At 37.9% G+C, this 144179-nt stretch overlaps 1 protein-coding gene and 1 pseudogene across 1 annotated transcript; both read right to left on the minus strand.

The window, feature by feature from the left end:
* Window positions 1-16176: 16176 nt before the first annotated feature.
* On the minus strand, window positions 16177-82374 carry HAPLN1 (hyaluronan and proteoglycan link protein 1). The gene is made up of 5 exons (XM_036410705.2): window positions 81950-82374; window positions 42166-42291; window positions 26033-26404; window positions 22968-23270; window positions 16177-19985 (listed from the first exon to the last, which is right to left on the minus strand). Exons 2-5 carry the CDS (start codon window positions 42263-42265, stop codon window positions 19696-19698), a joined length of 1065 nt encoding a protein of 354 aa, XP_036266598.1. The 5' UTR covers window positions 42266-42291; window positions 81950-82374; the 3' UTR covers window positions 16177-19695.
* Window positions 82375-135051: 52677 nt separating this feature from the next.
* LOC118704019 lies at window positions 135052-135165 on the minus strand (annotated as a pseudogene).
* Between the last annotated feature and the right edge of the window lie 9014 nt (window positions 135166-144179).

The following is a 144179-nucleotide window of genomic DNA, read 5'->3' on the forward strand; positions in this document are numbered from 1 at the left end:
GGATGAGGAGTTTCTATATCTGTCCAGGAGAGTTTAGTCAGATATGCCAAAATAAGTGATATTCAAGTGTATCTTAAAAGGCCCTGGGGAATCTCTGTAGGAAGAACAGGGGGAAATGAGCATTCTTGACTGTAATGTGTGTTTGGGTGTAATTTGGGGCCTGAGGTGAATGGGTAGGTGTGGTGGACCTGGTACAGGTAGGGGACATTGGAGTCAGGTGAATGATCCCAGGTAAGTGACTTGGGATTTCAGGTCAATTCCTCCGTGTGTGTGTGTGTGTGTGTGTGTGTGTGTGTGTGAGTGTGTGTGTGTGTGTCTTTAGGTAATTGTCCACCTAGAGAAAATGTCTTTTGGGGAGAGGTCTGCTCAGTTGTGAGCTGCCAGGGGGTGAGAGGAGAGGAGGCAGAGGATGAGCAGCTAGAGACCCTTGGGAACGGAGGAGCCTGGTAGCAGTGCCCTAGCAATGCAGACTGAGGTCTGAGTTGGAGATGGAGGGACAATTCCCAGAGACGTAGGAAAGGACCTGAATCAGCCAGAGGGGAACGAAGCTGCCACTGCTGTATATCCAATTCAGTCCAATGAGACTTTAAAAGGCATCAGTAAACTTAGACTCTGACACACTTCTCAATTTGCTTATTTAAACTGGGAGCTTTCAGCTTATTTTATGAAGGATAAAATGTGAAGGGCATTGCCCAGAGTGCATGTGGTTTAGGTCATGCAATTATGTTCCAAAGGAAACCCTTTTGTTCCCTGGTAAAGGTCAAATGTATAATGGCTATTTTTGAAAAGGTGACTCTCCCACAATTCCTTTGCAGTTTAACAAATAGTATGTTCCTGGATACTTTCCCCTCAGCATGTCTTTAGTGCCTGGGCAAATAGGCACTAAACCCATAGCTGATGGCAGAGCCTATAGATCAAAGAATGCAAGACTAAACATTGTAAAGTTGTTTGTAAGTTGTGTCTCTCTGAGGAAAAACACAGACATTTGTATCCTTTGCCTAGGGCTGCTTACCATATGGGCTTTTAATTTATTATATCTATTAGAACCTGAGATTAATGTTGTAAGTATCTGAGCGTTGGCTTGTGAAGAACTTAAATTTGGCTGTTATCACTGTTCAAAACATCATGTTTGATTCATTGTTTTAGTTTGCAGAACTTAAATAATTTGAGGGAGGTGCTTACATAATTACTTTGGATTAGGGGTGGCACCCACTTTGAACCTCACCCAATGGTTGTTGAGGGGCAAGTCACCCAATAGTAGTTGAGGGGCATGACCACTTTCTACTTCACCCAATCGTTGTTGAAGGGTGGGACTTACTTTGAACCTCACCCAATGGTTGATGAGGTGTGGGTCCTACTTCCCATATCAACGAATGATTGTTAAGGGGCGGAACCCACTGCCAATCTCACCCAATGGTAATTGAGGGGCGGGATGCACCCCCATGCTCACCCAATGGTTTTTGAGGGGCGGGACCCACTTCTGACCTCACCCAATGGTTGTGGAGAGGTGTTATCCATTTGGAACCTCATCCAATGGTTGTTGAGGGGCCTGTACCACTTCTAACCTCACCCAATGGTAGTTGATGGGCGGGACCAACTTCCAAACTCACCCAATGGTTGTTGAGGGGTGAGACCCACAAACCAGTCCTTGGGCTGACACTTTTACCACTGAACATAATGGCCAGAGCTGTTAATTATATATTTTTTAAATAATTTTTTTTAATGATTCTAGATTTATCAAGTACAAGTTCCTATGCACAGGTCTGCATAGCTAGTCCCTCCTGTGGTTCACAGCTTCCATAACCCTGGGCGCCAACACAGCTAACAAGTGAACACTGATGCCCTGCTTGAACTGAACTGTAGACTTGTGTTTCCCTAGTCTTTCACTAATAGCCTTTTTCTGTTGGAGGATCTACCCAGAACCCTGCACTGCTTTTAGCCCCATCTGTGCAGTGTCTCCCAGTCATCTTTGTTTTTAATTACCTTGACGAGCTTGGAGGGTGCTGTGTGGAGAGGGGCTACAGCATTTGGACAGGTTCAAGACTGGGACTCATGAAAGGACCCAGTCCTCTTTTGGCCATGTGCATGTCCCAGCTTGGAAGGCAAAGCCTCCCAGCACAATTATATTAAACAGCTAGAGTTGTAAGCTTGAACACCTGGCCCCACTTGCCTGAGTGATATAGGCTGCAAGTAAACCAAGTGTGATCAGGTGCATATAATGGAGTAAGATCGAAAGCCTTGAGAATGCTGTAAACTTCTTGACCAAGCCCTTCCTTTGCCTCGAGGCATCTGCTACAAAAATAAAGACTCGGTTTGTGGGCTTGGGTGCTGTCTCTCAAGAAGCAGCATCCCACCGAGAAGCAGCTTTCATTCTCTTGTCTGTCTTTTCGAAGCTTTTTAGCCGCCCCTTCTCAGGGCCCCTCTGGGCCTTGTCTGGAGGCACAGTGCTGGTCCCGTGTTTTCAAGTATGTCTTTGGATTCTCTGATGTTTTCCTCATCATAGACTGGGGTTGAGGGAAGAGCACCTATGGTGTGGAGCATGCTCAATACAGATTTCTCTGAACAACCCACATCCTTTAGGCCCAGACCTTTTGATTGGTCCCGCCTCCTCCTCACTGCTCATGTCCAAGCTAACCTCAAGGACAGGGTGCAATTGTGTCATCCCAAAGCACTTCCCACCCCCTCTGCGTTCCTCCCAGTACCAGGAGGCACTATGTGTCTCTCTCCCAGTGCTCAGACTTCGGGATATAAAGCTCAGCAGGTGTACAGTGAAGACCCTGGCAGACACCCCAGGATCCTCGCCATCAAGGCCAACATCAACAGGGATCCAGGGGGAAATCACGATGCCTCAGGGCAAAGGAAGGGCTTTGTCAGGATGTTTACAGCATTCTCAAGGGTTTCCATCTTAACTAAGGGAAGGTTTTTGCTCTGAATATGGCTTTTATTGAAACTCCTTCCCATGATACAATATAAGATGTACAGGCTAGTGTTTTCTTTTGCTTTGCTTTTATTTTTTTCCCACCAGGTAATATCTTCTAGCAGTCTATCTTGATGACACAGACCTTGTTTCTTCCATTGCCACCCTCGATGGTTTTCTTTGAGCGTGTTGCTGATATTTATTTTTGGTTAAGTCAAGGATCCCCAGTGTCTTGAAGGTGGGAGGACACATAGTAATGTTTCACAAGCTATAGGCACAGGGCTTGTTAGAAGGGAGAGGAGGTTTTGAAGAAGCACCCACCTGTAAGTTGCCCTCCTCTTACCAGGGCCTGCAGCAGTCTGTGGGCTCTGACTAGCCAGACCTCAGAGAGAAATGGCCCTGCAGGAGTCCTCCTGGCCTTTCCCAAAGGGAACATTTGCAGATGGGAATTAGCAGACCAGAACCTCTCAGGGTCTGGCACTGCAGAGTTCCAGACATACTGAATATAGACTTTTTAAAAAAACAAACCAACAAACAAACAAACAAATAACCAGGCTGCAGTAATAATGGCTGAAAGGCATTATGCCCAACCCAAAGATGTGATACGTTCCTTGCTGGCCAATTTGGGACACCGAAGAGGGGAAGCCGATAATGTAGATCACAAGGCCAGGCCAGAGCAGCCCTGAGCAGACCCTTTCTCTGAGCCTATCTCCTTGAGGATCAGGAATATCTTCAATGTCCAGAAATTTGAACCTCAGTGAGGTAGATCTGTCTGTGGGCTGTAGATTTTTGCTTGGGGAGTGGAGTGAAAAAATGAACATAACCACTGGAAGTGGAATTTCTGCTAAAAAGAAAGTGTTCTTATTAGGGAAATCATTTGTATAATAGATTGGAGTAGAATAGGAGATCTTGAGGGCAGTAAAATAAAGAGATGGTGGAGTGGTGGTGGTCTAGGTCAGAAATAGGGATTTGAGGAAAAGAGCCAAAAAGATGAAGAGACAGAGGCATGGTGTGACTGAACATATAGATGCCAAAAGACATTTAAGAACAGGCTTTCTTAATGTTTGCTTTTAAGCTTCATGTGGCACACTACATCTATCCTTCTTGCTCACAAAGATAGTTATTGCAGTCGGCTGGGGACCCCAAGGCTTTGTTCAACTCAAAGACAGCCCTTTCATCAAAACTGGTTTGGCTCAGTGGATAGAGCATTGGTCTGAGGACTGAAAGGTCCCAGGTTCAATTCTGGTCAAGGGCATGTACATTGATTGCGGGCACATCCCCGGCAGGGGGTGTGCAGGAGGCAGCTGACCGATGATTCTCTCTCATCAGCGTTTCTAACTCTCTATCCCACTCCCTTCCTCTCTGTAAAAAATCAATAAAATATATTTAAAAAAATAAGACAGCCCTTTCTCTGCCCACCAGAGCTGTATGCAAATATAAGAACAAAAATGGGTGTCTGACACCTGTTCTTAACCACTGTAGATATAGATGGAAGACAAGTCTGGGGCCTTTAAATAATTAAAGGATATTTAGAAGTGGTTTATAATAGTGATTTTTTTTAATTTTCATTCTTTAGTTATCCACTTGAAATCCTGTCTGGAATATTTACCCCCAAAAAAGTAATTTTTACATGGTGGTTTAAAGTATCTTTACCTTACTTTTTAAACAGCAAGTTATGATCATTATTTCAAAAGCAGCTTATTAGTTCAACTTCACATCTCATCATAGACCATTAACTTCGGATGCTGGCACTCAACCTTGATTTCTAAAATATTTTGGAAAATACCTTCTGCATATGCATTGTTCCTTGAAAACACTTTGTCCTGAAGCTTCGCCAGTCAGCAACAGAATTATTTCCAATGTTTTCTCTTGTTTAAGTATGAAATCCCAAGTTAATTTTATCTAGGGACTACTTATGTAGAAACACAGTTATTTTAAATTGTGGAAAAACCCAGTCACATAAAATTATATACTCCAAAACAGTACCACCTTCTCCTAACCAAACTTAGTGTCAGCAATGCCATTGTCCTGCATGTCAGGAGCCCATGTAGCTGTCAGTGCTAGTTCTAAAGGGCCAGTTACGCAGTTGCTGTGTAGCATTTGATGCCTAAACCCTTTTCTTATAAAGATGGTGGGAATCTAATAAATAAAAATTATCCAAGTAGTCCTGTTTTTAAATGCAATGAAATCACTATATATTGGCACTTCAGTTTTTTCCTTAATTATCTCTTCTTTCTTAGACTAATCTTGAGTTACTTGAACATTTTTGTTTTGTATCTCTGACTGCCTATTCATCTTAATCTCAATCCTCCAGCATTCTGCTCAGCACCAGTCCTCTATTATCATGAGGCTATTGCCAATACTTAAAGGATAGAATTTACCTTGAAATGGCTGGAAGTTTCCCTGCTCCCAATACTTAAAAAATGCATGTGCTTATAGGGAAATCGCTTACTTAAAATAATTATATCTTTAAGGTAATTAATTGTTCTATGAAGCTATTTGTAGATTTGTTTGACCAGAACGTGTAAAAAAATCTGTCAGAGCTTAGTGTTTTATTGCCATGCTAATGTACTTCAGAATCATAGAAACCAGTCATTTGACATATAAGGTGGATTAAATAAACTCTGTGGAAGTTACGAACATTGTCTTTTGGACATTGTATTCTGGTGAACAGTGATGGTGCGGACATGCTACTTTGATGTTAATGCAGTATTGGTCCAGCGTTCCTCCTAGCAGAAATGTTGACAAGGGCTGGCTGCTTCCAAGTGCTCTGCAGGGCTTCAGGGAAAAACATTTATAAAGTAGAATTTTTAAATTTTTGACTCAAGGCATGGTCAGGATTATCTAAAAATAATTTTTTAACTTTTATACCACAGGGCTGTTATGGCTAAAACAAGACCTTGGACTTTCTGATGATTAGATGAGTTGAATGTATAGATTCACAGGATCTACTCTGTGGTTGGGAGGGAGGGAGGCATGAGAATTTGGAAAGGGAGACTCTGTAACAGTTTGGATGATGCTCAGTGTCCTAGTCCCCACAGGGCTTCCTTTCTTGTAGATGAAGCTGGTCCTGCCTTGCCTGGAAACCTGAAGCAACCTCACCTGAGACAGTTGTGCTGCAAAGGTGACTCTCCTCAGGATCTGCCCTTTCCATCTCATTTCTCAACCTATAACGACAGTTAGCTCCCAGCATGATGCAGAGGGACAAGTACAAAGTGTGACTGGAGTGGAAAGAGCTGACAAAAAATATTTGCAAGACTTTGATAACTTATTTAATAAAATACCAAGGAATAAGCATGGGAATCAATACTAAAGGCCCTAGGTCAGGGAGGAAAGAACCCTATTTTAGGAGGTACTTGTTCTTCCAGTTGCTAGGAATGTTGTCTGCAGAAAACTCACATTTGAGTCCCTCAGTAAAAGTTGATCTCTGCTGAAGAGACTCTTGGAGCAGCCTACATCCAAGGACTGGTCAGTTTAGGGACACAAAGACCCTGCCTCTTTCCTCAAATCAGAATAATCTTAAATATCCATCCTTGCCAAGAACCAATTCCAGCATGTTATAATTACAAGAGTTTCACCAAAATGTGGGTGAAGCTTGGGAAGCTCAACAAGGGTTGAGTCAAATGTAATTACCTTTTGGAAAGGCTAAACAGCACTTCCCCCAAACCTGAATAGGATTCTGCTGCTAGACAGCTCAGGGCATATTTTTACCTCCTGTTGGCCAAACATCTGTAGGCTATCCCCCAAACTGACAATCTCTGTAAACCCTTTGACACCTTATCCTTTGAAATGTATTATCTCCGCCTTGCCTTAAGACAAATTGTGTTAATAAATAGCATGGGGTCCTTAGACAAAGGTTAGTCTTCAGTTCCTTTAGCTGAAGCACCTCTGACCCCCAATGCCTTTCAAAATTATCTTTCGTCTTTGGACTCCTTCTTAAATCTATGCATCAGCCCTTTTCTACAGATTGCTGAATCCTTTGTAAGGTTGGGACAAGAACCCCGGCACATCCTAGTTCTGCATGAGTGAAGCCTCTGTTGCAATAGCTTTGCCATTCAGCTTCTCCCTCAGCTCAATTCTACTTTTCTTGCTCCCTCACAAGTGTTACTTATGAGCACACTAAAACTTTCTTCATCCAGTCTACACTTCAGAGTAGATCTGTCAGCAAGAGGAGATCTAAGACAGTCGCTACCAGGATAATCCACAGAAGCCAACTCTAAAGTGGGATATTGGAGCTGGAGCCTGTGCTGTGACTGGCAGCGAGGACCCTGTTCCTGCTCCTTGAGAGTGGGGAGAGCTCCTGGCTATCAGGAAGTGTCCCTGGAAGCATATGCAGCACCTCTTACCTTCTGTAGCTGTAAGGCAGAAAAAGCTGAGGCTTGGTGGCCTCACAGGGCATTTAACTTTTATACCACATTGACTCAGGCCCACCCAACTCCTTTGTGTCAATAGGGGAAACATGTAGAGACTTCCTGGTTCTTTTCATTTACACTTCTGTCCACATGACAATCCCCCATTGTCTTCCTCTAACCTACTGGGAAGCAGTAACCCTTCTCTGCAATGCATGCATCTGATTCAGTTTCCAGGTAGGCCAGTGTTGTTGAAGAGCTGAATATCTTATTTGCATAGGTGACTTGTGTCCAACAGGAGCACTTGGAGGGAAGAAGCCCTCAGTGTGTGACTGAATACATTTAGTATTTGGGAGGAAAGATGCAAACTGACACTTTATAATACTATTGTGTTGCATCATAAACCCCCATATGTTTGTTGTGTGTGAGATGGCAGAAAATACTTAGGGAATTGCTGAAATACACAACATTGCCTGACTAGGTCAACCAGGAGCCATTTCAGTCAAATCTGGAAGTTGGTTGCTTTTACTAGTAAAATTTGTTGGCTCTCACAAGTTCCATTAGGACAAGGCACATGCATTCCCACTCTCATTTATTTAGTAAACTGAGGAGCTCCAGTGGATGAGGAGATTCATCTTATAACTCAATTTCTTCTCATATTTACCAAGACTGCTTGTATTAAATCACCTAAAATACTTGAACAACATTGATAGCATTTTCCTATTACGTAGTTTGCCTTTTACTAAAAGCTAGACAAGGAGGAGAAACTCAATTATTTTAAGATAAAATGTTAGATTAGGTGGAACTCTGCATATTTGCCAGCCATCTGGTTCACAAACTCCCCCGGGATCCTGAACATATTGCAACTAAAAAGAATTTGAACTTGAATGACTTTTAAATTGGGACATAAAATGTAGCAACCCAGACAATGCACAGATACTTAACGAGGACTGATGAATAGATCTATTTTGAACCGTTTGCTCCATGAACTAAAAAGAATGCAAGCACTTGTTAGTAATTGAATTAAAAACTCTTTCCCTAAAATTATACCAAGCCTGTAAAGTCTGTTTTAAATTAATCCAAAAAGTCTTCTGCTCTGAGTGACCTTTCTCATTTGCCAGTTGGTAGGGAAACACATGATCAGTAGTTGAGTTCTTATATAAAGAAAACTGCTATAAATGAAAGTCAAGGTGTTTTTTAGGTAAGTTTGCAGACTAAAAAAATAATAAACGTCACTTTTATCTTAGAATTATTTTCATTTTTCACATTAGAGTCACCTCTTCAGCTATCCCCCCTCAATAAAGCTGCACCTTTATTGAGACCTACAATGAGCTAGGACTATGCAGGAAGTGGAGAACTGTAAACATACATTATTGGAGCTCAAGAAACTTTGTGTTCTATATTAGAGGTGCCACATATCAGAACACAGATGACCAAGTCTTAGGTCATTACACAGCTGACTTTCAGTTTATAATAATTTTTCTGGCAGACACTAATTTTATACCTTTTAAAAATTATTATTAATAACCCCATCCCTAAGGTTTGCTTCCCCATTAACTACACAAACTGCATTTACCTCACTCCACCACAGGTCTGCAGTCTACACCAATACAGGCCCAGTCAATAGGTGTTATTATTAATCCTCAACAGAGGCTATTTTCTCCATTGATTATTAGAGAGTGTGGAAGGGAGGAGCAAAAGGAGAAGAGAGAGAGAGAGAGAGAGAGAGAGAGAGAGAGAGAGAGAGAGAGAGAGATTGCTGTGAGAGAGCCACCACATAGATTGGTTGCCTCCTGTATGCACCCTGACCAGGGCTCACTGCAACCACAGTATGAGCCCTTGACCATAATCAAACCTGGGACCCTTCACTCCACAGGTCAATCCTCTATCCATTTAGCCAAGCTGACTAGGGCCCAGGACTATTATTTAAAGACTAGAGGCCTGATGCATGAAAATTGCACTGGATAGGGGTCCCTGAGCCCAGCCTGCTCCCTCTCACAGTCCAAGAGCCCTCAAGGGCAGGAAGCAACACAGAAATCAGGGGAAGGCGATACCCTTATCACTCCTTTGCTGCTGCCACTGCCAGCAGCACAAGCCTAGGCCAGCCCAGGTTAGTTGAGCTTTGGGTGACCCTGGGTGGCTGGGCAACTGACATCCAAGGCTTTCCTGTGCCTTGAGCTGGCTCTGGGCAGCTGGGGGGCTGAGGAGACTGGGGGGACTCTGGAAGCAGGTATGTGAAGTGGCCAGATCCACCTGGGGGCAAGCTAGGCCATGCTGTGCACCTGCTGCCCCAGCGGAGCTGAAGGAGCTAGGCACTACCATCTTGTGACTGTGGGCACTGCCATCTTTGAGGGTGTGACAGTCAATTAGCATATTCCCTTCTTATTGGCTGTGGATGCCACAGCATATTTCCTCTTTATTAGATAGGATATTGAAGCCTTTCATGGATGTGTACAATTTTGAGACTTTTGACTCAAATTTTGAACCCTAGAGAGAGGATCTTCAACTAATGGAAAAAAGCTTCACTTGCCACAGAAAGATTTGCTAAGCCAGGAAAAAAAAATATATCCAGCTCAAATATCACAGTCTTATATTTTATGAAACTTTAACTGTTCAGCCCATGCAGAAATTTTCCAAAGGAACATGTCTGACAAGTTTTAAATTGTGTTTGGTTTTACAACTCAATAAATGTTTTATAAAAATATTTATTTGTGAATAATTTTGGTAATTTTTTTTTTAAAAACATGACCAAGGACAGAATTATTGTGTCTATTAGAAATATGGACACAACTTTGATTGCTGGGTAAGAACTCTTTGCCTTAAATTGATCACCATAAGACTGAGGAATAACTTGCTCTGTTCAGAGCATGGAATATAGTAGACTAAAAGATAATCATTATAAATTTCCAAGCTCGAGCCTTGGATAAAATTATTTAATATATTGTGCTTGCAAAGGAAATCAATGATGATGATGATCATTTCTTTATTTATGGTATTTATTGATCAGAAACTAGTGCCAGGCACTTATACTTATTAATTCATTTAATCAACAAATAATCTTAACTGATGGAATAAATTATGTAATGAGTTTCTCTCCTAATCTCAGGCACTGATAGAGGGACTTCAGCAGATAAGATATCAGCATTGGGTAAATTCCTGAAGAAGGTGAGCCTTGTACCTGGTTTAGGGAGGAGCATTCCCACCTAGCTCTGGGGGACATTATGGCAGGTGCTTGGTTGTGGCCACCTTATAGAAGATATAACAAAGCCCCCCTGGGGAGCATTACATTTTCTTTCCTTTCCCTTCGACTCTGATTATCCACCATGTAATACAAAACTCAGGCATTTCTCAACTAAACTCACTATTAGAAGTGTGAGTAGTGTGTTTTATGTGGTTACAACAATTAGAAGGGACTAATTGGCAGCAAGTGGCCAGAAGAGGGAGGAATGTTAAGACGAGAGAATATAGTTCCATAAAAAATCATTTTATCCGAAATGCCCTTGGCATTTCTTGAGAAAAACTGGAAGTGATTCAGATCCTTACCAAGGGTATATAAGGTGGCTTTACATTGGCAGAACTGGAACGGAGTATGATGCAGTGGGGAGGAATTTATAGAATCAAACCTGAAATAGTTTTTTTCATTTTGGGGCGAAATGTTTAGCTTCTAATGAGAATCCTATATAATAAAAGTTTAATATGCAAATTGACCAAATGGCAGAACAACCAGTCACTATGACAGACACTGCCCACCAGGGTGCAGATGCTCAATGCAGGAGCTGCCCCCTAGTGGTCAGTGTGCTCCCATAGAGGGACCACCGCTCAGCCAGAAGCTGGGCTCACCACTGCAGGCAGGTGATAAGGAATGAGGGGTCCCAGACTGTGAAAGCCCAGACTGCGAGAGGAGTATTGGACTGCCATCTAGGACTGATCCCCGGGAGCAGGCCAGGCTGAGGGACCCCCACCAATGCACGAATCTCTAATGTGTTAATATTGTGACATATTAAACTGTTAAGTAATTTTTGTATAATATATCTTTGCATACCTTTGCTGTGGAAACTTGAGAAATAGAAAGAAAAAGGATAACTCCCATGAACATGTTAGTACATTGCCTTTCAGGATATAATAGGCATATTGATTGCTCACAGATAGTTGACAGCATAAAGGCAGTACACATTATTTGCTGGCATTTTTGATTATTTGCATAGAAGGAAATAACTTTAATAGCCTCAGATCAATGCTGTATGTTTATAAATTTAATTTTAAAGGCTTCTATATGTGAAAAGTCACTTAGTATTTACATTTCAAATGGGAGTAAATTTTAATTATGTTTTCAGTGTTTCACTTATCCTTGCATTATTTCCAACAATATTGGAAAGACTTTATTTATATTACATGTCACAATAGACTTGTGAAGCAAGGCTTAGTGAATAAGATGAGGCATTTCTGCAGCCCAACTGCCACAGAGATAGGTTTCCTCCATGGACTCTCTAGTATTAGGCACAGTGTCCAGGCAACTTTATGCTACACTGTTTGTGTATCTAAGTTTCCAAAGTCCATCCTGAGCTGTGCTCTCCCACCAATCCTCCATACCCCAATGCTGACCTTCCCACCTCTGATCCCTTAGTATGGAGCAAGTTCCCAATGAATTTGTCATATATCAGCAGTTTTCTGTATCTTTTTTATGTCAACTAACTGCTATATTGTAAGCACATTTTTCTGATTAATGCTTATTCTTTTTAATCCAGTTAGGTAATTAACTTTTTGCCTTTCCATTTGGAATTTAGAATTTTTCTTCCCAGTGGAGGGGATACAAAATAGAATTTTATCCTTTTTTTTTCAAAGATGTGCTCTGACAGGAGACCTCCATATCCTTAGCTGCCAGTCTTTCCTTCATGTCATCTAAAGCTAGGAAACAAAGGGGCAGGTCCTGTTCCCTCTGCCAATGCCAGGTCATTGGCCTCTGTGCCCCCTGAAGGAGCCTCAGAACTAAAGAAGCTGGAGGACAGTAAAGAACATTTCTAACTAGTTTATTATTGAATTGTATTGTTTGTGTTTTTCACTTGCATTAGGGGAAGTTGCTACACCAGACCTATAAGCCAATTAAGAAATTATTTATACTTTTATTATGACACTAGAGGCTCAGTGTATGAAATTCATGCATGGGTGTGTGTGTGTGTTCCTCAGCCCAGCCTGTACCCCTCCAATCTGGGACATCCCTCTCACAATCCAGGACTGCTGGCTTCCAACCATTCACCTATCTGCCTGCCTGATTGCCCCTAACCACTTCTGCGTACCAGCCTCTTCACCCCCTAAACACTCCCCTGCCAGCCTGATTGAAGCCTAACTGCTCCTCTGCTGGCCCAATTGATCCTAACTGCCCTCCCCTGCCAGCCTGATTGCCCCTAACTGTCCTCCCCTGCTGGCCTGATCGCCCACAATTGCCCTCCTCTGCCAGCCATCTTGTGGCAGCCATCTTTGACTACATGGAGGCAGCAATCTTGTGTGTTGGAGTGATTGTTAATTTGCATATTACCTCTTTATTATATAGGATAGTTTATACATTTTACATCTTTTATAGTCGATTAATCAAATAATTAATTTAGCAAATATTTAATTAAAATCTATATTCTTGATCTAATTTTTATTAAAAACTATGACTTATTCACATACTTCATAGAAAATATAATACTTTTAAATAAAATCAACATTTATTTTTTTCCCTTAGTATTTGGATTATGAATGATTTTCATTTTCTTTTTGTTTTTACCTGTATTTTCTAGTATTTTTATTATAAACATATATTACTATATAATAAGAAAATGTTATTAATTTTTAAACTACATCCATAGCACTATGGTAGCCTTTGAAGTGAGAGTAGAGAATTATTAAATTAATATTAGTAGTCTGTGTTTTTGTAAACTTATAATTTAGCTTAATAACCAAAAGTATATGCAAATGAAAAATTTAATTATATATTAAAGAAATACATAGTAACAAAATGAACAATAATGATATTTCAAGGTAGTATTTAATGATGAGTTATAATGAACTTCAAATAATCTCATTTAATTATGAGGAAAAAAAGGTATAATGCTGGTACTCTGATCCCTGTTTTTAGATGAGGAACCTGAGGCTTCTTTGTCTATTTGGCCTGTGAATCTACGTATTATATAACTATAATTTAATAAGAACTAATACTTACAGAATGTTTACTCTAGACCAGGAGCTGCTCCATCATTTCCTATGAGGTTAAATGTGGGGCACTGGTTAAGATGGTAACTTCTTCAACCATCTTGATTTGTATCTTTAGTTTGCTACTTACAAAAAGCGATGTGAACTTGAGGAAATCATTTAAACTCTCTTGGCCTTTGTTTCCTCATTGAAAAAATATAGATAATAAATAATATCTATATTACAGGGTTAAATGAATTAAATAAGTTATATATGTAAAATATTTAGCACAATATGGTATACTGTGTTAACTATTACCAAAATACTATATTAATTCATTCAAATTTTATAACTCAGTGAGGCAGGCATTAATCAGATATCACTATCTCTACAGTTGGGGAAACCAAGGTCAAGAAATATATGATTTCATCAAAGACAATACGTGGCAGAGCTGGATTTGAATCTCAGCACTCTGACTCTGTGCTCTTAACCACTGTATTAAATCCTGTCTTCAGATCATAAAACAGACAATATCTTTTATGTGGAAAAGTTAATTAGTGATAAGTAGTAGGGAATGTGTGTTTCTGTGTGTATGTACCATAAAATAAATATGCTTTTGGAAAGCAGATGTATTTATGTATTTCATGTGTATACTTAGAGTTTTAAAAAGTTGTCTTTAGCACCTGGTGAACTGATTTCATCAAACCATATATCCTTACTTAGGGCAAAGGTAGATTCTTTCTTCTCTCTTCTCCCTCTTCCCTCCCCTAACTCTCTTCTTCCCTGTCTCCTGCACCCACAATCCACTTTTCTATTTCACCAGCATTATGATGGCTTTTTTTTTTTCCTGAAGGCCCCATGTTTGTAATATTGAGCTCTCAGTGGGAATAGTCTCTTATTTCTAAGATATATCTGAAAACTTAAAAGACATTGACTTTAATGTGGAATTTGATTCTCCCCCCCAAATACTTTACACATTTATAGTTATAGCCCTCCGATAATAGTACATTAGATGAGAAAGAGTTTGATCAAGAATATGTATAAATAGTTTAGTCATCTTTGCAGAAGTGACAATAATTAGCCTTTTTATATATAGATTAGAGGCCCAATGCACAAAATTCATACAAGGGGCTCAGCCTTCACAGCCCTCACAGCCTCAGCCAGCCCTTGCAACCTCAGCTTTCTCTGGAAGGATGTCCAGTCTAATTAGCATATCACACTTTTATTATTAGAGATGAGTTTTAGAAGGCAGAGTTTACATTGATGAAAATCAATAGGAGAAACATAAAAACAAAACAAAGTATGTTTCAAACAGGATGAAGAATTGGTGAATGAGTCCTTCCTTAGAAAGAAAAATATGGGAATAAAATATTCTTAGAATTCTATCACCATCTTACATTTTTGGGCAAAGCCAATAGTTTCACTGTTAGGTAATGGAGAATCGGTGTTTTCTCTCCATCTGGAGAGGACTCCCCTAATAAACAGAGCTCGAGCTGCAGTCAGGTATCAACTGAATGAAAGAGCCACCTCTTAATAGCTGAGACAGGTGATGCTGAACAGCCCCAATGGTCAGAGATAAGCCAAGAAGGAAATTGGTTGATTTCAAGAAAGGCCTGGAGTCACCCTCCGGGCTGACCCAAGTTGTTTCAAGTGATGAGTGGCTATGAAGGTGACAAGATGTTATTGGCCTGAAGAAAATAAGTTTTGTTTGCTTCTCTAAGGACATAGAAAACGTGTGTAGTGAATTTCCTCCCTAAGACTGGGGACATAGACTGCTGTCAGTGTCCTGATATATCTATCACCAAAAGAGAAGCAAAGACTACAGAGGCATTTAAAATTATACCTCTAAACAATCCTAAGTGGGCAGTCCAAGAAATCAAGACAGGAAAGGGAATATGCTTTTCTTACACTTTCAGTGTTCATCCATGTCTCCCTCATGTTCTCCAATAATCTTTTGCTTTTATTCTTCTTCTTGCATATCTAACTCTCTTGGACAGGGTCCTTTTTACTCAAGAATAGTCTTAGTATTAAGCTTTGTCACTTGGCTGGGAACTAACAACACATCACATCTGAACAGTTTAACTTGTTTTTATCTAACGATGAAACTCAATAGGACTCTTCAGTATTAGTACCCCAGTGGGCTTTGTATATGACCAGGTTAATTTGCTGGCAAAGTAAAAATTATATACTTCATCTGTGTGGGAATTTAAACACTAAAAGAAGATGCTTTAATTTCATGTTATCCTTGAATTTTCTTCAAGGTTTTTCATTGTATTCCAAATTAGAATGAGAAAAAATTTAAGTGCACTTTTTAATATCAATGACTCAAAATGTTTGGGGTGTGTTTGTGTTCGAGTCATTGTACCAACAATAGACCCTTGCATCCAATAATCCATTTCTATGTACTAAGAAAATCCCAAAACAACGTTCCACTCTGAAAATTCAGGGAAGGGATGGAAATATTAAAAAATATGTCCTTAGGTTATTGGAGTGGAAAAATTTTACTATGTAAACAGAGATCTTTTATAATAATTCAGAACTAATAATTGAAGTAATGAATTATCTCAAGTATTTTAATCTAGTCACCAACACAACAGATTTCTGGAATTGCTAACCAATGAGCAAAATAAATTATATTTTGCATCATATAAAAAAAGAAAAAAGCTGTTAGATTTTGGGATAGTACTCTGCTGATTTAACAACACCATAGATATACTCTTTTATTTATTTATTGTTGTTCTTAACTTTGCAAAAACCCCAGGAAATGGAAATTGCTATGTGTTTACAATTTGAACTCAAATGTATTAGAAAAAAATTGGTAGATGTCTTTTTTAAAAATAATGTATTTATAGAATTTGACACAAAGAATAATAGCTAAGGTTATACAACTCAGAAGAATAAAAGATACTGCATTAACACAAAATTGTCTTTTAATGTTTGTTTACCAGTTCATTGTATCTTACAGAAAATGAAAACATTATTTTTGTAATACAGATTGGTTCTTTTTCTCCGATTTGTACTCAGTAGGTATTAAATGCCTTTAAATACTGATTTTCTTTAATCAGGTGCCTTACTGACTTTTTATATATTTTATTTCTCCTGTTGTACATCATTGCTACTCTGGCAGTAGTGAGCTGTGATAGTTAGCTTCTCAACAAAATTGTCAGTTATCCATTGATCATTCTTGATGCTGAGAACTAATAGGAATTCTCTTTTAATCTTCCCCTACTAGTGTTCAGCTACTCCATGAGACCACCATATTATCTGGAGCACTGAATCCAGAAACCCAGTATGGCTGCCAGCAACCAAATTGGAATCTCCTTTGAGTCTACTTTTAATTGCCAAAACAATAAGCGACTATATTATTGCTTAAAATAAAACTTTAACAGGTACCGGCCCCCTTCCTATGCGAAAAAGTTTAAATTTACAAATATCATATTTGACTAAAAATTACTGTGCTAAAATATGGCAGCAGTCATTAAAAGGTGGCTTCCAGTGTTAATGTGATTAACTTGCTTCCATTCCAATTGTCTTTATATGAATCCTTTCTTATTGTTTGGTTTTCAAATGTAGGTCTCCCAGTGAAACTTGCAGATCAACTTTGTTGCTTATATGGGCTACAAGTGTGAATTATGGACAAAATGATCAAAACAAGATTTCCTAACCCTGAATCCCATCTTATTTCTCTGACACCAAAGTCTGAGGAGCAATTTCTGAATTAGCCAATGTGGTACTGACTTTCTGTTCAGAAAGGTATTAAGAAAACCTTTCTTTTTTCAATATTCTCAGTGATATATTTTGGGGAATGAAGTAGGAAAATAGACATTTGGTGGAAACATGGAAAATGATAACATTAAAAACAAAACAAAACCAAAAACTATTCAAGTAGAAGTTCAAAAGGGTAAGGAGATCCTCATCCTTTAGGGGAAATCAGAAGATAAAAATTCTGCCCAGCAGTATTTATTTTTTAAATATTTTTTTTACAAGCTTAGAAAAATGGTGTGCCATCAGTTTAGATTTTAATCAGCTAAATGTCAGTCCAGAGTTTTTGATCAGCACCAGTTCCTATACTAGTAAGTATTCAAAAGTTAAGAAATGGTAACTATTATGCTTAACATTATAAAGGTAAAGCTTTGCAGCAATCAACTGAACATTATATATCTTCAATATAAATTTGTTCCTAATTGCATTGCCAATAAAAATCTTATAATAGGGTAATAATCATTCAAGTATGGGCTTCCACCAATGAGCTCCCCACCATAGTTGAGGTGATAGGATCACTCTTTTAGAGATAGTCCCATCTTTAAATAATATATTCATCTTATTCTAGGCCATTCAAATATTTTTAATTTAAAAGTTCAAGTTCTATTTGTATCAGCGATGTTTGAGTTAAACCTCACAATCTCTTTGGATTTATATTTGTAATTTTTGCACAATTTGCATATCCAACCTAATGTAAAAATGTGCATGCATACATTGTCATCTTTTAATATTAAAGCATCTGAAAATATCCAGCTCTGCTTTTGATAAAAGAAGCAATCTACTTTTATTTACAACATTTTCTCTAGATAATGTAAGTATAGTTATGGTTTTATTGACTTCCAACTGTTCTGTATCTTCCACACATGTGACTCTACATTTAGAGAGTAAATTTATTAGAATTATTACAGAGCTTTATATGCAACCACAATCAATTCAGGAAATAGATTTATTTACTCATGTTCAAGGGAAGAAAAAACTACATAAAAAACATTCATGAAAGCACACCAGCTATGTCGTACTTGGATTATGATACTAAATCCCATTTATTAGAACTCATTGTGAAACAATGGGAAACCATAAAATGTAATTTGAATACAAATATTGGTCCCTGTGGGGTCTCAACAGTCATAAAAAATATAGGAAAACAGAGCTTTATTTAAGATTGGAGCTGCTAAGCAAAAGTTGTTTTTCTGAAGCTGGTCTTACCTTTTCCCTTACAGCCCTGATGATTTTAGTGTAAACTCTGTGATGACAGCTTCAGTGTTTCATTTACACCCAATGATGACCAGCCAGGAAAGTGATATCACGGACCACATTTTCTTATGGAGGAAGGTTTAGAACTACTTGGTTGATTTTCCCCTCCCAACCACAGGCACCAGTTGGGCTTTCTAATGTATATACAAATTAAAAAAAAAAAAAGTGAGAATTTTGAAAGATGTGTCCTTATTTCTTGGTTAGGAAAGTGTGCAGTTATTCATTCCTTTTATGATTTAAATGTTTTAATGTAATGTAAATAAGAAGGAAATATTAAATAGTTTAAAGTTATTTTTATAGGACAATAATATTTCATAGGCTAACATAAAATCAAGCTGCTAAATTTTACAATTTTTCTGTCCAGCAGTTTATCTATATAACTGCCCTGAGTAGATGCTAAATGCTGCTTAGCCAACGACCCTTAGAATTTAAATATAACTCAGTAAAGCTACTCAAAAGATAACACAATTCCTCTTAGGCATGTGTAATTTTAATTAGAAGAAGGTAGAGTCTCTCATTGGTTAAATATTATCTGCTTATTTAAATTTCATACTTCATATAAATGGGGTCATTAAGGAATTTTAACTGTGCTTTTTTTTACAATGCATTGAAGTCCATATGAATGCTGCTTCTTATTTTGGTCAAAAAAGGCAGGATGTTGGAAGAGTAAAACATTCTATCATAGACTTGCAATAGGAACTTGTAGAAAAGTGTAGGTTATCCCCTTGTGAGACTGAGTTTTGTGAGACCTCTCAGAACCTCCGTTTATGTAAAGAAGCCTTATGTCAAATCTGCTGCTCTAGCTTGCTTCTTGTGCATCTCAAAAATCAGACGAATGTGTAAAATTTGTGCTTGTGAAAGCTGCTGCTCTGGGGAACTTTCCTTTCCTTAACCTAATCCTAGTAATCCTCAAATGATTGCATGCCCCGCTCAGGAAAGGATGCTTCCTTAGGAGATGAGATAGCCTAAAGCGTTTGGCTCAAAAGCCTCCTGATGTAGGGACTTTCCTTAAAGTTATATTAATTTATAATATAGAGTGAATGATAGCTTTACAAAAAAACAAATGAGTGAATCGATCTTTATGAAAATGACTCTTTACAGTAAGTAAAAAAAAAAAGGGGGGGGGGTTATCACAGTTTTGGTAACTTGCATGAGTTCATACGGAAAACAAAACAAAACAACAAAACACCTTTCACATGTTCTTGATGACGTGAAGCCCGGCGTGCGGCGGGCGGGGCGCGCTCAGTTGTAGGCTCGGAAGCAGTAGACGCCGTAGAGCTTGTGCTTCTTGTCGGGGAAGCCCGCGAAGCGCACGGCGGCCTCGGTGGGGCTGCAGCGCCGCCGCGGCCGGGAGATGGGGTAGCGGACGCTGCCGTCCTCCAGCCAGCCCGCGTCGCAGCGGTCGTAGCCCAGCAGCTTCCAGGCCGCGAACATCTGGCCCACTTTGGCGATCCGAGCACCGTCGTGGAGACAAGCTTGCACCGCTTCGTCGTAGGTCAGCTTGGTGGGGTGGATCAGGTAGTAAAAGCGGCCTGCGGGGAGGAGGGGAGCGGAGAGGTCAACATGTTTACTATGTGGCCCCCTACAGAAAGTTGTTGGATCCCTGATTCCTTGCAATTCCCCCATCCCCCCATCCCCCCAAAGCACATCACCACGGGACGTAGATACCAATGAAGGGGTCCGAGTTTACTTCACGGGTGTGTGGCCTGTGCAGTGGCTTACTGCCTTGCTGTCACCATCTTAAAATGTGCAATGATTTTTGGTCAAGGAACCGACATTTTCAACCCCACATGATGTGGCTGTGTCTAGAACATGTGTCAAACACAAGGCCCGCGGGCCAAATCCGTCCCGCCAGGCCTTGCAATGTGGCCCGCACCGCGCTGTCATCACTGCACTCCGCTGCGTTTCCATCACAATGACAGTGTATGACTGTTCAGCAAACCATTCGGCCTGCGATTTAGGCTGGATTTTAGATTTTGGCCCCTTCTCTGATTGAGTTCGACACCCCTAGTCTAGAGGGAGCAAGGTGAGGCTGGGGGTGATGTTGACTATGAGGAGAGCCCCAGGCAGGGGGAGCGGGAGATGGAGCGATGCCTGTGCAGGTTTGGGGACCTAGGATCCTCGGTCAAAGGCGCCCCTGATTCGCTCTCCACTAAATTAGCTGATTTTCTTTGCCCCTTAATCCATGCTCAGACATGCCCTTTGATAGCTGTAAGAAAAGCAAAGGGAAACGGCAGATGCAGTTTCTGTTCGCTAATTAGTGACTAAAAGGCCCCTCTGTGGCGCTAGGGAAGACAGAAGTCCATGCTAAAAGCAAGGGCTATTGAAATTCTGGCTGTGGTGGGACGAGCCCCAGCACAAGTTTCTGGAGAGGCAACATTTGAATGTGAAAGGATAAAAAAAACATGCCTGACATAAAAGTCTATTTTAAAAAAATCAAAGCCCTCAAGTCCTTTTCATTTCAGGTATCAATAAGGCATTCTTCTTCAAAGGGTACAGTATGAAAATGCAAAAAAAAAAAAAAAAAATAGACAGGAAGTCACTTGCCATGAATAATACTGGCTCAGAATGTGGATCTAGTCTGTTCACTCCCTAGCAGAGGATGACTTATATTTTTCAACTTCATTCTGTAGAAGCCTGATACCTAAGTGTTGTTTTTTTTTTTTTGTGTGTGTGTGTGTGTGTGTGTGTGTGTTGTTGTTTTTTTTATTTCACAAGAAAGAGTAAGTCTCACCCAGTTATCGAATAGTGTTAGTTACTGAGATTCCTTCAATATGTATACAATACATAACATATGACGTCAACTGACTGAAGTGACATATGCCAATTGAAGATTTTCTCAGACTTCATTTCAATTAGAATTTTATCATTCTCTTATCTGAGTATATATACATTGTAATGTAATATCTTCCTACCCCTGATTAAATATAGATTATTGACGTGTAAATGAATGCTTACCAATTCTTTCTAGACTAAGACTATGTGGTTCTGAGAAAGTGGAGGCCACTGGAACATTAGCTACTAGCGTTAGTTCTATCATCTACACCAGAGGCCGACAAACTACAACAGGAGTCAAATGAGGTTTCATTAGAACATAACCACACCCCTCCATTTAATAGTGCCTATGGCTGCTTTTGAGTTACTACACATAAAGCTACATTGATTGAGTAGTTGAAAAAGAGGCCAGAAGGCCCACAAAGCAAAAACAAACAAATAAACAAACAAACAAATAAATAAATTACTATTTGGCCCCATACAGAAAGTTTGTTGATCCCTGATTCCTTGCAATTTTTTTCAAAGCACGTCAACGCGGAACATATATACCAATAAAGGGGTCAGAGCTTACTTCATGGGTGTGTGGCCTGTGCAGTGGCACATGCTCTCATGATTGGCTTACTGCCTTGCTGTCACCATCTTAAAATTCTCACTAATTTTTGATCAAGGAACCAACATTTTCACCCCCACATGATGTGGCTGTGTCTAGCTGGAGCAATGTAAGGCTGGGAGTGATGCTGAATACGAGGAATCAGTCATCAAGATGGAGGCAACCTGGATTTCTTCTCTTCTGCTTTCTCCGGCAATGTCATTTCTACTTATTCCTTTTGCAAAGTTCTCTTCATCCTGAGCTTTGTTGATCATTTAATGAATATAGTGACATTGTAATTTAGTGAAGGAGAACATGACACAGAAGCCACCCCTACTTCCACTTGGAATGTCATGCCTATGGAGGGCACATGGTAAAGGCAGCATCCTTGCAATAAGAAACAAACCCCAGACAACATCATAGCTTAAACTACCCTAAATAATAAGAGAGGAATATACTGATTATCCGTTACGCTATGAGGCCTAATGACGGACTGCATAAGGACCGGATCACAGACGGATTCGCAGGAGGGTGGGGCAGCTAATTACAAGCGGGAGGCGGAGAGCTACAGGAGTGGCAGGTCAGCAAGCTGTGGAGGAGTGGGGGACAGGACAGCAGTCGGAGAGCTACAGGCGGGCTGCAGCAACCTACTGGCACACAAATTCGTGTGCAGGGCTACTAGTTTCATAATAACAACCAGACATAATAAAACCTAAGAATAGTGGAAGTCTACACTTTTGCTTGACTTCTGTGGATTTAAAAAAAAAAAAAATTAGGACATCAAAGAACTTCTTATATCTTTTCAAACTGGAGCAATAGTTCAAAGCTCTTATCTTTTTAAGTAGATAGGATTGAAAGACAAGTGTAGCATCCTAGTACCTATTCGTCTATGGTAGGGGTGTCGAACTCAATCAGAGAAGGGGCCAAAATCTAAAATCCAGCCTAAATCGCGGGCCGAATGGTTTACTGAACAGTCATAAACTGTCATTGTGATGGAAACGCAGCGGAGTGCAGTGATGACAGCGCAGTGCGGGCCACATTGCAAGGCCTGGGGGGATGGATTTGGCCCGCAGGCCTTGTGTTTGACACATGTGGTCTATGGTATAGGGAAGAAGACAGTACAGTTAATATTTTTTTTTTTTTTTTATACCATTGAAGTTGGATGTGAAGCAAAACACATCATATCTGCTTTTCTCTTTGTCCCAAAACCCGTAGTTCCTGACACCGGGCACAGTGTTCTGGCCTCCGCAGGGCTCCCTGGGCTTGGTGATGGGGTATTGCACAGAGCCGTCGCTGAGCCAGCCAGCGTTGCACCAGTCCAGCCCACCCCGCCAGGCGTCGTACAGCTGGTCGAAGGAGGCAATCACAGCATCCTGGTTCAGGCAAGCCTGCTGTGCTTCATGGAAGTTGAGATTATAGCGCCCCAGTCGTGGGAAGTAAGGGAATACCACACCTGCCCAAAGGAGAGAGCATGGGGTTATTAGTGGAACCAGAGTCACAGGTAGAGGCAAGTCACATTTTACTGGAAAAAAAACAACCCACAGCAACAGGATCTGCATCAGATGAAGTAGTAGTTTTTGGACAACTTAAAACAGGAGTCAAATGAGGTTTCGTGTGCAGGGCTACTAGTTTCATAATAACAATCAGGCAATAAAACAATCAAACAATCTCATGGTCCCTCTCCCCTTCAAACAGCCGGTCAGCTCTGAGCATGTCCCTGTGTGCTTATTTGGTTTGATAACTTCAGTGATTTATCTCTTTTGCTAAGAGTTCAACTCAAGCCTTGAAATTCTCCTTTCTGAAATTATTCACTTGCAGATTATATTTTCTAAATAGCTCTCCTTGATAATTTACCATCTGCTACTGGTTATTACCTAAAAGTGTATTCCTGAGCTCCCTTTGTCTTGGAAAAAAAAAATCAATATTGAATACTAAGCATGGTAGGGGATGTAGAAATAGTGCTGAAAGAGAAGGTATTTATCAAAATTCACAATGTTATTTTCTTAGTAATTATTCTTATATAATTACTTGATTTAATATTGTATTTTAAATGCAAGAACAAGCATCAAATGCAGATATATAATTTGTTTTATATGTGCTCCTAAAAACTTGCAGATAAGTAACTTTCACTTAGAAGGCTTCTGATTTGGAGACACCCAAAAGTGAAATCATTTGCATATCTATCAAAAATCTAATTAAACAGTCTTATTTCATCTTAATGAAGCAATTCTTTACTAGGAAAAACACCACCATAAAAAGCATTATAGCTCTCTTATTTGTTTCAATTTTTACTATAGTCTTCCTCCCCCTTCCCTCCCCTGTCCTATACAAGGTATGTACAGAATAGACATCTGTTGATTCAGTTCATGCCAAAGAATTAAGTTAAATACTTGAAAGGGCAGAACCCTTAGCAAATGTAAATGGTGGGACTTAGCACCTGGTTTTGCCTGGGAAGATACAATGGTTTTCCAAAAGCATTTTCTTTTTCAGTCAAATAATCATGAGAGGCGATTGAGCTGTCTTACAAATTGCTGCACAATTACTTTAAAAGACAAGGATTACACATGAAAGCAAAGTTGTACCCTTTGCTGGACTTTAAGAAGGACTACTGCATCAAAATATCTCCCCCATAGTTGCTAAAATTTAATTCCTTTAATGTAATTGTTCAAGTCCTTGCCTTGGCTTTTTAGAATATAATTAGAAGTAATTAATATTTTACCATGTGAAATACAAAACATTGTCCCACTGACAGTAATTTGGTGAACTATATCACATGTGCTATTTTTTTTTTTTATGAGACTGCATACCCTACTGAAGATGAATGTGCAATTCACTAAGAGTGTAACCAGTACAGAGGAAATGTTTTCTTTTATAAGTTGCCCTGGAAGACTCTACAGAAATTTCAATAGCCTGGATCAAGTCGCGTCCACCGAAGGATTCTGCAGGGCACGTTTGTCCCTCTGGGGCAGTCCAGCTGGCACTGCCCACGGCAGGCAAAGATCCAGGAAGGCTTCCCGATCTCATCCTGCCTTCTCAGGTTCTTGGCTGAGGGATCTGTGAGCTGAACCAGAGCCAGAATGAAGGAGGGAAAGACTCTCTGGGTTGCCACTGCCCCCTGCAGTGATGACGGAAGGGAAGGCTGGAGGTGGCTCTACCTAAGAAGAGCCGTGCCCAGGCATCTGGTAAGAGCCTAATGAGCAGCGGAAGGAAGGGCCACAGTGCGCTCTGTCCCCTGGGGCCTTACGTCTTCGTTCCTCAGCTACCCCACGAATGCTGCTATCAAAATGCTCAACTTATCCGTAGAGATTTCTTTAGCAGCTAAACATCAAGTGAAAGAAAAGTCTTGAAGTCTCTCAATGTGGAAAGAGGAAAAAGTTATATGGTTTGAGTTCCATTTCTCATATGGATCAAGATGATAACAGTGGAGAATGTAGAGCATTTTACTTTAAAATAATTTTTAAAACCATGACAATATTTTGGGTTTAAATTTGCTGTAGTATATTTAGTTGACTTCCATGGGTGTTAGGAAAAAATTTTTCTTTAGTAATTAGTCCTTGACTAATCACGGAATGTCACTGAAATAATATTGATTCAGTTTTGAGATATGTGAGAAACCAGTGAGTTTCCCCACTGGTGGGGCATTTAGAGTGAGTGGGCTTTGGGCAGAGGGGACACAGGATGATGACAAGGACACTTTTTATTATTCAGCTTTATATACATTTTTGTTTTTGAATCTACTTAATGTATTATATGTATAAAATTTTACCTTATTGTTAAATTAAGTTTTCACAGTTACTTTACAGAATACAATTGCATGTGCTTCAGTTAGTAGATGTCCTTCAAAAAATGGTCATTATTTTGAAACTAAGATAATTTTAGAAGTATAATAAAAAGTATCAAATTGGAATTTCTTAATAATTATGTAGTGAGATTTAAATTTTGAATAGTATTGGGCAGTTTCCGAATATTATTATTAATAATTCAGTTATACTGCACATTTCTCCTACGTGCAAATGGCTTCGATTTTGCACATAACCATTGTGTGTACATTTCAAAAATGGAACTTGAAATTATAGACAGACTATAAAATTCAAAAGAATTGAAAAATATTCTATGAATGGACTTTTGGTTTCTCACATCATCCACTGGTCATGAAAAAGAAAGAGTAATGATTAATTATAATTTCTAAGTTTGACATGATTTATAGATGCTTACCTTGTAAATCTAATGACACCACAGCAGTATCATCTTCTAATCCTTCAATCACCTCACACTTATATTTCCCATAATCCTCCAGGGTGAGGTCTGTGATCACCAGGGAAGCATCGTTATCGCTGCCTCCTTTCAGAAACACTCTCCCCTGGTAGCCTCCGTAGGCTTTCTTGTGGTATCCCATGGAAACAAAAACGTCCACTTCCTTGAGGTAATCTGAAGTGAGCTTGGTCCACTTAATTCGGATTTTGTGGGTTCCTGAGCCAAATGCCATAGGGTCTCGAAAAAACTTACATGGCAGTGTAACATTGCCACCTCTATGTGAGAATACCTTGGCTTGTTCTGCTTCCACCAGTAGATGGGGACCATTTTCTGCTGTAATTAAAAAAGAAAGAAAAGAACAATTAATATGCGTTCAGACATTTTTATGAAATGAAATATGCTACCTATACAGGGTATCTGTTGAACAGTAACATTGGGTAATAAGCTTCTTTGCATTATTGAACAGTAGTCTCTTTGAACCACCTAGAAAGATACCTCTGATACTTAGAGGGCATAAAGTAGCTATGTCTTTTAAACCATTGATAAAAGGAAAAATATGCTATAATCACTAAGAAATATTGGGTATAAAGCTCCATGATCATCTGAAGTTTGGTGATTTCATAATAAATTTTATTTTTTATATTTAAATATAAAAATGTAGAAACAAGAAGAGAACTGACAAAGTACCTGGGCTATTTCATCAATATAAACCAAAAATTTTGTAGGCAAACTTTTCTCTTCATAGGTGAGCTAATACAATAAATATGTATTGTATTTATGGAAAAAGTATAAAACAACCTGACTAACTTTTATTATACTTCTGGCCAAAGAACTTAGAATAACCTCACATATGGCCTCTATTCAAATATATACTCATGATTAAAATGTCATTCTGGAGCATGTACATATTTTAAGCAGCATGTACATATTTTATTTTCACAAAAAGTATTTTTAGCAAAGGCTTTATAAAACCTCCAGATTTTGAAATCTATTGAATGTTAAAAGTGTATCCAAAGTTATACTTGTTTTCCAAATAATTACTTCTTTATTCCCTTAAATCTCCATTTCCCTTTGTTTCCTGCTATTTCTTACTTAACAGTTATCTTATCACATCCGCCTTTCATTTCCTTGCCCTTTTGCTTTCCTCGTTGTCCCTCCTCCAAGGACTTTATTGCCTTCCAGAGAGGACTGCAGAGTTCTAAGCTTGCCAAGTCAGCAGGCCTGTCGTTCTCCAGAGAGCCGGCTGCTATTCTCAGATCTTGGCTTTCTCTGGGGTTTCCCCTGGTTAGCTCATTGTGTTTCTGACCTTGACAAGGTCTCTTGAGGATGTGCAAGATTTGAAAATGAGAAAGTGATATAAGGACTCCTGGAAACACAAAGCTTCTCATCTATACACGGCTTTCAAAGGCTGCCAAAACTGCCTTTCATGTAGCCCTTCCTGCCTTTGACAGGTATGTACTGAGGAACTTTTGGCCATGAATCATTTAAGATACACAAGATACCATGAAGAGTAGCCACTCATCTCCAGGCAGATCTCAAAACGTACTCAATGGCAAACATAGGAGTCAGATTTTAAAATATAAAAGTGTACAAAAATAGATGCAATGGTTTTATTTTTATCATATAGCAAACAGAATTATGTAATGTTGAAAAATAAACATAATTTCACGTATAAGTCAGCCCCAATCCTCAGAAACTGAAAAGCCATCAATAATCCCACTTTGAAGAGATTTTAAAAAATAGGACAATTGCTTAATTAAAATGAATCATACATATCATTAAGCATTTCCTTTAGATTCTATTTTTTATCTCCTTATTTTAGGACCCCAGAATTATAAGAGATGAAAGGTAAATCTATCCCACTCTATCCTACATATAATTTCCCCCCTACCCTATCCCTAATGACTGCATCCAAGTTCTACCTGAAAAGTCTTCTTTCTGGGAGGAGGAAAAAAAGCTGTGGACTAAGTTTGCTCAGTGATGTCTGAGGGCCACAGGGAACATCTCCCCAGATCCTTGGGAGGACACTTGGGAGTTGGGCCTTCTCCTGCAGGACTTGAGTTTAGACATGACACACAGCTGCAAGAGGTTGCCATTTTTGCCCTGGTGGGTTTGGCTCAATTGATTGAACATAATCCTGTGCTCTGAGAGGTCACTGGTTCAATTCCAGATCAGAGCACATGCTTGGGTTTCGGGCTGTATCCCCAGTAGGGGGCGTGCAGGAGAAAACAGATCGATGTTTCTCTCATCCATGTTTTTTCTCTCTCCCTCTCCCTCAAAAAAATATATTTTAAAAAAGAGGTGGTAGTTTTATGATTCTTCTAAGCTTTGTAAAGTCAAAACTAATGCCCAAATGCACTGGGATAGGGGTATTACAGTAGTTAGGCAAAGGGCTTTTATGTGATAAAGATCTTGTTCTAGTTTCATCTCCTTAATTTACTGGGTGTGTAGCCTTGAGCTCTTTCTGCAATTTCTAAATCCCAACTTTATTATTTGTGTATTAGGTGGTAATATCTACTATATACTAGTAGACACATAAAGCACTTAAAATAATGGCTGACCCAAAGCGTCCACTCACTGCTAACTGTTCCTACTGCAAATCTTTTCCACAATATTTCTCAAATATGACACTGCCTGATACTGAGAATAATTTTGGCATATATTAACCTATATTATAATTTATTTATTCATTTTTGATCCATGTGGAGTAAAAAATATACAAAATACCACCTGCATTATACAGGAAACTTGGAAATTATTGTGTGGTTTAGCATAATCATAAGGTGTTCCAGAATGAATACAAGATCTGAGTGTTTTATAAATTAAAGAGTTAAAGCAAAGATCAAACTCTTGTGCAAAGGACTGCGACTTCTAATTTTTTTCTGTGGTTAACTGTAAATCATCTTGTAGTATTTTAGAAGTATAAGCTTCTGACTTTTTTTTAGGCACTGTTTATTTTACTCCAGCATTGTGAGTAGATGGTGACTTTGTGCTATGATATTGAGAACTGAGTCCACTGGCTTTCCACAAAACAATGTTTCTAACCAGCCAGAATGCATAAATTTCTACCATTTTTATTTCTGTCTTTTTTGGGGCTAGGTGTTGAGGTAATAAATGCCAGAAATCTCTGACTGAAATTCAAAGAACCCCAAGATAGATGTGTAAATTGCAACACATTGAGTGACTGAGAGCCATGTTCATGAGCCTAAACTCCTGATTTGACCTGTTGAGACTATCGTATTTTGGTAGTTTTGCTTGTTCTTAGAATATCCACAGTGCAAAGTATAGAGCATTGAAGGTGGATGGGGAGTGGCCTGTTGTAGAACAGGTGGGATGCATGCAGGAGCACTGGCCAGCGAGTCAAGAGCTCTGAGTTTCATTGCAGGCTCTACCAAGATTTAGCTATTTGAGTGACAGGTATATTTGAGCAACAGATCTTGAGTTTAAGATTCTTATCAGGCTTGCAATGGCAAGCTGTCAGGATAGTGATCAGCCAGGAAACACATTAAGCTGGAGACGAAGAGGGAAGGCACAAAGAGCAGGAAGGGGACTGAGTGCTGAAAACAAACTTCCCGTTGTCTTGCCTAGAGGAAGTCTTGCATCTGATCACTGGATGTAAAATCCTGGACCACTTAAATTTATGTTTAATCAAAACTGTTTGATCAACATGCAGTTGCAAAACAAATATAATGTAATAGATAAAAATAGATCTTGGTAATCAGAATGAGTATTGCTTGTTTTCCTTTAAAAAAAAAACAATATGTAATAAATATAATAAAACTAGGAAGCTTACATGTGCTTATTTGGGTGTTTTCAATTTTCCTTAAGTTCAGTTTGTAAGTTACACAAGTTCCCTATTTCTGTTAGTGAGTTTCAATGACACTGACTTGAAAGTTTTGATGCCCTTCAAAGACCACAGTTGTCTCCAGGGGAAACAGCAGGACCTCGTTATTATTTTACAAATTTTGTGAAATCCAGAGGACGCCGTTCAGTTTCACCAAATTATAAAAGCAGTGGCATGACCAAAGGACTGATTTTTGTGTTGCTTTATAATTTAGGTGAAGTCTTTCAAATAGGAAAAAACAACAACAACACACAAGTAGCTGCAGAAAAACAATCTAGAAATATGGCATTGGGCTATTTATTGTTCTCAGTTTTATTAAAAATATAATCTCTTTTTTTGTTTTTTTGCCATTCCTTGGCCAAAAATGTAAAGGTAACAGAAAGAGGAGAAGGTGCTACAGATCAAAGTTTTTTTGTTTTTGTCTTTTTTCCCCCTCAAAATAAGTTATGGATTTGGAAATAACCCATCTTGATTGGTTACTTTCTCACTAGTGTATAGATGAAGTAGCCTACAGATTTTTGGACTTCCTAGACCAATAAAATGTAAGAAAGAAAAACAAAAAATTGGGGAATATAATATGGCTGAATAAGGTACTAAACTAGGAAATTAAAAATACCCCCCTATCCCACCATCACCTGAATTTTTTTATTGTGGAAAAATATACATAGCAATTGTCATTTTTAAAGTGTACATTTCAATGGCATTAATTACTTTCACCATGTTGTGAAACTACACCCCCTACCTATTTCCAAACCTTTTCATCATACCAACAGAAGGCTAATTCCTTCCTGATATTCCAAACTGGGAGGCAGGGATTCAACTGTCAGCTTCAAAATTAGTCGTTTGAAAAAACTGCACAGGTTTTAAAAACAGTTCCTTGTTTTCGTGACATCTGTTATCACGATGGTGGGTTTGAATGTGTAAGACTAACGCTTGGGAAGCTGTTACTTTCATTAGGGTAGCTGAAGCTGCCGAGGATAAGCAGCCAGAATGGATCTGTATCCTAACTGCTGCGCTTGCCACCATCCACTGAAAACAATCCCTAGGCTTCCCTCTCCACGCCCTGTTCACATTGTTCCTCTCACAGCAACCTAATGCCTGGCACGGGCTAGTGTCTGTGACTGAAATCAACCAGTATGCCTAGAGCCTGTGCTTCCCTATAGCATTAGACATGGAACCTACTATTGCTTTATGCAATTACTAGTAGCTAGCTCTCAAAAATTAAATAGAGGTGTTAAATACAATATTTAAGCAGAATGATAATTTAGACATTGGTCTTTCATTGTACCTTACACATCACATTTGAGTAGGTAAGTACATAAAAAGACAATATGGAGTATCTTACTCATTAAACTCAAACTGTTTATAATTATTTTGTTTCCCTCAGATTGGAATGCATCTAATTTTTCCTAAAATTGTTCACCTGGAGTGAGAAGCTCCCATCATTTCGCTATAATTCTGATGTGTCTGGTCAGCTTTGCGTTGGAAACTTTTATAAGAGTCTTCTTTCTGGTCCTAGCTCTGCCCCACCCCTACCTCTATCCAGCCTTTACTGTCTTTTTGTGTGTGTGTCTTATTGCTTTTGCTTTTCTAAAAAAATATATACTTTTATTGATTTCAAAGAGGAAGGGAGAGGGAAAGAGAAATAGAAACATCAATAATGAGAGAAAATCATTGGCCACCTTCTACATGTCCCCAACTGGGGATCAAGCCCCCAACCTGGGCATGTGCCCTGACCGGGAATCTAGCCATGACCTCCAGGTTAATAGGTTGACACTCAACCACTGAGCCACCTGGCTGAGCTTTACTGTCCTTTTGGAGAGCTGATTACTTTTAATTAGTCAGAGACAGAGCTTTAGTTTCTTGCCCAGCTATTCCTGAATGCAAAGGAAGGACTTGCTCTAGGGCTCAGTGCTTCAGGAAGGGCTGACCTGAAGGGGGCAGGAGAGGAGCTTTACTGAGGATCCAATTTGCCCTCTGCTCTCAACTACTTGAGTTTGAGACTTTGGATTTGTTCTTAGCCTATCTTCGCTTTCATTGTAAGTTCAAACTCTGCCCTAAGAATATGTGGTGCTCCCACCACTTGTAAAAAAAAAAAAAAAAAAAAAAAAAAAAAAAAAAAAAAAAAAAAAAGTATATATGCATAAACTCTATCTGAAAGGATTTACCAGAAACTAATACCCTTGGTAGCCTATAGAAAAGTGAGGAAAAACTCCTTGGAGCAAGCATATCAAACTCAAAGGCAAACACGGGCCAAATAAACAAGGCATGCGGCCCATGGATCGCAAATCCATGGATCGCAAATTTGACATGCATGCCTTGGAGGAATCTTGGGAGAGTTCCACAGTGTATACTTGCACATTTTTGAAATTGTGAACCATGTGAATGTATCACCTATGCACAAACTAAATGAAAATGGTATGAAAAGAAGTTAAATAGCTGATGGAACTTACAAACAAACCTAGAAAATATATACTTAAGAAGCTGGTGACAAAATTGCTATATATTGTCATTATTGAAGGAGTATATATTTGCAGAAGGTCTATTGACCTGTTAATACAATGCCATCTTTAAATATGTCTTTAAAAACATGAAAAACATATCTCAGATTCCATGTTCCTTAAAAATGCTATTGCCAAAAAGTCCTCACTGTTGTGTAGTTTTGAACTATAAAGCAAAAGCCCAATGCTGAAAATGGGATAAGTAACGTTTTCTCTTTGCTGGAAAGTGCTCTCTGCTGTTTTTCACCATCTGTGACCTTGCCTTTGGTCTCACAGTAAGAACTGACTTCTCTCCTCCACCCCATCCCCTACCCCTACCTTCTCTTTGTGACCTGCTGTTTCTCTTCCATGTACAGCTGAACCAAATTGCCTAGAATTGTGTGTTTACAACTTCTTTAAGCGGCATATGTCCTTTCGGTCAAAACCTTCATCATATGACCTGATGTGCCATGAAGCATCCTCTTAGATATTGGCCATATCCATCTTCCTTCCTTGCGTTAAGCTAAATCGTTTCTCTAATGGGAAATTACCCAACACCAAGATATAGTATTGTGTTGGATGATGGAGACCACAAATGTATACCACGTTATTATTATATCCAAGTTTCCGAGTAAAAAATAAGGATAAATGCTATCACTATTTTAGAGCCTAAAGGTTGATCTATGGTAATATTAAAAAAAAAAATTCAGGAACAGTGGAACTTTTTCTCCCCAAAGGATATTTTAGACAAACCTTTGCAATATAAATGTGACAAAAGGTGAGCTTCTCTGCTTGAAATGTGCACCAAGAGTCCCCCTCCCCCACCAATAGCTCTTGAAGGTCAATTGAACACAGTTTAATAAAAATCACTGTGCTGAGATATAAACTTGAAACTCTGTTAATATCCTGAAAAAAAAAATTTTTTTTTCTTAATTTTCTTTTTGTACCAGAAGTAGAAAAGTGAGTTTAGCTCTGTTCTGCTGATTAAGTTCTATGTGAGTTTTATCTCTTCACATTCATTATGATTTCATCTGTTTTTTAACAGAGAGTGTTTATTGGTTAAGTAAATACTCTATGCCCCTTACATTGTGTCACGTAACCTCTCTGTGCCTCAGTTTCCACATCAGCAAAATAGAGTTAAGCCACCTTCTTCCCAGGATCCCAGTGAGAGTTAAATGAGGTCAGATGTTGAGCACTTCTTCCTGTCTGGCGCACTGTGAGTGCCCAGAAAAGCTGGCTCAGACTAACAAATAGTGGCAGGTGTGCAGCAGCTTCTACCTCCACACGGCCTTCTTTACCTGTGCTTTTTCAGAGACACTTCCTAGAAGTTACTATTTCTGAGAAAGCCACATCTTATCAACGCTTGATGATTCCCTAATTGCATTGGTTCTCACCAGGACAAGAGTGCATTTCAGGACCACCAACTAAGAAGCTGTTAAAAGAAATCTATCTGAATCTATATATCCAACTTCTTTCTGCTGCCTCTTGAGTTTCCTTGGGGGTTCCAGACAGTCATCATTGGGAGATAAGGGTGGAATGTGTTTACACAGCTGCCACCCCACCCCTGCCTCATTCCTCTAACTCCTCTGAAGAATCTCCATGGTGACCTGTAGGAAAAATTTCTCCCAAGTCCAAGACCAAGATCATTTTTAATTTTATTTTTATTTAAAAAATATATTTCTTTATTTCAGAGAGGAAGGGAGAATGAAAGAGAGATAGAAACATCAATGATGAAAGAGAATCATTGATCGGCTGCCTCCTACACATCCCCTACTGGGAATGAAGCCCAAAACCCAGGCATGTGCCCTTGGCCGAAATCGAACCTGGGACCCTTCCGTCCGCTCTATTCACTGAGCCAAGCCAGCTAGAGCAAGATTTTTTTTAGTAGTGATTTGATTTGTTTTGGAAATTAACTGAATGGAATAAAATGGGGGCCAATTTACCCACTGCTTTACTTAAAAGGTCCTAAGAAAGGGGAGATGGAGGCTGTATGGCTCCTGTGCAAGAGGAGCATAAGAGCTAGCGTGCCTGAGCTTGAATCTCAGCTTCGCTGCATAATAACCGTATACTGAGGCAAGTGACTGAACCTGTCTCAACTTCAGTGAAGACAGCCACCTTTATCCAGTGTTGCGAGGAGGACTGAATTAAATGACTCAGGTAATGTATTTTCCATTGTGCATCACACTGTAATGTACATATATTAATATTACTGCCACGGCTATGTCCAGCACAACTTGTCCCACAACTAGAGACAATCTTAGTGTTTTTGTCAACTCAGAGTTGTTTGTTTTGGTTAATAATTTTCAGGATGTACATTCATCTATGTTATCAAAGGTTTATGGATAAAGAAATATATTTAATTCTTATTATTTTAGACTTCGAATAAGCAAATTGGGTTTGCATGGCTATAAATAGATTAAGAAATGCACTACAGGAAAATAAATTGGAAAATGAAATTTGAACATTTCACTAACATGGTGAATGACATTCTTAATATAAACATACTTTGCAGGGTTTTAACTATACTCGAGGCTTGCTTCCAAAGGTATGGGGAAACCAAAACATTAGCATGAGTCATTCTTCTTCATTAAGTTGTAATTAACCACACAGCCCTTAGTTATTGGAAATGTCTTCATATGGTAGAAGAGTGGATCTCAAATCTACTTGCCTCCACTCAGACCACTTCCACTTCCAAGTATAAGGTCAAGCTATCTGTAATTTGCAGAAAGGACACTGTTGGTTTTATACACAGATATAGTTAATGTCTTCATTTAGTATAAAATCTATCAAAATAATACTGTCACAGAGTCAATCCTGGAGGCAAAGGGATCTTGTGATTCTTTATCTAATAATCATGAATTGATGGCGTTCAATGTGCTGAGTATTAAATTTAGTGCTCAAATAAAATGAAAGGTAAGTCAAATACAATTGTCTAGGTAGGCAAGGCTGAGGGAGTGGAGAGAGCACCACAGTCCTGAGGACAGCAGGGAATGGGAAGGACATGCCCATTCTAATGCATGAACTGGCTTCCACTGATGTTGTTCAGTGGGAATGCAGGCTAAAAGATAATGGATCTTTGAATTTTGCAACAGACAAAAGAAGTACAAGTTTTAATGTTTTTAAAAAAATCTTCTATTTAAAAATGTATGCAACTAACTTAAGACTTTGGAAAAAATTATAGAGGAAAAATGGCCACACATCAGTGACAGGATTCTGACTTGAAGAACATTTGCATCTGGGAACCTATGCACCCTCCTTTTGCTCACCTGTTGGTGCTACGGGTCACCAGATCTCAGACCAGAGTCATCTCCTGGCCTCTATCTGCATTTCCTTCTTCCCTAGGTGATCTCATCTAGTCCATGGTCACAAATACCACTTATCTGCTAACGATTCCAAACTTTCTAGTAGTACATTTCCCCTGAACATAAAACCTAGTAAATCCAACTGCCTGGTGGTCATAAATTGCATGTCCAATAGATAACTTGAGTCTCTCCTCCTTTGCCCAAATTTGTTCTCCCAATCTTCCTTAACTTAGTTTATGCCCAGCAGCAACTAACCAAAATTGTATTTCAATCTATAATCATTTCATTCCTTAATTTTTCTATTTATAACCATTGTGTATGTGTATATAGGTATAACTATATGTGTACCTATCTAGTGTAGCAGCTATGTAGTTGAAGAAAGATATTACCATGTTTGACTTACATCCATAATTTAAAGATACTGCTTTTTTTTAATGCTTCTGTTAAAGGTAATAGCATATGATGTTATCTTCTCTCTATAGAATTTCATAATTTCCCTTATAGCAGTTATCACAGTCAATAGTTTTAAATTCACAGAAATGTCTGTCTCTCACTAGACTATAAGCTTCAAGAAGACAAAGCCATGTGTTCTGTTCATCATTTCACACCGAAGGACCATGTATAAAAGATGCTTGCTCTAGATTGAATGTTTATTCCCCTCCCCCCACTACTAGCAAACTCATGTGTTGAAACCTGATCCCCAATGTGAAGATATTGGAAGGTGGGGCCTTTGGGAGATGATTAGTTCATGAGGGTGGAGCCCTTGGAAATGGGATTAGTACCCTTATAGAAGAAACCTGGGAGAGATCCCTTGTCCCCCTCAGTGATTTGAAGACACAGAGGAAAAAATGACAATCTGAACTGGGAAGCCAGCTCTCACCTGATACTGAGTCTGCCAGCACCATATTTTTTGGAGTTCCCAGCCTCCAAAACTGGGAGAAATAAATGTCTGTTATTTATTAGCCACCCAGTATATGGTATTTTGCTATAACAGCGTGAATAAGTCTATGTGTGCAGTATGTGAGTATTTCTACATATGTACATAATTGCCTATGTATACATTTTTTTTTCTGGACTCCTGTATTATATTTGTCTGGTTATAGTCTTAGTTTGACCAAATGGTAAGCCTGTATTCAATGCAGTAGGTTCTTCTGACATTTTTGGGTTCATGTCCTATAGTAAAAGAGATTTTAGAATTAGTTATCTAATACGATGTTGCTAATTCTTATGAGTTCGTGATGAAATTCTAATACTGTATAGCGGATATTTTCTAGAAAGAGTTATTAACGCTGTATATATTTATCTAAATGCCATTTGGAAAATATACTTGATATTTGTGAATTTTGCATTTGTGGCTGCAAATAGCATACTCTGTCTTGAAAACACAAAATGAATTAATTTAAGCTTTCTTAACAGACTCATAGAATCCAAATGAGTTTTAAGTGGAGGAGAGAAAATTAAGTGGGAGTAGCACTTATCTACTTCTCCCATTAAACTTTGGCTCAGTGGGTGGTTTGTGATCATACATTGTTGAATTCACTCCACTTCTTTTAATCCACTCTGCACCACCAGATCCCGACTCTGCAGATATTACATAAGGAACACGATAGCATTGCAATGACCAAGTATAAAATGACTGCTCTTCAAAGCTGCATGCACACATTAGAAAGATTGCTGCGTCCTGTCTCTGATGGACCCTCATGGAGCGTAGGATGCTGTGTGCAGTGTGGGAGCCACGCATACGACCTATTGTCCAATCTCATAATCCTCTTCTTCATCTGCTGCCTCTTGCTCTATGACCTGAAACTATTTCCCTGACATTTGGAAAGACTGACTGCAACTTAATGAGGAATAATCCCTGGATCTTGGTCCTGGGTTTATTCAATAAACACGTACTGACCATCTACTATGTGCCAGGTACTGATTTAGGTGACTTGGATACATTAGACATCTCTGTCCTTGTGAAGCTGAACTTGAGATGGACACAAATTATTATGTAAAATAGTTAAAGCCATTAGCCAGTGCTACAGAGAAAAGAAAAAGATATGAGAGAGATTGGGGTCCATAAGAGAAGGAGAGTGCAATAGTCAGGGAAAATTCATTGAGAAGGTGAGAAATGAGCCCATACTTGAAGAGGGGAAAGGATTAGCCAAGATACACTGTTCCTCATTTGCCATGCTACCTGGGACAAGAAATATAAAATCTCCGGGTCTTGATTTCTTTATTTGTACAATAGGATATCGATCTAGATATCATATATTAAAGTCATCTTAAGTCCTTAAATTCTCTAAGCTTTGGGTTAGCTTTTATCAACATTATGATGAAAGCAGTCATCTAGTTAATGCTCATTAAGCCTACACAATATGTCATTGCATTGCTAAATGCCATGGATGCCCCAGGATTTAAGAAATGCTTGTTATGATAATGTTAGTTTGGATGTATTCCATTACACTCATCCATTTATTCAACAAACATATACATATTAAGTACCTACTATGTGCCAGGCACAAGTCCACAGTTGTGGTGTTAAAAATCTGACCATCTGATGGGGAAAAGGGAGCTATTTTAACAAAAAAGTAACCCATGCTAAGCAGAGACAGAGGAGTTATTTGAGACACACAGGATAAAGGAGCCAGCCCACTGGATGGGGAATGTCCACTTCTGCCAAGGATTCTAATATACATTATTTTTCTACCCAGAGAGATAAACTTCTGACAATGCTTCCCGTAAAAACTACTACTGTTTTATCTTTTGAGAAAGTGACAGTACATTGTACTTATTTAATAGAGGGCAACAATTTTACTCTTATTATTTTAAAACCATTTTTGAAATTATAAAAGAACAACATTTTGCTTATCTGCGTTCACCTAGTAAGTCTATTAAAGTTATTTAAGTTTGAAAAGCTTCTGTGTTTACAAGGAAATTAAAAGAACCAGATAATATTTAATATTGTTGGGGAAAATTTTAATTTGTGAAACTAAAGAGGACAAAGAAGGCAATTTATAGAACGTTTACTTCATTAGAACTAAGAATACATTTGAAAATACGTTTGAAAAGCCCGAGCTTTCCCACCAACCTTTGTGCCTCCTTTTTCATGTCAGTGAGGAAGTCACAAGCATGATGATGATAATAACCATCATCTATTGAGAGTTTATTGTGTGCCAGGCTCAGTAGTAAGCACTTATCCAAATATTAGCTAATTTAATTCTTACAAAGCCCTACGAAATGCATGGTGATTATGCCCAATTTTATAGATGAGGGGAAGGAAACTTGAAGAAATTAATTGTCCCATATCTAAAGTCAGTAAGTGGCATTGGGGGAAAAACTCTCAAACTTATCAGAAGTTTACATTTGACCACCAGAGGAAGGAAGCATTTGCTCTCTGACCTGAATATGGTCCAGCAGTTTTGCATTCACTATTTTGCTTTGTACGTTGTTTCATGGGCAAATGGTCATATGATTTCTCTGGTATCTATGTAAATGTCCCCTTAAAAACAGTGTTTAAAAACGTATACTCTTTATCTTTGAACATCTACTAGTAATTAAAGGTATACAGAAGGAGTTTTTGGACCCCATCCAAGTATTTATTTAAAAGACACTTTTGTGTGATTTGGTACTCCACATAAAATTCTTCCTGATGGTCTCAAGTTTCAAAGAAGTTAGAAGTTGTTTGACTAGGCATATCAGGAAATGAGGGATGTAATGCATTAGTTGAAAGTGTTGTAGAGACAGTATTAGCAGCAGCTATCTCTTGTTGTAGCTATATTTTAAGAAATTACTATCTTCTACATTGGGAACTACATTAGCAGACTCCATGGACAAGTAACGCTTGCTTTCTTGTGTAACCCAACAGCTTCAATAAAAAAAAAAAAAAAGTTAAAAAGCATGAATGAATATATGTGCATTTTTATCAAAGGCTGTGTCTTTCTTCGTGGGAAACTGGGAGAGTTTCCTTTTTCATAACCAGACACATGCTTTTCATCAGAAACACTGCACAGGGTTCTATAATTGCATTTTCTTTACTGGTAATTACACTTTTTTTAAAAAAGAAAAAGCCAGATTAAACGTTTTTGTTCCCATGTATCTATAGACTCTCCCATAACAAATTTGGAAGGAAACCCTCAAAAATGATTAGGTAACTCTTATGCCTGAGACTCAAGACATACTATCAAAGTGTTGAACATCTTCATCCAAGCAGTTTAGGATAACTTGGGAATACTGTGTATATTGCCCTGATGTCGTTTGGGCCTGGGAATACAAACATAGAAATTTAATGAAAATTGGGAGATAGAAAAGATGTTTTTGCAGAAATGCGAATTCTGAACAATTTCCTATCACTGAGAGGAGCCCATTCTGCTTATCAGTACAATTCAAGAATTTGAAAGCCAGATTTACTAACTTATCATCTGACTACAAAAGTCTTATAAAATTTTATGAGGGATTAAGCTCCTTTAAATTCCTTTTGGGCCATGTTTGACAAATAAGAGTTTAAATATGAGAAACTAGTATTTCAAGTAAGGAATGCAGATTATCTGCTGTAATGTTTTTCTCGTGTACTATACATTTTATTTTTGCATTGTAAATGACAACCGAAATTATGTCAGAACACTTGGAGGTGTTTCTCTGGAGGACTGAAGATATGAATATTCAACCTAAATGCTATCATAAAGGAAAAAGACAACTTTTTTATTAGGTGAAAAATAACAAGAACAGGTATTTGGAGCAATTTTAGAATAAATTAAGATGTATGGACATAGCATCATAATCCTGATTCAAATTACATTTCAGTATAGGTTTCTACAAGCAAACGGTAGGCTGTCTAGTTTTATTACTTGAAAGTTATGAGTAACTTTCTAAGAATATGAATTTACAATTAAAATGAACTATCAAGTTATTTATTTTTAAATGGGTAGTGTATGCCATAATCTGGATAATTCTGATGCCTCATGTCAGAAATTCCTTTGCACTAAATTCCATCAGAGTATACGGGATGGAAAGGCTGGGGCCACAGAAGTTTTCCTCACTGACAAAACTCAAGTCTAATTTAAAGGCTCCCCAGAAGTAATTTTTAAAGTGTTAATACAGTCCCAAAATAATATTTTCATACTCTGGGTGAACTTTAGACTAAATGGTTTGTACATAGTTCATAATATAACATATATCTGTCTAATAAGTTGAAACCACAGCTAAAGTTAATTTTACATCAGCTTTAAACCTTCTATTGTTAATCACGACTCAGAATTAACCTTTTGGCTGAACTGAATTCTGTCACTAGATGTTAAAAAGATGTTGTTCCTCATCAGAAATCTCTCTGTATAAATATAGCATCTGGGATTCCTCTACGTATACATTAGAAATCAGCTGAGTCAGCAGCTTGCATAGTAAGATTTATGATTATATAATGCCTTTTCACAGCCCAGTGAAAAACATAAAGCTGTTAGAAGCAAAAAGAACTAAAAGAGATATGTCTGAAACAGCAAGCTATTGTCAAATTCAGAACTCTATTTGTATAGTCATAATATGCACAGGAAAATACTTCTAGCCAGACTTACACTATCATTTGACCTTCACAACTCATACTTTGCAGCAATGGATGCAATTTTCTGAGACTACACTTTTGACCTTGAAGATATAACTTGATGTTTTATGTCTCTAAGCAAACTTATAAAGCTTCTGGTCCCCAAACTGAGTTCATCTAAAATTAATGTCATCATATGTTTAAACTGTTAAATCCTGTCATTCTTCTTTCAATTATTCAGCATACAAGGGCAAAGAGAGAAGCAGCCGCTCCTTTTGAACTATCTTTTCCTTATTGCATAAGTCTCTTAGCTTTCTGAGTGCAGGATGTCCCTCATCTGAAGCTGGGACTGAGGAAATAGCTGCATTGTACTGCAGCCCCAAAGCTTGCTACAGCTCTAAGGCTGAGGATTCAGCTGAGCTGAACAGAAACATGCAGAGGCAATATACTGGTCAATCGGAGCTAAATATTCACCAAAGGAGATTATATGGGGTGAGTTACTTTCTCCTGAAGTTTAGCTTGTCTGACTTTCATTTTCACATCGTTTTTTCTTAATGCTGACTCTAGCAGTATGACCTTACATCGTAAGTTTTACTTCCTATTTCTCTCCCCTCCCCCCTCCCCATCCCTTTTGCCTTGCACTGAAATAAACTTTATGTCCTCTGTACTACTTACAAGAAAGATAGCAACTGTACTAAAAAGCCTGGAACAATTACATCAATTCCCTGTAGCTGGACATTCATAAGCCATCCCAATTTAATTGTCCCCAATTCTTAACTCCACTGTAATGCTCTCGCATTCAAAAGCCAGGGAGCATGTTCACCCATTAGCAGAAAGGAAAAGAAAAAGTCAGTGCAGCAGAACTAACGAAGAAACACAAACCCAGCATCTCAATTCTAAGTAACTTGAAATTCGTTTGATGTTCGTGAAGAGAACCTGCGATTTCTTACCTTGGATGTGAATAACTCTGCCATGATCTAGAGTGTGGTTGTCTGAAGGATGATCAGCCCAGCAGATGGAAATCAGCACCAGGAGAAGTAGGCTCTTCATCTTCGCAGCCCCAAGACTCTTCTTCACTGTGAGAGCATCACACACAAATGCTTGTGAGACTTGGAGCCTTTGGAGTGTTGCACTGCACAACTTATTGCCACCTTATCATCACAGAATGGGTCTGTAAAAACGTTTAACCCGATCTGTTCAGAAAGTTTCTGTAAGCCGTCTTTGGGAGCTGAGGACTGCAGCTTTGAACAATTTCAGTTTCCCTCGTGTAGCCAGAGTCCAAATAGTGTTTAACTCTATCTTTGCAGAATTGTAAAATTTAAGACAGTGTGCTATAGCAAGTTATAGAGATATGTGGTAAGGATAGAACTGACTTAAAAAAAGCTGTTTAAATCTCTGAATTGGAAGTATACGTTAATAAAACAATTTTATGCATATCTGGATATTTATCACCAAATGCTAAACCAGGGCAAATAAAGAATATTTACATGAAACTAGACATCATTCATTTTCCATGTGGCTTCCTAAGCAGGTTAGATTTGCTTGTTCTAAATGGAAAAGAGGACAAAAAAGAAAAGAAGAAAAAAAGCCTGATTAAGCAGAAGCAGCACTTTTGTTACAGATTCAGTTACCATCTTAAATACAGCTTGGGTCTAGGGTGACGAGATGAAAATTGTGGACAAACTAGGTTATAGTTGTGCTTGCTACCACTGCAGTCATCCTGATTGATTTTTCATTCATTTCTCCCTAAAACGCTGACGCACCATCTTCAAGTGCCAGGTAGGGTCTCTGCAGTCAGCAGAGCCACAGCTGCAGGAAGGTCCCTGCCAGGCAATTAGGCAAATGAAGAGCTGAAACAGACAGCAGGGAGCAGCTCTGGTCCTGAGTGAGAGGCAGAGCTGTCACCTGGCTGTCCTCTATTGGAAGACTGATGGATACAGGAGGACACAATACTCTCCACCCCCTCCCCAAACTTTGTCATGGGGAGGACCAAAAAGTCATTCCAAGTGATACGAACCTTATGACCTTTGCAGTTTCTGCAGGGCAAAAAAGTCAGTGCAGCTGCTGTTTTAGTGTGGCAGCAGAGGCAACTATTAACAAGGGCTTTCTTTTTCTCTCGTGCACACAGCAGCCTTCACAATGCCTGGCTATTTTTAAAACTGAAATTGCACAGTACTGGCTTCTGCCACTAATTTGTGTGTTGTTTTTTTTTTCCAGGAAAGTCTGACTCCCTGGAAATATTAAAGAGCCCTGAGCCTGTTCCTTGAGGCCCTTGAGGCCAGCCTCTGCTCCGCAAAGTTCCTGAGTCTCTCTTGGGACCACGACCTCTCTGCTGTCTCCCCTCTAAAAACTGGCATTGTTGTGATGCTTAGGACTTCAGTCTTTTCATGTTTGCTTTTTCCTTTTTCTTTTTCCTCATTGTGGTACAGGAAGAAGATTATGGGCAAGCTACCTGAGAAACTTACTTTTCCAGGAAACAAAGTGTCACCTTTAAAATTCTACCTGAGTTACTCATGTTGTCAGAAGTTCACTACTGGCTTGTGCCTCTGAGGATTTTTATTTTTTTTTGGGGGGGGGGGGGGGAGAGAGGGGGAAATGATTATTTTTGATGCTACTGACTTTTGTCCATGGAATATGATTAATAAATATTATCTGTTTTCAGGCCAAAACATGGTTTGGGTGAACAAATATAATAAAGGTGACTCTTTTGGAATTGGAATAGAATTGGGACATTATATACACAAACATAAAATAATGAGCAAGCCAGCACAAATTTATATAACTCCTTTAATTCCATGCCAAAGGATTAAAAAGTATGCCACTAAGTGCTCATTTCATTGAGTTAAGGTATTAACTGTCCAAGGGTCTAATGAAATATGCAAGCATAGGAGAATCCTAATATATAAAAACTTTGGATCTCTCATGACTGGAGGCTGGACCAACCAGAAATCAGTCCAGCAGTCAGTGCTGAGTTGCCATAGTGACCCAGCACTGACAGCTATGGCTGCAGGTGCGGTGAGCCAGCATTGACTGCTGAGGGGACTGTGAATCAGGCCCAGAGAGAGGCCTGAAGAGAGAAGCAGAGTCTGATCCGTAGTCTGTGTGGCAGCTGTTGATCAGCACTTGCCTCTCTCTCTCTTCCAGCAGTGCCCCAATTTCTTTCCAGGCCTCCACCATGCTGCTGATCAGCCCTGCCTTTCTGAACAGGTCCCATTGATAGGCCTAGAAATGCTGACTGGCATAGAGACTGACCAATCAGAACCAAATCTGGGTGAAGTGTGGGGAGCCACTGGCTGCCTAGGAGGCGGAGCTTTTGACACTGACCAACCAATCAGAATCAATGGGCAGGCAGAGGAGAGCAGTTGGAGGTGAGATCAGGCTGGCAGGAGAGAGCAGTTAGGGGTGATGAGGCAGGCAGGCAGGCAGGCAGAGAGGTTAGGGGCAATCAGGCAGACAGGCAGGTGAGCAGTTAGGAGTCAGTGGTCCCAGATTGCAAGAGGGTTGTCCTATTGAAGGGAGTGCAGGCTGGGCTGAGGGAACCCTCCTTCCATGCACAAATTTCATTCACCGGGCCACTAGTAAATAATAATAGTACCTACTTTTAACTACTATTTGCCAAATGCAATCTATGCTAAGCATTGTGCATACAATGGCTCATGCAACCCTTGTAATAATACCATGAGACAGATAGTTCCATTTTCCCTGACACACTTTTTTTGCTGAAGGTCATACATTTAGTAAGCAGCATTTATATTTGCTTTCAAGCAAAAGCAATACCCACATTGTGTTGCACTTATTTTCCAAATAAAATAAATTTAACTTGTTATTTGCTTTATTGCCTTTATAAAGTATGCTCTTTAACTTGAACCTACTATGATTTTAAAATATTGACTTGTGTTTTAGTGAATACAAGCTTTTTTTTTTAACTTACATGTAAGAAGTCAGATGGCATTTGCTTAGCATGATTGTGCCCTGCCTTGCTTATGTCACCACGTTGGTGCCATGAGCACTTCCTTGGTGGCTCATTGTGTGCACACACATGTGCATTCACACACACACACACACACCATCCTCAATTTTAAAAAGCTGAGGATATCGAACTTCTTCAGTGATCTGTGATTAGAATGAGGCATAGATCAGTGAACACTACCAAGTACCCCACTGCCATCAATACATGCCATCATGTCAGCATAACAACCGTCTCACGAAAAAGATAGGAAACTAGAAAATTGAACTTTAAGAACAGCCCTGGCTGGTTGGACATCATCCTGTGCACCATAAAGGCTGCCAGTCTGACTCCAGGTCAGGGCACATGCCAGGGTTGAGGCTAGATTGAAGTTTTGCTCTTACAATGATTTCTCTCTCTCTCTCTCTGTCTCTCTCTATCTCTCTTTTTCTCTCTCTCCTTCCCTCTCTCTCTAAAAATCAATAAAAAACATTTTTTAAAATTTGCCAAAGAGAATTTAAAAGGGGCAATTTAAAGGACTAGACATTTTGAAATATATATAGGATAAAAGAGTAATATGCAAATTGACTGTCACTGCAACACAAAAGATGGCTGCCCCATGTGGTCAAAGATGGATGCCCCCATGTAGACACAAGATGCTCAGCAGGGGAGGGCAGTTGAGAGGGACCAGGGCTGCAAGGGAAGGCAGTTGGGGGTGATCAAGACTACAGGGGAGGGCAGTTAGGGGTGACCAGGCTTGCAGGGGAGGGAAGTTAGTGGCAATCAGGCTGGCAGAAGAGCAGTTAGGCATTAATCATGCTGGCAGGCAAGTGATTAGAGGGTGATCAGGCTGGCAGGCAGAAGCACTTAGGGGCAATTAGGAAGGCAGGCAGGCCAGCAGTCCTGGATTGTGATTTTATCAGGATCAGGCTTAAATGGACAGTTGGACATCCCTTGAGGGGTCCCAGGTTTAGGAGTGTGCAGGCTGGGATGAGGGACACCCCCTCAACTCCTGTGCATGAATTTCATGCACGGGGCCTCTAGTATATATGTTTTCAAGTTATTTTATTCTACATTGCTTATGTGGTATGTGCTAAGATCTCACACAGAACAAAAAATAAGGTTACGCGTTTACTTTTAAAAGAGATTATACAAACAATGGGTGGCCAAATATGAGGCTTTGCATCTATTATTTAAACATTCTGTGTTTGATAATGGATAAATAAGCTTAAGTGAAAAGCATGCATACTTTTTTCTGTGCCCGGAAAGCTAATGTTGCATATTTCATTACATGCGAGGCACTGTCCTTGAAGTCTCACACATTCAACTGTTATTTCTTAGAACAACTCAGCTGAAGTAAGTATTAATATATTAGCACACATCTTTCACAGTTCTGGAAACTTTAGAGTGGTAAAGACCCCACCATGGAAAGTGAGGAGCTTGGAGTCTGGGCAGTGTTCCCCAGAGCCTGCACTCTGCACCCCCTTTGTCTTATGTACCCTGAGGAATGTCACCAGCTTTCATGGCCAGGTCTCAAGTGTTTTTCAAAGCTTCACTCACACAAGCTCAAATGCCACCCCCCTCCCATCCCTCTTCACCAGCTGTGGGCGGGTAGCACTGATCACAACCCTGTTTGCACAAGACTCCATTGAGTCTAAGTCCCATGGCTTTCCTCACTGCATGCCTGGCACCCAGCACTGTCCTGTGGGCCAAGAGGAAGGATGAATAGGAGGACCAGTTACAAGGACTAAAGGAGCCAAAACTGAGGGAGGTTTTACTCCATTTTAAGATTACATGTCTTATTGTATGGAGGATCGAGAAGAGTTATTTGTTCCTCCATCAAGGGTATAATGACATAAACCTGTTTCAATTTAATGCTTGCAATTTAGTTTAAAAATTATGAGAATTAATGTAAAGTTTTCTAGAAATTGAAGGAGCAAAGAAACCACAAAATCTTAAACTGAAGAATTTTATTTGACAGAATTATTTTAAAATAAATGGAACCTTCTCCTCCTTGATATCTTTTAAGTCTGATCTACTTTCAGGCAAAAGAGGGTCTATGACCAGTTTTTTCCTAAAAGCTGGTCAGTGGTGCAGTAAAACGGACAAAACAATGACAAAAACTGCAAAATGTACTTTTCCATTGAGTTAAATTAACTCAATTTTTAAAAAAGTGTTCTCCCCCCCACCCCGAAGTTACTTTTCTTGCTGTTTTGCTGTTAGAAAGACCTTTATTTCATAGAATTATAAATTTTAGACTTCTCAAATTATAGATTATTTTATCCTTACTTTATTCTTTAATGGCAACCTTATGTTGGGTCATCATTGCTTTGTTGCTGTTGGTTAGCTCTGTTTTCTGTTTTAACTCTACAGGTATGTACAGTCCAGAAGTCAGGCCACTGACCCAAATGATGGCCAAAGGCTTCAGACTAATGATGCATTTGAATTGCTCAGTGTATGTAGGACAGCTGGATCTTTACGTAAGCCCCAGGATTTACTCACACAATGGCGAAAATGCAGATCTGCTTGAACTATACCCAATGCTCAAGAGAGAAGCCATGATTGGAAAAAAAAAAAATTTTTGTTCAACTATACAACAGGGAGTAGGTCTATATAAACTTCAAGTGAAGGTAGCACTCTCTCTGTCATCTTGCATTAGTCTATCGAAGAGCAAACTACTGAAGCAGCTAAAGAGCACTTATGCCCTGAATAAGGTGTCCATCCATAGTAGTCATGATGAACTTCTAACCTGGCCTGGTCAGTCTATTGCTTCCTTGCCCTGGGCATGAGCCTTTGGTCACCTGAGAAGCTGGAGAAATTCCTAGATCAGGAAGAAGAAAACACAAATTCTACGCTGGGTCTTGTATCCATTACATCAGGTCTCAATGTTGTCACCCACAAAATAGTAATAATAATAATAAATGCTCCCCAGGGTGAAAAGTATTTTCAAAAAAGTATAAAAACTAAATAAACTATTGTTCTCGAGCTGGCTTGACCCACCTCAAACCTGACTAATTTTTATGAATAAACATAAGAAAAAATAGTAACCTAAAGATCACCTCATCTTAGAGGCAGGTGAGTTCTAAAAGTTCACTATTTGGAGTGAGTGTAGGTGTCAAAGCAAAGTATGGGTCCTGGAGCAGAAGAAATGCCAGGAAGCTTGTTGAAAAAGCAGATGATTGGACCATACCCAGGATCTCTTGAATCAGAAAGTAGGGGTGGGGCCTATTGATCAGTATTTCACAAACCCCACCCTCCCTCAAAGGAGTCTGACAGGCTCAAATTTGAGAACCACTGGTCAAAGCCTTTAGGAATGGTGGTGGAGCCCTAGCCAGTTTGGCTCAGTGGATAGAGCATGGGCCTGCAGACCAAAGGGTCCTGGGTTCAATTCTGGTCAAGGGCAAGTACCTCAGTTGCAGGCTCCTCTGTCTTTCCCTCTCTCTTATATTCTCTCTAAAAATCAATGGAAAAATATCCTCGGGTGAGGTTTAAAAAAAAAAGAATGGTGGAGGACAGAGACTTGACTTGGGGTGGTGAGCACCTAATACAGTGTACAGATGCTGTGTTGTAGAATTGTGCTCCTGAAACCTGTATAATTTTGTTGACCAGTGTCACAAAAAAAAATTAAAGAAAAAGAAAAAAATTTTACCAGGTGCTTTTCATCTGCGATGGAGCTTTGGAAAGTCCATAAATCCCTGGAAATAATGTTTGCCTATGTTCATTTTTATTCCCCCATTTCTCTTATTTTTTCTACAGTGCACATGAGTTTATTTTTTAAACAGTTACATTAAAACGCTGGAAAGAAATGCACAAAACATGCTAATTGTTTTCTTAAAATATTAGACAGATGGATACTTTCCTTTTATTTTATAAACTTTTCATAATATTGCTATGTTTATAAAATTAAAAATGCAGAAAACTAGGCAATTCAACTTGTAACAATTTCCATCCAAAAATGGCTAATGGTTGGAAAAATATATTTGGCATTGAAAAAGGTTATTTGCCATGATTTATATTCTCTAAGTTTGGTATGACCGTCACAATACTGAAACAGTCTTAGACACTTTCTGAGTCTCTCTGGATTTCTGACAATTCAGCATGTTTGATGTTGAAGTTCCCTCACTGCTCCAGTTCTGGGTCCATTGCTGCTCTCTAAGAACAATGTGGTGGAAAGTGGATAGAGATGGAATAAAAAAGAGAAGAATTTATAGTGGAGATATTAAGAGGCAAATAAAGAGAGAGAAAAGGCCACTCAAAAATAAGAAGGGCAATAAAAAGTAGCAAAGGAATAGCAAAGAGAATATTTGGCACACTGTCTCTGAGTTTGAGGAAATAAAAATGCCACAGGAAAATGAGTACTGTATTATAATTCCCAGAACCAAGAATGTCCTAAGATGGCTTCTCTAAGAAAGATTACAATCTCTAAAGATTTGTAATATAGCCTACAATTAGCACTCGTATAAAAACTGCTTAGGTCATTTCAAAATGACCACTTTCTTTAGTATTTCTTTATTGTAGATATTTCTACTATTTATATGGGCTCTTTTCTACTTTAAAGTCTCAGAAGTCTCAACAAGTCATAAATTTGTGCCACGGAGGTAAAACTTAAGAGGTTAAATCTACCGTGTTTCCCCGAAAATAAGACATCCTCCGAAAATAAGACTAGCGCAACTTTGGGAGAAAAAAATGTCTTATTTTGGGGAAAACGGTAGGATTCTCATGATTCTCAGAATAAACTGCATTTTAAAATGTATGAGTCATTTCTTTTTCTCTTCCTCCTCTGCAGTTTGTAATTAGCCCATTTTCTTTGCACCCCCCTCTTCAAATTTTCCATCTTTTTATTTTTTTCTCTTGTTTTTCTTTTTTATTTCTATTTCTCCATTCATTGCCTATAAATCTGACTCATTCACTCTTCATTTTTTTCTCTTCTCTCTTCCATATGTATTGTTATATTTATTACATTATTTGATATTTGACATGATCACATGATGCATCATCTGAACCAGGGCACTGAGTGAACAGGAGACTATTTATAATTAGATGGGAAATAGTAACATGTAAGTTGAGGCTGTCCCAGGGAGGTGGGGGCGATACAGTGGGTGTAATGGAGGAAAGGCAGAATTCAGTTTTATTTCTTGCTCTGCCACTTTCTAGTTGTAGACTGTGAGAGAAGCTACCCAATTGTTTCAAGTTCAAGTTTTTCATCTACCTACTGGAATATATGATGACAAATGCCAAAGCTTTACACATATTAGTTCTTTTTTTTTTATTGGAGATATCAGGCCCTCCCTTCTGTTCCTACTTAGTTTTAGGACTGTACTCTTCAGCAAAACTTTCCTGAATTTTTAAAAGGATAATAACAATAATGTTTGTTCAAGTAGCATTTCCATTCACTTTGCTCCTGTCTAGTTATTCATCACCAGCTCTCTCTTAGAGAATATTGATACAGGTTAGGACAAACTCTGCAATCTTTCACTTAATCAAAGCATATTTAAGGGCCTTAGTGGTGGTGTTTGAAAATCTAGGATGCAGGGGGAAAACAGTGCATATACTAGTACATACTAAGTGCAAGACTTACTTGGATTCTATTTTTGTTTCTGGGTAACTAATAGTCTGGCACTACTGAACAAATAAACAAATGAAACACAAATAGCAGGATTCTAACATTCGTAGGTTACAAACTACATGAAAATCTATCTTAAAGGAGATGCTTAAGAGTTGTAAACATTTCATTCAACATTTATTTGCACACAATACCTTCAGTTGGAATTGTATTCTCCAACCCAGTTCACACTGAGGTAGGAAATGAAGTTTATAGATAGAATGGATATAGTATTGCATATTTATTTTTCATTATTTGACCCATTTTCCTACTATTAAGAGAGTTGGCAGAGTAAATATGCCTCTCCCATCTTGCGGTATGTCTTTTTCAATTAGGAATCTCTTCAAATGGGATAATAGTAGTGGACAGGTAGTTGTCAAAATCCACTCATATGACAGGAAAGAAAGAATATAGTAAAATATAGGTTGTACCTATAATAAAAATCAATTTTCTTGTCTTTTGCATGTGTAGCCATATCATACAGGTGAGATGGAGTGTATACACAGAAACACCAATTTGTTGTGACATAGCTATTTAACCCCTCCCCACCCCTATGCATTTATATGGGCAGGCACTAAGATTCTTTTCAGGTCGTGTTGAAGAAATTATAGATTTGCTCTCAATATATTCCAATATTATAGTTATAACTCTAGCAGATAATTAATTTGCAATCTGTTAGAGAAAAAATATACTATAACAGCTGGACAAGGAGACCTGGTCTCCAAGCCCTAGAGTGCAGTAGAAGTTGGTGCAATAGTTTCGGTAGATTTCTGTGAGTTCTGTTTGTGTACTATCTATAGGTGTTCTCACCATCTACTCAAATGTTTTCCAGCTATATGAGATTTCTAAGTTTCCAGGGTCAGGAGGAAACCTGACTCTTAAAATTAATAATCTGGTTCTTAAACAGATAGTTGTTAGTGGAGTAAGTCAAGAGATATATGTTAAGCAATCCATTTTGATAATAATGGTAATAGTAAAAGAAAATAAACATCTTTTTTTCTATTTATCTTTGAGGAACTTATCCTACTTCCAATGATTTAAAGTCATAATTTTATTATAGAACATTAAAAATTAGACTATAACTAATATAATAGTTACATTGCTCTAGTCTTTAAAATGCATCCTTCATGGAATGCAGGAGAAAGCATTCATTTTCTGTCATTACATATCAAACATTATAAAAAATCAAAGTACCTCATGAACTAGTCTTAAAAGATGATTAAATCAATTAGAATATAAATTAGTTATGCTGTCATTTCTCAGACTAACTCAGAATGTCTTTTAGTTTAATGTGAAAAATGCTGCCATGGTGTATCAACTTTATAATAATGATTAAATTATGGAAGCAATAAGCCCACGTGCTAGATGTAATTTTACTAAAAAGAAAAATTCAAAAATTTTTTTGTTTGTTTCTGGCTTAACGTAATCTCCACAAACTCTAGCAAAAACACTTGAAGAGTATGTTTTCTAGGCATGCTTCTATAGGAAGGACATCATCCTAGAGATTCTTTCTTTCTTGATTCCATAATCAAAAATCTCGGTAGCATCAATCCCAAAGCATTATGTTGAAAAATACAAAATTACACTTTGCAAATACTTTTCTTAATGTATGAAATCAAATAACTCATTGTCATTATCAGTAATAGTAAATGATTTCTGAACACTGACAAGGAATTTGTCACTAAACTAAGAACTCTACCAAGGTAGAAATATTTCCTAGTGAATTGCAATTCAAATAGAACTTAAACATGGTCACTTTAAAAAGAATGAAAGACCCCTTTTGTAAACAGTTTTTTTCTGAAACATTATAAAAGAATGCATATATATATGAATATATGTATACATAATAAAATAAGAGCTTAAATTGCTATCTCATAGTTTTCTAACTAACAAATAAAAAAATCCCCAAAGCAGATAAAAGCAAATAAAATTAAACAAGTTTCATTTTTCATTATTCTTTTATATCATTTAAACCATGGACAATAACTCTCCTCTCTTGGTTTTAAAGTTCAAATACAAATAAATTGGCAATTTTTAGGACTGCTTTTAATATAGGTTACATAAAAATGAGTGTAACATCTAGTTCATACACACAACACTACTAAGTGACTACAAACTTTAATTTTAGGCTTTATAATTGGATACAAAAGTTTTTAAAATAAAATATAATATTTAGAAATAATGGTTATATAGCTAGAAAACTGTTCATAACATCAACTTCAATTAAATCAGATATATTTCTATTATAATTAAGGTACAAAATCAATATTTTAAGATTCCATTTCATTTAAAATTTTAGCATTTCTAATAAAGTTCAAAATTTCAACAGCTGGCAGTTAAACATTATATTCATACTGGATCTAAAAATGCAACTACAAATCATCTTACAAGACACTTTGGTGGAAATGCAAATGTGACAATACAAAGTTTTCTACATATACAAATCCATCTCTAAGCTCACCACTGCACCCCACATGCAATTCTAAACTAGACGACAAACAAGAATCAGGCAACTCACATATACTTTAAACGGTGATCATACTCGAAGGTGTAGAAAGATTTTAAATATTTGTCAATCTGATTTTTTTCTAAATACAAGGAAGAATTTTATGATGGGTGATTTACTGAAGTATCTGATTGTATTAAGTCATGACAAAAACAAAAATAAATCCATTAGTGATCTATAGCAGCAAAAACCTCTCCTCTCAGCTTGATGCAGTTCCTACCCTCTTGGCTGTCACTTTTAAGATATTTTCCAAGACGCTGAAGCAGGTTTACCATTGGTCCACATCCTACGTCAAAACATGATCTCATCAGAACTCAGTTCATTGGCTTATGAGGAACAAAACCCGTTTCAGCCCCAGGGTCTACACAGCACAAAAAGGGAGACCACAATATCCTCCAATTAACTTGGCAAACATTGACAGTTAAGCTCATTAAGTGGAGGTTCCAAATTGGTTTTGTGATGCAAGACACAAACCCAGAATTTATTTTAATAGGCTTTTATGTTACAGTAATCTTTGAGAGTGTTTTTTTTTTTTAAGTTTTTAAAACTTAATAATCTAATTTACATCTTCTTTAGCGGATGAATTTATTCTTTCTGCAAACTAAGGTCACTGGGCCCACCTTCTTTACAGGCACTGAAGTTCAGCCAGACAGTTAGAACTGACTCAGAACTAAATAATCATTTATTAGTATTATACACAAAAATATGGGTTGTATTTTCACAAGGAAAAGTAGGGACAGTATAGGTGTCCCTAAATCTCAAAGGTTTTTCAATGTCCTAAATACCATAAGATTACCATCCCACCCTTCCCACAGAGTCTCTCTGTCAACCTGGCTCCAAATTCCCAGCATTAGCATTACCAATACAAAGTTCCTCAAGGTCTTTTTTATTTTAAACTTGACCATGGTTTTGTAAAGTATTATGGAGAGCCTCAAGTCCATGCTTGTGAGAGTGACAGAGCTCCTGGGTAGGCCCTGTAAATGTTAAGAGAGAAGAAGCAACCATAAAATCAAAGTTTCTCTCTCCCATGATTTCCATTAAAAGAAACAGTCATTCCATGAACAATTATATTAAAGATCCCAATTCTCATCAATGCTAGGCAAATGACAGTTGAAGGTTATTTGTGTACTAATTATAGTTGAATAAACTCTTCCACCTGTAAACCTTAGCATAGATGGATTTCTATATAGGTTTTGAAATGGCATCCCAAGAATATAGGACCTAGAAAGCAAGGGAAATGGTAGCATTGTACAACTTTTTAAAAAAGGAACTGCCATTCAAAGGTTGTAGAAAAACCTCACATACACTACACACACCTTCACCATCAGATTCAGATAATAGCTGAATAATTTTTATTCATACCACAAAATAATTTTTAATGCACGCAATACAGCAAATACTGAGAGAACTATGAAAGACATAAATATCACAGAAACAATGTCAATGGCTGGTTCAGATACTCGCTTCTAAAAATGAATGCTTTCGTAAGGAATTGCTTAAAAGGTGAAAGCTCCAACCAATGAGAAGCAGCAGAAGAGAACATGAAAGAGGAGGAGGAGAAGCAGGAGTGGAACAGGGAACTGAGGGAAAGCGGGTGAGGAAGGAAAGAGAGGAGAAAAAGAAGACAGACAAGGAGGACGAGGGGGAGGAGTGAAGGAAGAAAATGCAGCATCTGGGAAGAGGAGAAGCAGAGTCCCTTAGTGCTAATGGACCCCAAAAAGGTCAGTCAGCAGCACAACCACCAGCAATGCGAGAAATGGCCTGAAAGTCAGATATCACAAGAGAGAAAAATGACAGCCGGAGAGGCTAAGCGAACAATCTTAACAGATTCAGGGAGAGAAAACCTAGCTTTACATATCTCAGGGGCTCCTCAATTATGTGCTGTGCCAAAGGAAGCCACAATCCAAGTAATTAACTCTGGCACCACTTTATGCCAGGAAAAAGGCTCAGATCCCAACATAGTCTCCCCTTTAGAGAGGCCACGAGGCAGTAGAACAGAGCAGGATGCCAAGCACACAGAGGCAGACTCAGGATGCTTCTGTAGAAAGAGAAGGATCTCTCCACTAGGCAAAGGGAATGGCGCCCCCTGGGGTTGTGCAGAGCAGTAGCCTTGGCAGGCACCTCACCCAGACTGAGAGGGGGCAGGAATGGTTTTGCAAACAAGATGATTGCAAAGCTGGATCTGCAAGATGAGAGCTAAAGAGAGAGGAGGCGTCAGATACTGCTGTCTACCAGAGCAGCACCTGCAGGGGAAATGAGCATGGAGAGGGCTTGGGCTACTTGTGTGACTGCATGTATTTATGTAGCTCAGTGGGATTGGAGAGGGGGGTAATCAGAGGGACTGGCTAGAGACCAGGCTGGCGCTGGCAGTCAATCTAGACAAAGTGCCACGTCCACCACGAGTTACCCACCTTATCTTTACATATCTCATAATAACACCTAAAATTACATCTGTGTTAGAGAAGCGCATGACAAAGAGGATTGTCCTAATCATATCATGTATATGCTGCTTACAAAGAAAGATGAATGCAAAACTTATCTAATAAACAAATCATCACCATTTATACAAATGTAGAAAAAAAAAAAAAAGCACATAATTTTCAAATGAATGATGAAGCACCTGAAAGTGTTACAAAAGTTGAAACTGTCTGAGGACAAAAACCATATTGATTAGTTGTTACAGTCCTGGCATCTAGTGAGTTTCCAGTGAGTGCTCAGTGAATGACAAGAGAGATTGGCATTTCTGTGTTCTAAAACACAGCTGATGGGAGGGTGAACGAGAGTTAACTTCATTTTGTGTTGATCGTTGTGACCCTTTCTGGCCTGTCTCGGCCTCAACTTGTCATGGGCAAATCTTGCAGGTTTGCTGCTCATTTGAAAAAGAATAATTTACTCTGACATAAAAGGACCTCTGTTGGCCAAAAGCAGACAATTCCTACACCTTTCTACAAGTATTTCCATGTATGTTCTTTTTCTTTTTCTTTCTTTTTTTATAATATATATTTTATTGATATTTTACAGAGAGGGAGAGGGATACAGAGTCAGAAACATCGATGAAAGAGAAACATTAATCAGTTACCTCCTGCACACACCCCCATTGGGGATGTGCCCGCACCCAAGGCACATGCCCTTGACTGGAATCGAACCTGGGACTGACCCTTGAGTCCGCAGGCCGATGCTCTACCCACTGAGCCAAACCAGTTTCGGCTCCATATACATTCTTGAAGTTCATTTGTAGGGGAACATACAGGATAAGAGCTTTTAAGGCATTTACATAGACTCTCCTTGGTAACTGTCCAACTCCTCTACCTCCACCACTAATGCCCAGCCCACTTTATTGATAGAGTTCGTTCACGCTGATGGATAACAAGCACAGTGCTAGCCATTGAAAGCTTAGTGAGAGTGGGATTGATATTCATCAGAATTTCCTATTTTGCTTCTTCTGGTACTCTGGAGAGGGTTTGAAATGGTGCTACCACCAATGGCACACTCAAAACCAATATAATCAAATAGGAGAGAAAGGAAAGAACAAGACTTCAGGCCATATTGCCCATCTCATTTCCTCCTACTTCCTAATTTAAAATTTGCTTAAGGATCATGCCCTTTGATCCACCCCTTGCAGGATTATTTGCCCGCCATGTTAGGAAAAGGTGTGACAGCTACTAGTGGTTGTTATTAGTAGTAAAACAGTGGAAAGGACAACAAGACCAGAGTCACATATAATCAATCACCTTAGTGAGACTTTCTGAACTCTGCTTGTCCTTTCCTGCCAAGTTTATGGAAATCTCTTTTGGCTTGTGCCAGAGAAAAATATACTGTAGTGAAATTCACACACTTTATCTGAATTGCTCATAGTAATAGCAGCAACGAAGTAAAAAGGCTCAATGTAGTTAGATTTTAGAAAGTAATTTATAGCAATGAGTACATTCACAGGCATCTATGTCACCTCTCCATTCTGCTAATGCTGACTGAAAATGCAATGCATCAAATCCAATGAAACACACGCATACATCCTATCTCTCACCTCACGTCTGCCATTGGAGACACAGTTCAGCAACTGAACTTAGGAAAGCTTCCTGAGCCTACTGCTGGGCCAAAGGGTCCGAGAAGATAGTAAAGCAGGTGGGATGTAAAGTGACACACACACACAAAAAAGGTCATTTAAATTATGAGAAGTTCAAGGACAGGGTAAGTTTATTTTCTCCACATCTGGAAGGGTGTGTTGTATTTTTTTTCCTCATACCTGAATTTCAAGGGAAGACTTTCATTCTGTAAAAATGCCATTGATAAAAACAACAACAAAAAAAAAAAAAACCCACAAAAAACAAAACTAAAAAGAGGATTAAATTGGCTATTTTAAAATTAAAGTAGATAAGGTGACAGAGAGGAAGAGAGAATCATTGATTAGCTGCCTCCTGCTTGCCCCATGCTAAGGGTCAAGCCCACAACTGGGCATATGCTTAACTGGGAATCAAACCATGACCTCCTGGTTCATAGGTTGACACTCAACCACTGAGCCACACTAGCAGGCTATTTTGGCATATAAACAAAAGAGGAAATGTACTTAAAATAATATAAAACATAACGTATAAAAAAGGGCAACTGGTTGTTTAAAAAAGAAAACCAGGAAAAGAGGAAAAGACAATTTCATTGAACCATTAACTTTAGTGATCTGATCTAGTCATAATCAATTTTTAAAAACTGCACAATTAGCAAATATTCTGCCTGAATGTGGTAAATGGACCAAGAATGCATCTGCTTGCTGTTTCTCTCATTGAGGAGAAAAGCATGGCCCTCAGTTAGAAACCACTTGAACACAAGTTGCGTTTTTAGTAATAGTTTATGAAGGTCCTTGAAAAATAGCCAGTATAGCCAAATTTCTATTTAGCCACATGCACAGGCAGAATAGCTACTTACTGACATTTTATTTAAAGCATTTATTCAACAACATTTTAAAGGCAAGTATATAAAATGCAACCCATATCCCCAAATATCTCTCACCATTATGGAATGACCAGGAATGGCCTCTTTAAATCCCATTGGATGGCATCAGTGTCATCCTAATGTGATTAGACATTTAACTTCCCCAATTAAGTACTAACTACTTTGGTCAGAGCAATGCCCACATTGTATATTATCAATTGAATCTCCAGCACGTAGCCTGGAAGAATGTCCTCATCATTATTTTGTAAGTTATTTCTGTCAGTGTTAATGTTTGGAACATCTTATTCTTTAATTCACATAATGGAAAAAAAGGAGAACACCGGGAGATTGACTAATTTTTTTGTGTGTGTGTTAGAATATTTAGCCACAAATGCATTTATATGTAACATTTGTAATTACTGCTCTTCAACTGAAACATTTCAAGGCTCCTTTTACCTCCTTGGTTTCCTTCAGGTGCAAATATTGGATAGATAAAAATTCTAGGTCACAAAATAAGCCAGATGAGACCAAGTAAATTTGCTCTATTATCTCTTCCGTCCTTCCTTTGTTTTCAATCTTTTTCTTTCTCTTGTAGAACACTTTGGTGTCTGGGATATTCTAGCCACTGACGGACCTCACTTTCTAGGCTCTCCCACCTCAGACCCGCTGTCCTGACCCAAGTGTTAGCTCCTTTTTGATTCTCTTTCCTTGAAACCAACACTTCCTTTCTTTTTTCTTTCTCTTTTTAGCTTGTTAATGACCTCTTGCTTCTCTAATAATGTTTCTGATTCAAAGGTTCATCTTCCAGAGTGAAAAGTTTAGGCGACGGGAGAAATATTTGGTCCAAGAAGTCATCCCCATCACCACTGAATCACACCATCCTCCTGGGCTGTCCGTTCTGAAACACAACCTGTGTTTATCTCTGTGCGGCAGCACGGTTCCTGCCATTCTTTATTTGGTTCTCTGCACAAGTTGAACTTTTGGTGCCCACAATGGATCTGGCATGAGCTCACTGGCACTGTCCCCGCTTTAAGAACTCCTTATTCCCAATTATAAAATCGAGTTGCTTCAAAATACTAGCATCATTGGCAAATCAAATTCTCTCCAATAATTAAATGCACATGAAAAGCAAATGGTTGTTGACCTCCTTTGTGGGCACCCACAATTTTGGATAATTTCCTGGAATAGTATTTGCCAACTGCAGCTTTCAGCATTTTTTTTTCCTTTAAATTTTGGATGATGGGTATTTGAGGAAAGCTCATTAGATGGGAATTATTAATAGAGACTGGGGAGACAATAACCCTAAAGGAAAGGTCTTTCTCCTTAAGCACAGGGAAGCAGAGCTACTAATAATTCCACTAGTAAAGCCACAGCCAAGAAAAACAAACTGAAGGCCTTGACAGTATTCATTTGCCAACCAATGCCCGTTCGGTCAAGAGCTGATGGAACTCCCCAGCGCCATGGGGAATTTTACTCAATGTTCTGCATTCAGGCGTAAGTATGATCCTTTGTACAACACTGTGTTTACACAGCCAAAAGTGCTGTTTAGAATGAGCTTGCCTGGAGGATTTGCAGTCTAATATGAGCACACAGTCTGTTTTATTTAAATTTGCTCAGTCCACTAGCCAGTCATCCCAATTATTAGGCCCCTATTGGTAGAAGATTTTTTTTTTTTTTTGTAACGGACTTGACTATCCTTTCTATTTGGGGTGGTTGGATGGGGAGGGTTTGGGGTCACTGGACTTAGCCAAGGTCAAAATAAACATTCTGAACACCTAAATGGTGACTGTTTTCCCTGTAAAAATGTTCCTTAGACATAGCTAGTGTCATAATGAAAATCCCAGTTATGGATGTCTGTGTAGGAAAGATTACAAATATTGTCAGCCTGTCCTATGTTTCTCTGGAGGACACAGCTGCCTAAGTGGATATTTAAAGGTCAGTGCATGCTTTCACAACTGAAATACACTTTTTTTTTAAAATGACCAACCAAAAAGAGGGAAAAGCAGTGTTTGGAAGAAAATGGCATGTCCACAAAAACAACTTCAACTACTTTAGTATTTTGCCAGAGGCAAACTAATGGAAGGATAATATCAAGAGAACACACAGGGGTGATTTCAGAGCTGAAAGAATCAAATGTGTGAAGTAAAGCCAAAAATGGCCAGATTTCTCATAAATAAAAGACATTTTTATGTGTTATATGTTCCCAGATCCTTTAAATTTATCATACACTGTCTTTAATATAGAATGCAGCATGTGTACACACATCTATTTACATAGAAAAAGAAGCAAACCAAGTAGTTTACACACACAATTAGTTAAACTTGGATAATTCTAAGCCCAGTTACACACACATATTTTTTAAATAAAAATGTCTTTTACTGGATTTATGTAGAAATTTTCCCTCTTAAAAGCCAGAGATAGGAAATTTTATATGAATAAACAAAAACACTAAATTGCTATTCATTCTTTCTTAGCTTCAAAGTGAAAGGACTAATGTTATTTTACATTTACAGTATTACTAGTTCACTACTTTCTTCAAAGAAGTATTTTTTAAAAGACCACCCAGAAGTTTCAACTAATTGAGGAAGCAATCTTTACCTTATTTAAAAAGAAAGGCTGCATGGGACACATTCCTGGCATCAGTACTCTCTCCTATCTGTTTGGGCTGGATACAATGGAAAAGACAATTTTAAATTATGGAAATGCCTTGGTCTTCTCTGTTTGCTCCTAGAACACCCAAAGCAAGAAAATAGTTAGAAATTTCTGATACCTTTTTTCAGAGACATTGTTTCATAATTTGAGGTTTAGAAATGCCAGGGGGGAAACAAAATGAGCCACCCAAGGAGATCATACAAGCCAAAGTCACAGATGTAGAAACAGGTTTTAGGAGTGTGATGAGTTTCTGAGTTTGGGGAAAGCATAAGATGTTATTCAAAGTGGAGCATTTAGGCCATGGAATTCTCATTAGCTGCTTGGTCATGGAAGAAACATCTGTAATGGGGACTAAAAGGTTTTATAAAAAAATATTTGAGGAGTACATTGGAACCTAGAATAAGGAAAATGTTGGGTAATTTATATTTAGAGCCAAGTAAATGCTATTCTAATAGGTACCATTGCAACATTTTAGGGTTAATGGATATGGGTTTTATATAGTCATATGTCTTTCTTTTCAAAACAGGTCTTGCATTTTCTTTTCCTCAGTTATTATATTTGTGTGCTTGTGATTTTATCCTTAAGAGGAAATATCCTATATAATAAAGAGATAATATGCAAATTGACCATCAATCTAACACACAAGATGGCTACCCCCATGTAGTCAAAGATGGTTGCCCCCATGTGGACACAAGATGGCCACCACAAGATGGCCAGCAGGGGAGGGCAGTTGTGGGCGATCCTTTAATGTTTATATCTCAAACTCATCAAACTATTTCATTTACCTTTGAGCAATTAATGCATTACCATTAATAATAACTATCAGATTAAGCTAGCTTTAAATTTTTGATATGACTTGTTTGAGAATGCAGATATTTAATGATGGTACAATGCTCCTCTCATTCTGCTGCCTGGAGATTAATTTGAAATAGTAACAATACATCCATATATATAAAGAGCCAGGGGCCGTCACAACTGGATGGATGACCCAATAGGCCAGCAGAGTGGGCAGTGAGGGACGGTCAAAACCACGAAACAACCAGTCACCATGAGGTGCAAGGAGCACCTCTCCGGCCCTCCCCTGAGGCCCACAGGCTCCAATCGCAACAAGGCTGCCTGCCAGAGGGTGAGCATGAGGCTGCAAAGGGCCAAGGCACAGGCAGTCCCTGGCCGCTGTGAAGGTCCCAGGCTCAGGCCGACAGTGGCAGCAGCCATAGTGGGGTAATAGGGGAGGCGCCTTCCCAGGATTTGCCAGGTCTTCTCCCACAGAGGGAGGTCAGACTGTGATTTAGGCTAAGGCAGAGGCAGTTAGGGGTGATCAGGCAGGCCGGTAGGGGAGCAAATTATGGGCAATCTGGTCCAGCAGGGGGGCAAGGTCTGATCAGGCAGCAGGGGGTCAAGGTAGGGGGAAACAAGCCAACAGGCAGAGGCAGTTAGGGGCAAACAGGCAGGCAGGCCAGCGAGCTGTTAGGAGCCAGCGGTCCTGGATTGTGAGAGGGATGTCTGAGATTGGAGAGGGTGCAGGCCAGGCTGAGGGATCCCCACCCCTGTGCATGAATTTTGTGCACTGGGCCTCTGGTAATGAAATAAAGTCGTAGTAAAAGTGCAGATAATCTATGCTTTCTGTTTTCAAAAATAAAGGTTTTCAACTCTGCATTGACATTTATTTTCCATTTCTCTGCTGCACCTGCTATTTGTTTAATGAAAAGAGACATTTCCAGTGACAAAGACGTTATCTTATTCCTTTCTATAATTCTCTAAGCATAATCATCAAGAGGTTTGCTCTCAAGTCATGTTATTATAAATGAGTTTTTCCTCTTTTAGTCTTAGAATTTCAAGACTCAAAACCTGTACTTGGGTGATAAAGATAATACTAAGAATAATTGCAATGTGGCTCAGGAGCTAGAAGAAATAAAATGATCTGCAGAGTAGAAATCTGTGTTCCTGAAATAATAAAATCTTACAGGACAAAACACAATGTTTTGCATTTAGAAATACATTTTCCAGATATGAACCAGGGAAGATATTAGAATTATTCAATGTAGCATCACAGAAACATGAATGGAAGTTAAGGAAGATGATTTTGCTCAATGAGAGGAAGAACATTCTGGTAAATCCTGAAAAGTGACAGAGCGCATTCTGCCATTGCAGGTGTCGAAGCAGATCGACAAACATCTGTCAGTTACATTACACAAGGGATCCCGCTGGTGGGTGGGAAGTTGGAACAGATTAGTCCTTTGAACTCGGATTCCAAGCCTAACCTTTGAGGTCAGAACTCTGAAGGACATGAAATGGATAAAATAATTGGCTAACAAGGAGGCTACAGATTAGGGAAAGAAAGACATTTCAACACTTACAGTAAAACTATGTAGAAAAGAAGGCTAACTGAAGTGATGGTGCATACAGAATATTAAAAGAGAACTGAGAAATAAGTGACTAATTCCGGGCAGCAGGCAGCAGTACAAGGGAAGGTTGCCCGGAGAAAGTGTTACATTGACAATGCTAGTGTGAGCCCTATTTTGGGTGGGAAGGATAGAAGGTAAGGGAGTCCTTTCCAAGAGAAGGGCTTAGCTGAGAATTAGAGGAGTTGAACTTCTTGAGTGTTTGGGAAGAGAAGATATTCTGGAAATGATCGGAATCTTGGTAATAACGTTGCTTTTACTCCGAAGGCCTGCCTTCCAGAGCACTGAATGTAATAGTTATAATATTGTAAAAATGTCCTGCATAGATCATACACCTCTCAATCATCATATTAATTTCTTCTTTGTAATTTAAAGTAACATCAGATAGTGGCAATGTTACAAAGTTCAGAAGCCTCTTCCTTTGTAAATGAAAAACAGAAATAAAAATGTAAGCCATATACCTAGTTTGGATCTGCTCACAAGATCCATTGGGTCCCTGCTTCAGTTCACATAACTAACTGTAAAATGCACGTGGCATCTTATGTTTTAACATTATTTATTGAGTTCCACTTTTTAATTATTCTTTTAAAAGTTTGGTGTTTTTTTTTTTTTTTGAGTAATTGGTATTTACACTTTCTCCAGTTCTTGAAATACGAGGTATTAAAACAAATAATCACATTAGTGACAAAGAGGGGCATAAGCCTCCCAGACAGCTTCAGTAATTTTTCCTAGGTAGCAATGGGATCTAAAAACAAGTTGTATGCCGAAACCGGTTTGGCTCAGTGGATAGAGCGTCAGTCTGGGGATTCAAAGGTCCCAGGTTCGATTCCGGTCAAAGGCATGTGCCTTGGTTGCGGGCACATCCCCTTTTGGGGGAGGGGGGAGAGGAAGGGTTGTGCAGGAGGAAACTGGTCGATGATTCTCTCTCATCGATGTTTCTGGCTCTCTATCCTTCTCCCTTCCTCTCTGTAAAAATCAATAAAATATATTAATATAAATAAATAAATAAATGAAAATAAAAACAAGTTGTAGAAATGGGCTGCCACTAACATATATCTCTGTCCAGCTTGTCCAGGCACCAGGTGCACCTACAGCCCTCTATGCTGGAAGACTTCGCTCTTTCAGAGACAGCAGAGCACACAAATCATATCTACCCAGAATTCAGTCAAGCCAACCCGCTGAGTTTTGGCATTTGCTAAAGTGGAAAGAAGCAATATTTCCAAATGGCTAATTTTGCTACTTGTTAGTTGATCTGAAGTCCTTTGTTTCAGGGAGCTTTTAAGAGCCTGAAATGTCAGCAGTTTTTCTATGCCATGCCCGAGCATGGTTTTTTACTTTTTATTTTTGATTACTTATTATTTATCCTATTGGGGCTGTTGTGCTTTGGTCACAAGCTATTATTTCTAAGAGACTGTTTCTGTCCCGTTCGCGATTTCTCCTTCTGGGATGCCAATGTCTACATCCCACATAATAGGTTCACTTCTTCCCTCCACCTCTCACCCAGTAATTTTCTTCTTTTTCCCTCTCAGATTTCAGTCTGCTTATTTTTTTTTTCAGACCTATTTTCCAGTTTCTAACCATCTCCTCGATGTGCCTGAACTTTTTGAGAAACTCATGCATGGACTGTTTAATTCTAGCTATTATGTTTCTCAGTTCTAGAATTTCCATTTGAATCCTTTTCTTGTCATTTCCAGTTCTTTGGTAAAAATTCTCTTACCATCTAATTTATTAAACATATTATGCATACAAAATCTGCATCTTCTAACTCTAATATTTATGTCTCATATTGATCTGTTTCTATTTTTTGTCTTGATATTTTGGTTATTTGATACTGTTAGCTGGTATGCTGGATTATTTCAGATGAGGAGAGGTGAGATTGGAAAAGTTAGCTAGACTTATCGATCACTGAGAACCTTGCAAGTTATATTAAGTAATTTGCACTAGCACTAAATGTTCACTGCAAAGAAAGACATTGAAGGGCTTAAGTAGGTAAATAGTTAAGATTTACGCTTTAAAAAGACTACTCTAACTCCAGTGGGGCACAGGGCTGGTCGGGGTAGGGGTGGGTGTGAGAAAGTGACATGACTGGAGACACAGACCAATGGGCAAGTTTTCCTAGAATTCAGGCAATGAGCATGGTAACAAAGGATAAGGTTTATACTGATGGAGATAGAAAAGGGTATGTATAGTCAAGAGATACTTATGAGATAAAATAAAAACACGACGACTCCCATGTTTTTATTTTTGGAAACAGAGTAGAGAAGAAATGGAGCCAAACACAGGAGAAAGAAAAGTTGCTCACTTGGGAACTATGGAGTGTGAGATGCTTATGAGACCGCCCAGCCATAAGACGCTTGAGGTTTGGACACTCAGGAGGAAATGTGGACAGAGGCAGAGGCCTGGGAGTCACGGGCACAGAGGTGCCGATGGTGTGATGCAGGGAAGCAGATGCAGAATGGGTAGGCAGAGTGAGGGCAAGGCGCCCTATGCTATTAGAATGCAGGCTGCCAAGGAGCAGGTAGGCTTCTCCTTATATACCTGAAATGGAGACTGAGATGGAATCCTCAAAGAAGGCCAGCGAAAGCCAGGAGAGTGCGATGTCACAGAAGCCAAGGGGTTTGGGAGGGGCGGTTGCCAGTTAGAGAGGGTCCATGGGAAAAAGACAGAGGGGACACCTGTAATACGATCAATCATAACGATAAATAAATCTTCAAAGAAGAAGCCATGAGGTTGTTATGAAGAGAACTTGGCCACCAACATTAAATGCCATGAAGAAAAACATTGGAAACAAGTCCCAGGTGAGTCTCCTGAGGAGGTTTACAGTGGAGCAGGTGAGGGAAAGAGCGCTTTGCGATGAGTTCAGGGGTAGAGAGGTAATTCATTAAGTGTGGCTCTGGTAGCAGTGAGATTGGTAGGTAGAATGTATGTGAAAGTAGGGAAATTCACATATTTTAGGACAAAAAGATTTGACCATGATTAAATGCCAATAGGAAGAAATAGCCAGAGTGGGAAAGATAAAGATACATAAGGGAAAGAGGCTAGTTGATAGTGGATGTTTTTGAGATGATGAAGGATAAATGGACCTAGCTCAGGGGGCAAGGTCCACCTTAAACTCTAGAGATGAAGGAGATTGTTTTTTCCCCTCCTAATAGAAGGATAAAAAGAACTTGTGGGGCTGCGAGAGATCAGGGACTAGTTCGGGTGGCAGGACAGTGAGAAGGTAGTTCTTTATGGCTGGCGTCTATTTTCAGGATAAGTTAGGGAGGCCTGGACATCTGTGATAGAGAGATCAAGAAGCAAAACACTTTGAAGACATATGGTAGAACAGCTTCAGTCAGATACAAGAAGGTGTATGGTGCTCCTATTCTTGTTTTTCCTAGCAGTTTATAGCAGTTTGGAATACATGCAGAGAAAGTGAATAGTTCGATTTTTCCCTGGAAAGGACTTTTTGACTGGCGGATCCCTCTGCGGACAACAGGACAAGAACACTGAGAATGTCGGAAAAGAAAGTGAAGACAAAAAGGAGAAAATAGGTAGAAGGAATATAGGAAGTCTGAGATGGAGGCTCCCACTCAGTTAGATGAGCCAGTAGTCGGTAACTCCAAATTTTCTAGTTTGGTGATTAGAATTATATTTATATATATTGAGACCAGTTTGCTTGAGCTAGTATTGGCTATACCTATTTAGCTGAAATAATTAGTAAAGCATATAATCTACTTCCAAAAGTGTTCTGGTTTGGATAATAAATTATATGGTATTGGTATATCCATTTAGAGATTACATGATGTGGAAGAAAGATAATGAGTTCCATTTTATACATATTGAGTAACAGTTTATTGGAAATTCAAGCTGAAAGGACAAGTGAACTGAACACACATGCAGATGCAAACTAAATTCATCCATAAAACAGAAATTAATATAGTAAATGACACAGTTTAGTAACTATCTCAAGACTGATATACTGATTTGCAGATAATATATTAAACTCCTAGAAAATAATTGCATTAAATACTTAAGAGCTCTTCTTTGGTATTAAAACATATTAAAATTTTGGTTAAAATGAAAAAAAATATTAAGCACTTGCAGGATAATTTTAGAATTAACCAAATTATCAATCTGTTAACATGTGAATGTACTAAGTTAAGTTGTCATACCTCAAAACATCACAAGGTGGCAGCACATTTACAATATAACATATTAACAAGGGAAAGGATCCCTTTTAGATATTCTGCAGTTAAAATATTTGAGAATTTATATCCATTTTACATTATATATTTTTTAAAATGTGTGCTCTTTAATTTAAAATTGTTTTGTCATTGTTGCCAACTTGAAAAGGTAAACATGTTAAAATTTAATTTTTAAAAAATGCACATTATTTAAAAAATATTTTAGACTAAAACATGATCACTAATGTATCTTTCTGGCATTCTTAAGGTAGCTATTACAATATAGGGTATAAAACACCATAGTTATAAATGTTTTATAAATTTGCATTTGGTTGGTATATTGTAGTTATATAATTTTATTTTATTTCTTAATACTTTTATCTCACTAATGAAAGTAAATTCAGTAATTGCATTTGTTGACATTTTGAAGGAGAGTTTAGAAGTCTCATGGAGAATTTTTTTTTCCATGTTCTAGTTATAGAAACTTCAACTTGATAGATAGGATTATCAAATTTAGTCATTGCAAAATATAGGGCACCCAGTTAAATATGAGTTTAAAATAACAATTTATTTAGCATAAGTATATAACATTCAATATTTGATACATGCTTATACTAAAAATTATTCAGTTATTGGTTGTATTTTATATGGCCAACCTAGTGGAGTGGTAGGGGTGGTGGAAAGGAAAGTTGGGGGGGAGGGGAAGCACATTTTTGAGAAACCAAAAAAATTTAGGATTTTGGTCTTCAAATCTAATCTAAGATTTAGAGGTCTTCAGGATCAAGGAACCAGGAAAATAATTAAAAATGGACTTTAACTCAGTTGCATTCTGTGGCAAACTCATTTATATGCTAAACTAAACAACATGGGCTAAGGCTAATCAAGTACCCTGGTGAATTACCACTTACGCCACACATTGATTACTGATTTTTAAACAACAAGAAAAAAAAATGCACCAACATATATTTAAAGCTATCTCAGTATTGGGCAAAATTGAATAAATAACTACAATTCAGACATGTTGGGGTCTTACTTAGGTTCAGGGTTATCATTATGAAAATCTTTCATTAGAGCATCAAGGCTGGGAAATGACATTTTAATTTCATTTAATTCAACCAACATGTCTGATACCTTCTATCTGCAGAGGTCTAAGACTGTGTGATATAAAAATTAATAAAAGATTGATGTTATCCAGCTCAGTGCACATTTAGAGTTCATAATATAAAGGTTAAAATAATGCCAAATACATGCCAAATGCATTCTTAACAATTTTCCCCAAAAGTTTCAGTTCTTGGTCCACCATCTGCCATTGTTCTTCCCTGAGATGATTTTCTTCCCTCTTGAAACTGAGGGTCCTTATGACTTTGATTAAAATTCATGGAACCAGGATTGAATTTTTATTTAATTTTTAATTTTGAAAACATTTAAGACAATTTTTGTCTCTTTTAAATATATTTTTATTGATTTCAGAGAGAAAGGGAGAAGGAGAGAGAGAGATAGAAACATCAGTGATGAGAGAATCATTAATGGGCTGCCTCCTGCACGCCCCCTACTGGGGATCGAGCTAGCAACGTGGGCATGGGCCTTGACAGATAATCAAATCCTGGTTTATACGTTGACCGCTCAACCACTGAACCAGGCCAGCCAGGCTGTTTACTTACTATTGACCTCTTACAACAGAGAAACCAAAAGATAAATTTACAAGCTAATTAAAGAGGTTTTTTCTTTGCCATTAAAGACCAAGTTCCTAAAGGTATGATTTATAAATTTGCCAACCTAAAGAATTCTGATTACTTACATTTTAGTTGTCAGTAAAAAATAAGGTTATAAGAGTTATGCATTCACATTAATATGGAAGGAAATGGTGTGTATTTCAGTGAATAACAGTATAAGGTATGGAAATACATTTTTTAAAGGAACTAAAGAAAATTGTTTGTCCTAAAATGCAGATGGTTATTTCTGAATAAGAAGAGTAAGAGGGACTAGGAAAATTGTAGAGGTTTGTGGAGAAGGAATCCTAAGAAAGGAAAATCTATGTATGGTCAAGATGAAAAAAATTAAAATAAAAGTAGTAGAATAAGTTAATTTAATACCTAAAGTAAGCTAATACATAATTGGAGTTTGGTTCTTTCACACTGTCACAAGGATAAAGTTTTCCTATATTGTTCTGCCTCAGATGTTTTGAAAAGTTTTCTGCTTAGAAAGCAAGGACTGAATATTTTATTTAAATACATTTCTGTGTTGTTTTTTTATTTGTTTTCTTAATCAGGTGCTAGATCCCTCAAGAAAACAATTTTCTCAATCCTAAGAACTGAGTCTTTGATAATAATAGGTTACCTACATTTATCTTTGACATCTTTTACTTTCACTTGGAGCAAATGGATAATTTAATATTGCTTCATAAGGATATGTGATCTTTTTTGGTCAAGTATGTTTGACAAACTTCCCAAGATTCAGGAGGTAAAAGGAGATTATTATTTATTTTAACCTAAATATTGATTTGGATAATTCTAGTGGGTGCCTGCTATACCTCAGAGATTTGTTCTCTCTCTCTCCTTATATAAGATAAAATTTAAACAAATTAGGCTTATTTGATATCTATAGTACATGGAAAGATTTATCAAATAAAGAAATAAGTATATCATATTTGCATGCATATGTTCTTATTACTAAAAATGAATTTTCAGGAGATTATATTCTCCATGAGTTTGTAAAGTCCTGATATAATATTTTTTATTTGTAATTCTAATTGGTATCTTAAAATGTTATGTTGTAGAAAAAAGCAAATTTCTTTGTTAATTGCATTATAGTCAGATCTATTAATTTTTGTCATTGTTTTACTCTGATACTTTTGCAAATATGTTTCATCTTCAGAAAGATAGAGAGGATTCTTTATTCCCAAATACAGGTTTCTGAGAATAAACTTTCATATTATGCCTTTAAAATGGATCAAGATTTATAGAACTCTAAGGCATAATTGTAATCACGAATGATTAAGACAAATAAGAACTTATTATTTGCATAAGTTCAATAAGAATCTGTTCTTTTATTAACAGGACATAATTGAAAGATGGATTTTATTATCAAGGCTTTGACTGGAATGTCTTGTTTGAGAAGAAAATGCATACACTTGGATATGAACAGACAGCTTTAAGGAATTCAGTCTGACTTACAGAAAACAAGAAAAACCCTTGGAAATATTGGTCTGGTACTTGCTCACATGATTTCCAGCAGCCTTACCATGAAATTCAAGAATGTCACTTCTTGAACCTTGAGATATTTGGGGACTTAGGAAGAGAGGAACTCACCCAAAATCTAAAGGTATTGCAGTCAACATCTAACAGCAAGTCCTTGTCCTGGCTTTTTTTTTTTTTTTTTTTTTACCTTAGGCAATTTAAATTCTATCAGAAGATTCCTTATGAAAGATTCCAACCAAGCACATTTAAAAATGCCAACATGACTAATTAATATTCTTTCTGAACTTACACAAGCTTGTAAATAACTTAGTCTTAGTTTGGCTATCTTTGGTCAAAAAGGAATTATCAGAGAGGAAAATTTTATGTTTCTACTACAATAGCACTGTAGTAGAAAATGGTAATATACTTTGTAGATATTAGATTCTAGTTAATTTCATTGGCTTTTGGTGTCCTCCCACCCCCCTGCTTATAAAATGGAATTCTTTTTGCTTCCTACAATATCTACTATGATTCGCCAGACATGTTTCCCTTTTCTCTGATCGTTTGTCTAGAACTAAAACTGTCTTTCTCCAAAGCCATGAAAGCTAAAGATGGACAGCTTGATATAAAATAGAGAAAACTGCCACAACTCACATTTGAACAATCTATGACTGATGCTGTATAAGCCCTGAGGAAAGTTTTCCTGGACACCTGAGGGCATCATCAGAGACATTTCAAACTACCAAAGACGCGTTAGCCTTACATCTGGAAATCCCAGCTGATAGCCTTAAGAACTCAGAAGCTGCCAAAACTGGTTTGACTCAGTGGATAGAGTGAAAGTTCCCAGGTTTAATTCAGGTCAAGGGCATGTACCTTGGTTGCCAGCACATCCCCAGTAGGGGGTGTGCAAGAGGCAGCTGATCCATGATTCTCTCTCATCGATGTTTCTAACTCTCTATTAAAATATAGTGGCAACCATACTTTGGTTAAAACTGCTGTTTGAATTTTAACCCTTCTAGTTTGGCCCCTGCATCTGATTAAAACACAGGGTACTTACCTCAGCTTCCAGGTGAAGACCTGGAGGCTAAGGCAATTTTCCCTTGCCTGGGACCAGGACCACAAGAGAATGATTCCCACTGACTCAGTAGCTTCAGGGATAGAAACTGTAGATAACCTTTAGAGTCTAACCGCTGAGCTCTGCTTCTGTGTTATCGCTATTGCAAGATAGGGCCACATTCCAATGTCCAGCAGGATGTGACTGGGAACCGACCCTGCGGGCTGTCCCCAGTCTTTAGAATTTAGTCTTTAGGATTTAAAATTTAGAACAAAAGAAAATTCCTGTGATTTAAACCTTTAAAAGGGACTGCCTACCCCTGAAACGGTGCAGCCCTGTGGAGACCACCTGTGTGTGGTGCTCTCGCGGCTGTCCTGGCCAGTTCAATAAATCCTTGCCTGCTTTTTTTTTTTTTTAAATTAACCAGCCTCCGGTGGTCTTATTTTGAACCCAGGGTTAGACCCCACAACATCTATCCCTCTCTCTTCCTCTTTATAAAAAAATTAATAAAATATATTTAAAAAAAAATAACTCAGAAGCTGGTTTGTTTGTTTGTTTGTTTGTTTATTATTACAGGTAGGAAGGGAGAGGGAGAGAGAGAAACATCAATAATGACAGAGAATCACCAACCGGCTGCCTCCTGCACTCCCCACACAACCCTGGCATGTGCCTGAATCAGGAATCGAACCTGATTCAGTTAGGCCACAACCCTGGCACCTGCCTGAATCAGGAATCGAACTGTGATCTCCTGGTTCATAGGTCAACCACTGAGCCTCGTCGGCAAGACCAGAAGCTGGTTTATAATTTGCTCTGCTTAGCCTTTGTTTTTACTTTGTTTTCATAGACATAGCTCTTATTAAATACCTGTTATTATGGAATTGAACAGTCAGCCATTTAACCCGTTCTACTGCTCAATTCCAGCAGATCCCCTTAGAGTCCTCAGCACATGTGGGTGCTTAGACAATAGGATTGTTCTAGAAAAAGTAGTCTATACAGCGGCTAACACAATATGCTACACCTACATTAACACCTCTGGGGAAGTTCAGACTCAGAAAAAAATAGAAGCCTACTTAGTTACAAGATGTGAGAAAGGAAGACCCACTGTAATCTCTTTTCCTGACTACCTCTGAAATGAGAAGTCTCTTTCCTGGATTGTAATTATATTGATCATCCTTAGCATATTGTTTTCTAATGGTTATAGCTCACACGTCTTTGAGGAAATATTTCATCTTTAGGACTAAAGACAGTCCTCCCAGGGAAAAAGAAAACATTATGAAGGTACAGAATATTCATGATAGATTGGAAACAAAAAAATATTTTAACTTTAAATATAAGACAGTTTCATTCCTCTAATCCTGCACTCTGCCCCTGAATTTTCAGCAGGAAGTAGCTAGAGGAGTCTTCATTCTTTCTCCTCAAGACTGAAAGGAATGATCAAAAGAAAAAGAAGCATTAAAATCAAGGATCATTATGGCTTTGATTACAGTTAGTTTTACCCAAAGAGCTCAGCCTATCCCAAAAAGTTGAGTCTAGCTGGAGAGAACCCAGCCTAACTCCAAACAGCTGAGCCCTATCTAGAGGGTCAGAGCCTAGCCCCTAACTGCCTAGTGTAGCCCCAAGGAGTTGAGTCTAGACGACCTCCTCCTCTTCCTCCTCCTCCTCCTCCTCCTCCTCCTCCTCCTCCTCCTCCTCCTCCTCCTCTTTCTCTTCCTCCTCAGGACTTTTCCTTTCCCCTGAATAATCAATAGAATGCCTGCCTAGTGGTCACAGGATCTGGACCTCCAGTAGCTGACAATAACATCTTGACTTAAGTGATGTATCAGTTCCTGAGTCCTAAGTTGGAACAAACCTTAGGGCTACTTTCCCATAAGATCAGACAAAGGGGAAAAAAAAACCTCAGAACTATCTTCAAGACCTGATTCATCACCCTTATCTCACCTTCAAACAATCAGCTCCCAGCACGCTGCCTAACCACTAACCAAGGATTTCTTGTAATTTTTGCCCTATATAACCTGTCTCCTGCAGGCCATTGGGGAGTCTCAGTCTTGAACATTAGCTTCCTGTCCTCTTAGATGGTGTTATTCATAATAAAATAGCCAATCTTTCTGTTAGGTTTGATCAAATACTTGAATCAATTCCCCTCCCCTGGGAAATGACCTGTAGGCCACTTCATGATGGACATTCCCTTCTGCTTAGACCACATTCCACTTGCTGAGACCATTGTCCTTCCCCTTCAGAAGTTACACACCCCTTACTGGCCCCAATCTTCAGGCAAGGTAGAAAAGATGAATTCCTTAATTCTCTATTACCCTGTTCCCCCCGTGCACCTCTTTCTTAGTGCTTTTGTATGGAACTCATGTATGGAAGAGCCTTCTTATTAGGAAACTTCCCTTCCACAGAGACTCCTCTAGGAGACTATCCCCATTTTAAATCGTGTCCATCAATTACTGAGAGATCCTGCTGATCAGGTCCTCCCTCAACCTTTTATGGGAGCCATTCCCCCTGCTCCTCTACACCAGGGGACTGGGTCCTCCTACAGGAAATCCATTCATCAAATAATTTACAGCCCTGATGGCAAAGCCATTATTGGGTACTTCTAACTACCCCAACTGCAGCTAAACTATCAGGGCATGTCTCATGGTTCTGCCTTCCAAATTAAAACTGGCCCCCATAACAGCACCATTTTATAGGATGAGATTTTCTTCTTTTTAGATCCCGAACATACATACCCTTTCCTCCACTTGGGACAATCCCAACCCTGGAAGTAGAGATTAGCTTTCCTTCTCATGTTACTCCAACCCTTCTCTCCCATACCCATAAGGAACTTCCTTGAACAAACACTTAACCTTGCTCATTCCCTCATAAATCAGATCAATCGACCTTACCCAGGAATTGCTGGCTCTGCCTTTCCCTCTCCTCTTCAGTGTATCCTACCATCCCTATACAAATCAAGAAATAGAATCAAGTAAAAATCACTCTAGCTTATAAAAAGGAAAAGGGAACCATATTTCTCAAAAAGACAGATACCCTTCTAGGTAATTATCCTGCAGCCCAGGCAAATCAAGCCTCCCTTCTTTCCATACTTACATTAAATCTCTTATTAAAATAGCTCCTTCCTCCATCCTAGACACAGGTCCTATTACTCTACGTACCCCACTAATTGCCCAAGCCCCTTTATGCTGTATAAGGTCACAGGGAAAAAGCAAATTTAAATTAAATATATCACAGGGCAATATAACAATAGTCCATTTCCCATCATCAGCTGGCAACACCACAGTAACCTAGAACTACTGAATCGCCATTGATCCCGATGCGTTGACTTCCAGGTCTGCCCAGAAGCCAATGGTTATTTCCTACAGCTGGTCTATTTTACTTCTTATCCAACCATCCATACCGACGGCTTCACTGCTCCTTTCCTTCCCTTTCACTTTTCTCTTAGATAACAACCCATTCTAGCATTTCATTGCAATAAAATCTCAACCACCCCTTACTGGTAGTGGTAGCGCTACGGTGACTATCTTTTAGCTTGGAGCACGGAACTGGAAAAGGAACCTCACACCCTTTAGTTTACCTCTTCTCCCTACACCTTTCAGCTTGTCTCTGTGATCCGGGATTTTTCTTCCTCTGTGGGGAAAACACATACATCATCCTCCCAACCAGGACCCTCTCATCCAATCTATCCAGTCTTTCTCTCATCCAATGTAGATGTAGACCTCAATAATCAGTCTTTACCTGTACTTGTAACCCATTATATCTGACACAAAAGGGCAATCCAAATAATCCCTCTCCTCATAGCCCTCAGCATCACAGCAGGGCTTAGAACTGCCTTAGGAGGCTTAACCACTCCTCTGGCATATTTTGCAAATTCATGGGGCTACTGACTAAAATATATAAATTGGTATATCCGACTACTTCCCTTCATAAGACCATTAATGTTCCTATTCCTCATCTTCAGTTTTGGCCCATGTATTCTGTGCCATTTTTCATCTTTCCTTCAGAACCACTTTGAGCCTTCACCAAGCAGTCTCTCAGGGAAATCATGCTGCTATGACCTCTCTCTACAACCATGAGGAATCTATACAGTTTTCTAGCTGACCACTATCAAAGTCCTTCCCCCTATTATCTCCACGTTCCCTGTCAGCAGGAAGTAACTACTGAAGATATGTCCTTCATCCCTAATATATTTTATTGATTTTTTTTACAGAGAGGAAGAAAGAGGGATAGAGAGTTAGAAACATTGACGAGAGACATTGATCAGCTGCCTCTTGCACACTTCCTACTGGGGATATGCCTGCAGCCAAGGTACATGCCCTTGACTGGAATCATACCTGGGACCTTTCAGTTCCCAGACTGATGCTCTATTCACTGAGCCAAACCGGTTTTGGCTGGATTGTTAGTTTTGCTCAAATAATTGAATCAATTCTCCTCCACTGAGAACTGACCTTTAGGCAACTTTACAATGGATATTCCCTTTGGCTTAGATCGCATTCCACTTGCTAAGACCATTATCCTTCCCCTCCAGACCTGTCTAGAAAATTTTCCATCCAGAAAAATCCCATTCAGGGTCCTTTATAATTTCTGACTCCCCATCCCTGGGTGCTGGAGCCATTTTAGGGCTCCGCCCATAATGGAAGGCAACTGATAAGAACACAAAGACAGAATCAGGGAATGGCCTGGGCTTTGGAGGTGTTCAGACATTTGAAATATAGGCACTTGGGATAGAAGACAAGGAGACCCCTGATGCCTCATGTTCAGCACTGTGCTGGGCACTTATAACAACAATGAGCATTTATAGGGTGCCTACACAATATCCGGCTTTTATTTCACACCACGTGGTGATTGATGCAGGCCAATGATCCCTCTCTTCTAGGCTATAGAATAGAAAGGGACAGAAATCTGATCTCTCAATCCCATCCATCAGTCCTAGCAATTTAAAAAGTTGGAAGCACACCTATATGCTATAAGAGCAGATCAGTATCTTATGGGAGCACCAAACATAATCAAAGAGAACATAAATAAATCTGAAACCGTTAATAAAACATGACTGTCTTGCCATATGTTAAATATAAAATGGAATTTAAACAAAATGACTCTGATTACAGCAAATTTTCACTGTTCCTTTTTTTGCAGTTAGTTTTCCAGAATCTATAATAAGCATCAATGTCCAAGTGTCTCTGAAACCAAGTGCAGTTAAGTAACTGTCCACATATGACTAAAAGACGTTGGCTTTGACCAGTATTTCCAATGTGACGGCTAATTCCTGTGCTTGCCCTGTGTATGTTCCTGTCTTCCTCTTTCAGCCCCTTTACTTAGAGGAATTCTGGGACCAAATATACGAATTCTCATTGTCCCCTTCCTCTAGACCCAGATACTTGGGGTAGCATATGGGCCCAAACAGTAGAATATAACAAGCCATAGGTGCTCTACTTATTCAGGGACAGCAACCCAATCATGGCAATGAGGGCTGAGAGAACATGAAAGTAGATTATGGCAAAGTGAAAAGAAAGGGTTCAAAGGAGTGGGTTTGGATGCCCCTGGGGATGGAGGCAGGGTGGAAGGACAGGTTGATCAGCCTCAGCTAGAAGGAGCCAGTGGTTAACAGGACCTCAGATCCTTCAGGCTTTTATAAACAGGCCTTGAGGGAATCCCTCTGGAGTGGAGTCCCTGAGAGACTGAAGACCATGGAGAAGTAAATCAACTTAATTACACCCTTTGGTGTAAAGATGGCTAGGCCTCCAGATGTTTAAAATTTTGTTTTTACAGAAAACAAAACATTTACTTTAAAGAGATAAAAAGCTTGAAATGTAAATGCATGAGTGAAACTCATTCACACTTAGTGTGTAATCAGTCAAGAAATCAATAAACCAGAGAAATATCAGATCCTCTGGCTTGAAGCAGGAGTCTCAGGTTATGAGGTGGGGGTGGGGGTGGGGGGGGGTTGGGGGGAAGTTAGGGGAGTGAAGAAGAGAGGGGGAGGAAAGTCTGGATAAGTTCAAAGGAAGAAGTCCCAGGAGATTAAGAAGGCAAACTGCACCTACATGGCAAATTTTACTAGTGATTCATGATGTGTGTCCATCTGTCTTCTTCACTAGCTTGTGAACTCCTTGAGCCAATTATTCTGTAACACCTAGCATGGTGCCTGGTGCAAACAGAGAGCACTAACTCACTCTGTGCTCAGTCTGAATTTTAGTTGCAAACCTGAGGACAGTGACCATATGCAAGTGAATTTTTTGCTTTTCCTGTCTGTCCAACTAGACATGTTGTTGGAAGCATAACCCTCTGGGAGCCCTGGAGTGCCAGAGCTGCCCTCCCAGGCCCATCTGTGCCCACACAACCAAGAAAGAAAGCGCTTGTCCACTCAGCTAAGAGATAGCAACCATGTGAAAATGACTTTCAAGATGCCTGCCTCAAAATTCTCTGAAAACAAAAACTATCAGCCTAGAACTTTTGTTCTTGTTTCTGTCACCCATGCTCTTGTAATATTTTAGATTCGTTTTCATCAATTTTGACTTTCTGATTTTGATAGAATTCATTTTCCAGGTATAAAGAGAGAGCTACAGCACACAGTGCTAGTGTGACTTGATGAGCAGCTTCCTTCTTTCTCACTGCCATACACAAAACCAAAGTTCTCTAAATAGGAAACTTCCGTTCCACCCAGGCAGGCCGATTTATGGATTATACCTCTAGACTCAGCAAGTAACAAATTAATCATTTTTTTCCCCCCGACTGAGGCATTTTTACCTTCCCATATAAATTTCAGAGCTGGTCTTGATTAATGCTGATGTGCTGAACACTATTACCATTAAGCCATAGATCTTGCTGAGAGCCAATTGGAGTCATAATTCATATATCTCCTGGAGAAAAGTTTTTCAAAACTCTCAGTTTAATATTCTGATGGATTAATCTTCTATGATATCCTGAAGCTTCTTTCAAACACTGTCTTTCCTGGTAATTGTTCCTATCTAGGATTTCCCTCCCCCCCCCATTATGACAATTTAATGGAAGCAATGTTCCTGCTTCACAGCTACCTATGAATAACAGGTATAGAGGAAGTTGTTCTATATGCTAATTATTAGAGTTTAAGAGCAATATTTTGGAAAAAAAAAATAAAGCAAACCTCATTACCCAAAAGCAATTTTTACTATTATCTTTTTTATATATAATGAAAAAAATCTAAATATGTACATAGTAATATGTGATACTGCCTGCTAAACTTTTAAGCTAGTATTTACTCCTTTAAACTTGAAAACAATACATTGTACATTTTTTCCATTTGAAAATAAAGGTGATTGGTGATTCAACCTCTCCCCACTCTTTTTGAACTAGGTCATGACCACTCTGCACAACACAAATCCTATATTGGAAGCAAGTTTCAGTTTTTAAACTGAATCCTGATGGAGGCAGAAAGTTGATGGTAAATTACCCAACAAAGAGTAAACTGATTTTAAATGCAACCACTGGGAACTTAATCAAGTGTTAAGTGGTGCCTCGGTTTTGAAATTATATAAAAGCCCCATTGCTGTAGTTTTATTCTGAGCACCTACCCCGATGTCTGGCATAGAGTTTGCATGCAGTCTACAGAATGAAAGTCTCAGATTTTTTAGGAGGCTGCTGAGAGCGCCTTCTTTGACTCATCCACTAGGGGGCACCCAGGGACCGTGCTTCACACACTGAACCGTCACAGACCTTCCCATTCATGGTGTAAATAAAGAGCTGCATTATTAATTTATACCATCACGTCCACTCTACACCTAATATTTATTTAACCAGCTGCTTCCTCTAATCCTCCTTAAACACTATTGATTAAGATCCTAAGTATAGTCAGGTTTCCATCCCTCCCTATTTCCCCCAACAACACTTTGTTTCCTTTAAATAACAGACTAAGTACATTTAATAACATAGAGCAGGTATTTACTAGTATTTACTCCTTTAAACTTGAAAACAATACATTTTACATTTTTTCCACTTGAAAAAAAAAGGTGATTGGTGATTCAACCTCATAGGTACTATGGTAACTAATAGTAAATCCAGGCTGTTGGAAAACTAACCAGAGGCAACAAAAAACTATAATGTACAAGTTTTTTTCCCCCTTCAAATTTGTTTTGTATTTTATTGGAATTTTAATTGGTAGAGCACCATTATCTTAAAAATATAATCTGGAAGATAAAACATGCATGAAAAGAAAAAGAAAATTAGTACTTTCTGGCAAGGGGAGTTATTTTCTGAATATGACTCTTGTTCATCTTTACAAAGGTGAAGTGCAGTGCTACCGAAGGTTTCAAAGACTTCTTCAACTACTCAGAAAAATACCAGTATTTCACACCCAGAAAGCTAAAAAGTAGGACAGCCATCTCCCCAAACCCTACATACTCTGAATGCATTTATCTTGAATGTGTTACTTGCTCCAAAAGGCATGAAAAGGAGGTGAAACCACTAGGTGTATAATGAACTGATTCATCTGTGAAAGCCTCTTCAGTGCTTCTAAATTACAGTGTCCGTCACTCCTCTGAGAGACAGGGTCTTGCTGACATAAATGGCTCTCTTTGTAAGAACATGATGTTCCCTTCTTTCTCGTTTCTCATAGAAAGTCCAGGCTCACTGGCCTCCTATTGGGAATACTGGGCTCTGGGTACATTCTTCTTGGGGACCACTGAGCTCTAGAGAGGGTTGGTTTTCTCCTGATCATTTAATGAAAAGTAAGCAAAATTACTTCTCTGTTTCTAGTTGTTCTACTTTAAGCTGTCTTCAGTTTTATGAAGAAACAACCAGTGTAGTCATTCTCTCTTAGCTTCAACAATTAAATTAGTAACATATAGCCCCAAATAACTAAAGACTAAAGCTTAAATGCTCATCACACCTTTGTCATACATCCCATTTTACAGAATGGGAGGAAAAACTTCTTTATGGGTAGAAATAAATGGACATGAAGTTAAAACTTGATGTAAAGATTAAGAAACATTACATTCAAAGTTGTCCAAGGAGAATTACTATGCTCTATTTTTGGTAGAACAAAATTCCCATTTTATGATTACATTAAAATATTGAAGTCACTGAAGTGTGTATAAAATTACTTCAAAGTTAGCACACTGAAATAATCAAATAAAAACGATTACCAGAAACTACATTCAAAATGAATAAATAATAGATTTCACTTAGAAATTAATTCACAGGCTTTATTTCTTAAGAACCGTTAGCTTCCAAGGAGCCAGCCAGTATGTTTGATTTTATGACATCACGCTGGAACATGCACAGGAACACTTTCCGCCCTAAAAATTCCCAAACTTACTGGCCACTTTGTGTATTTTTCCAGTGATAAATGAGAATAAAATAATCCACTTTCAAAATAATAAACTATCTTACTTTCAAACACAGCAGTTATATTCAATGGAAGAAAACAACTTAATTTAAGCCCCCAAAAGTTCAAATTTGCTTAGGGTGGTGAACAGTTCCAAACTTACATATTTTCTTTAATCCACTTTTAAAAGTAATCTTAACAACTATAACACAAATTGTTGTGCATTAACGTTATCTATTAATATGATTCAATACATGAAATGCATCATAATTCAATGACCTTAAGTTCACAGTTAACTGGTAAGGCCTGGACCAAAATTGGTAACATCTCACAGATGATCTACCTAACTGCCATTACCTATGATTATAATAACTTTCATTTTCACATACACATATATGTAGGATACCCTCAAAAATATACCCATGCACGTTGAATCATTATAAAGGCAGTATTTATGAACATGCATTTCATTTTCAAAATTGAGCTATCAGCTGTTAAAGTGTGGATGCATTTTGGGGAGATTCCCTAAAACATAACTCATAAGTCTGGAATGGATAGTCCCCTTCCTCAGCATTTCCTTCAGCCTATACTATTCTCTCTCTCTCTCTCTCTCTCTCTCTCTCTCTCTCTCTCTCTCTCTTTATTTATTTATTTATTTTTTCATCTCAGGTGCTATAAAAATGCCTGTTGAAATACAGATGAAAAAGCCACTACTTGGAAACCAGACGTCTACCAGATTTATAGTAGCACTAGCAAAAGCCAGGATACTAGTTAATCCTCACCCCAATTCTAACTGAGCTTGTTTATTGCAATACAGTATTTTATGTGACAGGAATCCTAGAAAAAAAATAGAGATATCCCATTACAGTCAAGAGAACATAATAAGAAAATTTATCTTAATGTATGCATAGATTGTGATGTGTATTGCTTTCTGAAATCTTAAAGGCACCAAGGTTTGGCCGAAAGAGTAAAAAAAAAAAAAAAAAAAAAAAAAAGACTGTGGAAGTTTTACCTTGTTCTGAAATCCTGAAGTTCAGATGCTCCCAAGTCCTGCTGAAGTTGGAGCCTGGAGATCAAGTGGAGCTAAAGCTCTTTGCCCTCACCTTAAGTTTGTCTCTGGGCAAGGGTGTGCGCGCGCGCCTGAGTGAGTGCGCGCGTGTGTGTGTGTGTGTGTGTGTGTGTGTGTGTGTGTGTGTGTAGAATGTGTCTTTGTGGCGCTGGATGGCAGAGGTCCTGGTCCAGGAAAGAAGGAGGACTTTCTCACTAAGAGCAGAAGAAAAGCAAAGCGTCACCAGGAAAGTTTTCCTCCCAGATCCCCTAATTACAGCCTAACATGCACTTCATGCAAACTTCAGGGAGGAAGGGAGGGGCAGCTCTGTGCCCAGACCTTGTGAAACAGCAGCTCTTAGATGACTTTCCGCTCTCTGCTCAGATCCCCAAGCACAGGGAAAGCAACAGCCTCCACCGCAAGCCCGCACCCACACCACACCTCCTGCAGCCTCACCGCTCCTGGGTGTGCCCAGAGGGATGGGGGCGAGGGGCCCTGCGAAGTGATCTGGGGGCCAGCGGGGTGGGGCAGACGCCCCAGGACACTGAACTTTCTCTTCCTTGTTTAGCTTCTGCTTAAAAGGGAAATTCTAGGGGCGGAGAGGTTGTGGCTTTCTAGCCTCCCGTTCCCCAAAGTAGATCCAGGGGAGCCAGGTAGGGAGGCAGTTATGACCGCAGCAGATAGAGCTGGAGGTGGCCTTCCGCTGTCAGAGGTATAGTTAATACTGTCAGGGGTGTATTTTCTTGTTTACTGGACTCAGGATCGCTATTGGGTTGGAATCCCCTTTACACAGACAAACAACTGCGGTTGAGATGACAGAGCTCTGAAACCTGTATTTTATTTATAGAGTGTGGAACGCGAGTGGGCAGACGAGATGGGTGGGGTTGGCTTATGGATCCATCCTCAGGATTAGACCAGACCAGATGGGCGCAGGGCGCGCGCGCGCGCACACACACACACACAGACACACACACACACACACACACACACACACACACACACACACGCCCTCGCCTCTAAAATAACCGCTGGAAGATGCTGGGCCTCGGGGGGAAAACGCCTGCCGAACAAATAGACATTTATTTATAACTCCTGGGAGAGTCTATAGGTCCATTGATTCCCGCCTTGAGTAACCAAGGGTTTTGGAGAGGAAACGGCTTCATATTTCAATAACAGAGCCACCTTTGATGGAGCCCAGGAGGGGAAAAGAGAAACACACCGCAGGAAGCACAGGCTGTGGAAGCTGCAGCCGGGAGGGAGGAGGGAGCGGGGCTGGCCCGGGGCTGAGGACAAGCAAACAAGCCCGCGGGCCCCGGCCGGGCGGGGCGCGGGCTGGCGGGCTGGCGGGTTGGCGGGGCGCGCGGGGCCCACGGGGGGCATTGGGGGCCGCGGGGCGCTGGGGGGTCCTGGGGGCTCGCGGGCGGGCTTTGGGCTCATCCCCGCCGCCGCTGCTGCTGGGCGCCGACCGGATGGGGGGGACCAGTGGGGTAGCAGGTCTCCCCGGCCAGAGGATGCAGGAGCAGAGGGTTGGTGCGGCAGAGGTGGGTGATGGTGATGGGGCAGGGGTTCTCGCGGGCAGACCGGCTAGTAGGGAAGGGTCGTTCATGGGACAGGGGAGCAGGGAGACAGGGCGATCCATGGGGCAGGTGACCCTTAGCGCTACGGAGCTGGCGAGGCCGGGCGGACGGTCCGCAGGGGCGCGCGGAGGCGGCGGTTAGCGGCGCTATTGTCTTACAGATAAACCCTGAGCCACCCAGGCAGCTCCCTCTTTGGAGAGAGGCGGGAAGGAGGTCTAAATAAATAATAATAATAAAAAAATAATAAAAAATAACAACTCTTCCTGCTTTTCCTTGACGTGTTTCACCAGTTCTCCAGTTCTTGTGCCCGGGCTCTCCCCGGCCTGCCATTCGGAATTTTTGGAAATTTAACACGTGCCCCTTGGAAAGCTTTCATTCCAAAAACAAACCAACCACTCACAAACCCTCACTGCATAAAGACAGTTATTTTCGAAATGAAATAACTAAAAATGAATCCTCCAACAGGCTATTCAATACCCTTTCTTGTAATTTCAGAAGCTGGTAGGCAAGACACCTCTTTTCATTGTTGTTTGTTTGTTTTTGTTTGTTTCTCCCCAAAGGCCCCTAAAGGATTTGCAATTTTATGTCGTTAATTTCGTGGCTATTTCAAGGGCTGTTGCAATACATTAACTGCCAGTATGAAGATGACACACCTCTACTTGTTAAGGATGAAAAGAGCCTTTATGCAGTTTCTTGTAAATGTCCAGGACGTTATGTATTTTAAGGGACATAAAGGAATTAGGCTTAAAAACAGATATCCTTTATATTAAAGCTCCATAAAGGTGGCGAGGCTGGTGGTGTATGGCTATGGGGTCATATAACGATGGTTTAAGTACAGATGTGTTCCCTCAGCTTAAAAAACCAACTTCTGGGAATTGCCTGGAGGATAAATCAGATCAGCTGGCCCATGGATGGCCCTTTGTCCCCTTATCTTGAGTCTGCTCCCTATATTTACTTAGAGTGCATTCTCTTCAGACATTGTTTGTTAGCCACACAAAAACATCTGTTTTGCAACTTAGACCATAATGACTTTTTTTTTTCTTCCAATTTCAGATAAAAACCTCATTTGAGGTAAATTTCAAGAAATAATGGCAGCTACTCACTCTGTTGTTCCTTGTCATTTCTTCCTCACCCTCATTTCCAACCTCTGCTTCCAAGTTGCCTGGTTGCTGGTCTTTGTTAAAAGATCTCCAGTGTTTTTTATCACAAATACTTAACGTGTCAATATGTGTGTTTTAAGTGTTATTCAGGCTTAATTTAATTATCAATGTACCTTTTCATTCTTTTGGGGCTCATTTATATTCATTATTGAAAATTTGCATTGGAATTATGTTAAGTTTTTATATTTTTGTGTGTGTTTTTTAATGAATGTTCCACTAAATAGTGTTTTACAGAGGAACACATTACTTTGACCAGTCAGTATTATTATGTATCAAGCAAAGTCATAATAAGCTTTGGTTAAACAAATTGTGTAAATAAATAAAATACAAATCTTTTTCATGACCAACTATTTTACAAAGATGTAAGTTAAAAGTATATTAAAGATCCAAATATCTTTTCCCCCAAATATCTTTTTAAAGGAAAACCATATCAAAAGGGTCGCTTTATATAAAGATCCCCTCTGGAGGGTATGAATGGGAGGGGGGGGATGGTAAGATGTACACAGATAATAATTTAATATATCAATAAAAATAAAATAAAATAAAATAATCACCACACACAAAAAAGATCTCCTCTAGTTATTAACATTATTAATTCATGTGGAAACCCATGTTTTCCACTGCATATTTAGGTGTTTTTGTTTTTACTTTGGAGAAGGCAGGAAGGCCATCTTTTTTTTAGATCCAAGAAAAAAAAAACGCGCCAAATATTTTTAAAATGACTTAGGTGCTTAAAATTTATGTCACATTTTCCTATAAATTATCTGGCTATTGTAGAGATATAAAGCTTAAAAATCAAAGTTGAAAATCAAGACGGTTCTGAAAAAGCAAACACAAAGTTAGAAATAATGGATATAGAATCTGCACATTTTGAAAAGATCGTGTACAAAAGTATTTTTTAAGAATGAAAATTAAATCAGAAGAATGGTGTTATAAAATGCAACTTTGTATTCTTTTGCTAATTGTTAGACAATTTGAGTAACCAGACTGAACCCAATAAAATGGAATATTCAACTATTTTTGACCAATCCAAACAGGCAATTTTATCTGGCTTAACCTAATACAAACTTAAATATGTGCATCCTATAAACATAGCAGGAACATTTTCACCATTTAAAGAATACCGATCTAACATATCATGAATATGTAATAAATTCACCAGCAGAATGGCATTCCTTCCAGCATATAACACTTAGGATGAAATATGCATTAATATTTAAAACCATCTCCTCTTCCAACTCTGAAAGAGGCTGCTCTGTTATCCACTGAATTGCAGAGAACTACAACCATGTGAGTGCAGTTCCCTGGAATTTCCACCTCAGGCTAGTATTGTACCTGCTAGGCCATCTGCTGGCTTAAAGGTGAAGCTAGGTGCACTTTGGGGTAGTGGGGAGGGAGCCATTTGACCTTTCCTGGCTGAGGGCTCCGCACTTCATTAGGCTTCCCTTGAGAACACCAGCCTAACCAGGAGAAAGACATAATTTGTAATTAAGTCCTTCCCACTGGCTATATTCCCGTTGAAATCCACGATTAAAACACAAATTCAATATTCTAAATGGTCACAAAGCATTTGATAAAAGGTTATTTTGCTTTGAATGCAGTGTGTGCCTGTGTGTATGTGTGTGGTGGGGGTGACATTCCAGAAGCCCGCTTTTTGTATGCTTACTCTGGGAAAGTGTCCTGCAGAGAGGCTCCTCAAAAGGGCAAACGTAATAATTAGGCAATAAATTGTTCAACTGTTAAGAGCAGAGCCTTTTCAGAAGCCAGTGAGGCCATAGGAATATTGTGCCATGTGACAGATTTCCTCAACTCCCGGGAATAAGGACCTGCTCGCTCCTTTTTGTCTGTTGTTTGGTTTGGTTTCACAGCACCTTTCTTGTAATCAATTGTTCTCTCATGTTTTTCTTTTATCCAGAATGCCAAAAGTATTTCTTCATTTTATCCCCAATAAATGGATGTCTATTTCATTAGTACAGATTCTACTAATTTTGCACTAAGCTCCGGTTTTAAGTCCTTTGTCATGGTCTCTTTCTCTTGATATTAGAAAAGCTCTTCCTTTCTCAGAATCCCACATCACTCACTGCTGAGAACATGCACTTGCCACTTTTATATTGCCTTGTATTTTATTTGTAATATTTTCATGCTTGTAGGTGGTGTGTTGTTTTAATCCAGTGTATTGTAAACTCTCTGAGGGACGATAGTTGTATCTTTGCATCTTTACGTTTCATTGAACAGCCTTGCTGTTAGAAGCTTCCCAAAAAATGTTTATTGCTGTTATTGAAGATGATGGTAAGATTTTTTTATATTCAGTAGAGAAAATATAAACAAAGAAGAAAAGCTCATTATCGAAAAAGCTAGTTAAAAAAACAAAACAAAACACCTCACAGACACAGATAGCAGTATGATGATTACCAGAGGGAGATGGGGGTGAGGGGAGGTAGAAGAAGGTATTGGGATGGTGACTTGGGATAGTAAATACACAATAAAATATACTGATGATGAATTTATAGAAAACTATTTAATTTTATTAACCACTGTCCCCCCAATAAATTCGATTAAAAAATAAAACAGCAGGTGATACCACCAAAAAAACTTAATTTAGAGTATTTTGCATCTAATAGCCAATGGCATAAATAATAAATCATCAAAGGTTGATTAATAATTCGTGTCATTGTTATTGATCTCATAGAATTAAAAGAAACATAACACATATTTTTCTTCCTCGCTTGGCTGATGAGTGATGGTATAAATCATAATCAGTGAAGGTAAATATTTTATTCCTTTAAGAAAATAGGTTGAGGCTAGTAGAAAAATAAGGCTTTATCTTAGAATTACATTGTCAGCCACTAGAATATTGATTTTTTTCACTTGCATTTATATAGTTATTTTTAATTTAAACCAATTATAACTATCAGTAAATGTGGTTCTTATCGTATTTTCTTCTTACTGTTTCTTCTTTCAACCTTCAGAGAAAAGGAAGCCAAGTTTAATTGGGCTGGGATGATTTATATATAGTCCTTCTTAGGATAAAATGAGTTTGAATTAGCTAATGCATCAAGGTTGGCATAGGGCAAGACTACTTAGGAGAGACCAAAGTACAGGGCTTTGATTATTTGGAAGGGAAGAAAAATACTCTAGAGTCGTGAGAAAGATACAGAGAAAGACAGGATTGTGTTGTATCAGAAACCCATTAAAAACAATTTCAAAAAGGAGAGATTAGTCAAGTGTCAAGTTTAGGGACAGTTCTACCAGAAGACTAGATGAGAATATTAACATCTAACTAAATTCTAATTTAAATGGTTTTGAGAAAATATCTGTATGTTTTTGAAATGTTATTTCCAAGTCTATGTTAAACTTGATAGATAGAATCAAAATTTTTTCTCATCTCACCAGAAATACAAAATTCATTCTCTCCTGACATCCAAATTTTAGGCAGACACTAGGCAGTATTTAAAATAATTGCTAAAAGTGCCTATCTATTTCTATATATAAAACATATACACAAGTCATATATTTTGCATTGAGGTCATTAGAAAGCTCACTGTGATTTATTTTAAGCATTGAGGAAGTAAAAGGATTTTGGAAGAAGTCTTTGAACAGTGCATGTGGAAATAACCCTACATATATTTATCTTGAATACTTCCTTTCATAGACTAGCCCAGCCAATTGATTCTACTATAAATAGGAAATCTGTACTCCTTTCTTAACCAAAATCAAGTTGTTTCAGCATATGGCTAAATTAAGGCACAAAAGTTTAAACTAGAAGAAATGAAGAAATGAAAAAGAGGAAGTATTTCTTTATGTGTCTAGCTGCTATTAGCCATCTTGCTAAATGCACAATAATTCTTCAGTAATCCTGCTCCAAATGTCAATTAGATAATGCTTGCTGGTGCAAGCACCTGGCATTGGATCTCTTTTGAGCTTAAAGGCAGGTAATTTGGGAACATGAAAAGTTTTGAAAATTTACAAAGTTCAGATGACTATCTCTCAGCTTGTAACGGAAAGAATTGTCAGTAATTTTAAAATCTAATCTCTAGGAAGTCTTTCCCTCTTAATATTCTCTATTCTAAACTCTCTATATCCCCTTCAATAAGAGTTAAATAGAAGTAGAAAGTTGTTAGAATTAAAGATAAGCTAAAATGAGCTAAGACAATTCTTGACTTTATGAATAAGTATATTGAGAATTCACACAGAGATTAAGAAATTGTCCCAATGTCATCCTGGTATCCTGGTATAAGTCTATAAATTTGCCAACCATTTCTGCAAATCAAAGAATTTAGAATGCACTTGTACTTAATGTATTTTTATAAAACATGGCTAAGAATTAGTTTTTCCCTCATTGTTTATTACCTTATTTCTTTATTATGGAACTTAGTACAATTAAGTTCACTAGTTAGGCATATATTTATCTCTCTTATATACTATGAGCAAATTAATTATTCATGTCTAATTAATTCTTCAGTCTTCCAATGTTGCTTCCCATGCCTTGTACATTTAGGGATAGAGAAAAGTTTATTGAATTTAATCCCATCAAACCATAGAGGAAGTATGTTATCAGGAAAAAATTGGAAAGTGATTTCTAGTTCAACTTTTCAGATTTATCTTCTTTTAAAAAAATAGCAATGTGTTTTGATTTGCGGACCTGACATAACTCATTTTTATGGCTTTTGGTCCTTCCCTCTTCCTTGTTAGTTCTGCTCTCAATGCCTAGCATTACAAATGTTTGATCTTTTCTACAAGTTGGAAATTATCATGTCAAGATTCTGTTGACTCTATAAAAAAGCTTGAAATGTTTCTCACACTTGTCACCTTTCTCTCATTTTGAATAATGCTTTTTTTATTTGAACCCCACTCTGCAATAGCAACTTAGTTGCCCTCCCTGACTCTTAGCTCTCCTTTGTAGGGGTCCAGTTCTTCATGCCTATAAAGCTATTTCATTCTGTCATAACACTGTACATAGCACTTCTTTCACCAAAAACATGTTTATCACGGCTGGTTGGAGAGTCAAACTCTAAAAAGCCAAGATGTGTACATCTTTACTTTTAATGAAAGAATTACATTACCATCTGTTTTCAATACTTGAGAGAAACCTGAAGAGGATTTATATTTTTACAAGAAGAAGAAAAAAAAGAAGGAGGAAGAGGAGGAGAAGAGGAAGGAGAAGAAGAAGAAGAGGAGGAAGAGGAAGAGGAAGAAGAAGAAGGAAGAAGAAGAAAAAGAAGAAAATTGAAGATAACTTTCAGCATTTCTTTGTTTTGCACTGAGCCTTATAGAGGCAGCAGGCTCCCCTAGCATTGAGAGTGAACCTGCCAGCTCCTTCGAGCTCCACACCCAGCATCTCAGTCTCATGCTGCCATAGCTTTGAATGGGGAACGTCTGTGCTTTATCTCAATTTCTTTTGTGAGGCCTTTAGCAAGTTGTGCCATAAGGTATCTATCGGTGTCCCCCTTAGCATAAAACTGGACATGATTAAGTGTATTTGATACAATTTGGTAGGTTATTTTGGGGGTTTGTGTATGCTCAAACATGTTTCCATATGAATTAACTAGAGGCCTGGTGCATGAATTCATGCATGGGTGGGATCCTTCGGCCTGGCCATCAATCAGGCCTTTGGGGGCATCTTACTCAGTTCTAATTGGGGCCAGCTAGCGGGGAAGGGGGTTTGGGACCAAAGGAAGTTAGCCAGCCATGGATGGTTGTCTGTGGGAGTGTACTGACCAGCAGAGGGCAGCTCCTATATTGAGTGCCTGCCCCCTGATGGCCAGTGAGTGTCATAGCTACTGGCCAGTTGTCCAGTCATTGGTTGCTTAAGCTTTTATATATATAGGTAGTAATTGCTTCTTTGCTGTATACTATCCTGGTTTACAAAAGGTTTCATAAAAACACTATACTTTCAGATAGCGAGAACCTGTATTTGGTTTTGTGACCTAGACTTTAAAAACCTATACTGCTTTATTATACTTGGCCTGAGAATGGCACTCTTTACTATTTAAATTATTTAAGTTGTTTGGAGTCAGAGAAACTACCTTGGGATCAAGTTGAGTAATATAATTGTTTATCAGACTTGGGTGACTCCTAATATGTGTGTGGGGGGTGGGGGGAGGCTTGTATTATTTGAGTATTACTTATTCATAGAGTACTCAAAATAGTGTGTAGAGAGTTCAGAAGGCCCTTCCCACAACTGAAATATCAGATTAAAAAAACTGTGTACTTTGCTGAGTTGAATTTCTATTTTTAAAAAATACTTAACTTTTCCACAGTAGTTTTAGGTTCACAGTAAAATTGAGGTGAAAGTATAGAGATTTCCCCAAACTCTTCCTGTCCCTCCTACACATACATAGTGTCTTGCATTATCAACATTTCTGCCTAGAGGGATACCTTTATTACAAATGATGAACCTATGTTGACACAGCCTTATCACCCAGAATCTTTAGTTTACTTCTGGATCCACTCTTGGAGTTGTACATTGTAAGGATTCAGACAAATATATAATGACATATGTCTACCATTATAATATCATATAGAATATTATCACTGCTCAACACATTTTCTGTGCTTCACCTATTTATCACTCCTTCCACCTAATTCCCGGCAACCACTGAATTTCCATTTTTAATGCCTCTAGATATTTTAAGAAGCTAACAGTGAGTTTCTGTGAGATCCCATCCTGAATGAAAATATACAGTCCTAGAAACTACTTAGAAAACATAACAGAGCACCAATTTGTGAGCTTTTAAAATACGTGTTTTTTTTTTTTTTTAAATATGTCCTAATATTTTCTAGCTTCTCTGTAAAAGGGTATAAATGAAAAGTTTTGAGGTAAAGTAACTCAATGCATTAGGGGTCTAATCCTGGCCTTTTATTAAGAGTAGTGCTTCATTTCTGCCTCATGGACTATTATGCAGGCTGCTTCACTACTACTGATGTGCAATAGTTAGCCTTCTTTTAATCTTTATTATGGTGGTGTTATTTTCTACTTAGTAATATTTCTATGAAACAATTAATTATCTTTATTCAACTGCATAATTTCATGTGAACTAAAGGTTCATAGCATTATTTTTATCTCAATGTGAAATATTTATGTCATTTTGTGACTACCCTTTTAAAGTTAACTCTGAAAATGACTTTCTGGCACCATTTAAAAAATAATTGAACTTGAAGCATATTTTGCCTCACTGATTCTTCAAAGTTCTGGCTGTCAAACACTATCTTTTTCCCCCTTAGTGTTTAGGACAAAAGAAGAAATTTATTAAATAAAATACCTAATTTTAATGTCTATAATCTTTCTGTATACTGCTATTATCAAAGAATGAGAAAAGTAATAAGATCCATGGTTGTCATTTCCATTCTTTCTTTACTTGGTCTTTAAGAAGGGAGGGTTTGAATAATCCATGTTTGTTTTTTTTGAAGGGATGAACATTTTTATCAAGGTTTTCATTGCTTTCACTCCAAAATAGAAGCAGATTTTACCTCAAGTCATAGTTAGGCAATCACAATTAATAAAATAAAATAATAATGTCTTCTTAAAGTTTTGAGTCATCTAGCTTGTGTTCTTGCATCAAAATATTCATCCCCAGTTACTAAAGCTATTTTGACTTATTCACTTGTCCTGCAGACAATGGAAATAATAAAAATAGAATATATACACACACACATATATATAAGCACATGTATCTATATAAACTTGTAAAGCCTATATTATTGATGTATATGTATTAATATATATATAGTTTAGGTGAGCTTCTCCTTTACATATTGTTCAAATCATATTCTACAGAGGTCTTTGAGTCCTCCTGTTCAACAGAACATGTATTCTGTGAAGGAAAGGTTTATACCTGGGAATCTTTGGTGCTTGGAAAGTTACAAAAGAATCCTAATTGCCTTGTCAGATACATATTTTTTTTCTTTTTTCTCCCTCAGAGACATCATATGATTCTCTCTTCCTAAGATGTGTATACCAGCATATTGGTAAAAGAAGATGTAATCACTTCTGTTCTTATTTGTACTTGAGAAATAGTTTGTTTTTTTTTTGAAAAAATCCACTTAATCTGTCAAAATGCTGAAATATTTCTACTATGCTGTTTTTGAATTTAAATCACTATACAGCTACATTTTAAATTGGTTTTAGCTGTTGTAGTTACAATACATGTTTACTACCTACCAAGTTCTAACCATTTTTAGAAATTAAGAGTAGAATTACATGCAAGAATCAGAAAAGGGCCTCCATTAAGTTCTCTTTTTTCAAATGTATTTCCTCATGGTAGTTTTAATGGAAAGAATGATAAACTATGGAAACTGTAATAGAATTACAAGGAAATGATATCTAAGTTTTTTTCTTAAGAATTACAGCTTCAGTTTCCCTGTCCTATAATCCCTCAGTGTTCTGAATTTCTATACATGGTATTTGTGTGACATGTTTGATATCTTGCCTTCCTTGGTAGAGTTTTAACTACCCTAGGGCACATATTAAGTCCATTATGTTCACTGTTTTATCCTTAGGGCCCAGCAATGCTATAAGTTATTTGTCAAAAGTTTCAAAAATTGTTTTATTTTAAAAGTAAATTGAAAAAAACAAAAACAACTTTATAACTAAAATTGCATTTCATGTCTGAGAAGTGTCCTTAATTGACTCTTTGCATGGCATTGACACTTGAGAGAAAAAATTTTCCTACCCTAATTTACACATTTCTCTTCACAAATCTCCCTCCAGATCTATTAATAAGAAATGGTATTGGAGCTGGGATGAGCACACTTATAAAAAGAGTAAAGCCAGTGGTATAATTTGAGGCACAGAGAGCAGCCTGTCAGTTCAAAAATACCTCCTGTCTGGTTCCCATAGTATTTGGAGTTCCCGTCTCTGGAGTTGTTTTGTTGTTGTTCTTGGTGTTGTTAAAGTGTCCCTGGGAGGACCGTTTTAAACTTATTTATTCTGGTTGTTGTAAAAACAAAATAATACACTAAGTCCTTTATAGGACAGGGCTTTTAATTAAGGCTTATCATGTGAAAGAGTAACCTTGGTCCAGTAAAATGACAATATGATGTGCTATCATTTTGTTACATAGGCACAGATGATCCACCTGAAAATCTGAGAAAGAATGAGAAAAATTCTAAAAAGATATGTTAAACCTTAGAAAGTACTAGAAGTTACTCCTTGAAGGAAGGTAAACAGGTAAGGGATTAAAACAATATCAACTACAGGATTTGTTTCTGCAACGTTTAAGAAAAGGAGAGCAAAATAAAATATTCCTAAAGCTTGAAAGAGCCTGTGGAATGTGGAAATTCCATGAATTACTTTGTGTTTTTATTATGGAGTGCGTGGGATGACCTGGCCAGAGTTTGATGAGCACTGATGGAGTGGGACAGACATGGGGGCGAGAAAAGGGAGTTGCTTAGCAACCCAAAGGTCATCAAAGCAATGAGACCTTTTCGGAAGGGATGGTTTACATAATTACCATCTGCCCATTCACCTAAGCCTGGAAACAAAGAAGAGGTGGGTCTGAGGGTGTTTTAATTAAAGGTGATTGTGATATTGTGACTACAGTGTTAATAAGAAATAGATATACTAATTCTCCCTTATCTGCAGTTTCACTTTCTTTAGTTTGTTACCTGCAATTAAATGTGGTTTGAAAATATTAAATGGAAAATCCCAGAAATAGACAATTTACAAGTTTTAAATTGTGCACTGTTCTGAGTATTGTGACAAAATCTCACGCGCTCTGCTCTGTCCTGACTGGGATGTAGATCATCCCTTTTTCACCAGTCTCTACACTGTACATGTTCGTCACTTGGCGGCTGGCTCAGTTATCACATGGCCTGTTGCTGTGTTGCAGCCTTGTGTTTGTTACCCTCATTTTACTTAATAATGGTCCCAAAGCACAAGAACAGAGATGCTGGCAATTCAGATATGCCAAAGAGACGCCATGAAATGATTCCTTTAAATGAAAAAGTCAATACAATGCAATGAGATATTTTGAGAGAGACCACAGTCATATAACTTTTATTATAGTAGACTAGAGGCCTAGTGCATGAAAATTCATGCATTGGAGGGGGAGCCCTCAAGGGCAGGAGGAGACTTGGCAATCAGGGGAAGGCAATGCCCCATCACACCTCTGCTGCTGCCACTGCCGGCAGTGTAAGCCTGGGCCAGCCCTGGTTACCTGAGCCTTGAGTGGCTCTGGGTGGCTGGGGGGTCTGAGGGTGGATCTGGCCACATTGTGTGCATGCCATCCCCCGAGAGGGGCTGAAAGGACTGGGGGACTTCGGTAGAGCTGAGAGGATTGGACGCCACCATCTTGTGTCTATGGATGCCACCATCTTTGTGATGGAGTGATGGTCAATTTGCATATTCTCTCTTCATTAGATAAGGTTGTGGTAATTGTCCTATATTATTAATAGTTGTTGTTGTCAATCTCTTTCTATACCTTATTTATAAATTAAATGTTATCACAGCTATTTATGTATAGAAAAAATATAGTCTATATAAAGGTTCAGTAACATCTGTGGTTTTAGGCGTCCACTGGGGGGCTTGAAATATGGCCCCCACAGGTAATGGGGGAATACTGTATTTGATCTTTATCCCCATTTTTGGCACAGAGTTCCTAAAATCTTTGGAATTTCTTAAGTGATAAAAGGGACAAAGTATCTTTTGTACTGTAAATGAGGTGACTTTTGGACCTCATCTAAGGATGGGGGCAGAGTGGAGATGTGGGGAGAGTGTCTTGCTGGGGGAAGGCCTGGAAGCTCCCAGCCCTTCCCCCATACCTCACCCTCAGCATCTCTTCCATCTGGCTGTTCTTGAGTTATATAATTTATAATAAACCAGTGATCTAGTAAGTAACACGTTTCTCTGAGGTTTGTGAACTGCTCTAGCAAATTAATTGAACCCAAAGGGAGCTGTGGGAATCTCTGTTTCATAGCTGGCCAGTCAAGTGAAAGTAACAATCTGGGTGTGTGACTGTCATTCTGAGTTGGAGGGAGTCACTGCACCCTTCAGAATGTAGCCATTGTATCAGAAGCACAGGTAACAACTTGGACTTGGGGCTGGTATCTGAAGTGGGGTGGGAGAAATCTTGTAGGACTGAACCTTAACCTGAGGAATATGATGCTATCACCTGGTATATGGTGCCAGAAACGAGTTAAATTCTAGGATACCCAGCTCATGCCCAAGCATTACTCGGTGCTAGGTGTGTGGGCGGGGGAATGCCCCAACTCCATTGTAATTGGATGCTGATTCTTGGTGTGGAGGAAACCCCCACACATTTGGTGACTGGGAGTGAATGTCCTGTGTGAGTGTAATAGTGTGAGAGTAAACGGGGAACACAGGAGGAAGGACTAGTTATTCCCTCCACAGGGAGACTGAACTGAGATTTTCCAATTTTACTGTCTTGTTTTATGTTTGCCTTTCTATTTTCTGCTTTATCCATGGTAAAGGTGATCGTGTATTCTGCAGTAGCATTAAAATGTGGCTAATTATGCAAAAACAGAACCCTCTGAAGGCTCCAAATTGCATTAGGAGGTATCTGCCTGGCTGGCTCAAGTATGGGGGAAAAGGAAACCTTTGATTTCTGATAAAAGTGATAGTTTATCTAGTGTGTTTTCCTCCTAGAAAATTTGTATCTCAAGTGGTTTGTTTCACATGAGATAATGCTAACTAATAACAAAGTTATTAGAAAAATGCCAAGAACTGTAATCACAGAGATTTTTAACTACTTCATGCTAAATGATTTACTTAACAAACAAGCTCTCTTGGGTAATCTTATTAAATATCCACCTTTTGAATTTCCAGCTTGCACCTTCCCTTCCTTCCTTGTCTTCCTTCCTCCCTTCCTTCCTCTCTCCCTCCCTCTCTCCTTTCTTCCCTCCCTCCCTCCCTCCTTTCTTTCTCATTCTCCTACCTCCTCATTGTAGAGTTGACACTATGGATGGCATTAATCCTTAGTGAGAAGAGTCAAGTGAATGACTCAAAAACCAGACTTACGGTAGTTGAGCTGCAAAAGGGACGGAAAAAAGTTATTATCACAAGAGTCTCAACTTTTCTTATTTTGTCAGAAATATCATTTTTAAGACTTTCAAGAATTATAGTATACATATTCTTAAACTGGACTTTTAAACTGAGCAACAAACTACATCCCTTTAAAATGTAGATATAACTGCAACATTTGCTCTATGGATGCATAGTATAGTCTATTGCATGGCTGTACCATAATGTATAATGTATGTAACCTATGTCCTCTTACATGTGTGATACTTTCCATTTTTTCTTATATAAGTGATATCCTGATGATTATTCTTATAACTATATTTTGTTCACATACTTTATTTTTTCATTCTTTCTTTCCTATTTACAAAGTTAAAACAAATTAAGTTTCAAAATTTAAGTCTGGGTAATCAGAGGATATCATGTTGATCACGCACACAGGAATTTCAATTAATGTATGGTAAACCTACTGTAGCTCACCGGTAAAATTAAAATGTAATATCTTTTCCCCCAGGGTTTTGAAAGTGCATGTAGATAACATCTGAAAGAGAAATGCTATCAAACAGTGAGGTATATTACTAATTTCATTGTCGAGGCAGTTTTACAAAACCACTGCCACCCCAGCATAGCTTTTATGCTTTATTACCTTTTGACATAAATGACTACTTACAAAAACTGAACACATTATGAAGATATCAGAACAGCCCGGGTTCTACACATCTCTGCCTTTAAAACTCAAGCAGATTGTGGGGTTTCAAGGTGTGCTGTCATTAGGAATTCTTAACACATACCTTTTTGGAAAAATACCTGAAAACAACTTCTACAAATATTTAGTTTACTGATTATTGTGTTCTAAATTATAAATCTAAACATTTACTATGCATATTATTGTGTCCCTAATTATAGTACAATCCCATCAATTACAGTGATGACATGACATTTTTATGTACTTAAGAAAAACATTGGTCCGAGGCGATAGATGTTAAAATAAGCACTGTTAGCTGGTTAGTTCCTGTCTTAATATTCCAAATGATATGCTGAAACACAGGACTTTACAAAGTAGGTTAAGGTTGGAGGAGTTTATTTTTAAGCATCTACTTGAATGTGTGCTTATGTGAAAGGCAAGGGGAGTGCATTAATAATTCAAAATGCTGCTGTTTAAACTTGCCTAATTAAAGAGAAGGCTCTTCACTGAATCTGTCGAATGGAGTGTGTGTGTGTTTGTGTGTCAAAGAAGTCTCCACACCACTGGCTTTCCTCTTCTAGTTAGAAGTGTTTAACAGAGAGGCAAATGCTATTGTAAATATGCCATGGCTTTGCAAGGGACAGACAGTTAAACATTTATTAGGATTCTACTGTAGAGTGGGCACTGTGCTAGGTATAGAGACACCCAAATCAATGCTTCGTGGTTTCTATCCTTGATGAGTTTACAGATTAGAGGGAGATACAGACACAAAATAGGGGCATCTCAATACAAGAGTTTTAAATTAGTATCTAGAAAGAAGCATTCAAGGTATATTAGGGAACAAAATATGGACCCAGTCTGCTATGTAAAGCCAGTCATGTGCCGAAGAAAAGCCCCTGCTACTCTGATTGGCACTCCTGGGCCCTTTTATAATTCATCTGTCCAGAGGAGGCAACTCTTTCTCTATTAAGAGTGGTGCCTTGCCAAAACCGGTTTGGCTCAGCTAGAGCATCGGTCTGCGGACTGAAAGGTCCCAGGTTCGATTCTGGTCAAGGGCATGTATTAATACATTGGTTGCAGGCACATCCTCGGTAGGGGGTGTGCAGGAGGCAGCTGGTCGATGTTTCTCTCTCATCGACGTTTCTAGCTCTCTATCTCTCTCCCTTCCTTCCTCTCTGTAAAAAGTCAATAAAATATATTAAAAAAAAAAAGAAAGAGTGGTGCCTTTTTGCGTTTAATCACTCAGAAAAAGCACTTTTCTGCAAGGCACTGTGCTTTTATTGATAGCATCGCCCTGTTGGACAGAGGGCGAGGTTCCTCTTCATATCCTCTCTACCTCCCAAGCATTTTTCTAAGCATCTATCGCACCTTCTTACCTCTCTTCTGGAAGCTTTCAAGTATCCTGAACTCTCTGTTGTCAAGCGCTAGCAGACTGAGCAGTGAGTGGAGAGGGTTGTGTGTACTCGGCACTGTCTCTCTGGGGTCCACATCAAAGTCAATACAAACCAAAGGCACATGGACAGCTGGCTGGCCACTCAAAGGAGTGAATCTCAAACCGGAAAAAACTGCACACCGACTTAGTGTAGAAACGCTAGCTTCCAGGGGCTGGTGGTGTCTCCACTGTCTTCTTTCTACCTGGTGCCTCCCCATCGTTTTCACTGGTAGCTCCTATAGATCCTGCCTTGGAAAATTTCATTCTCTCTCTCTCTCTTTCTCTCTCTCTCTCTCTTACTCTTTTTCTCTCTACGGAAAGAAATCACTAAATTCAGGTGTATGGACAGGGAGAAGCAGTGATTAAATTTAGAAATATCCTACTACCTTGTGTGTATGTTCTAAAAATCTCTTCCAAAAGAACAATTTGGGACTACCTCTGGTAGCAGACAGCGGCACGCACATGTAGTCACGTAGTCTAACTGAATGAGGGATTCATATAAGACAAGTCTCCGAGGAATGGATCAGATACTGGCAGTGAGCACTGTGCCAGTCACACATCAGAGCTCCAATAAGCAAAGGGATTAGCTTGGTGTCTGAAGTTGTTAGGCAAATATTAACCCCATAGATAATGATGCACTGATAGCAAGTAGTTTAAATTCCTTCTTCATTCCTCAGGGAGACATAAAGAGCCCCCCAAGCATATTAAAAAGCCTTTACATTTCTGGTTGGGCATTTCTAAGGAGCTCCAAGGGAAAGGTGGCAAAGTGGGAAGCATGTCCTGGAAGAGAAGTGTGATCTTCTGGGAAGTCCCAACCCAGCAAAGTCCTGCTTTTACTTAGAAGCTGGAGGCGACAATATAAGCATGAGCCAAGAAAACCAGCAGCAATCAACTGGCAAGTCACATATCCCTTTTCAAAGAGGAAAAGCGCTGAGGTAAAATTATCTGGACAAATCCTAAGGGGAGATAATTGGATCAGGGTTCCTGGAAGAGGCAAATGCGAAATCAAAAGGTAAACCTGACCTAGAGAGACTGGGCAAATACTGCTCCTTAGAATAGGCAGGTTCAAAATAATGTCTGGCCAGGTGACCAAAGCCCGCAGACACGCTTCCTTCACCCTGTGCGCCCCCTCAGGGCCGTGTTTCCTAGGCGGAGGCGGAGGATTTCTGGCCGCAGTCACTGGGCACCTTCAAATGTCGCTTTCCTGGATCCCAGCCTGGATTTGCAGCCTCGCTGTCTCTGGAAGGAAAACTCAGGATCTGATTTCATAATGACTTTGCCTGATTTTCAGGTCCATTACCATCTAGGAATTATTAACCGATAGAATACTGTGCACTCGACATAGTACTGATAGGCAAACATAGGGGTCTGTTTACACACGAAGCTACAGATGTAGATACAGGAATTCTTTGGTATGCATATTTCTCTTCATGCCAGGACTATGATATATCACTACTTCAAAATAAGAGCTTAGCTACCAAGCCAACGTGGCTCTTTCCTCTTTGTTCTAAACAATTTTTTTTTTTTTTTTTTTTTTTTTTTACAAAAAAGAGAGTTTTGTATAGATGAACTGGAATGAACTGGGGGTGGAAAGATGTGGAAGAAAGAAAAAAAAAGTCATGTTTATATAATAGTCTGCTTAAAATTAAGGTCATAAACATGGGTAAGTAAATTGCAATGACTATTATGGTAGCATGCTGGTAGATGTTTAACTACTTGGTCTTTGGGAAAAAGTCCTGGTTTGTAGAATTTCCTGTTGTTGTTTTTTTGTGGTATAAATATTTCTATATTAGTTATTTTTCAAGCTACCAATGATTTAACAACTGGCTAGCAAAGCTCCTAAAATTTTAATAAATCAGTTCTTGTGAACCAATATTAGCCATCTCCATTGATTTTATATATAAATTATTATATTTTGCCTATTTTCTCAAAGTTAATTTTGTAACTTATTTATTACATTGAACAGTACATTGTTTTCTCTCCATGTCACCATCAACATTCAAATGTTCATGTATTTTTCCCCCTTTTTGTTGCTCTTTGGGCATTATTATCATTTCAATATGCTAACATAGGCATTACACTTTCACTCAAATTGTTTTTTCTAGAATTATGCATTTTTAGTGTGTTTTGAAAAATAAAGAAGAGACCTTGAAATAGTAGTGGAAAACTAACAGCAACCATTAGGTGAAGTAAAAGTTATTTTTAAAAAGTATTTACAAACTAAGTGGCATCAGTATATTAGATACTGACTGGTTCATTAAATTTTTCTTCTCTTTTGCAAAATAATTTGGTTTATAGACTTGGAGAATAAAGAGGTATCTGGCTCAATTGCTAGAAAACTTTAAATAACTCCTTGCTATTCGCTGGGAGGCGAAGTTGATGTACTCTGGCAGCCAATGGGTTTGGCAGGGAAATATTTGTTGTATAATTTTCTGAAAAGAGTGGAAAGGCGTGGGATAAATCCAGGGAGATATTTTAATAGTCCCCAAAGGTAGCCACATACAAATGGAGTTGGAGAGATCAGTGGGAAAGGCAGGTATGTTCTGAGGCAGCTCCCCATGATAATGCTGATTTAATTATCATGTGATTATTACTTAATTATCCACAGGCTGTGCCTCTTGTCTCTGCTTGACTCACCCTTCCTTAGGAATCGTTTGGGTAAGATACAGGCAAAATATTGGATTACAGTTATGATTAATTCAGTTTGACTTGAAAATCCTATTTTTAGCGGAAGTTAGGAAGTAAGAATTTAATTTCTCCAATGCCATTAAAATTCTTCTTCTAGTGAAGAATTCAGCTAAACTTACATGGGCTTATTAGTAGGAAGGAATATTGTGCTGTTTTGTTTAAAAGTGCCTACCATCTGGATAATATGTTATTATTTACCCCCCCCCCCCCCAAAGTTCATAGGTTGAAGATTCAAACCCCAATGTGTTTGGAGATAGGGTCTTTAAGGAGGCTATTAAGGTTAGGTAAGGTCCTAACATGGGGCCCTAATCCAATAGGGTTATTGGACTTACAGCAAGTGGAAGAGATATCAGAGACATCTCTCTCCTCCCTCTCCGAAGCACTTCCCACCCGCCTCTCTGGTTTGTGCGTAAGGGAAAGGCCATGTGGGGACATAGGGAAAAGGCTGCCATCTGCAAGCCAAGAAGTAAGACTTCCCTAGACTTGGAGGACGAGGAGGTACCTGGCTCAATTGATCTTGTACTTCCTTTCTCTAAAACTATGAGAAAATACATTTCTATAGTTTAGTTTATTTATTTTTACCCTTTTTTAAAATCGAACTTATTGTGGTGATACTAGGTAACAAAATTATATATAGGTTTTAGGTGCACAATTCTACAACAACACATCATCTGTGCACTGTACTGTGTGTTCATCACCTTGAGTCAAATCTCCATCCAACACCATTTCCCCCACCAAACCCTCCTCCACCTCCCTCCCCACCTGACCCCCTGGCGATCACCACACTGAGTTTTTTCTCCCTTTTTTTGGTCAATCCTTTCACCCTCCCACTAAGCCCTGCCCATGATATGTCAGCCTACTACCTATCTAGGAGCCTTACTATTATTTGCTTTTTAGTTCAGTTTTTTTTCATTAGATTCTACATATGACTGAAATCATATCGTACTTTTCTTTCTTTGACTGGTTTATTTCAGCATAAATTTCTAGTATGGAAACGAGAGAGAGAGAGAGAGATAGAGAGAGAGAGAGAGAGAGAGAGAGAGAGAGAGAGAGAGAGAGAATATATATGTCATTTTCTGGTTATGTTGCCATCTCCCATTTATTTATTAAAAACAGTTCTGTCATTTGGACCTATGTATATATGTGCTTTATGTTTTTATTATTATTATTATTATTATTATTATTATTTTTTTTACCACAAGTAAAGGTCAAAAATTGTTATCTTTCTTTTCTTTCGTTTTTTTTTTTTTAACTGTTTCACTTGGTGCTGTGTCTATGCTACATGTGCTACATGTGAGTGACATAGGTGCTTATGTATCGATAGGTGGGTTCAGACTTACAGTGAAATGGCATTATATCAGCCCATAGAACAGATCTCTGATGTAACCTGAGGACCTACTGTTAGTGTGTGTATATATATATATACACCTTCAAACATGTAAAATAATTTAAAACTGTTCAAGTATTCGTTTAAAAAACAACCACTACCATTACAACAACAGCTTAAACTAACTGAATTTGTCTATTTATTTATTTGTTTGTTTGTTTGTTTGTTTGTTTATTTACTAGAGGCCCAGTGTACAAATTTGTGCATGGGTGGGGTCCTGCTGGCCCACCCTGATCAAGGCCAATCAGGCCAGGCTGGCCAGGTGGGGGGGATTTGTGAGGTTGGCAGGGGGGAGGGAAGAAGAGGGAGGGGCCAAGGGTGGTTGGTGGGCTGGCCCTCACCCCTGGTCAAACTCCAGTTGAACTCCTGGTCCAGGGGACAATTTGCATATTCCTTTTATTATATAGAATGTCAAACATAATCTCAAAAATTTCTGCTAGTATCAATGTATTCAATCCTCACAAGACTAAACTGGTATCTTCTTGATTGTTTTCTCTGTCTTACAAAGTGAGGAAATGGAGGCACAAGCTCTTAAGAATTTGCTCAGTGCCATGGACATATAAGTGGTAGCATCTTTGAATCCATCATTGGGCTCAAGAGTCCAAGCTCTAACTCACTATGCTTTGTTTGTGAAATAGGATTATTTTATATCTCTACATTTTACTGCAAGCAAATTGTTCACCAAAATTGCTTGTCATCCTCCTCCATAAAGTTACCATTTGCACATGTTATTCTGAAAAAGGTTGGAGTGAACTTTAATATTAAAAATCACTTGTTTTTTTTTTTTTTAAATATGTTTTTATTGAATTTTAGAGAGAGAGGAAGGGAGAGGCATAGAGAAAGAGAAACATCAACGAGAGTGGAACATCATCAATCAGCTGCCTCCTGCATGCCCTATACTAGGGATCTAGCCTACAACCTGGGCATGTGCCCTGACCAGAATTGAACCAGTGATCTTTTGGTTCATGAGTCAACACTCAACTACTGAGCCACACTAGCCTGGCTCACCTAAGCTTTTTTAAAAATATATATTTTATTGATTTTTTTACGGAGAAGAATGGAGAAGGATAGAGAGTTAAAAACATCGATGAGAGAGAGCGACATCGATCAGCTGCTTCCTGCACACCCCTCACTGGGTATGTGCCTGCAACCAAGGTACATGTCCCTGATCGGAATCTAACCCAGGATCTTCCAGTCCGCAGGCTGATGCTCTATCCACTGAGCCAAACAGGTTTTGGCATCACCTAGGCTTTTTAAAAATTCATTCTCCTGACCTCAGACCCTTATAGCCATAGTGACCCCCAACTACTGACACAGATGTATTACATATTCTAAGAGTTCAGGGAAGGAAAATGTTTGAGAACCACTGGTTTTATCATTATAATTTAAAATCAATAATATGGGGCTTGAATGACATTTGATCCTACAAGTCCTGCCTACTTGAGGGCACTTATAGTGCTTATGCAGGAACGTTTTTCTATCACTCGAACAACAGCAATGTTTTTGAACATGCAGCACTACCAGGTATTATGAGTAAATTAGAAAGGAAAATCAAAAGTTATTTTCATCAAGTTTCTATCATAGTTAGTCAGAAGGTTCTAATAGTCTTTGCAAAAAAAAAATCTTAACATAAAATACATCTCAAGATAGAAATGGAAATAATTCAAGGCAGGCTCTATTGTTCAATAATCTGTATTATTTTGTTTTAAATATAAAATTTACGCTTCCAAACAATTTAAAGTGGATTTTAAAACAGGTATGAAACAGATATGTAAGAAGTATGATAGATTCTTATGTACATTCCTATGTATTGGAGCATCAAAAACAAAAAGTGAAGTTAGAAGTCACATGGTAAAAGGAAAGTAGTTATTCTGCCCACCATGGATAAGATAGTCTGTAGAAATACACATAAGTTGACTAGGAGAGTCTTAGTATTTCAGGAAAATAATAATATAAAAGCTTGTATAGGTCTCATATTGGCATCATTCACTTTATCAATTTGTAGTACATTTTATTGTCCAAACTCTTTTACATTCTGCTGCAGAATGGAAATAGTTGATTTCTAAGAATGAGTAATGATGCATCTGTAGGGTTACATCCATTTACTCTGGTGCCGTTTTTCCTTATGGCCCTTATCTTGCCCCTATAGCTGAGTGCTTACAGTATTCCATATGTTTTAACTTGATAAAAAGGAAGAGAATGATGGCTATTGACCTATTTTTTTTCTCCTGGGTTAAAACAAAGGGTGACTTTGGTGGTTATCGAGATCTTTTCCTGTTTTTGCTATATTTGGTCTCTTCCTGCCTTCTTCCCTCTGGCTCCTTAGTGCCTTCAGATCCTCTCTTGCCCATTTGCTTGAACTTTGGACCTTCCATCCGGCAGTCTCTTAACAGTAGTCATGCCCTTGTCTCTGACAGTGTAAGATCTTTAGTATCTTTGAAGGTTCTTCCTTTCTTTCTTTTTTTTTCATAAACAATTCAGAGGCTTATTTTTGAGTCTAATAACTCAAATTCAATTTATAAAGTCACAATTCAAACGCTGAGTTCTTCCTTAAGAGTAAATTCTTATTTTAAGCTTACAAATCTTACTATTGTAATTTTTAAGTCTAACAATTTTTACCATCATTTTAAAATACTTTGGAATAATATTTGATGGTGTTTAAAAATTAACAAACACCTACAAATATACAATTTATAAATCAATATGTTCAATACTTTTGTTAAATATTTCAATTGTCTGGAAGGAAAGACATCCCATATAAAGATCATTTTTCTGCATAATAAATATTTCTAATATGACGAACTTATACTTCAACTTTCATAATATTTACATAAAATGGTGTAACTTTAATTGAACTCATGATTCTTTATCTCCAAAGATTCCATCTTTCTGCTTGGGCTCTACCTGCATGTAACCTGCTGCTGAGAATTTTCTTCAGGGGAAAAGCCATTAAATATGAATATCCTTCAGTGCAGTTCCCTTCCTCAGTTTCTGCCTGTGTTTTTCCCCCCTCCTAATGCTTTCAAGTAGCTGCTTGGTTTTTAGAAATAATTTGTCCAAGGTTTGACTTGTTTTCTGTGGAAGAATTAGTCTAACACCAATTGCCTTGTCATTGCCTAAACTGGACCACTTGAACCAGAGGTTCTTGATTTGTTAACCTGTGAATTAATATAAGGTAAAGGCTGAGGTAATAAGGTACCACAATAATTATCCAACAACAAATAATGTATTCTTTCAACACAAAGCTGAACATTTTAAATGTACAACTCATATGTGCCTTTTCATTTGTGTGAGCAGCATTGCTTTGGAGTTGGGATTGGCCCAAAGTTGGTATTTCAAAACTGTAACTCCTGTTGTGCTTTATCTATCCTTAAGTGGCTCAAATTTGTCTACTTTTTAGCCTGTGAAAATGAATGGATATGCCTTTACCATATTAAGATACTTATGCAAACTGTAACTGTAAATTCTGAGTTTAAACCTATGAGAAAATTTGTCAAACTTATATTCTATTTACAATAAATGCCTCATTAAATACAATAGGTAAAAAAAAATGTTGCAAGGAACAAGTACAGAGAAGGATGGTGGAGGAGGAGATAATTTTTAACCAAGCATTACACTTAAAAAGTATCTGAGAAAAATAGAAAGGTGAGATAATCATCTTGAATAAAAGAGTAACCCTGTTTGTAAACTAATCTAAGCCAATTTGACTGGCAAACAACGTCACCTTAAATGAACAGAGATATGTGGAAAGCTACATGTTCTTTTCCCATTTTCATTTACCTGGTGATATTTTATGATGAAAGCAAGTCTTAGCCTAGACCCCTATTCTGCCTCATAGACAAACACTTATTAGTAAACAGGAGCAAATACAGGTATATACTCTGATTTTTTTAAATTTTTTTTTATCTCTGGGACATCCATCTCTCTGTCCTCAGCCCCTCTGATAGGTATATTGCATGAAATATTCAGTCTGAGGCCAATGCAATAATATTTTGATGGCGGGGTCAGCCAACATTTATGGGGGTCAAATAACAGAGTTTTCCTTAAAATAGAGTGGTTCCAGGCCTTCTGAATCCTGAATCTCAAGTGAGTCCTGATTTGGGTTGTTGAATTTTAGTGCCTTCTTCATTTAGTCTCACATCTCACATATCCTGTGAGACTAAATATATGGTAGTCAACTTATATATTTCCAAAGCCATTCATTTTAGCAACAAAAACTTCTTGCTAAGATTTCTTAGAGATTAACAAAATTTATTGTAAAGACTTTGATGAAATATTTGAAGTGATTAGGTGCACTTCCTGAGTGTAGACTCCTTTGTGATCTATTTTGTATGCCCTGCCTTGAGGATTACAGTTAACCTACTGCTGTATATATTACACTGCTTTATGATGGATTTAAAAACCATTTATTATGCAGATAATATAATATTTTCAATGGCAATCAGATGTGTCTAGAATCCTTTAATCCAAATGAATAGATTTGAATCCCTACCCTTGCAATGAGGGTAGACATTGCTAATGAATATTTAACTGTTTTTCTGATAGACTTAAATATAGATTTACAATCTGTAGCAGCAAAGGCAGTCCTTACTAAATCATAATTTTCAGTTGAGATATGACATTAGTTTAGCATTACTCCTTCCTCAGTTTATTATCAAACAGTTATTTTATTTAAACACCTAGGTTTCCATTTTACATATTAAATAGCAGCAGCTTCAGGAAATGCACAGTTGACATTTGTAGTCTTTAAGCATTTTTCCCTGAGAGAGACCCATTGGGAGGTAGTTCAGTCCTGACTACCACAGCATTGAGAGAAGTCAACATTGCTAATGATTGCTTAGAAGTTGAAGCAGGGGAGGACCACCTCTGAGGAAAGTAATGATAATTGCACACAACAATCACAGCTGTTAACGCGGCACTCATAACACATCCTCAGCATGAGGAGATTGGCACTAAATGCATCAGATGTAGCCACATGCAGTCACAGTGATGGATCCAGAGCGGAGACAATCTATAGAGAAGCCATCTCTAATAGCAAGAAAGGTCAGAACTAAAGTCCACAACTTATCTTGCATGAGATATTTTTAATCATTTCAGAATTAAGGTCTATAGGCTTACATTATTTTACATAAGAAATATATTATCTAAAGGTTTCTTATCAATCAACTCTGCAAGGTTTCTTACCATACTTGAACATTTCCTATAGATGGCACTTGAATCATTATGCTTGTTTTTCCCAACTGCAAAACGAACCACACTGTGGTTCTGCATTCTATGGGTGCAAAGCCTTTTAGGAAAATTTCATTGCTCTTAAACAGGTCCCTATTATTTTCAGTAGCCAATGAATAAATTACATTGGACTCTTTTAACAAAAATAATTATGATTTATTCAAGAATATTTATTTATTATTTTTTAAAATCCATTTCATTTCTTGTGTAGCATATTTAATATTGGGATTGTTTAGTACTGGGAGATATTTTCCCCCTCTAATTTCTTTTGCTTTAATATCTTACTGGGCTCACAAAATAACCAGCAACTACAAGTCAAGTAATACTAAAAAATTAACATCCAAAAAAATAGCATAAGTCCAATAGCATTATTCAAATTCTGATAAAATCACATATAATTTAAATATATTTCATTGTACTTTCAAACAGCATAATTAAAATATATTAAAATTTATAAATAAGGTAGAACAAAATAAAATTGCCATCATTACCTTTCTTTGTGTCCCAAATTTGCATATCCTGTTAACATGAATTATATGCATTTAAATGTTTATTGCCACACACAGAAAAGATATTATGTTTTTGGCAAAGTGTTAGTATATAATGCGCTTCCTTAAGACAATGAATTGCAGAAAATATTCAGTTTTTGTTTGAAGTGAATGCCAAGTTAGCTGGTCTGTAGTGTGATTTAGCTAGAAATATCGATTTGAGAGACAAAAAGCATACAGAGTTGTTGCAGCCTTGGCCTGAGATGACCATGCATGGCATTGTAGAGAGAAGCATTTCCTACCCTAAGTACCCAGGCAAACAAAACATGATGTGTGTAGATTTAGATAAAGTGAGGAAGGGATATTGAGGGGATTTCTGCAACATAGCTTCTATTTTCTCTTGGTAGAAAAGTAAGGTCAGTTTCAAAATCCATAGTGACAATCAATTTCTTCTTAGAAGTTTAGAAAGCAGCTCCATTTTTTCCCCCCCAAACCTTCCCTACCCCCCAAATCTGTTTTCCCTCTTGCTAATGGGGATTTTGAAGGGAACTTAGTAGAAAACTTACTTTTGCCATGTATGTGGACTTGCATAAATGTGGAGATCGGGCATGAGTAAAGCGATGACACCGGGAAGCACTGATATCACGTTCTTTCCCCCCACCCCCCCATCTTCCATCTGTGTTAATTTAGCAGCTTTTGAGTATATTCAAATGCATTCCACACATAAAATATATTAAGTTTTCTAAGCATTGTCACATATAATATTTTACTTGATCTGAAGAGTAATCTGAAAAGTAGAAAGACACTCTTATTATTAATAATACACTAATGGCTTCTCATGTTTATAGAGTACCTTATAATATGCAAAGTGTTTTCATATAATTTTCCATTTCCAGCCTCAAACAAATTATCAGAGTATCAGGTCAATTTGCAAGAGAATAAACATGAGTAGTTAGTATTCACAGAAGTTGGTCAAGGCCACTTATGACCAATGGATTATAAATTAAAATGACCAGAAAACATTTCCACTTGTCAAATAATTGAAAGAATGATACAGGCAATTTTTGTCAAGGGCATGTGTTGGCAAAAAAGGGCACTGCTGTTTGCTATTGGTGAAGTTATTTGTTACGCCCTTTTGAATGGTGTTTTGGCAGCAGGACTTTATTATGAGGGAGAATGGGAGGTATAAACAAAGGTTACATGTAATGGAATTCATTAGAGAAGTTATTTATAATATAGAATATTAGAAACCACATTTATGCCCTAACTGGTTTGGCTCAGTGGATAGAGCATCGGTCTGCGGACTCAAGGGTCCCACGTTTGATTCTGATCAAGGGCATGCACCTTGGTTGTGGGTACACACCCAGTAGGGAATGTGCAGGAGAAAGCTGATCAATGTTTCTCTCTCATCCTTGTTTCTAACTCTCTATCCCTCTCCCTTCCTCTCTGTAAAAAAATCAATAAAATATATATTAAAAAATAAATAAATCACATTTACCAGTATTTGGGCAAATGTAGTTTGAGGCAGTCGTCTTGGAACAAGAGGAAATCTTGCATGGAGACCTTATAAAATGAAATAAAAGTTGGAAGAAGTTGCCCAATTATCCTCACTGCACATTCCTAGAGTTTTATATGAGAAAAATAAAATGCACTATTCTTTTGGGATTCATTTGTTAATAACTCAAGCCAGTTTTAACTGGCATAGGCATACTTGCTGGTTTATATGTGAATGCATTTCTTTTATATCTAAAAATGTGTTTTAGGAAATCTCTAAGTCCCTTTATTGTAAACAAAGAACCTGTGCTATTAGAGAAATAGTAAGAATGAGCCTACATGGGAGTAACTAACTTGGTAGCCCATTGCAAAGCCAATAGATATTAAAAACCTAAAGTTATTTTAAAAACTATTGAAACGTGTCTCTGATTACAATGGCTTAGGTAATATCCTTTATTCTGATTCGAAGACTTGATGATCCTGAGATTTATTTTAACTTTATGAGTCTATGGTTGATTTAGCAATCACATTTATTATTTGAAGAAAAGCGAGAAAGATGGTGTTAAATGTTCCTTAAAGTGGAATTGAAGTTTTAATTATTAAAGGACATATGGGGGAAAGAGACTGAATAGCTCAATTCCACGCTGGAGAATTTTTCAATGAATATTTAAAAATACAACAGTATGCCTATTCAATTAGGAAGCTACTGGTGTTTGCTTTAACTGGAAAAAAAATATGGCAACTCAAGTCATTACAGCACTTTCAAATTAATAAAGAGAAAACTTTTATAAAGTACTAATTAATACATCCTGCATTTTCATTTACACAAAATTAATGCTACAAAAACTTCATTTTTGCCTAATCTATTGTGGATGTATTTTTAAAAATTACATTAAAGGACATCATAACTATTCATGAAATCTGCAAAGTTCAATTCAATGTATTGAGCTATAGATATTTTAAAATTTCTTTTCTTTCTGACTTATTATAGTGAAGATGGAGGACTTAACTGCTAAAAAATGCAGCATTTTTAGTCTTCTCAGATGCCCTCTCAGAAGACCTTGAATTTTTTTTTTTCCAAACGACATACTCACATTGTTTAAATTTTCTATAGCATCTTAAGTAATTTAATATTTTCTCCTTCTCCCCTCTTTCCTCCCTTTCTTCTTTATTTCCTCTTTTCCTGCCAGTTATTGAGATTAAAAAAAAGTTGGTGATGCCAAAACCGGTTTGGCTCAGTGGATAGAGCCTCGGCCTCCGGACTGAAGGGTCCGGGTTCGATTCCGGCGAAGGGCGTGCACCTTGGTTGTGATCACATTCCCATTAGGAGGTGTGCAGGAGGCAGCTGACCAATGTTTCTCTCTCATCGATGTTTCTATCTCTCTATCTCTCTCCCTTCCTCCTGTAAAACAATCAATAATAATAATAATAATGATAATGATAATAATAATAATAAAGTTGGTGTACCATAGATGAGGACAATGGATAATTGTGGCTTTAGGTGGGCAGCCAAATGTATCTGAAATATTCTCCTGAATGAGTTTATCCATCTGGACCTTGGCATAGTTGAGCCTGAGGGGCAGAGTCTTTTCCTGCAAGCTTACCACAGAGCTGAGGCGCCTGAAGTCTCAAGGACACTTGGCTGAGCTCTGCCCTTTGAAAACATCCTTGGCCCTCGGTTTCTGTCACAGCTCACCGTCCTGTTCCTCTCTTTCTTCTCTACACCACTTGTCCATCTAGCCTCTTTCTCCATCGCTGCCACCACTTCCTCTTGCTTGGTGTACTGAGACTAGCATATTCATACAGTTCAATATCTTCCTTATACCCACTCGCTTCTGGGTCCCCCCCCCCTCCCCCCATGTATTTTTACCTATAATACTGTTGGGCTGCTCTCTGACATCATGTTTTTAGAATCAAATTCTTTCTTGTTCCCTCTATGCACAGCATTCCTTTGATGTCCACATTTTGCTACTGTATCACACGTTTCCAGTCCCCCAGGCACAGAAGGCTGATATCCTTTCCTCTAATCAGACATTCCTTTGCCGTATCTCCTGCATTCATCCTTTCCTTTCCATTCCCACAGACACACGCCGGCTCTGTTTGCTGGGAGATCAATTGCACCCAATAGGAAGGGGCCACACAGAGATTCGTGTTATGTTCCTTGTGTTTTCATCCTCTCCCTCATCCAGTTCACCCTGCATACATCCATCTTTAAGGTTAGTCTCCATCACCTTTGGGATTTAATCTCTTTATACTGTATGGGAGGGCTCCCACCCAATTTATCTTCTATATACCTTTTGAGCTAGTCTACTTTTCTCACACAAGCCTTCCATTCTAATCCAGCTTAATGAATCGCTCTTCCTTCAAGTTGTTTTTCCCTCCACGTCTTGGCTCACTTATTTCTTCCCACCCAAAGGATGTCAACATTTCTCTATTAAAAATTTACACTTTCTTTAAGGTCCAGTTAAATTAAGTTTTTCCCCTTCTCATGTGCTGCTCTCAGTATTGTTGTATATACTCTCTTTTAAACCCAACAATTAGATATTTTATAAAACTTTTAAATATCAATTTTATGATGCTTTGTTGCTTTATGTATTTTAAAATCTTCTATCTCTAGTTAGATTATAAGGCATTTGAGGGCAAGGAGTATATTTGTATTTTCCACAATTAATAGGAGGACCCAATATATCAGTTTACTGATTGCTTTCCGAAGATTGTCATATATTATAAAAACTTTTCATTTCCCTTCTTTCTATGAGTGTAATATTCAGAATAGCTACATAACAGAGACTGAATTTTTCTTGATGACATATGTATTCATTATTTTCTTCACTTGGCACACCAATGTGGGTTTCAGTCTGTTATTAATTTTATTCCACTCTTGTGAGTTTTGAGGATGTTTAGGGTCCTAGAGCTCTATTTATATTTAGTAAATAATCATCATGCACACACACAAAAAAAAATCATTCTCAGAAAATTAGCAAAACAAATGTTCTCATTGTATAACTAGATGCCAAATTGCCAGATTTAAATTATTAGATGACAGGGTCTGTCCCATAAAAAGGTTTTTCTGTTACAACCCTTAAAGCTTCCAAGACTTTTCCAAGGCTCACAGTAATACATAGGAGTTCCCAAGGTCCAAAAGATAACTGAAACAGCTTTTCCCAGAGAGATTGTGTAGTCATTCTCATCCTGATCTCCCTCAAAATTGCTGTGTTCTGACAATTCACAGCAGATTCCTTTTTTGGCTTTTGGAAGTAAGCTTTTGGAAGCTGGCAGTAAGAAACACAGTACAATGAAGGCAACTGCTTAATGAAAAAAGCCACATTGCTTAAATTTCAGCATGAAATTAAAATGTGTTAACTGCATGGAATTCATCTTCTAAAAAGCATCTCTCATAATTTTCCATAATTATACTATTCTTTTGAAAAAAAAAGAAAAAGTGTAGGAGAGCATGACCAGATAATGATGCAGTTGATGACAGAGAAAGCCCTTTGTTCTCACATAAAAAAAAAAAAATATATATATATATATATATATATATATATATATATATATATATTATTGTGTTGTTTTTTTTTTTTACAGAGAGGAAGAGAGAGGGATAGAGAGTTAGAAACATGGATGAGAGAGAAACATCGATCAGCTGCCTCTTGCACACCCCCTTTTGGGGATATGCCCACAACCAAGGTACATGACCCCAACCAGAATCTAACCCGGGACCCTTCAGTCTGCAGGCCCAAGGTCTATCCACTGAGCCAAACTGGTCTTGGCTGTTCTCACATTTGAAGTAATTTAGACTTTTTTTACATATTGAAAGCAGTATTGAGTTATAGCTACCCTGGAGTTGGAAAGATCTATATAACCCTCTCTTTAAAATAATTTCTTACTGATTCATTTATAAACAGAAATATTAGAATCTGGTTTTCTATAAACTGCTTTTATCAGCTACTTATTACAATAGTCCATGCATATTTTCCACAGTCTCTTTTTTGCTTTCTCTTTCCCAGGTACACTTAACTATGGAGTGTTCATTTCCTTTAATTCCTCACTTCTAAATCTCTGCTTTTATTATCTTTCCATCAGAAATCCCAGGGATTGTAATATATAGGCAATCCAATCTTATGACAAAAGATAATTGACCACACCCTACTTTATAGCAGATAAATATGGATTTAAGTTCACCCTTAAAATATATCACAATCATTTAGTATATACTCAATTCTAGCTCCTTGATAAACATTATCTTATAACTAGAAAAATTAAGGCCTCCAAAGTATATGTATCTGGCTTAAAATAGTGTGTGTACAAACCACTCTTATAGATCTATTGGCAACCTTTTGGAAAATATCATTAATTGTCTCTAATTTTGGATCTTAAAATATTTTCTGAAAAAGCAAGGATATATAGTGTGTGTTTTTTGTTGTTGTTAATCCTCACCTGAGGATATTTTTTCCATTGATCTTTAGAGAGAGAGAGTGAAAGGGAGTGAGTAGAGACACATAGAGAGAAACATTGATGTGAGCCAAAACTGATTTGGCTCAGTGGATAGAGCATCGGTCTGCGGACTGAAAGGTCCCAGGTTCAATTCCAGTCAAGGGCATGTACCTTGGTTGTAGGCACATCCCCAGTAGGGGATGTGCAAGAGTGTCCCTCTCTGTTTCTCTCTGTAAAAAATCAATAAAATATATTTATATTTATATATATATATAGAGAGAGAAACATTGATGTGAGAGAGACACATCGATTGGTTGCTTCCCACTGGAGCCCAGACCAGAGCCAGAGATCAAACCTGAACCCAAGATACGTGCCCTTGACCAGAACTGAACCCAGAAAACGAGGGCCAACGTATAGTTTTAAGACCTAGATTTCATTTTCAGGACTCCATGCAGCATTTCTATAACATACCAAGTCTGAAATAATTTCTGTGGCCCCTCTCTGAGCCAGTTCAGTGGAGGTTAAAGGTGACTGTATTTTGAAGTGGGGCGATTTTCTGCTTTTTGTCAGAGTGAGTTTTAGCACTTCAGTGCATTGCTTGCCATCTGTATTTTGATTGCTGAGGTTTTCAGACTTTGTTTTTGAAATAAGGAATTGGAATTACTTCTTTGAAAGGTCTAGCTTTATCTGACCATGTTTATCACGTGCGTGTAAATGAAATAGCATCTGATTAGATGTTCAAGAGATTGCTGAGCAAAATGCAAAAATCTAACTTCTAGGTAAATGGGCGAAATATCAGGATTGAAATGGCTTACCTATGTAGGTAAGCTTCTTAAAAAATCATTACTATAGGTATTGTTTCAAGTGCTTTGCTGAAGTTATCTCACATATTTATCACGGTGACAATAAAATAAGGATGGGTAGACCATTTTATATTTATCTGCTACTTTGCAAATTGCCTTCATCTTTTTCTTTCTGAAGCAAACCTTCCATGTAATTCTGGTCATGCAGAAACTAATTGTAGCTTCACTTCCATGGGACATAGGTCAAAACTGCCAGTCTGTGCTTAATTGCAGTAGTCAAAATTACTGTTACTATGCCAAGGGTCATAAGACAACAAAAACCATCAAGAATCCACATTGGAGATCCATGTAGCTCTCAGGGGAGCTATTTTAACTGGCTTTTCTAATATGAAGGGTAAGTATGCTTGCAGTAGAAGGGTCCATTATGCTATCCATGAGAAGGATCTTCCTGCAAACAAAGTCAACCAGGAGAAAATCAGAGCCAATATATGTGTGAGTCAGTATTATTATTATTATTATTATTATTATTATTAGTTTAAGCCAATTTTAGTAAGGTTCCTGGCATTTACAACAAAAATTTCCTAACTATTATTCCTTCTCAACTTTACACACAAACAATTAACTGACTTCCCTAAATACCCACGACTAGTAAGTGGCAGGTCCAGAATTTGAACTCAAACTCTCTGCTTCTAGAACCAGGGTGATAACATGCCACGGAGACTAATGTGGGGAATCTTGTAACTAGTCAGTTACCTAAATATCAAGATGGCTTTGAATTCTGGTTCCAAATCATGCAAATCATTTCCCTCCCAAGAAGCATTTGTGTGCCCCCAAATGATAAGGGGAATTGTTTTTGAAGGGCAGAGGTAGTCCTTCAGATTGTACACCTATTATCAGTGGCAGGTGGTTTTTTTTTTCTTTTCTTAAAGACCATTTGGAAGAACATTTGCTTATCTTAACTTGGGCAAGTGAGAATGTTTTATGGAAATTGTGTTTCTACCTTTATCAGTGTTGGCTTACATTGTTACAAATCCTGATGTTTACTGTGGTACAAATAGTCAATACAATCCAGAACCAACTGATCGGAGCTGCTGGGAAGCCTCTGAGTCTTGTCAGAGGTCCCGCTCGGAGGATGTGGGAGTGGCTTCCCTGAAGCCTGAGGCATTCTGTGAAATCTCATAGTCTGGTAAATTTTCATGACACTAAGTGTATCCCCTTTGGTTGAGATAAAAACAATTATAGAAATTCTTTTCAAACAAGAAGTTTCTAAAACTTGTTCTAAAATTTCCTTAAATTAATATGGTAAAAAAAAATTAATTAAAATGTAAAGATAGATAGCACAGTGCTTACTTAGTTGTAAGAAGAAGAATTGCCTTCATTTCTTTCTAAAATTTCAATCTCCTCAAAATTTATAGGTAGAGGGTTGCCAAGTATTCAATAATTGAAGTGTTTCTCACTCAGTGAATAGAATGAAAACTTGTGTGAATGGTACAAGTTTTTGTCTCTCAGGTGTTCAAGTTTTTTTTTGTTTTGTTTGTTTTTTATCTTTTTTGGTCATTCCAAAGGAGAAATAAAATCTTCAGTACACTGATTCCAAAGGTTAGTATTCAAATATTTAATATTTATCAGAACACCCCTACTAAACTCAGTGTACCTAAGTTTCAGGACAGAGGCTGAGTTAAATCTTGTTAAAATTACTTTAAAATAGATTTGTACTGACTAATATTCATTTGTATTTAGTTAAAAAAGACTCCAATTCTGTTGTTAGAAAATCTAATGTTTGGAAATTACAATAAATAAGGAGACATTGTTAACTTAGCCTTAATTTTTAAAGTCTTTAAAAAATGAAAGTATATTATAAAATGCAAATTGGAAAGTTCAACACAGTGCATTCACCTCTGCTTTCTCCTGAAAAACTGCAATAACAAGATAGCAAAGGTATTTTGAAGGTTATAAATAAACAAGGACAGAGAGAATGGAAGAGAGAATTTCAGGAACAAAATGTTGGAAGCTGAAGAACAAATGGAAGAGTGAAAACTGATTTAGCAGATCCCAGAAAGCTGAGTCTTAACCACACACCTTGGGGCCTCCAAAAGGTTGGAGAATTGCTTATTGGATAATCCTGGAAGTGGGGATTGAAGTGAAATTGAGCAACTTTTGGTAGAAACATTTTTAAACTTTATAATATATATAGTTTTCAGAATGGAAGGGAGAGGGAGAGAGAGGCAGAAACATCATTGATAAGAAAGTATCATGAATTGGCTGTCCCCTGCACACCTTCCACTGGGGATCGATCTGGAAAACTTTTTAAAAAGTTACTCCTGGGTTCTCTACTCACTGTTTCTCCCCAGTGCTGGCAGGTTTGCTCTCTAAAGAAGTCTCCAACCTATTTCTGTTCTAAGACACAGAATAGAATTCCACACTGTGCACAGGGGAGTGGAGTGAAGATTTATATGCTCTGCATTGAATCTCTAAGTCTGGCTGTTGGATTCTGTCCTCAAATAGGAATTGAAGAAACCATCTCTGAGGAATCTGATAGGTCCCCCAAGTAAAAACACTGAGTACCCTCAGTGGGTTAATTTAGGCAGACATTACTGAAAAGAACCCACACTTAACACCCATCTGCCTCTACCACCTGCAGACCTCCTAATCAGGAGTTTGTGGCCGAGCCACAAATTTGAGCAGACAGTCAAGGATCACCAAGTGTTTGTGAAAACAGTAACCAAAATAAAGAACTCAATAAATGAAATAAAAGGAAAACAAAGTAACTTGGAAGAAAGTGTTACTATGGAACAAGGAGAAAAACAATGACCAAAACCCAACCACTTTCAAAACAATACAAAATTAAAACAAATATTTTATCCATAAAATAAAATAAGAATGCCAATAAAACAAAGACTTTTATAGAATATAAAATAACTTTTAGAAATTATTTCATAAACAAACACAAATTAAATAAAATAGGTTGAAAATTCCTCCCAGAAAATATAATTAAAAGAAAAATAAAAAGAAGCAAAAAAGAAATACAAAATAGATTTAAAGGACCAATATCTAAGACGTTTAGTGGTCAGAGGGAATGAGAGATGATAATAAAAGAAATAATTCAATCAAATTCTACCTGGGCATATTATTTTGAAATTTCACAAAAAGAAAAAGCTAAAAACTACTTTCATAAAATACTAATGGAAAATGGTATCTAATCTAGAAATCTGTTGTCCAGCTAAAATATGATTTAAATTTGGAAATAGATTAAATCCATTTTCAGAAATGTAAGGTTTTAAGATTTTTAACATCAATGTTTTCTTTTTAGAGGCATTAGGGAAATATGTGCCTTAAATAAGGGAATAAAGCAAGAATCAGAAAATATGGTATCCAGAATTGACATCTATACCAATAATAGAAGAATACCAGGACACTGTCACAGTAATGTCGAACAGCAGGCTGAATGGGGCTACCAGGCCAGCAGTGGGGTTAGTGAGGGATGACCAAATGACTGAAGCAGGCTGTGTGAGGCAGTTGGGGGAGACCAGGTTGGCGGGGGGGAGAGTTAAGGGTAACTAAACCGACCAGGCCAGTAGGCAGAGGTGGTTAAGGGTGATCAGGCAGGCAGCCAGGTGAGCAGTTTGGAGTCAGCAGTCCCAGATTGTGAGCTGGCCTAAACCGGCAGTTGGACTTCCCCTGAGGGATTCTGGATTGGAGTGGTGCAGGCTGAGCTGAGGGGACCCTCCCCACTGCATGAATTTTGTGCATGGGGCCTCTAGTATAATATAAAAAAGAAACAAAAGGAATCTCCTGGGAAAAGCTCAAGGGAATACTTGGTCTTTATAGAAACATATCAGCAGACTCTAGAAGAAACTTTTTCTAGAATATAAATTTGAATATCTAACATGTTTGAATTAATTTACAGATTTAAGTAATGATGGGGGAATAGTTTAAGGATTGATTAATAATGTTATCAGGAAACAAAGCACAAAAAAGTAAGATGGTTATGACAATAGCAATAATAAAATGTTCTGCAGAAGAGGAAAAATAATCATGTTATACTAAATAGTATACAATAGCAGAAAAATAAACATTGATATAATAAAAATTGTTAAAAGAATCAAAAGTGGTTGCCTCTGAAAATCAGGAAGTAGTGGCATGTGGGAAGTCAGAGGCATGCTGTTTTTATTAAAACAAGAGCTATTAACTCTAAACTGTTCATGTATAACATTTACAAAAATAAAACCCAAAATAAAAATAAAGATACTACATACTACAAACATTTTTTAAATAATATAAGAGTATTTGGAATATAAAATTCACAGATACCTCACTGCTTTGTGTCATAATATGGAGTCATTCATTATCTATACATATATATGCACATATATACACACAAATCTATATAACCACATTTATTTTTTTCTAATGAAAAGAAAGTTTCAGTGAACAACCTCAATCATCTAACTTAATTCATAAAATTTTTACATATACATATTCACACTCACAAACTGATACATATATTTAAGAATTATCTTGTGACTTAGAAAAAAAGATATCCAGAAGGAAAAACAAAAGAGAAAGTTTCAAAGTTGCACCAGAGTATGCTGTGTCACACATAAGGCATGAATGCTCAGTGCTTCCCATGAGCTAAGGTTCAGCTGAAATGGCACCTTCTCTGACCTGTCCATCGGAAAGTAGACTGTCGGCGCCCTTAGCTCTTTCTTACCTTTTGCCTTTTGTCACAAATGATTGTCTTCCTGTTCCTTAGCTCTAATCTTCTATTGCCACTGGTAGCTTCCTAGCTTTGGGTCTCACAAATTCAATGTTTTGGAGATACTGCTTGATTATTTCTCTGGTTCCAAGTCCAAGACCAGCTTGGTCAGGTACTTGCTTCTGTGGCTAGGGTTTAGGGAGGAATTTGTTCAACAAAGTGGCTCTTCAGATTTCTGTTTTATATGGAGGAGAAAGACTCTTTGTATAAGAAGGTATTGTATTGGACAGGTACTTCCTCAAGTATTGTCTCCACCAGTATTTATTATTATTGCTTTAGGAACAAATAATGAATAATTATTAACACAATGTATTGGGTCAAAACTGCTGGAGTAAGAAGGGAAATGTATTTGGTAAAGAAGCTGGCCCTTTACATCCTAGGCCAAAGCTGCTCTTTGTATTGATTAACTAATTCCTTTGCTGGGTTTAATTTTTATTCCATATCATTATTTTTAACAAGTAATTTCCATTTTGTCACACGTAAATATGGTAGTTATGGTAATAACTTGATGAACTATTAATCCTCTTTACTAATAAAATTTAGCCAGCACTGCAATCTTCAGATGCATGTTCTAAAGTTCTTAATTCTTAATTTCTGTAGAAATTCCAGTGGAAGGTTCAGTGGATGAATAGTTTTGGAAGAATTAGATTAAAAGAGAATCTGTTTAACAGAGAAAAGATGTGACTGTCGGAAACAGAAAACATCAGGGGAAAAGTGCTTCCTGCCAGTTTAATGGAGCAATAAAATTGTCCAGCACAACTCATTGATTCAGGTATTATCATTGCACATTCTGTAACTGAGCAATGAAGTGTGACAAGAAAGCTTTTAGAAAAACCTTTGTGGGGTTTAGATTATAAATTGAAATATCGACTTACAAATATCAACTCATTTGAGGGCTACTCATCTCACTAAGAAATGATTCATGTGGGTAGCCATGTTCAGACTTGTTGGCATTTCATGATTCAGTTTTTCAAACTGAAAAGACATCGTCCTTTCATCTAAACATATGTCTGTTTATTTATACTTAGTTGCCAGTAGAAAAAAAAACTAACACAGGAAATACTATGACTTAAATATCATAATTTTCTTTAAAGAAAGTTTTATTCTCTGGCCAACTTTGCATTTTATGCTTGATTCCTTTAAAACTAATGGATTAATCTTTAGCTCCTCTTACTTCTGCATAAATGGCGGTCTGATTGCTGATATATTCAGAGTACATATTCTTAATTTAAAATAGGGAACCTAATCATCCTATTTCCCCTGCTTCGGGAGCCTTGCGCTCCTAGCTAACCATTCATCATTGGCCTTTAAATTTCTGTAGGCAAGCAGAAAGGATTTCTTTTCTTTACATTTTCTTAGTATATTTTAACAGAAAAGAAAATGAATAGAAGTGCAAAAGACTCCCTGAGAACTTTTGCGGCCACTGCAATTTAGAAATGTTACTGAATTGGTAAAAAGGTATGAAATAAAAGAAACAAAAGAGTAAGCTAAAGAAACCTGCAGTTTTGCTTTTTAAAATATGTCTGTGATTAACAGGAAACAACTAAGGTTCAGGCTGCCAACCGTGGAGCTTCAGAATCTACTGCTAAGAGCTTCGTTCTCATACATCATCTCACTAACAAAATTGTTAGAGGGTGGTGGCAAGTGCAGACACACCCAATCTCATGCTTAATTAAAGCCAAGTAAATTACAACTGTAATGAATACTGTTTCCAGCTATCAGACTGGCAAGATAAAAAGGTTTGCTGATGTGTACCAGTGTGAGGAAAACAGCTTTCTACCTTCACACACTATTTAGTGGGAATATAAGTTCGTATGACCTTCATAGAGGACATTTTGGCAATATTTCCCAAATTTAGAAGTGCTCATGGTTCTTAGCCTGTATTTTCACTTCTAAAAATTTACTCTTCAGAAAAATATATCTTATATGTACAAGGATCTTCAGTGGGACTTTTCTTTTTGTAAATAAAATAATAAACACCCATCAATAGACTGCTAATTAAATAAATTATGATAAATTTATGATAGGGAAAAATCTGTACCATATGCAAGAGGTATTATTGAGTGCAGGACAATTTGCAAAGGTGGAACACTACTGTTAGGGTCTCCTAAGGAGGAACACATGAGGCCGAAGTGATGAGACATTATGAATTTATTGGGTCAGCTGGATACCAGATGGGCTGAGCCCCCAAATGGTGCCAGCACCCAGGGACTGGGAATTGGAGATTTTAAAGGACTCTAGGCAGGCTTTTTCTGGGTGGAGAATTCTCTGGGCCGGTCTGGATCCTAGGAAGGTCCAGAGGGGAAGGATAATGGTCTAAGCAAGTGGGATGTGGTCTGAGTAAAAGGGAATGTCCATTGTGAAATGACCTAAAGGTCAGTTTCCAAAGGAGGGGTTACCGATTCAATTATTTGGTCAGACCTAACAACTACAACTTATGGTTTTTGTTTTTTTTGTTTGTTTGTTTGTTTTGTTTTTATTTTATATTTTAAAGATTTATAGAAGGCTGATCACAGAATTTTCTTGGGAAGGGAGGCTTCAGGAGAACTGGGTGGTCGGTTTTTATATATCTTTTATATTGTGAAAAAAATTATGTGTATGCATCATTTTCTGCTGAGTTTAAAATTTAAAAACAAAATGGCAAGGGCAATTTCTTGGGCTCATGTTCCTACTGACTCCTGCAGCTCTAACCTGTCACAGATACTCCTAAATGCCCACCAGCAGACTTTGGAGCTGAAGGAAAAGTGAGAAACAGTTGGATGGAGTACATATTGTAACAGACTAACATTAGGATTGATGACATGACCTCACATTTTTTGAATGCTTACCAAGTGCCAGGCTGTGGTCTAAGCATTTTTTATGCAATAACTGTTGAGTCTCACATGGATTCTAGAAAGTGTGTATCATCATCATCTTTGTTTTACAGATGAAGTAAGCATGAGGGGTTGAGAGATTGAGGACCCTGCCCAAGACTACATAATGAAAGGAGTGCCCACAATTTCAATGGCCACCTGCACTACACTCAGCAAAACAGAGAGCTTCCTGCATTTCCATCAGAGCTGCTTGCTCTTTATGACCAATTGGATCCTTTGGCCAATAAAAAGGTACTTTTCTCTGCTCATTCTCAAAAAGGGAGACCAGTTTTGATTCACCATTTGAATTTGCAAATATTTGCAAAGACTGTGTGGACATTATTAAAACTATTTAGTTCCTTGGAAATTGGAAAGCTTAACAAACAAAAGAATGAGTGGAAGCTATTTCAGGCAAAATGCCAAGAGGATAGTGGGTTGTCGACATTACTATAGAAAGACACCATTCAAAAGTCATAATTTCAGAGGAAGATTTAAAAAATGTTGTCTAAGTTGTAAATCTCCATAATAAAATATCACGGCCATGAATATTGAATAATTAAATAAAACATATGAAATATCTACAACTAAATATGTTAAAATTCAAGAAGAAATGGACAAAACCATAGTCACAGCGGCAGATTTTAACACACACCTCTATCTGTCTCTATCACATCAAATGAATCAATACAGCTGCAAAAGGAAGGATTCATGTCCCAGTGGGACAGAGAGGGATGTTGTGATATTTCATCATGATACTCAAAACAGCTGAATTTAAAACTTATGAATTGATTATTTCTGAAATTTTCTATTTTGGGACTGTAGTTGATTTTGGATTAACTGAAACCACAGAAAGCAAAATCTAGGCTAAGCTGGAACTTACTGTAATGTAATGATGGTAATTAAAGTAAAATAAATTTACTGGCTTTAAATGATTTGCAACTCTGTATTTCATAAAACGAGAAAATTTATTTATTGGAAAGTTTACTATTAGAGGGATTTTGACATTAAAGTAACATGGTGAAATTCCTTCCATTAAACACTTTCTTGATGATAGAAAAGGTTATTTTATAAGGTAAGAAAAATATATGAGCATATCATAGGAATTGTGTTCCGATGTAAGCAATAGTAGTATTCTAAGTAAGGCAGAGAAAAGAGACTGTCCTAAGAAAGGAGTCATACCATCAGACACTCAATCACTGATGTAGAAAAGATATACTTGTCTTGTAGTTCTTTCACGCTGATGATGGAACTGGAAGAGTGGAATGTCTTTAATATCCTCCTCCTACAAGCAGGGCCTGATGAAATCATCCCGGAAGATCGAATGACTGACAACCAGGGCAGAGCCCGCTCTGAAGAAGCAGCAGGATGCTGACAGGAGCACAGAAGGACCATGGAGGAAAGAGCACATGTCTTATGATTGTTAAGCAGCAGGATTTCTCCTTCTGTGAATTGTCTGGTTCTAGTCTTAAACCTGTTTTAAAAATTAGGTTATTTCTCTCTTTCTTATGGGTTTACAGAAGTTCTTTATTGATTTATGCTAAAGCTCTAGGCATGTAAGCCAGCTCCTCTATGTTGCGTCTTTCTCAGTTTTAATATTAAAATGCTTGTGTGCTAAAGGACTCTGGGAAGGAGAACCAGAGGGCAAGGTGAGCTGCCCTTGGCAGGATGGGAGGTGGACCCACTTGACAGAGGGGCTGTGCATCAGTTTGTGGACTTTTGTTAGCAGCTGACAGTAAGGGAGATTAACGTGTGGAGAACACCTTTTCAATTAGCCGTGCCTCTGAAGTGGCATCTTGTAGGGAGGGCTCAAGCCCTTGTTGATTGGCTTGTAGGAGTGCTAATATTCTTTCCTATAGATTGCAATCTGACTGGTGTCTCTCTAAAGGACTTAGCTTAGTGCTATATTCGTGATGTACATGATGTAGTGCCAAACACTGAGACTATATTAAATAGACTCAAACTCTTATTTGATATTTTTCGCCATGTTCTGAGGATAGGTGTGATTAACTCACGAAGAAATACAGAATTTCTCCTCTCCTGTTACTGTAGAATTGAAAGAAGACTAAGAAATGAATCCTTGTTTTAATTTCTCTCTAGTGCCCATCGGTGTGTCTCTCTGTCTACCTGCCTCTTTCTCTCTTTCACACACGTACATTCACATGTGCACACAGAATGTAGCTTCTCTTTTATTTCCTGAAGACATTCCTGTCTCTTAAAGTTAGTCTTGACCTACTTTGAGACCCATGAGAGGAGCACTGTTGTATAGTAAAAGGAGCCCAGGTTTTTTTGTTTTGTTTTAAATATATTTTATTGATTTTTTTTTTTTTTACAGAGAGGAAAGGAGAGGGATAGAGAACCAGAAACATCAATGAAAGAGAAACATCGATTCAGCTGCCCCCGGCACATTACCCACTGGGGACGTGCCCACAATCAAGGTACATGTCCCGGACCGGAATTGAACCTGGGATCCTTGAGTCCGCAGGCTGACAGTCTATCCACTGAGCCAAACCAGCCAGGTGTTGACAAATAAACATAGTTTTGAACCCTGGCTCTGCCACTCAGCTACAATATATGACATGCAAGTTACACAAACTTTTTTGAACTTTGGTTCTCTGAAACTCCAATATTTGCTACCCCTCATGGAACATCTCCCACATGACTTGCTTTAACCAATAGAATGCAGACAGACGCTTTAAGAGCCACTCGTGGTGCCACCATTGATCTTTTCCTCTGTCACAAGATTGGTATGCTCCAGATAGGGCTTGTTTCTTCAGCTTTGGTCCAGAAAAACAGAGGACACAGAACACAGATGTCATTAAGCCACAGGGAGATCTGTAATGTGAGCAGGAAATAAACCCTTATTGCCGTAAACCACTAATCACATGCAGTAACGTAGCCTACAGTGATTTATACATTTCCTCATGTGTAGAATGGATATAGTGTTAGCTATTCTGTAAAGCTAATGTAAAACAGAGTGAAATAATTTACATGAGAGCTCAGCAATTGGGAGTCAGCACAGGCTTTGGAGAGGGCAGTTTAAAACTTTTGAGGGCTGGAAAGGAGGGATAGCTGGAGCCCCTCCTTCACTGGTTTTGCAGGTGCTTCTTCTAGAGGGCCTCTATGCTAAATCCCAGGAATGAGAGAATGAATAGGACCTGGGCACACCCAAAACTTCTTTGACCTTAAACCCCCCTTTGGAAATAAATAAATGTGCTGTGTTGTCTGTGGTGGGTGTTGACTGTCCCCCACCTGGATTCCAGCTTGAATCTATTTCTGCCTCTTGGTCTCTTTTTTTACTTTAATTTCTTAATCCCCAGCTCTTCCCACTCAGGAACCTGTCATTTTCCATGCGGGTCTCAGAAAATAGAGAACAGCCCCCCACCCCCACCCCTCCCACAGCTTCTAATCAAATAATGACACTTATTTCCCAAATAACTGCTTTCTCCCTTTCTGGGAAAGCATCTACACGTAATTCAAGTCACAGTTCTAATTTCACATCCTCTCTAAATTGTACCCAATCCTCTGTTCCTATGCAAAATCAATGACATCTCTATAGCCATAACGACATGTTATAAATGTTTACATGCTGAATTTCCCACTAGACTGTGCAGGCCTTTGGGGTAGAAATTGATTTTTATATTCAAACATCCAAAAGCAATGGGATAGGTAGAAATTATAGTGCTGCCTCATTATGGAAACAATTTTAATTTATGCCAACAAACACAACAAAATTTGGTATGACTCTATTATCTTGTACCATAACAAACACATCCAGTAATATGTATTCAAATGATCAGGTTTATGTTATAACAGAATGGAGCAAACGCTGCACATAAAAAGGATGCCTTAGAATTTTTCACCCTCCTTTTTCTCTTCATCACTGGAATTAGAAGCAGAATGGTTTGAATGTCATAATATCTGTATGCAAACTTTCCTTTGGTCCTTTTTCAGTCTACTGCAGGGGTTCTCACAGTGTATTCTGTATTAGAATGTCTGTACTGTGTCTGTCCTGGGCTTTCAAAGAAAAATCTTAAGCAACTTCATTGAGGTAAAATGACATGCAATGAACTACACAGATTTAAAATTTACAATTTGAAGAGTTCTGATATCTGGATATATTCATGAGACCATTACCATAATCAAGGTAGTGAAATATTTATTATATCCAGGAGGTTTTTTTTTTTTTTCTGTTCTGTGATAATTTCACCCCAATTCCTCCTCATTGGCCCTTTCATCCCCAGAGAACCACAAACCTGCTTTCTCTTTTATAAATTAGTTTTTTTTTTTTCTAGAGCTTTATATAAATGGAATGACACTGAGTATTCTTGTTTTATTTATTTTAATTTTTTTGGCTTCTTTCATTCAGTATTATTATTTTGAGATGAATATTGGGTTATTCCTACTTTGGGGCTATAGCAAAAAAAAAAAAAAAAAAAGGTTTGAACATTTATGTACATGTCTTTGTGTAAGCATATGTTTTTATTTATCTTGAGAAAGTACCAAGGAATGGAAGGGCTAGATCATATTAGAAGTTTATATTTAACTTTTTAAGAATCTGCCAAAGCATTTCCAAAGTGTTTGACTAATATTATACATTCTACCAGCAGTGTACAAAAGTGCCCGTGGTCTTCATCCTTGTCAACACTTGTATATATGGTCAGTCTTTTAAAGGGTAGTCATTTTTTGAAGTACAAATCCCATTATAATTATAATTTGCCTTTCTTTAAAAAATAACAATGTTTGACATCTTTTCATATGCTTACTTGTTTGAAGAAGTGTCTGTTCAAATATTTTTCACATGTTTGTTGTATTATTTATTATTTGCCTCTCCACTCTTTTAGATCTACTCTATTTTCACTCAGAAATGTTTTGCAGTTTTTGGTGAATAGGTACTTTAAAGTTTTTGTTATTTTAAATAATATTATTTTTTTAATTTTAATATCCAATGCCTATTGATAATATATACAGAAATAAAATTATCCCCTAGATATTGAGATTTATAACTTTTCTTGATTCTGTCTAAGAACCAGTCATAGTTTCACTGATATCTAGCCTGGCAAGAAGGGACAGGCAGCGTTCTCCTGTCATGCGTGAGTTTCAGGAATTGTTCTCTCTTATCCTTACAGATGGTTCTGTCCCTGGCTTTGAGTTGTTTCCTGACATGCATGTCCTGATCTGAACTCTCCTGGGTACTTAAGAGGCACCTTCTGCAGCTCTCCCTGCTCTTTTTCTGTGGAGCTCACTTCTCTCCAGCACTCTGTCTTAAAAAGAACTACATCCTCCTGGTCTCTATAGACTCTCAACTCCATCTCTTCACCTCAAGGAATCCACCAGGCTCTCCCCAAGAGGAGTCATGGAGGATGACTCCTCCTTGTCATCATCTGGAAGCTCTCTCCAGGCAGTAAGCTAGGCAGTGATAAGGATCACTTCATTTGTTTCCCCTCCTCAGGGATCACTGTTTTACTTTGATGTCTTGAGTCCTAAAGTCCATTGTTTCAAATTTGTTGTCTGATTTTGGGATTGTTTAATTCAACAGTGTAAATTATATCTTGGAAGTCCTTTTTCCAAGATTGCAGAAATCCTTACAAGATAATTATTTTATTTTATTTTATTTTTTTTTTTTTTTTACAGAGAGGAAGGGAAAGGGATGGAGAGCCAGAAATATCAATGAGAGAAACATCGACAGCTGCCTCCTGCACATCCCCCACCGGGGATGTGTCCGCAACCAATGTACATGCCCTTGACCAGACTCGAACCTGGGATCTTTCAATCTACAAACTGACACTCTATCCACTGAGCCAAACTGGTTTTGGCTAGTTTTTATTATATGATTTTCTTTTTTTAGCTTATTAAATTAAATCTAGAAATGTTAATTGATTTGAACTCAGATTTTGTTGCCAGTAAATAAAACTTAGCTAGGAAAATCTAAGCCTAGAAATCACAACTCCGTCTTTAGTCCATGCAGTCAATCTCCAACAAACTAGTTTACAAAATTTGCATGTAGTCATATGTATGTTTCGGCACATATGCACAACTATACCAGTTTCTGATACATGGTCACTTAATCCCCTTAGATGCCAGTAGGAAATAGTGAGTGCAATAATAAGATTTTTGGCAAAGAAGATCCTGTCTGCATGCCTGCTGATACTTCAGTGCAGATTTGCCATTGTGTGTTAGGAAGCTAACAGATCTAAGCTTTTCCAACTCAAATCATACAAAGCTGTCAGCTGTCAGCTGTGAACTATATGTTTATGTTGCATCAGATATATCCTAGAAGGTAAAAATGTACACCCATAAACCATAATTTTTATACAGTGATAATGCTTAAATTAACACATAGGAAGATTTAATTTCACTTACATATTTTAACCTTATGAGGAATTATGTCTGGAAGATTTTTTGGTGAAAACTATGTTGTAGATTGATCATTCTAAAAGTAAAGTTGGCTTATTTTTACCTGTTATTGACAAATACATAATATTAATTGCTTTCATCTGGCAAAAGCCTTTAGTGCTGAATTAAATGCACAGGGAAGGGCAAAAGTAGGTCTGCAGTTGTTTGTATGGAAAATAGTATAATAATTCTATATATTATAATAAAAGGCTTAAATGCAAATCAACTGAATGGCAAATGACTGGACACTCACTGACCGCCAGGGGGCAGATGCTCAACATAGGAGCTGCTCTCTGGTAGTCAGTGCACTCCCACAGGGGGAGCACCCCTCAGCCCAAAGGTGGGCTCACAGTTGGTTAGCACAGTGGTGGTGGTGGGAGCATCTCCTGGCTTTGTGGCAGCTAAGGACCCTCAGGGGATATCTGCTTGCTGGCTTAGGCCCACTCCCAAAACAGACGTAAGCTGGCAGGTGGACATCCCCAAGGGCTCCTGGACTATGAGAGGGCACAGGCTGGGCTGAGGGACTCCCCCAGTGCATGAATGTCTTGTACTCGGCCTCTAGTCTTTCTATATAAAAGGCTAATATGCTAAGTGTTCCTCCTACCTTCCAACCAGTAGCTATGATGTGCGCTGACCACCAGAAGGCAGATGCTCAATGCAGGAGCTGCCATGATGTGCACTGGCTGGTTTCCAGGGACCTTGTGCCCACAAACCAACATTTGGCTTCCCCCAAGTGCGACACAGGCCCTGCCACCACCCATAGTGACACTCCACCAAATCATAGCCAACGCTGCCAAGACCCCATGGTGCAAAATGCCCGCAGCTCAGCCCACCCTGAAAATGGTCGCTATGGGCACAGGGTAACGATGTTCTGGCTACCTCTTTTTAATGACTAGCCTTCTTGGAGTTTCTTCAGCCCAGGAACACAGGTGGAGACATTTTACACTTTAACCAAATGACTGTGAAGCATTTTCCCATGTTTCATCTCATTTGATCCTCACAGAAGTCCTGAAGTAGGGAGATAGCAGACTTGGTAGACCTTTTTTTTTTCTTCCTCATTAGCTAGAAAATGGAGATTTAGAGATCTTAGAAACTTGACCTGACTGAAAAGAAGTAAGAGATGGTGGACCTTGAAAATGACTTCAGGCTTTCTCACCGCTCAGAATACAGTCAAACAGTGCTGCAGTTAAATATTTTACCCTTTGCTCTCCCTGCATGATCTATAATAATATTCTGCTTCATGTTGATATTTACTGCTGTATTGCTGACAATTACCTGAAAGAGAAGTTGGGGTGCTTCACTGGGCTGGAGGAAGTTTAATTAAATCAGAAAGCAGGTCTAATTAAGCAAGTTTATTCTATATCTATAAGAGTCTAAGTTGGATACATATAAAGCTCTCACTGGCACCAATTGCACATGTGTTTTCCATCTGTCATTGTTGATCATGAATTTGACACTTCTGTTGGGACAGATTTTGACACATATTATAGAGAAAGGGCAAATAGCAATATTAAATTTTTTCTTCTAATTAATTTCCTTTCCATGTGTATAAATTCATGCACCTGGCCACTAGTTAATAAATACTAATACAAGAATAAAGTCTGTGTTTTGCATATGAACAACCTAGTTTTGTCATACCCGGTATTGTTGGAAAGTTTTGGGCAACTGATATATACAGTATACTCAAAATATATTTACTGAAAAAATGGATACTTCAATGCTTCTTCAAGCCTCTGACTATATTTTTTATTCTTTCATTTTAATTTTACAAATATTCACTAAGTTATTTTTAAGTACCAGACACTGAAGAAGACACAGCATTTCAGTTGCTACATTTGAGGAATGGATGACATTAGCCCCAGGGCACATACTATAAGTGTAAGGTGGTTTGTGTAAGGTTAATACATAAAAGTAAAAATAAAAATTCCAAAGGGACTGGTCACCTCAACATCGGGGAAAATTTGTGAAAATAAACAAGACATTGAAGAAGGATTTAGAAACATAGATTATGTTTTTGTAGGTGGAAATAGGCATCAAGGGAATTGGAAGCAGGAGAATAACGTGTACAAAGATAGGCCTGCTTAGCTAATAAAAATGTTCCATTTACCTGGTGACCTGGGAAACTGCAGAAAGAGTCGAAGGATAAAGCTGGAGTGGCAGGGAGGATAAAGTGGCAGTTTTATTGTTCGCAGCCATGAAAACCAGCAGGATGAGTTTGTACTTAATGCCATTAGTCAGTTGGAAGCCATTCGCTTATTTTAGTAGGAATTTAGTGTGTGACTGAAGCTACAAATCAGTGTAAACTGACACTGAACGTTGGAAAGAAGTGGGCAGTGAGAAGAGGTGTGGAAGCCCAATTAGGGCCTAAGTGAAATAATTCTGTGAATAAGTAGTTGATGTACAAGATGGGGAGAGTAGTAAAGGCATTTCAGAGGTAAAAATTTAAAATATCTGGCAACCAGTTAAACACGGGTTGTTAAACTGAAAGGGAATGAAGCGGTTTTTCTACAGAGAAGGAATTTTACAAATGTACTCAATTTGTTTTTAGCTAAGGTTTCCAAACAAGAAACCGCAGAATACTGAAGGTGAAGAAGTGTGTGTGAGTGCAGGGTAGTCTCAATGCAAACTGTGTTCTTCAAAGCTGCACACAGAAAGTGAGGCCAGACAAGTTAAGCTAACACAACAGAGTAAATAAAGTTTTGAAAATTACTCTCTTTAGTAGTTCCTATCTATCCATTTATTTCACAGTAATGATTTTGAACTGGAGTAGGCCAATTAGTAATGGCTAGTGGAGTAGGCACACTGCTAATGGAATAGTGGAGTAGACATTCTCCACTGTTAATGGAATCTGGGAATCCAGGGAGAAAGTTAATAAAATGATTACTATCAAGAAAATCCCCCTTGATTCTGATTGCATTTAAGCCACCAAAACAAAACAAAGAAAGAAAGGGAGTTGCAGATATTTGTAGCAAACCTAACAAGAAATAGTGTAAAGAACAATGTATGTTTCAAAAGGTCATCTTTAAGTCTATTTAGTGCAAGGTCCAAATAAAACTATGCAGACACCTAGACCTTTGCTGAATTAACAAGAGCTAACAGACATCTGCTACGGATGCTCAGACATTTTTTAATTCCCATCGTTGCTTTTGAAGATTGCTTTCTTCTTAAACATTTTTGCATAGGCACATTGCCTTTCTCATGCTGAATGTGAACCCAACATTGTCTCTTAGAATTGTTCCTGGTTTCAAATGTGTTATCCCATACCCAACCATCACCGTGTTTTCACCACTTTCAATTATTTTATTTTTACTTTTTTCTCTCAATAAAATATATCTCTTCTTACCCAAACTTTTTTTACTCCCACAGAATTTTTGACATATCTGAAATGATAGATATTTGTTCATAAAATACAACAGCAAACACACTAGACTGGCAAGTACCATGACAGATAAGCACTAGAATGACTGCACAGGATGCTAATGTCCTCTGCTGTTTGTGTGCAGAAATGTAACAATTTCTCCTCTGCCTGCACAAGTCAGAAGGCTGTTAAGTTCATGAATACAGGGGATTTGTACATTCTGTGGCTCCGGGCCTTCTATCACCTAGGTAAATACTGGAATCAAGCCTTTCTTTTCTTCCTTGTGGGTCAACCATGACCTTGTAAATTTAAGGACCTCAAGACTTTTTGCTGTTGTTGTTAAGAGAAGAGGCAGGCTCAATATGATGAATACTTCATTAATGTTTGAACAATGTTTGAATTCCCCTATCTGAGAAAAATCACAAGAAACATTCAGGAAAAGATTCTTACTAGGGAACTTCTTGGTGAGAAAATGCACATAGCTCACAGCTCACCAGCCTCTCTTGTGGTATTTTATTCAAGGAGATCCCAGGATTTGGGGCCTTTGCCAGGCTCTAGTAGGTGCCATGTGAGAGTGGGTTGGGGACCGGCTTCTTACCTCCACGAGTCTATGCTGGGACAGACCTGTGCTGTCACAACACTTCCTACCCAGGAAAAAAAAGCAGGTATCTCCCTGATTTGTATTCCTCTTTGGGCAGTCCTTTTAGTCTCCGCTCTGACTAAGCTTTACCTTTGTTAAAATTTGCACTGGTTCTTGATGTGCAAAGGAAAAGAGAATTTAGAGGGAACTTCTGGGTCTTAAAAGGCATCAATTGGAATTCTAGAAATTAAATGACAACAGCAACAAAAAAACAAACAAACAGGCAAATCGTGAAGCTGAAAATTACTCAAAATAAATAGATTAGTCCGAATACAATAGAGTATTGATTAATTGTCCTTTGTTCTTGCAAGCAAAATTTTACAAAGTTGGTTTTGTATTTGGATCAATGGAAGTTGCATTGGTCGAGTCTAGTATTATTGATGGTTTCAGAGAATTGGGTGAGACTCATGATTTAATCAGATTTTATTTTCCTTATTAAGCTAAATAAAAATGTAAGAAAACATTTCTTTTATAAACACTCAGATAGTTAATACACAACAAAGGCACTAGGAGGATCTATGTAAAAATTAAAAATTGGCCCAGCCAGTTTGGCTCAGGGGATAGAGCATCAGCCTATAGACCAAAGGGTCCTGATTCAACTCCAGTAAAGGGCACATACATGCCTGGGTTTGGGGCTTAATCCCCAGAGGGGCATGCAAGAGGTAGCTGATCAATGATTCTCTCTCATTATTGATGTTCCTATCTCTCTCTCTCTCTCTCTCCCTTCCTCTCTGAAAACAATAAAATTATATTTAAAACACAAAAAATTATCTAGATAAAAATTCCATTTCCTAAATCATATATACTGGGTAAATTTTGAACAACAAGTAACATATTGATAATGGCTAACATCTGCAAGCCAAAGAATTATGTGTAGTTGTGGCACTGCTTTGGTTAATACCTATATTTTTAAATTTTAATTTTTCTTTATTGATTAAGTATTATATGTGTCCTTTTTTATTTATTTATTTATTTATTTATTTATTTACTTATTTATTTTAAATAAATCTTTATTGTTCCTCATTTTTTCCCCCCTCCATTGCTTCCCTCCACCAGGTTTATTCCCCCTTTTACCCCCCCCCCACTAGTAAATATATGTTTATGATTTTGTAAAACTGTCTGGATTTTAAACAGGAATTCTCAACAGAGGATGATTTTGATCTCCCCTGCCCCCTGCAAGAAACAGTATGTAGAAACATTTTTGGTTGTCACAATTGGCGGGTGGAGGTGGTGCTGGTGGTGATTGCTATTGACATCATGTGGGTAAAGGCAAGAGATTCTTGAAAATGCACTACAGAGCATAAGAAAGCCACCTGCCCCCAACAAATAATTATATAGCCCCAAATATTAGTCAATTAAAAAAAAATCATCTCATTGTCCTTCAGCATGTTTACCAGTTCATGTATTCTGCTATTCCTAATCTGGAGTTCCGTTAAGTATTATCCAGTATTTTTATTCTACATTAGGCTACTTTTGTGGTAAAAGTATAAAAGTACTTCCAAAAGTTCATCCCTTACATGTAAAATCATTGCCTACTACATCATAAATGTACCTTTTGTTTTATTTTAGCTCTGCATTAACATTTTAATACAAACAGCTTAATAGGCCGGTTATCCATAAAAAATACATTCTAAATTGACAACAGAATGCTTCTGCCTCCCATAAGTTGGAATATCAAGTTAATACTTTTTATTTTATTTTAATTTTTGTTATTTTCTGTTTAGCCATTTCATATAGAAGGAGGACACACACAAATCCTCCCCCTTCAGATCATGGCAATGCTGATCTATCCCACAAGCATAGCCACTGGAATCTATTGGGTCAAGTTAATACCTTTTATTAGAAGGAAATCTCAAGTATTTAAATCAAGATTCCGAGCTCTAAGGCATGACTTTCTTTCAACAACAGCTCATTTGCTCTGGCTTTCGCAGCTGTATAGAATAGGCATTAGTATCCTTAAACTTGGACAGAAGGTGAACTTTTACCCAGTGGTTGCATAATGACTGAGCATACTGTTCCTCCTCTCCAGGCCTCCCATTTCACAAAGGGGCCATTTTAGATGTGCTCCTACCTGGTAGTGGGAGTGCAGCGGGGGCCTGTGAGTGGGTGTGAATAATCTTTCTGTGGGTTGAGTTGTACCCAAGAACAAATAAGACCTGAGCCTCAGAATGCAGCCTCTGTGCTCTTTTAAAAGGAGTTTTATTTATCTTTAGGTTAAATAACATTCTAGAAATGTAAGCCAGGTCCCGAGGTACATGGTGCAGTAGTCAGGAAAGATTGCACAAAAGCAAAGCTTGTGTTAGGCATGTTGTGTGCCCAGGATTCTATGGACATTCCAGTATCACGTGGATTAAAAAAAAATTGGTGTTCCAGAAATACTGTAACTTTTTGAGGGACCATAAATGTTATGTATCTAGAAGTATAAATGTAAATTCATAGCAAACATTGCTGGTCTGTTAAAAGGTCAACAGAATTACTGCCCCCAACTCTGCCACCTCTTTGTCCTTAGGATCAAAGACCACTACTATGTATTGACATTTAAAAAATGAATGTGACAATAATTTATTTCTTTACTGTCCTCTGAGTGTTCTATGGGGAAAACTAGTTGTCTAGGTTTCTATCTTTTGATTCATGATGCAGCATTCACATTGCAATTGTATTCCTTTTTGTTCTATTTATTCAGTCAATGAGGAGATCGAAATATAACCTCAGAGATATCAGATTCGCTATAAAATGCACTTAGGGCTAAAATATTTCATTGTTATTTGTGGAGAAATAAGGCAGATACAATCAAATTTCAAACTATGTGTATAAAATTGAAAATATAATGCAGGCATTGCTTTTCAATTATAGGTCATTGTATTTTTCAAACTCATTCAAGATATGGTAAGGGTTTTAATAAAACCAAGCCTGACTTATTTGCCTGAAATAAATATAGATTTAGTCTTATATATGATTAGTTAGTTTTCTTATTGTCCTTCTTAAGAACAATAGTTTCAAAATCAAGCTCATTGTCTTTATGAGATGAAAGAAAGAATCATAAGAAGAGAGGGAGGTACTGAGAAAATAAAAGGCTATGATAGTAACAGAATTTACAATTTCCCGTGGTCCAATATTTTTCTGTTTTTTTATTGCCAGTACTTTACACAGATCCTCTCTCTTTCTTTTGTAGCCTCATTTGGGCTTACACATTTCTTTCTAGTTTGACAAATAATAAAACACATACCTGAAATAAGCTTTTCTATATTTCTTTCTTATGTACTTCACTCCAAGCATTTGAATATTCAGTGTAAGAATGTGTATAAGGCCTCCTGAGGATAGAGACATGTGGTTATGGTACTTGTTCCAAAGAGAACTTGCATATCTGCAATATTGGCTGACTGGCAATTAGAAAAGAACCGTAAGAAAGATTTCCCTTAAAATCTCAGCCTCACTTGGACGCTGTCTCCTTCCCTTTCTCGCCCGACTTTAATTTTCCACCTTGAGAGCCTCCCTATTACTCAGGATTGCAAATTTCCCTAAGCCAATTTACTGTTTAGTAAATGTCAGGTTGTTTTGGTAAATGTCAGAGTTGGGGGTGGTACTGATTTTCTGCCACCATCTCTAGGAACTAATGACCAGATGGTTAGTTACAATATAAGCAAGTCTGAGACCAAAGTCTGCCAGAGACCCACATTTATCTGTGAGCTGTTGAAAACTATCACGGACTCTGTACTGGCCATTTGGGGAAACAGCATTTCCATCTTTAAACCCTCTGATGAGTACCATGCATGAAAATTTCTTTGAGGAGGATACAATGATATTCTTTCTTAGTTTTTATTATGTTAAACTAGAGACTGGATGCACCAGATTCGTGCAAGGGCCTTGGCCCCCGTTGCTGCAGCGGCCTCCTCTGCCTCAGCCCATGCCCGCCACAGCTTTGTCTGTAAGGAAGGATGTCTGGAAGGATATCCGATTTAATCAGCATATTGCCCTTTTATTATTATAGAGATAGAATTAAAATATAATAAGTCTTAGTTTGCTGAATTTTGATCATTTTATATACCCATGTAATCACTGTCCCAAATAAGATATAGAACGTTTTTATCCTGCCCCTTTCCAATTAATTCCCTTCCAAACAACTGTTAAGTTTTCATCTTCATAAATGCCTGTATTTACATTTCATATAAGCAATTGTATTATAAAGCAGGTTTGTAGTTGAATCAGGACAGAGTCCCGGTGAAGTGGAGGAATATGCTGCTGGATGGGCTGGATTCTTACTCTTTGATCCCATCAGGGAGGTGGGTCTGCGAAGTCTTTCTAACCAACCACATATCTTAATATCACTTATTTCATGAATGAAGAATTGTTTCTTACACTCCTTCTGCTTCTGACATAGATTTCAATAGCAAGTGTGAAACAGCTATTTGGAGGAATGTACTAAATTTTCTGCACCCACATCACATATTCAGAGACTAGGCATCAAGAGAGGTAAAGGTCTTCTGAAGATCTTACTCCTGCCTTTACCTCCTTTCCTGAATAAATCCTATTCATCCTAAATGTGCAGTTCAAGAACCTTTTGCCCACGACTATGGCAAGGTTTATTGCTACTTTTATTTCTCATGGTTCTTTGTATGAGCTATTATGTTTATAATGCATAAACAACAATTTTACCATAGAATGTGCTCTATTTTTCTTGGCATATTGATTTTTCTCTTCAGAGATCATATCTTAGATATTTTACACTTTCCATGTAAATCATACTGTCTTCTAGCACAGAGTGCTAAACAAATATTTGTTGCAATGATACATGGATGGATGGATAGATGGATGGATGGATGGATGGATGGGCAGATGATGGAGAAATAGTTAAAATACTCATGGATTATCTCAAGCTTTTTCAAAGAGTATTTTATCAAGAACTCATAACATTGACTAGGGGACATATTTTCATTGGGGACATTTGACCACAAATGCTGTTTCAGTGGGTGGGCCAGAATGATGCTAAAGAATCAGAAGATATTCCTCCCTGGGTATTCAAAACAGATGGAAGACAATAAAGTCCATAAAAATAGATTTCTTTTTTTTTTTCTAATCTTACTTAGGGTTTGCATTACTTCCTTGTCTTCTTTATGCTCTTATATTCTTCTATAATATTCTTAATATCAGTGAATCAGTAAAATTCTTTGCAAGATTAAAAAAAAAAATTATCTCCAAAGATTGAGATGATGGGCTTAGAAAGAAAATGTTACTGGAAAATAGTTATTAGGAGCATTTCCACTACCATCTTTTTTCTAACCAGGGTTTTTGCTTTCTGCAATGATAAAAACAGCCTTTCTCTGAATAGAAGGGCTTATGTACTGACATATCTTACTGGAAAGAAACTCAGTCTAAATTTAATATGCCTCATGATCATCAGAAAACATCAAAATTCTCAATTTCTATTGTAAGTTATTAATTGATTCTAACTTGGCATAATCAAAATTAATTTAAAAAAATACATTTTTACTTATTTCAGAGAGGAAGGGAGAAGGAGAGATAGAAAAGATGAGAGAGAATCGCCCATCTGTTGCCTTCTGCACCTTCCCCCACCACTGTGGATAGAGTTCGCATCCTCGGTATGTGACCTGAATGGGAACTGAACCAGGATCTCCTAGTTCATAGGTTAATACTCAACCACTGAGCAACACTGGCCAGGCTGTCATCTTAGTGATATGAAAAGTCATGAAATCTGCTTTTTTTTTTTTTTTTACATCTATTCTCTCTTTTATCATGGATAAATGCAATGTTTTGTTTTATTTTGATCATCAGAGGACATGTTTCCATTGATTTTAAAGAGAGAGAAAAGGAGAGAAAAAGAAAGACAGAAACATCAATTGGTTGCCTCCCCGCTCATACATGGCCCAATCGTGGTTCAAACCAACAATCTAAATATGGGACAAGGAATTGAACACACCACCTTTTGAAAGATGCTCCAGCCAACTGACCCACCAGGCCAGTTTGACAAAATGCAATTTTTAACTCCCAAGATATATCAATCATAGAACCGAATCTTATTTTATTATTTTTCTTGGACTTACAAATACAGTATTATTTTTAAGGTTGTTTTTAAGTAGTTAGCTGGAAGAAGTTATTATTCAATATTTGATTCACTTTTCCCATATAATAAAGTACAGATAAAAAATAAGTCAGACTGAAGCACAAAGTAAACAAATTATTTGACCTGTTTAATGTTTTTAATAAAAGTGTTTGGCAGATAGATTTACAGCTTTATATGTACAATGTATTTTTTGAAAGAACTTAGTAAATTACAATCATTTTCCATGTTTCTTCTAATTAAAAAAAAGTTTTAAAAACAGGTTGTTCTGTTGCTTCTTCATTCTGAAAGAATCAGAATTTCACATGTTGAAAATTGCCCGTTTATTTTTCTTTAAAAAAAAAAATGGTTTTGACTCATCAAATTCTCACAAGACTTCAATTCATTAGCTTTAGCTTCCCTTTTGGTAACATGTTCACTACTTCCTGAAGGTGGTCAATCTTCCAGGTAAAAATGACTAGATTTCTAGAAATGGTGCCTCAGTGAGTCATCATTTTGGCCTGAAAGTCCCATTTTCAGGGGTACAACAACATGGATAGTGACACACCCATTATGAGACATATTTTAGCACAACTGGAGCATTAATTCATTTTCCCTAAATTATTTTTTATGTAAAACAGAGAAATCTAACTAATTTAGGATCCCTTCAATGGCTGTGGTCCTCTATTGCTTTGTGGAACTGGATACATAACTATGAAACAGCAGTGCTTCAGGACTTGATTTCCTATGAGGAAATGGTCTAGGCTTGGTGGTGAGACAGGAGTTCAAGATTAGCCAAGGCCAGTTACCAGAGATCAGAACTGAAAATTGCAAGAGCCAGGTGGATAAATTACAGAATTAGAATTGCTAACGGGAAGTCACAATTGGGAACTAATTGAAGCAAATAAGTCAGTTAGGTACTGGGGAAGTATGACATTCAAATGAAATCTGGCTAATACAGACTAATCAGCTGAGTTTACAAAAAAAATGATTTCATATGGTCCTCATAAAATTCAAATATTCCTTGTATGTTTTTAAAAATCAAAAGGATAATTGACATTTTTGCAATATTAAACCTTTGCATCCATAAACAGATCTCTTCAATCTGTTTTTATGTTCTTCAATAAAGAATTATTCCTCTAAAAGTTTTTTTCTTTTCTTAGATCCCCCCCCTTCCCGCCTTTTATGGTGAGTTTGCTATTGCTGTTGTTTCTATAATGGATAGAAATTGTTTTGCTACCTTTTCTAATTGATTACTATTGGTGTGTAGAAAGCTTAATAATTGATGTTGAACTTGTATTCTGTATACTTTATAAAATCTCTGATTAGTGAAAATGCCATGATGATTATATAGATCGCCAATACATATACTTTTGTTTCTTCCTTTCTAAGATATTACATTGGCTTACTTACAATCCAATAGAGGAATACTCTACATTTGTTTTCTAAATGTGTTTTTTAAAATCATAAGTGTTGAATTTCATGAAATGCTTTTATTTCTGCATCTATTATTAGATCATGTTTTTTTCCTCCCTGTCATTTCTTCACTAATGTGATACTTAATATTTTTTTTAATTATTATTACTGAACTCTTCCTATTTCCCAAGGGTAAAGACAATTAGATCACTATTATTTTATTCACAACTTATTTAGATAATACATTATGATTTTGGCATTTATTTTTATATCAGATTGGTTCCTAAATTTGATTTGTTTTATAAATGTGCTTTAAATTAGTAGGTCTTCTTTATTGAAAATAATGCTTGTGTTTTATTTATTTTATTGAATAGTCATTTTTATTTACTTATGTGTTTTTTGTTTTGTTTTTAGCAAATCAGGTTTTGATTTCACTAGTTATTTATTTTGTTTCTTTGTTTTCTAATTCACTAATACCTATTCTTAACTTTATCACTTTGTTGCTTCAACTGTTTTCAGATTTATTTTGTTTTACTTTTACTAGTTTTTTTACTTAAATGTTGAACTCATTTAGTGTTATTATAAATCTCACTTTGTTTTAAAGTACTTCCCTTTATAAATAAATGAAGTAAAATTTATGCATTTCCATCCTTAAAACACCAATGATTCAATCAGTACTTTCATTGTCATTTGCTCCTAAGTGTTTCATGATTTTCATCACAGTTCACTCATTGTTCAGTGAGCTACTTAGGAGTGGATTTGAGGTGTGTGCGTGTGTGTGTGTGTGTGTGTGTGTGTGTGTGTGTAGGTGTGTGTTTTTATACATGTTTACTTCTTCCTACCTAATTTGCTTTCATTGTGGGTAGAAAACAAAGTCTGTGTGATATTAATTATTTGAGATATTTTGCGACATCCTCTGTTCTCTAGTTTCTACCTTTAGCTTGTAGTTTTAAGGTTGCTTCTACTTAGCCTCACAGTCCAGAACTAGCTCTTATAGTTATGGTTTAAAGCTTCTTCCTGGGAGTGACGTCAGAGGTTAAGGAAAAACCTGGAGACTAATCCTAGGTCTCTGGATTTAATCCTGAATTCCAACTATATCTGTGTTCATTGCCTCCTAAGTTTGTTGCTCCATAGAAACAGTAACCCTAGGAAACGGGAGTAGATTTTTGTTGTTGTTTTTGAGGGTGTTTCATGAACTTCTTTCCTGTCTGTGGCTTTAAGCAGTGGTCCCTGACTCACCTGGACTAGTTTTCGACTCCCTGCTCCGAGGAGCTGAACTCTTGGCTGCTTGCCTGCTCTTAGACACAGAGCTCAGATGTACAACAGCTTTGGGACTCACTTAGTGTTTCGCATTTTCTTTTCTATTTCTATTTCAAGAGAAGTTTTATTTTGCTTTCAATCCTGTTATTCAATTTTGGTTTTTCTATATTTGATTCCTATGTATCTGGATCAGAGAGAGTTCATCAAAGCATGAACTTCCTGCACTCTATTGACTTCAATGCTTTTCTCTTTAAACATTTGAAATTATTTTTGTAGATGGTATGAGGTGAATATCTTACTCCTATTTTTTCTCCTCTCTTTAAAATGGAATAAAAGTATTTTATTTACTCAGTGATAAATGATAACTCAGTCTATCCTGTGTGGTTTTAAATATCACAAGTTGGTGGCCTCTGGTTAAAACTGATTTGGAACTCACAGAGTTTTTCAGTTTCCTATGGCCTACAACCTATTTCACTCATTTGTATAACTTGTCAGGCCCTAAAGGCAATTGGTGTACAAATCTTATGTAAAATGAAAGCATTTTAAATTTCAAGCTCATGATGTTATTATTTTTGACTCATGATTAGAAGGGGATTTGTAAATTTACTTCACAATTTTTTTTTGTCCTCCCTTATAGCATAACTTCCTTCAGTTTTCAAAAGAAGTATCTGCAGAGGAAATGGTCTAGGATTTGGCAGCAAATATTCAGAGCAATGAATGATCTTTTAAAGATCACTGGACCTCATTTGGCCTTAAACTCATCAGTTAAAATGAGAGTAATATATTTTCTGACCTTTGAGATTCATGTAGGAACATGCCGGTGCCTATATCCTAGATCTGAATAAGTAAAATAATAATAACAAATGGCACTTGGGGGAACCTACCATATGCTATGTAACTGGCTGTGATGCTATGTCTAATCCTGTAAACTTAAAACCCTTAAGAACCATTAGTGAGTTGGAAACATATTAATTACATGGGTAAATAATGCTATATAAGGAGATAATACAAATATGAAGAAGAGAAATGATGGGCATGGTTTATTACATATGCAAGGCCAAGAGAGAGTGCAGGACTTGCTGACTGATGCAAACATTATGTTTGTTATTTTAGCAAGAATCTTTTGTAATGAGCCAGATTCCCCCATTATTGAAATTGTCCCCTTAATTCTTCTAGGCGGCTGAAGTACTATGCTCAGGAGTATCAAAACTACCTTTGACGTTACCCTAATGTCCCAAATGTTATGCTTCTCAAAGTATAGTTTAGGTAGTTGAGAAGATCTGATTCAATTTAATGTTCAGTTTTAAGGTTGTATCAGGAGCTTTTACATGATATCTTTTCTCCATGGAGGGTTATATTAATTGCAACAGGAACACCAAAGTGGTAACACACTTAGCATTATTTATCTCTGAATTAGGCACTCGAAGGAACTATTTAGCTAGTGGGAGCTTCAGAAGCATCATTTTCAGTTTCTAAAGAAATCTAGTTTTATTCCCAGTCCTTTGCATTTATAAGCAAGCCTCTCTGTAGCCTTAATGAGATATTCACCTTCTCAAAGGAACACTAAGTATTAATAACAAAATATTCATACAGCCCAAATGGACCAACATTTTGTTGACTTCTAGTCTTCCTAGTTTTTCAGATATGCTGACTTTGGCATAAATTAGTTTACTTATTCTTTCGTATTTTTGTTGTTGTCAGAATTGCTGATACTGTTGTTGAACATCAATGGAATTTCATAACTCTGACTTGAATACTACTTGCTGGTGTCCTGAAATGTTTATTTCAGTATATTTACAAACAGTAGCTATAGCTCAAATTCAAAACTAATATATCGTTATGTTATCAAATATTTGTCCTTCACGTTTCTTTCTCTTCCCAAGGTTTTGTTTTGTTTTATGTTTGACCAAAATGAACTGAAGTTACCCCTTGAGACTTTTTGCCTAACCTTCTTCACCTTTCCCTCTGAAAGGCAAACACACAGGTTCTTTTCATTTCAACATCTTAGAGTTACTCCCTATATATCGGAACTGAAAGAAAACACTGGGAGATAACAAATAAAAGCACTTAAATAGACTTTCACACGTTCTTATCTGTCCTCTTCTCT

The sequence above is a fragment of the Pipistrellus kuhlii genome, unplaced genomic scaffold (assembly GCF_014108245.1).
Source record: "Pipistrellus kuhlii isolate mPipKuh1 unplaced genomic scaffold, mPipKuh1.p scaffold_m20_p_4, whole genome shotgun sequence".
In the NCBI taxonomy this organism is placed as follows: domain Eukaryota; kingdom Metazoa; phylum Chordata; class Mammalia; order Chiroptera; family Vespertilionidae; genus Pipistrellus; species Pipistrellus kuhlii.

Excerpts from the sequence above, each read along its gene's own strand:
- HAPLN1 (XM_036410705.2), bottom strand. The coding sequence starts at position 42,265 with ATGAAGAGCCTACTTCTCCTGGTGCTGATTTCCATCTGCTGGGCTGAT. Across the intron at positions 23,271-26,032 it reads GGTGTCATTAGATTTACAAG|GTGTGGTATTCCCTTACTTC; the intron begins GTAAGCATCTAT and ends TCCTTTGGGCAG. Across the intron at positions 19,986-22,967 it reads CTTCACATCCAACTTCAATG|GCCGCTTTTACTACCTGATC; the intron begins GTATAAAAAAAA and ends TCCTCCCCGCAG.